This window comes from Ostrinia nubilalis, chromosome 2 (assembly GCF_963855985.1).
Source record: "Ostrinia nubilalis chromosome 2, ilOstNubi1.1, whole genome shotgun sequence".
NCBI lineage: Eukaryota > Metazoa > Arthropoda > Insecta > Lepidoptera > Crambidae > Ostrinia > Ostrinia nubilalis.
In genome coordinates, this window is record NC_087089.1 from 6,384,878 (window position 1) to 6,506,773 (window position 121,896).

Below are 121,896 nucleotides of genomic sequence, written 5' to 3' on the forward strand. Positions count from 1 at the left end.
GGTATAATTCAAAGTCAATCTTTGATTTTAAAGCGCGTCGTTGAGTTGACAGTAAGTTGGAGTGAAATTGGATACATTTAGTTTATTACCTAACTGCGTCAGAAGGAGGGTTTTTTTTAAATATTATTCTTATAATAGCTGCTTTATCGGGGGTTTCAGGTGTACCTCACAAATTGGTGCAGAGGAATGGTGAAAATGTTATGACCATGTAAATAAAATTGAAAAAGATTTCATCAAGTAAGATGTAAGATAGAATAATTGAAATGGTGGAAGAGCAATTTATAATAAATACCTCGTTATCTTGATCATCTATTGAAGAAAAGTGGAATCCTTGGAATCGTTTTCTAGTTCTGAATGAAGTGATTAGTTATAAGTATGATACATAATAAAATTAGTTACATAAAGTAATATACGATTTACTTATTTTTCAAGACATTTTCCTATTATTGTTACTGACGGGATTGCTACCATGTACCTTAGTTTTGAGTTTCCAATATTTCGGCACTGTTGCAAGCGCCATGGTCATGGAGTAACTGAAGAAATTAAAACCAGACATCGTTCAGATGTGCGTTCAAAAGACCTGAGATTTAAAAAATTCCCACGTTTTGTTTAAACAGTAAGCGAAAAAAAAGTGACTTGAAAATGGAATACAAAATGATAATGTATGGTAAATGATAAGTCTTTATCAATGAAGAAGCAGAAGTTCAATTTCATGTGTCCTCCATCTAGGCTAGTTTCCATCGTCACTCAAAGTTTGGCTGCGGTCTCAAATTTGGGCTTAATTGAGGTATTTTTTGGGTGAGAGGCATAAGAACTAATGCCGTTTTATATCAAAAATTCATACTTAAAGGTAATCAACCAGGTACAAAGTATTTCCTTGTATGTTAGTCTGCCACTCTTTAGTAAGTCCCGAAATCCCCGCTTCGGCTCCCCTACTAACCATTCTAACCATTGTACACAGATAATATCTTACATGCAGCTTTTCATGTTACTACGTCACATTTTCAAAATCCGCGCGGAAAATCGCTCCTAGCGGAAGAGCGCACTTTGAGCTTGAATATTTCAGTCATTTTTAAAGATATCAAAAAAGTAAAAATACAGTATTCATTCTAATTTTTTGTAGTTTTTTTTGGCATCTTCAACAAAAATTGTGCGCCATGTCCATTAGATATTTGGCTTTAGTCTTTTTTAGACAATAAAAATGATCACAGGGAACAGGTAACTCAAAACAATAAAGTTTTAGTCATTTTTCTGGGTTATTTTTCTTTAAGATAAAATTATCTTCACCGGCCACAGCCATGATTTCATATTTTACACTAATAATATTATTGTGTAGGATTCCGCCGAACACCAGAATCCATAGCCACTTTGTCCGGCAGCGCCACGGTATTGAAAATAGGAACTAAAAACTATCAAAGCGGCGGGTAATGAGTAATGACACGCTGTTTTACATTACGGCTAGCCGTATTGAAGAACGTTTGGCGCCGAATACATTCCGGCGGATTTTCATTCAGCTGTATTCAATCCGCCTAAACGTTAAGCCGCCGTATTACAAAACAGAGCTGTAATGCAAAATGCCTAGCTGTAATGTAAAACGGCGGATTATACAATTTGACTGCGACATCTACATAAAGACCTATTCAGACCTAAGCGGTATTCGCTACCGTCTGCGGCAGAGAAAACCCAGTGGGTACTTATGCGGTAATAATACTGTTCAGACCTAAGCGGTATTCAGTTAGGGTGTAGCAAAGGGGGTCCGAGACATAGCCGAATTTTCGAGCGTAATTTGTATGGCGCCGACACTTAGAAAAATTTCGACGGCTTTAGTATGGAGTTTAGACTTAGCCGAATTTTTGATCGTGTTTTGTATGGAGCTGTGTAGCAAGGGGGGTCTGAGAACATAGCCGAATTTTCAAAGGCATTTTGTATGGAGCCGAGACTTGTAAAATTTTCGCAAATTTTTTCCGACTCACACTTGACCGTTTTTTGAGGTCGGAATATTATGGGCCTAGGTGCCGGACGGAGTTCTTAAGGGGGTTCAAAATTCCATTATTTTTTCGATCCGACGCACCGTTTCTGAGATATTTGCAGTTTTCTAGTCTATTAATCTATGTATGAAAGACCATTATCCAATTGCGTTTACCCCGACTCGCCGTGGTCCTTTGGCCGTGGTACTTGTCTGCCCGATACTAGAGTGTAATTCCAAAGCCGGAGGCGCGGAGGGTGAGCAGCATCCGCCCACTGTAACTGCGGAGGCGAGCGTGGGTGATTACGCCTTGTTACGTAAGGGCGAAGAGGCTGCTCATCCCGCAGCGCCGGAGACGAGTAAATCCGAATTAAGCCATCGCAATTACGAGGCGTAAACAATTTGCGAAAATTTTTACAAGTCTCGGCTCCATACAATATGCCTTCGAAAATTCAGCTATGTTCTCAGACCCCCCTTGCTACACTAAGTGAAAGCGAAAAATATTACAAGTCCCAGCTCCATACAAATTACGCTCGAAAATTCGGCTATGTCTAAACTCCATACTAAAGTCGTCAAAATTTTTCTAAGTGTCAGAAAAGGTATATTTTTTTTTAAAATTTTTAAAAATCAGTCTATCTTTTTTTGATCACTATGTTTTTTGCTATTTTCGAAAAAAAAATTAAGTGTTATTTTAATGGACCCCCTTTGGTACTCCCAGACCCGCGCTACCGTCTGCGGCAGAGAAAACGCTCTAGCCGCGGTACTTGATACTAAATACCTGAGCGAAACCCGCGTGGTATGTACCTCTACCCACCGCGGCAGCGAATATCGCTCAGGTTGCTCTAGCCGCGATACTTGATACTAAATACCTGAGCGAATCCCGCGCGGTATGTACCTCTACCCACAGCGGCAGCGAATATCGCTCAGGTTTGAATAGGCCTTAAGTTGGGTAGGTCTCCCACTAAGTAGACCGACGATCTGGTGAAGATCGCTGGAAGTACCTGGATGCGGACAGCGCACAACCAGGGGCCAGGTCCAGCAGTGCCTTGAACGTCGTTATGCTGCAACAAACTAACGGACTAAGGAAATTTAGACATTCCAACTTTCAGTTAAATATTGACGTTACCTGCATTTCATTGCCACTAGGAGGTGCCATTTCTAAAGTATAGTATCCTTTAGCAACCTTGAGTTTTTTTGCTATTTCTGATTGACGTGCTTGAGCAGCCTTTTCTGCAAGGTTTGCATAATCATCTTAATTACGAGTATTCATATTATTCATCATATTAAAGATTTCCTTCTTAGCAGCATATAATAACAAAAAAGTATTTCGAATCGATGTTGGACATTTAAAGTAGACACTAGTGCCTTATATACATTAGTAGATTAGGTACCTACCTAGGTACGGTAGTAAATGAGTTACCTACACTTACCTTTTATAAGTTCTATTAGTTTTTCCTTATTCCTGGTAATAGAAGGCTTGTAAACCTCTGAGAGTTCGTTGACCATAGCCAAACGAGAGCCTGAAAACAAATTGTTATTGCGAATTTATTGCATCAACCTTCTGATCAATGCTCAAAATATTCTTCACAAATTTTGGTTCCAGAATTATCACAACTTACGTATCAAAGAATTCACAAGTCGTAAAGTTTTCGCACCGCTTGCCATTTCTAGTTTTATTTTAAAAACACTTTACAAATTGCTTTACAAGGACTAAAATTTGTGTGCGTCTAATTTTTACTTCAAAATAAAATGACACATTTCAATCAAAATGTACCTTACCAAGGAGTACCTTTTCAAGGAGTTTGTATAACCCTGATTATTCTTTCTACTTTTACTTTAATTTATTACTCGGTGCCATAACACAACAATAAGCGTAAAGTATGTATAACCTAGTTACCCATTACATTTTCTTTCAAAGTTATTTATTTTCTTGGTTTCCGGTGCCTGGGCCCTATCTTACCAGACATAGATGACGACTGATGACGTCGTCAGATCCTTTAGAGCTTATAAAGCTACTTGCACTCCTAGGTACCTAGTAGGTACTTGTGTTACATTACACAAGATGATGTAAGCCTCATGTCATACCTAATAATGGGTAGGTACCTACATTATAGAGAGCTTCACTCTAACTGGAATAAGAGGTTATTAGTGAAGCTCTCTTACTTAAATAATTAAAAATATTCCATCTTGTTGGTAAGTCATTTAATATCATTTATAAAATACAGAAATACGTCCACATAACAAACACTCTTTTACTTCTTAGCCGCTTTTGGTGGGTCTTTTTTCTTAGGGGGATCTTTTTTGGCTGGTTTCTTGGGTGGATCTGGTTTCTTTGTATCTGCTTTTTTCGCTTCATCTTTAGCCTTTGCGTCAGCTTTAGCCTTAGCTGCCTTTTCAGCTTCTTTGCGCTGTTGTTCCTCAGCTTTCTTTCTTTCTTCTTCCTTAGCCTTAGCTGCAGCTTTGGCCTTGTCCTGTGCTGCTTTGATCGCCGCTTCTTTTTCCTTTTTCACCCTAATTTCTTCATCATCGATATCTTTAATTCTTTGCTGTAAGCCAGAAATGAAACCATCGACTTTGCTAGCAACAGTTTGCTCTAGCTTTTTTCCTCCTGGTCCATGGAAGAAGCCAAGGGTCATAGGCGGCGCAACTTCTGTTTTTGCATACTGCCATGCAGTCGCTAGTGCAGGCCTGGCGGCCTTGCTCGTAGCTAGAATACAAATAAGGTCTTCAGTAACGAACGATACAATATTTTTCTTTTTTTAAGACTACCAGATTTTTGATTCGTTTAAGTAACTCGTTTGTTTTTTATGGACACCTCCCGCGGTCTCCTCGATCGTCGGTACCACCGGAGGACATCCTTTGTCGCACTTTGTCTAACTCTTTCTCAAGATATTTTTCCTCCCTTGGTAACTGCCTATTCCGGAGGTTTGTTATCCCTGAGACTATTAGCTCTGCTATCCTGTCGAGGACCGTTTCTACTTTGCTGACAACAATATTGCACACGAGTGGTTTGGCTGGTGTTCTAACTACCGCTGCTTTAGTGACTCCCCATACTCTGGATACAGCAGGATGAAGTTTTTTCAGGGAAACTGCGAACAAAACAAAATGCAGGCGTTATAAGAAATTTTGGATACCATACAAGCCATCTAGAGTTGTGTAAATCACTCGACAATTAGCTGTTCCACTTTGTTTTGCTACAGTTTCCTTGAGATGTGTTTATACACGTACCCAACGCCAGATCTAGAGCTATTCTCGTAGCCCTCGCCATTGACGTGTGTATATTTTTGTACCTATTTATCAGGAACTGTAATTTAGATTGTTTTGAATGACGTGCATGGTAATAAGTGACATTACAAGAGTGACTTGACCTTATGACGTTGTCACAGTAAGAAAAGTTTTTGCTGTGTTATTTATTTTAATTGTGAAGTGTGCCGTAAATGTGGCCGTAAAGGCCGTTGTAAATACAGTATTATTAACGGAGTATGAAACCTGTTTGTATCAATAATGATTCGGAATTGGCTTACAGAAATCATAATCGCAAAAGTAATGAATAAATTATTTAAAATCGTGAGCTTGTAGAATATCTCTGTGAATTTCAATAGCTTAAAATACTATAGCGTCTGGGAACGAATAGAAAAGTTGATAGGTACCTTTTATTTGTTTACATGAGCATAAAATACCACCTATATTTTTTTACGACTACTTATATTAAGTAATTATTATTGTTCTTCACACTTCATTTACAAAAATCGAGCGAGAATCGAACCCGCTACCATAGCTGACTTTGTAATGCTTTAATCCTGTACTACTTCAGCCAATAGCTCGTGCTTTTACGCAGTGGCGGATTTACCAATAGGCCAAGTAGGCCAGTGCCTAGGGCGGCAGATTTAGAGGGGCGGCAAATTTAGCTATTTTTTTTTACAGAAAAAAATAATATAATTATACGTCGTATACACAATCCATATACAATAATAAACAAAATTGTACTACGCGCATTTGGCAAGTAACGTCAAAATTTGGCGCATTTTATAAGGATTCCAAAATATTACATATAACACTTGGTAAAATCTTGGCTTCTCCACCTCACTTAAGCTGGAAACTTGAATTTTGGGCACATTAGAATAATATTTTTTAACCAAGGTTGATAAAGTTAAAAACGGGATTATTTCCAATAAACAAAAATTGTCGAAAATTGCAGCAATAATTTACCAAGACGTGTTATACCATTTTGGAATCCTTACTAAATGCGACAAATTATGACGTTACTTGCCAAAGTCGCGTAGTACAAAATTTATCAGTACAGACAGTTTAAACTAGGCAAAATTTTTATTTTGATATTTTTTTTGGAAATAATGTATTTTTTTCATCCAAGCTGGAGCAGCTGGTTTTGTAACTTTGATCACAATTTAGAGAAGCATTATTCAGGATTACAAAACAAAAAAATTTTTTGGAAAAAGTGAAGATTTGTGGCAAAAGGAGTAAAAAGACCGTCACCGGGAGTAGATTTTTTTTACTTTTTTTAAATGCCTATTATTTTGAAAATATGCCACATAGATTTTTTTTTTATATTTTCTGATAACCAGCACAACTTGCCTCAACACCCAGTTCCAGCTTGATGTTGATTTACGGGACACCTGTATACTTAGGTACTTATGTGATCATGAATTTTAAAATATTCCAATAGGCCAGTAGAATTAAACACAAAAATGAATTAAATCGGAAATAATTCCTACTAAAGATTTTAGTGCTTTAATGGCTTCATAATCATTAGTTGCCCATAAAGACTCTCCTAGGTTTTTGACTTCGACGGAGTTGTGCTTAAGTGGTGGGGGCCCCCGAAAGGGGCGCTTTTTCGGTTTTCCGGTTATACCGCGTAAAGGACTTACCCTATTGAAAAGTGGTCTTCCTGACGGTTCAAGAGCATTAAATCTTGCATTAAATAAGACCAAATTCATATGTTTAGAACAAACCGTTCTCGTGCAAATGTTCGGCAAAGTAGAAAATATGTGTATAATTAATGACCCTCTCCACGTCCAATGGCTCGTTACCCGCAGGCTTCCAAGTCTTGAAAAGGAGCGCCTCAACCAGTGTAACCCTATCAAGGCTTACGAGCTTGATGCGCCTATCCTTGTTCGTCCCAGCCGTTCCTTAACTGCGGTTGCTGCACCTCTTCCTGGCACTCACCTGAACGACTCTGTGTTACCTACGGTGGCTGCCCCTCTTCCTTGTATCCTCCTGCACGACTACGTTGCCTAGCCGTATGCCTGGTCTAAGGTTCGACGCCAAAAATCAAAAGCTTAATGCTTTATCTCTTTTGTGCATAGAGTCAGAACTTATGAAAAAGATTTCATACGACGATAATTTTAATGATTTTGCAAATTTAAAATCTCGCAAGAAAATAATGCAAAACTTATTTGATCTCATTGTCTGTCACCATTAACTGTATTGTTAACATGTTATATTTTAATAGAAATTGTTTGTATTGTTTTTAAACTGTTAAGTGCAATAAAAATATTTAACAAATAACAATGTTTACTGACCACACATTATTTTGTCTGTGTTCATATTATAGTGTAGGTATTTTTAAGTCATGCCTTTCCCCACCTTATGATTAGTACAATGCTGCTGTTTTTAGGTCAACATTAAACTCTTCAGTACATAGCGGGATGCAATAATAATCTAGTAACTGACAAAAATATCATTAAGTTCACAATCATACTAATAACGGGCCTAAACTAACGTATTGAATTTCAAAAGCCAGTAGGTAGGGGCGGCAAAAATTGAATGGCCTACTAGCGGCAAATTTGTAAATTCGCCACTGCTTTTACGTGTAGGTGAGTATCAGAAATAACAAGTAAAAACTTAGTTCGGCCATTAGGAATAAAATAATTACGACACATTATTTAAAAATGAATAATACCTATTTATACATCTCATGATTCATGTTACCAAAGAATGGAGTATGATACTGGATTTTTTGATGCAGCGCAGATATTTTCTCGGTAACAATTTCGTAACGTGTAATTTGGTCATTAGATCGAGGGGCGTGATGGCAAGTAACAGACATTATTCATACTTCGACGGTAAAAAATACAAGAAGAAACTGCTGATTTGGGATTTCCGTCGTCGAACGCGTAGTTAATTTGAGTGCACGCCGGGTCTGCGATCCCGGTGGAATTTTTGATGGGTGCACAATATTATTGAGGCATATCATCAAATACACCTAAGTATTGTTGAAAGTTATAATTTGACTACAGTGCCGTAAGTAATCTCTAAGCAATAAAATAATTATCTGCTTAGGTAATTGTATATTTTTAGCGTCTAACTCTCTGAATTCCTACTTACTTATTTCTTTGTTGATTCTTAATATGAATTGCAAAAAGATTGGCCTTTTCTCAAATAAGTATTCGTTACAGTTCGAGGAAGGATCTGGCGAAGAGAAACATTTTAAAAGTTCCTGGAAGCATTTAAAATCCGACAGCATTCTTTTTATGGGATGAATAAGTATTTAAGGCGATATTTTGATGACAGACAACGTCTCCATCCCTAGTTAGCTAGTAAGAGCATTAAATATGTGAATTAAATTGAAAATCTATTAAAGTTTATAGGTATTATTAACTTAAGTTTAACAGTAAAAATACTGTTACAGTAGGCCTACCTACTTAATAAATGCAAGGAATTTCGTATGATCATTATACCTCAAAGAACGTTAACAATTTGAAAACAATCTTAATTGTAGCATCGTGTTCAATACTCTGCCTTATGTTATGGCTGGTATGACCTGCCTTTGTGTATAGCCAAAAACCACGGTCGATGACACGACTTATCCTTGTACTGCCTTCCTGTGTAAATGACCCTTCCTTGCTGACTTCAATGCCGTCTTGTAATGGTACTTATTACAACATCGTTCTAAAAAATACACCTTAATTACCACACGGTTAGATTAGAGAATCATAGCGGTGGCGTCAGAATTAAATAGGCGTAACAAAAAATCATAAAATCGGACGTTAATGTATCATGATTAAACTATTATTAATATTTGTCCGTTTCGCTACGGTGTTTAAACTGATTATTGACTGTATCGAATCTTTATATTCTTGTTGTAGAGTTAGTAAGTAGGTAGAGTCTGGTGTCTGTATAATGAACTTACGTAATATTGGAGGGGGACATTCCATTTTACAAGTTTGTCTAGAATTATGAATACCAATGAAGCCTAGTATCTGTAACCTACAGCGAATAAATTGTGTATCCTATAGTTACAAAAACAAAATACACCTTTTAACTCCGGTATATTAGAAAGGGTCGTCCTTTTGTAGTGGAGACTACCTGATGATGACATAATTTAAGTTAGTTACTTACTTAGGGACTCACTTTATTTTGTGCTTTCCTAACTGATCGTGTATAAACTCCTTTTAGGAGAAAATTGAGGGTACAATTATAATAAAAATAATAGTTGAGGTTTGTTTTTCTGTAATTCAGTTCAATGTTACTGTGCTAGACGAAAAGACAATCTCTAGTCTATCTACATTGAAACTGAGCTAACAATTTCATTATCCAATCATGATTATAAGACTTTTGACCTTTCAAAATGTAGAAATAACAACTTTTACAATTTAGATGAGCAGTCCACAAAATGTGATAAATTAAGAAACTTCTAAATTCGGATCCCAGTCATGAGGCTGGCATAATGATGATGAATGTCTGTGCTACTTTTGAACAGTTACATTACAAGTCTATGGTCTGTAATAGGAGTCATGAAATAGATGCTCTATGCTATGGAAAAAATCAAAAAGCGAATTCCAAATTACATTGCTCGAGGATGTAGGTCAATTTTAATCTAATGGCTGCAGCTATACCTATATCTAGTCTTGAAATAAGCTTAAGCCAAGACTCTAATCGAATATTGAACCCACTACGTTCCAATAGGATAGGATTTTTGCATCCGCAACAAGGAAGCTCTTGGCCTGCATCTCACCTGATGGAAATTTATGATGAGGCCGAAGGCCCGGAATCTACCACAGAGGAACTGGCTATCTTACCTCTGACTGCCAACAATGCTGATAAAATAATCTCTAGAATTTAAAAAAGTTATATTAACATACCTACCTAACTCATTAATTTTCTGCAAATACTTTTATGAAGCGCTTTTACGTTCCAGTGTAACCCTACCACTGCTACGGCATATTGAGTGGTCCATTATGCAGAATCTTACCAAATCATTGCAATACTATCAATATTTAGCATCTAGACTTTAGAGTCTGGAATATTACAAATACTTAAGGTTACGTCTCTACATTAATCATGACACACTCAAATTACTATCTAATCTGTTTTGTAATACTTACGTACATTTATGTGCTTCTTTATTTAGAATCATTATCGAACAACTTATTTTACTTAGGAACAACTTACATTAGTGGCAGCAAATAAGCTATGACTAAATCGATCGAGCTCAACAAAATCGGTCTGGCAATATATTGCGAATAACTCATCATAAGAATATTAGGCAACTGCATCTTATTTGCTGAACAAAACAATGACCTGAATCAATTGTCTTTTATGTAATCGTCATAAAGTGAGTTAGTACTTACTTATTCAATACTTATTACATTAAGAAATTTTGATTTGCCGACAGCTTTTATGTAGCAAAACAAAAAGCACTAAATAAATTTTAAAAAAATACCATGACGATGTAAATATTTTTAAAATAACATGAAAAAATCGAACTTCTTAAGGTGGGAATCGAACCCTTAGCTCAGATAGAAGAGCAGTCGCCCGGCAAGCGAAAGGTCGTGGGTTCGATTTCCACCTTAGGCAGTTCGATTATTTTAAGTTATTTTAAAAATAAATAGAATTGTACCTAATGAGTCGTGCTTACGTCTCAATATAGCTTTGACTCTACCTCGCTTCGGTTAACTCCAGTACTAAATACCCAGTAAATAATTATGTACTGAGTGTACTAAATGATAGTCATAATTCTGTTACCGCAAGACCACTTAACTAGACCAGACTTACTCGACAACGGTCTTTAATATGGCCTTTAAAAGTTACAACCATGCTTAAAATAATCGTTATCATAATAAATAGGTCGAGTATGAAAAATATGAGTCTTCTTCATTTAGGTAACTAGTATACATGTTAAATCCATTAAGGCCACTAAAGGTATCGATTGGATGTGTAATTAAAATGGTAATGTTTCGTGGTACTTATGTTTCAGTAAATTGTGAAATGCTTGTTACTTGTAACTGTCTAATAAGTACTTTTAAATAGTCAAGTAAAGAAGACGACATGGAGTATTATAAGCAGCCTATATTTATTTATTTATTTAATAGGATAGGATATAGGTCTCTTACATTGCTAATGATAAATGAATAGGACTTTTGCATTTAAAATGGACAATATTTCTCAACGAAGCCCAAAGACAGAGAAAGGTCGCGTCCTCGTGGATTTAAATCCCATCAGAAGGAATAGATTTTTTGCAAAATCATGATTTTACAAATATTTTTGAGATTTTTCATCATTATGCTGATTATCATGTTAATAATATTTCACATAATATTTTGATATTTTATCGTCAAGATAGATAATTCATAATGTAAAACTTATTCATGAAGAATACCGCTCCCATAGAACCAAATAGGTAATGGTTAGTTTTCACCGACTTCATTATACAGTGTGAGTCACGTTAAAGTGTACATATGAAAATAGATGAAACTATGAACTATTTTTATCGACAAAAAAGAGGTCAAAAATTTTTAGAGATTTTTTTTTATTTTTTATAGAATTTTTTTCTTCCAATTACTTATTGTAAAGAAAACGTAATAACTTTTAAACTAAGCGGTAAATCCTGATAAAATAAAAACAGTAATCATTCTAAATAACAGGCAATACATCATCATCATCATCAAGCGACATCGACATCTTTCATGATTGCGTGCACTCATTTAAGAAGAAATGTTTAGATAAGTGGAATGTAATTTAACTATTAATCTAATTTAAACATAATATTTAGTATTGTACTTTCGGTCGTCAAGTTTTTATTTTGTATGTAAGCTGTATTTACCTATAAAGACACAATCATCTTTTGGTCTTGTCATCATTGCATGCATTACTTGTTTATGTAAAGTTGTGTTGTTGGTAGATCTTTGTCAATAAATAATAAATAATAAATAATAATAATAATAAGGTACTTGATACAAATAAGGCCTACGTTCTAATAAGGCCTATACATCAGAAAACACAGATAAACAAATCCAACCGGGATAATACTTCAAGGACACGTACTCATATGCCCTACAACCCGGTAGAGTGCAAGAGCGTCCCGATCCACGATCCCAGCACCAATTGGCACGCGTTCTTCTAAGGCGGTGGGTGATTTCGTGCTCTCTTATAAAAATCTGGCGATTTCATCTTAAATTTTCGGTAAAATAACGTTGTTTTAGATTAACCTTTTCTTAGTAATCGTTTCTAAATATTTCTTACTAGCTAATAATTACCTTAATTTGTACTACTGGCTATAGATGCATTATTTTTAAATTTTTAAAGACAACAAGAGCGAAATATCTAATAAGGCCTAGGCCTTATTTCAGCATGGTAGGCCATATTGGATACTTATGTCAACACCTGATTACGGACAAATTCATTAAACTAAATGAATCAAAGAGTAACTAAATATTTATTTGATAAGAATATAACTAACAGCACAGAAAATAAAAAGAAAAGAGAGTAAAAAAAAATACTAAACCTGTAAAAAAAAAGAAACAAAATACAAAACCAATAAAAAATAAAAAAAAAAAGCCGTATGTATAATTCTAAAGGATTAAAGCTGATATTATCATGCCTGTCTCGAAGACAATGAAGCAGATATGCTACCATAAAGGACTGCTTTTGGTGGTATCATAAAGATTGTGTAGGAGTTCGTAAAGATGATTCAGAAGCCTTTTTATGCCCTGGTTCTAACAAAAATTGAGATCTCATTTTGTTTACAAAAAATCAAGACTAAATGATGTTCCTAAACTGATTTATTTAAAAGGTTTTATGTGTAGGCCTTATTCGAACACGGTGTTTTAATAAGCCCTATACAAAAAAATAATATTGTTTGTTTTTGATATTTTTTTTTGATAATTTAAGTAAGGAATCATTACTTTGTTACTATGGATATTTAATTTTATTTATAATTTATGTATTATTCTTAATAAGTGGTATTTAAGTTTATCTAGAGATATACAGTATATTTCTGTTTACTTGGTATGTAAAATTTTGATAACGCAAACAAATCGACGTGTTTAATGCAGAGAGCAGAAATAACAGGAGTAGCAGCGCGCGTTTATTTCCATACAAAAAAATTTCGCCATTTCCTGAGGGGGACGAGGTAATGACATTTGTGTAACAGCTGATGGCGCTGAGACACTATCGATATTTTTGTCGATGAGAATCATTGCTCTATGGTTCATAGTCTATGGCTCGTTTAAAAAAATGATATGAATTAATTTATTATCCTATGGGAGATTCAACATTTCAGATCTCTATTTAAAGGAAAATACGCAAAAGTTTGGCATTTCTTCCCTAGCACGAATACGAATTGTGAAAGTTAAGAGTTATATGAAAAAAACTAAAAAGTCATTTATATAGGCTCTTAAAAAGCACTTTTACACGTCCCAGTATTAACCCTACCACCATTACCCTACACTACCCATGAAATAGGTACCTAATATTCTTATATACCAAACATGACCCACGGCCATACTCCCTTGGCAAAGGGGATCGACTATCAGCCTTAGGCCCGGTTTCCACCAAAGCAGAGCGGTACGGAGACGAGAGATGTACGACGAAGCTGGCAGGCTATTTCCACCAAAGCGGAGCGGAGAAGAGCGCAGCGGTGCTGAGACGAGAGGAGATGCGTGAGCTGTGCGTAGCTGTTAGCTGTCAGTCTATTGCTATCTATGAAATACCGCACCGCTCCGCACAACTCCACACCGCTCCGCTCTTCTCCGCACCGCAAGGCAGCGTCAAATTCTATAGAAAATCAAGTGCACCTGATTCTTCTCCTCTTGATTCATTTCCATCGAAGCGGAGGGGAGTGAAGATGTGCAAATAAGGGAATCTGATTGGATTCAAAAAACTTCTCTGCTCCACTCCGCCTTAGTGTAAACCGGGCCTTAGAGGATGAACAAGAGGTGGCATTTTGAGCATTCATGCTCTTTCAATATTCTTTATTACTTTAGCGTATGTGAAGGTACATAGAAGGTTAGTTCAATGTCGAAATTCAACTTTGAAAGATGGTACGGAACTCTGTTTTAATTTTCTTTTGTTCGGTTTATACGTAAAATTATTTACAGGAGAGAAGTAAATCTTTCTAACAATACAATCACCAAGTCGATGTCGATATCGATATTTCATATTGTGCTGTACCACACTAAAATTTCCGCTGGGTGGCCAGCGTATTGAAATAAAAATGTACACACTTTTGACTGACCATAATATGTAAAATAATGAAACAGGCAAATTCCACGAACATAATTAATTGTATTATTACAAACGTTTGGATATAGGATTTATTTACATTAATTAATTAATATATTGGCCAAAGCTGTTATTGGCATCATACACACTACACTTCTTTAAGTAAGATTTTCATATAATTACTTTGTATGTAATGTTGTTGGTATGCCTCATTAGATAAATAAATAAATAAATTTTCCAGACTGGCAAAAAAGGAAAGTGAGAAAAACTGAAAAACTTAATTTCAATTTTTATTTACGGTCAAAGTGATAAATGTGAAAATTATGAATAATCGCCGGTTATTATGAATAATTACCGCATGATTTGGTAAATGTGATTAATATGAGGTCATTTATGTGTGTATAAAACTAAATAGGCGGCATAGGGGTGGCTTATTATGCCAAATTATATTAATATATGATATCAAAACGTTCAAAAGTTTGGCTGTACAGGAGCATGTACACAAGATGTTGTTCTCTTTTATGAAATTTGTTAGTACTAAGGTTGAATTATTAAATAATCACTGTTAAATGTGACTAATTTATCACTTTTACCGCGACTGTCGGTAATTATTCATAATAACCGGTTATTATTAATATTTCAATTTATCACATTAACCGTAACAAGTACACTATCCTTAAAATATTACACAATTAGGAATTTTTGCTTTCCAGTCATTCCAGTGGCAACACTTCTAGAAATTTAGTTTTTTGCAAATTTAGTGTATTAATTAATGTGAAATAAATAAAATAATATTTACCGATGGAATGTAATGTTGTCCTTTTCAAGATTTGATGTTTCAGATCCCTTCTTACAATTAAAAACACTGCAATTCACCATTTTTATCGCAGCACGTTACTCTTCAATAGTGACATTTGGAATATGTCATTGGTGGCGCTGCAACTAGTTTTTATAAACTGAGTGAACCACTGGTCTACTTACATTGCTAGAGGGGATTGCCTGTCAGTTCCACTCCTGTTATTTCTGCTCTCTGGTTTAATGTTATAAGACCGCATTTTGTTTAATACAACCTCAATTTTAAGGTCTACAGGCATTTGAATCATATAGGCCTTATTCCGTGTAGGTGATTTAATAAAGCCAAAATCAGTGGTTTCGTAATTTGCTTATTTTGAATAGATTTAGTTGAAAATTATGTTATTTTTTGTAATACTGCTAAAATTAAAGGATGGAAGAAGTTAATTAACCTTGTTTTTGTTGACTGGCGTTAATATTTATTGAAATATAAGCATTTAAAGTTAGGTAGGCCTTATTTGTATCAAGTACCTTACTAAAAAAAATACATAAAATATACAAAAAGGCCAACAAATAATAAAAAATGATACTTTTTGAAAAAAAAATTGTTTTTAAATTCGTGTTTTTTTTGGTTATTTGATAAATTTCTCAAAAAAATGTCCCTGTAACCGGTGGTTTTTATTACTTTGTATTATTCTCTATCATATTACCTTCGTAAAACCAAAAATCGCATGTCTCTATCCCTATCACAACGTTTGAAATGATCGTTTGAACTAAGCCTCTCCGGGCGCGCCATTCAACGCTTCGTTAACAACGAAACTGAAAATGGCTCTAGATTTGTAATTTTGATAAAGACAAGTTAGATTTCAAATAAAAACAAAAGATTTCGAAGTAAAATAAGCATTTTAGTTAAAATTAAAAATGTCTCTACCTGTAGCGGAGAATAATGTTGTGGCAGGCCTTTGTTCAAACGATCATAGCAAATGTTGTGATAGGGATAGAGACATGCGATTTTTGGTTTTACAAAGATAATACGATAGAGAATAATACAAAGTAATAAAAACCACCTGTTATAGGGGCATTTTTTGGAGAAATTTATCAAATAACCAAAAAAACACGAATTTAAAAGCAATTTTTTTTCAAAAATTATAATTTTTCATTATTTGTTGGCATTTTTTGTGTATTTTATGTATTTTTTTAGTATCGCCTGTTATTTAGCATTATTACTGTTTTTATTTTATCAGGATATACCGCTTAGTTTAAAAGTTATTACGTTTTCTTTACAATAAGTAATTGGAAGAAAAAAAATTCTATAAAAAATAAAAAATAAATCTCAAAAATTTTTGGACCTCTTTTTTGTCGATAAAAATAGGTCTAGTTTCATCTATTTTCATATGTACACTTTAACGTGACTCACACTGTATACAGAATACAGATCATTGTTGATTATTATAAGTAGGTAAACTTTGACAAAATCGTTTATTAAAAACACATGAAAAAGTTTGTTGATCCCCATTTAACACTTTGACCGCGACGTATTTATTCATCTCAAGTAAACCGTAAGAATATAACCAGTAAACGCAATATTAACTAGGCAAACCCATTAACTCTTGGGCATAAATATGTCTTGGTCTAGCGATGGAGAGGCGATTAGAGTCCTCAATCCGCGTCAAATGGGCATTTTGTAAAGCCTACTCCTCTTTTACTGCTGGACAGAAATAGTTGAAAAAAATATATGTTATACAACAGTTCAAGGCCTACATTTGTGACGTTTGAATTTTCGCTACGTCTCTTTGTTTTGGATTAAAAAAATAAATACGGGACATCGATTTTTTACTCTACTCCTCCAAAACGGCTATGTTAATTTAAAATATTTTTGCACGAATAGATTAGGAATTCTTTAATCTTTAAATGACACGTTGCGTTTTTCAATCGAACATTACTTTCATTCATAAATTTTACTTTTGATAAATTCCGAACGTTTTGCTGTTGAGGGGGCCTTCGCGGGGTGCGGGCGGCAGTCGGCCGCTGGCCTTCAGACGGGGAGGTTGTGTCACTCGCTGCAAACTGACATTAGCGATCAAAATGAATTTTTTCTTTGGCTGAGTTGCACCACCTGACGTGACCTAACTTTGACCGTAGCTTTGGCGATAACCGGTGTTTTTTTGTATGGAGTTTGACAGATTTTTGACTTTTGTCAAATTTAAAATAAGATGGTGCAACCTAGTCTTTGTTTGACAATAGTTTTTATGTCAGAGTTGTTCATAGAGCACGTTCAGTCAGACGATACAATTGAATTAAGGCATACTCGGACGCTATTATCTACCTAAATAGAATCTATTAGTGTAAAAAAATCGACTCCAAAAAAAAACGGCACTAGATAAGTAAAAGTTGAAAATATATTCCGTTATTTATTTACTAGGCCTTTGCAATCAGTATCCAAATTAGGAGCGAGTCAGAATCAGTAACTTGATCTATTTACGTGAAGAAAACAATTTATATTTTTCATACTTAGGCTCGGCGCAAATGGGCCATTTAGAATTAGATTTTCAATATGTTTCTTCGCGAAAATACCACAGTTAAAAAAAATAAGATAAAGTGGTTAAAGTAAATACATTGTTCTATAGAGCTTATTAAAAAATGTGGATACTGATTACAAATGCCCGTATAATATTATTATGATTGATATTTTCGGAGTCGGTGACAGCCTACCTTTTGGTGATTCGTTTTGGAGTTGGTTTTAATTTTTGGTGAAAATTAATTTATTTCATGCCTTTAGTAGACTATAGGTACTTAATAGACCTTGTTGTTGCCACTGAAGGTGCATAGGTACACAGTACATTGATACCATATTTTTCATGTTAAGTGCAAATAAACTTCCCTAAATTACCTAACCATGAAACGTACCTATAGGCTATAATAATTAAAAAGTTTCGTCGATAAAAACTGAAATCCTCTTATAAGATGATGAATTTTGGGAGCATGTCATGAAACTAAAATTATTAGCATACAAAAACTTGTTTTAAAAAAAAAGGTTTTTTCTTTTAATTTTTTTTTTATTTATGATGCGCTATTTGCTGCGGCGTAGTAGCAAAGATTTTTCGTTATGTAGCTCGTAATAATTTCGAAGAATAGGGATGTTTCCTGGGTAATAAAAGCAAGAGTTTGAATTAGTCCGTCGGTCAACTTACCAAAAAAATACTTTAAATGTATTTTTCACTTTTTTAAACTTATGAAAATTTAAAGAGATAAAGCGCGCCAAAGTTCAGAAGAGGCCCATGACGTTAAGGCGTGCTTAAAATTGTTGCGATTTGTGACGTCACGCGGAATTTCATCGCATCATACTTCGTAATTACTTGTTTGTTGACAAATAAAAATATCCCGTGTCCAATATTTTTTGATAGTGTTATTGACGGACTAAAAGTGTTTTTTTAAGAAACTAGCCCATCCCTACGGCCACATTCCAGCTCCATCATCAGACCCTGTTTGCCTTTGAGAATTGAAGTAGGTAGGTAGGTACTCGTGATTTTTAAAGTAGCTTACTTACATAATATTACTTACTTATATTTATATAAATAAATAAATACAAATCAAACGAGCCTAAACTCGATGGAATCGTTTAATCCCGGAGTTGCTATGGGGCCACTGGCATTCCAGCTCTATCATCAGATCGACTCCATGTCATCACAATATTGCATTGTCATCCGAATTACATGTATATCCAAAATTTTAACTCAATCAGTTGTTGAAGGATTTCTAATAAAAAGATAAGATTAAACACAGTGACACAAAGAGAATGACAATAGACAAAAGAAGAAACATTTGCTTTTTTAAACCATAGACAATACTTATGTGTTCCAATACCTACAGTTCTCGTCAGGAAGTTGGTCTAACAAATTCAGCTTGCAAGATTCCACCCGAAGTTACCTACATATTACATGTTCAAATTTCGAGAACGGCTGAACCGACAAAAACATTAGAAAATTTACGAAAAAATAAAAAAATAAAATATCCCGTACAAAATGTTCATGGATTGTGTTATTTTTATTAAATACCTTTACGCCTGAGTTAAATGACACCGACATCAAGGTTCATCAATTCAAGTTTAAAATAATAGGCAGTAATGTCATGAAAAAAGAGCTTCTATTCTGTATCTACCTATGCCCGTGTAATTTTGATCGGTGTCAAATCGGAGTTTTCGTGCGGGGTGCGCGGGTGTTTCGCGCGGCGTGAAGGTCAAACGCCCAAGGTCATTGAGGACTCTAATCGCCTTGCTAGCACGGTTTGGTTTATGGCTTTATTTTAAAGTAGAGGGATTAGAAAAATGTCTAATTAACTCACATAGAACCTATAACTCACTGCTGAATATAGGCCGGTTGGTGGCGGCCTGCATCTCGCGCCTTCCCGCTACCTTTTTGAGGTCGTCGGTCCACCTTACCTAAGTACCTTCTTATAATATTAAAAATGTATTATGGTGTCGCAGAACAATTGTCCCTTACTAATCAAGAAAACCAATGTATAAATAATAATTTATTATCATTGCACTACATTAACAATATTTGTCTTGCTCTACATTATAAATAAATCAATTTCCCAACTTTCCCTGATCACTTTACACAGAAAAAATGAAAAATTGCCAGGCGACCTAATGTACCAGGCTTAAAAACAAAATCACATAAGACAAAGATCTTTTTTTTGCAATGATCAGTAATGATCAGTAATGATCATTATTTTTATTGTGTCTCGTTTGTCACCTTAACGATGCATATATGAGAATATGCATAGATATTACATCTCTTCATAATTAATTCTAAGGTTTGCTATACGGTAGTACGATAGCAGCTGTCGAAGATATATACCAAAATAATTTAAATATCTGTGTATTCAGAAACTTTTCATGCCAATTAACTATGATAATAATCGAATTCATTTAATTACATTTATTCGCAAAAAATATTAATTTTATCGTTTAGTTTATTTTTAAACCGATTGCGAATTATTAAAGGTAAATAATGTTTTGTATTCTGTGTGAAATCGACATTTTCAAATGGAGGTTTACGATTTTGCACGTCGATCGATGAAGTTGTATGTTGAATGTATGATGATGCAACCGTAATTTCGTGTCACACTTATTTTATATGTCACGTCCTCAAAGCCCTTTTGAAGCAAGATTTATAAATTGGTCGTAAATAAATAAGGACATATTGATAGTAATTAAATGAAAGGGTTACATAGGCCCAGTTTTTCCGTAGCTAACTCAACATTGGTTGCCCAATGTCATTTCAGCTATAGGACGTCCACTGCTGAATATAGGCCTCCAATGATTTCCACAATGTCCGGTTTCCTTAATGTTACTAATGGTTTAACCAAATTATAACTAACCAAATATAAATAAACGAATACAGTTAGAATTGTAAGTCAATTAACATGTTTAGTTTGAAGAACGGTTATTTTTCCGATATTTAACTACTTGTCATATGAAAATTGGTAAATTTAACCCCGGATATTCTCTATGAACGTAAAATTTTACTTTTCTAGGTATACATTTCGTAACCGTATACAATAGTTTGCATTATACCTCTTGACACATTCTCCAGTGTATATCCAAGATGATAATGAATGAAAAGTGAGTGGTTTCCCTGAGATGTACCTACTCGTAGATAAAGTGTTAACAAACCATGACACGGTGACATATCGGTGCCAGCGAACCAAATGGTGTTTACTATGGACAATCAAGTATTGCATAAAGATTTGATAACTAACTTGGCCTTCAGAAAACCTATACAAATAAAATCAAGGCTATCAATATTTACGTCTTGGGTAAATGCAATTCGAGCTCAATTAAACCAGCTGTATTTAACAAATTAATCGTGATCAACTGTTCAAATAACTGTAAATCGAATTTAATTGTTCGCTAATTGGGTAGGAAATACTTTTGATTTTAGTTTATTGATCGATTACGCAATGTTAGTGTTTTTCTAGTGAATTTATCAGTTCTTAATGTTCTTTTTTTTAAGAATTCGTTATGGTTTCGTAAATATTTTATTTAATTTTAAAACTATTATTCAAAGATTGTTGTACATACATACATATACATACAACCGTACCCATACTACGTCTACGTCTTCGTCATATAAAACGCCTGAAATACTCGACGTATATCTTTAACGCGGGGCTGACTTACTGAAACTGCTGTAATACCGGAGTTTAAACCGTTAGTTTTTAACCGCTACGTCATATCCTTATAAAAGTACATGTGAAGTAATGTGAACATAAGTAGATGTTTAATAAAAGTTAGGGGCCGAGTAATAGGCATTATAAGCGACTTAAAGCTAAGCTAAACTCAAACTAGACGCCTGTTTTTTCTTAACGCGACACGTCCTACTGAAGTGAGTTGCATGTTAAATTTGTTTTCATTAAGTGCTGCTTAGCAATAGAACTTCTTTTAACTAGAGTTACCTTAAAAAACTATTCACAGCTCTTATACTAAACTTGTTTCATCAGTTGCTGATAATGTCTCTAACCAAGATAAAGATATCTGGTAAATGTAGTCACCACACTAGTAATGGCTACATTATTGTTAAATGGCGTCATAAGTCTAATGATCTATCTGAAACTTTTTCAGGACTCGGGAAACTGACTCTCAAACTTAAGTTGTATTGTGTTCTGTCATCCGTTCTGTCAATAACTTAATACGATGAAATCTGAAACATGATGTTATGCGCTCTTTGTAACCGCATCGCATCATCAGCAGAACATTTCGGTGGAACGGATCGGGTGTTGTTAGTAAAGGCCTTTACCGAATTATAGAACTAGTGAGAATGTCGTCACCTGTCATCGCATGTCACAGGGTCTAATTATTCTGTCACAGCTCGCGTGCATTCGTGGTGTTACTTTCGGTGGTGATGCAACTGACGAAAAATGATCGAGTGAAGGTTATGGTATTACAGAAAAACGTGTACTACTGGCGTAGTAAGATCTTTATCGTTTGGAAATAAATTTAAAAAAAAATAGATACTAACATTGTTACAGGCTTCTTTGGCAATATAGAGTCTGAATGTATGTTACATCAGAATAGGGTGTGATATTTCTATTAGGTACAACAAATTAAAACAATAGAGGTACTTAACAAATGAATTTCCACTGTCACAACAATTTACATAAAGTTTAGTTTTTAATTTTATGTAAATTGCTCAAAGAGCAGTGTTGAAAGTCCTACTGTTTCTTCCGAAGCGGCACCCCACAGTCTTGTTATATGATAAAGCTGGGGTACTAACAGTGCGCAAATTGTTCGTTTACCAGTGTGTACGTAGATGGCATCGAACTACTGCCATACCTCAGTGTAACACAACAAAGAGAAATAATCGCTGTTTCAGGCCTAGAGTCAAAAGCCGGCATGCCCAGAGGTTCTTTAATTACCTGGCACCAACGCTCTATTCTAAAATTAACACCAAACTTAAGATTGACGGAAGTATAAACAATAATACATATAAAAACTTAGTTGCTAAATATCTACTACAGTGTGATCCACATGATATTGAAGATTTAATAATACCCTTGCGCTAGATATCAACAACAACACACACATACTAATCTATACCTATACACTTACATACACTCCACACCACATCACACACACTATACCACACTACACCACACCACATCACACCACACCACATCACACCACACCATACACACACACTGGGTTGCTAAATTTAATTTAACTTCAACATAATAAGAAATTTAAAAAAATCGAGTAATTATGTACTTTGAGATGTGTAATATATTTACAACTGTCTGTATTCACCTATTGGGAAGACACTGGCTCCTGAAATACAGTTTACACTAGTTTAGGCGCCAGGGTTTCAATATAAAATGTTACAGTGTATTACATCAATAAAAATATTCTTATTCTTATTCTAATTACCTATATTAGGTAAGAAGAGGTTAAATCAACGGTTTAACTTTGGTAAAAACATTTGAAATATTACGATGACTCCAAATAATAGAGATTAACGCACTACATCTAATTTTGTCCTCGGACTCGTTTATTCTTATACGCTAGGTATTAAGATACATTTATTTCAAGTATAGTGTCTTCACAGTTAAGCGTACCCGTGCCGATGGAACAATGTGTGATTATCAGGTAAACAATAGCATACATGGACGTAGACGAAGGTGAATCGGATCCAACCGTGACTCGTTTCCATTATAAGGCTACAGCAATAACCTGTTGGGTCCTAGAATTACACTTCAATTTTAGGTACAGTCAGCGTCAAATAGTTTGTGACTCCCAAAGTAGCAAAAAGTTGATAACACAATATTCCAATTGTAACGAAGACGTGCTGCGAACTTTTGGCTACTTTCGGTGACACAAGCTATTAGACGCTGACTATACCTGCTGACGATATTACGAATCGTTAAAAAATAAATGTCATCCCTCCAGTGAGAATATTTAGGGTTTTTTTCACTAAAAGCTTCGAGTGAAGTCAAGTAGATTATGATATTTTAATTATGATAAGTTAAAAGTACAATTACGTTGTTGACTCTATATTTTTAGTAGTTTTGCAATCATTATTGTTGAATGCCAAGCCAATGCAATCACTACTGTTTAAAAAAAAAAAAAAGAGGTGTATCCTGGTTTAATAGTCTATGGTAGATTTAAGACTTCCGGTCCCTGTGACGTTTTCTGTACTCGGGTTGGATATTATAAAAAGTGTGTCGAGGACATATTAAAATACATTTCGTTAGTAAATCCGTTATTTTTAATTCCATCACAACAGGTTATGGGCCCAGGCACATATCTGTGTAGTGAGAAAGTTAAAGTGATCGCAATAGTATTAGTATTTCTCGCTTCGGTAACGGGTTGCCGGCTTGCACGTGAAGTCGTGAAAGATCTTGTTAAGATCGGACAAGACAGGACGATAACAATAACGAAATGGAAGGGAATCACAATTCTATTAGATTGGAAGGATCCAACAATTGGAACGTGTGGAAGTTCCAGACACAGGTGCTATTGAGAAGCCAAGGATTGATGGACATCGTTGAGGGACGGTCGGACGCGGAGGAAGGCAGGGCTAAGTCAGATGCCAAAGACGCCAAAGCACAGTCGATAATAGTGTCCAGGATGACCGAGAAGGCGATGCTGCACATCTTAACATGCAGTACATCCGCAGCAATGTGGACCAAGCTGATGAGTGTATACGAGCAGAAATCGGAGACAAGTATACATATATTGCAACAGAGATTCTTTCAATTTAAATTTGAAAGAGGTACAGAAATGGCAGTTTTCCTTTCTAAAATACAGGAGATGCAAAACACATTGAAACAGATGGGAGAACCAGTATCTGATAAGTTCACCATTACAAAAATCCTGATGTCGCTGCCTGACGAGTACAAACACTTCGTTTCGGCGTGGGAGTCAGCCCCTGAAGAAAAACAAACAGTAGACAATCTGGTTGCTCGGTTATTAATAGAGGAAGAAAGAATAAATGAGAAAAATGAAGAAGTTACTACATCTAATTCGTCGGCATTCCTGGTTAAATCTAAGAAGAACGTGAAGTGTTACAAGTGTAACAAACTTGGACATTACAAAAGTGAATGTAGGGTGAACAATAACAGTGAAGGGAACTCAAATAATAACAATAACAAGTGTTTCTATTGTGGTAAAATGGGACATAAAAAAGCGCAGTGTTGGTTTAAGAAAAACAGTGACAATAAGAAAAGTAATGCGTTTGTAGTGTCAGCTTCAGGACATTATCAGAAATCAGAATGGCTAGTGGACTCCGGAGCCAGTGAACACATGTGCTGTGACCGCGCTCTGTTTACATCTCTGACAAGCGCTACTCAAAAATCAGTGATACTAGGAAATGGTGACTCAATTAGTGTGTTAGGATGTGGACTAGTGGCTGTACAAGTTCATAACGGGAAAGAATGGATTGATACCACCATGGACAATGTGTTATACGTTCCGGACCTTAAAACCAATCTCTTTGCGGTAAATTGTGCGTCTGACAAAGGTTATGTCATGGTGACAGATGACAGATCGTGTAGGTTCATCAAAAACAACAATGTTTGTGCGATTGCTAAACGACATGGGAACTCATATTACATGGTTTTTCGCTGCAAAAACCAAGTGGCTAGTGTTGCAAAAGCAGTGGACAATAATCTCTATCAGTGGCACGAAAGGTTAGCGCACCAAAACTTCGAACATGTGAAAAAGTTACTTACGAAAAACGACATCAATGTGAACACAACTTTGTTGCCCAAGTGCGAAGGTTGTCTTCAAGGGAAGATACATAGATTATCGTTCTATAACAGCGAGAGTGTCAGCACTAGAACCTGTGAACTGATCCATGCGGATACATGTGGCCCCATGGAGGAAACATCTGTTGGAGGGTCAAGATACTTTGTGGCCTTGAAGGACGACTTCTCAAGTTATAGACACGTATACTTTGTCAAGAATAAGCACGAGATTAAGAACTGCATAGCTGATTTCATAAATAAAGCTGAGAACACAACTGGTAATAAAGTGAAAACTTTTAGAAGTGACAACGGGCTTGAGTTTGTCAATAAAGAAGTCAAGGAATTGTTTTCAAAGCATGGAATAACTCACCAAACAAGCACACCTTATTGTCCAGAACAAAATGGCAAGGCTGAGCGGGAAAACAGAACACTGGTGGAGGCAGCACGAACCATGCTCTATGCCAAGAACATGCCGAAGAAACTGTGGGCGGAGGCGGTCCATACAGCTGCATTTGTGCTCAATAGAACGGGGAAGAGCAAAAATAGTGAGAAAACCCCATACGAGCTGTGGACTGGCAAGAGTTTCGATATCCATCTATTGAAGGCTTTCGGCACACCGGCTTATGTGCACATACCAAAGGAAAGACGAAGGAAATGGGACAAGAAAGGCGAAAAGGGATACATGGTTGGTTATGGCGAAAACGTGAAAGGCTACAGAGTCTATTTTGCAGAGAAAAATATAGTAGAAATAAAGAGAGATGTGGTTTTCTTAGAAGAAGAAGTACAGAGTGAAAGCAGAGAGCCAGTGGTAAAGTTGGATTTGGATTGCAATGTGGAGGATGAGGAAAAGGAAGATGATGGAGCATGTGAACCTCGAAGTGATGTTGAAATAAGTACAGGAGAAGACACAGAGATTGAGAATGAAACTGAAGTGAGTGAATATGAGCCATGTACTGATGAAGGTGATAGTTCAATGGAGTTGGTGGATGAAAGAGAGGTACGTCGTGATAGGAGCAGGCGGATCAGAAAGCAGAACAAATTTTACTGCTGCCATAATGTCTACAGCGAAGAAAATGAGCCAACAACCTATGAGCAGGCTATGAAAAGGAGTGATTCCAGCAAATGGAGTGAGGCTGTAAGTAAAGAGCTGCAGACATTGAAAGACAACAACACGTGGACAGTCTGTGAGTATCCTGTGGACAAAGACATTGTGAGTAGCAAATGGGTTTTTAAAATTAAACAAATTAGCGATGGTAAACATCAGTATAAAGCACGTCTGGTAGCTCGGGGCTTTGAACAGTCAGATATTTTAGATATTAATGAGCTCTATGCTCCAGTAGCAAAGTTGACAACTTTTCGTTTGTTCATGGTAATTGCAACTAAACTTATGTTACCTGTTTATCAGATGGATGTAACTGGGGCTTTCCTTTATGGGGAACTAGATGAAGAGGTTTATCTCAGACTACCAGAGGGGGCTTATACTGATAATAATAAGATTGTAAAACTAAATAAGTCATTGTACGGTTTAAAAAAATCTCCCAAATACTGGAATGATAAATTTAACTCAATTATGCAAAAAGAAGGTTTTAAGAGATCCATAAGTGATTCATGCTTGTATTCAAAATGTCAGAATGGTAATAAAATGTATGTTTTGCTGTATGTTGACGATTTGCTCATGTTTGGAACTGATGAAAATTGGATTAATGACTTTAAATTAAAGCTTTGCAGTGAATTTGAAATGAAAGATCTAGGGAGGGTGTCTAATTTTCTTGGGATAAATGTAAAACAAAATTTAAATACAGGAGTAACAACATTAAGTCAAAGTAGTTATCTGTTAAATGTTCTTAAAAAATATAAAATGGAAAATTGTAAGCCAATGAATACACCCATGGATGTTAACTTTAATTGTAAAATGTTGAATAACCAAAATTGCAAACCTTTACCTGAAGTTGAAAGATTGTGTAGACAAATGATAGGGTCACTCATGTATGCAGTTTTAGCTACAAGACCAGATTTATGTATTCCTGTTGCTATATTGAGCCGTTATCAAAACCAAGCATATGATGTTTTATTGACTGCTTTAAAAAGGGTCTTAAGATATGTGAAGCATACTGTAAATTATGAGTTAATTCTTAAACCAGAAAATGTACCATTGTTGGGTTATTGTGATGCTGATTGGGCGGGTAACTTAAAAGATAGAAAGTCAACAACTGGGTACTGTTTCAAGTTTTCTGATTGTCTTATTTCTTGGTGTTCCAAAAAGCAACTTTCAGTAAGTTTATCCTCAACTGAATCTGAATATGTGGCTTTAAGTATGGCAAGTAGTGAAGCATGTTGGTTGAAAAATTTATTGAAAGATTTTGATATAAATGTAAATTATGCTGTGAAAATATTGTGTGATAACCAGTCTGCTATAACAGTTGCTAGTACAGACAGTTTGAAAAGATTAAAACATATAGATATTCGCTACCACTATATTAAGGAGTTAGTTAAAAATAAACAAATATGTTTGGAATATATTAAAACTGAGGAACAAATTGCTGACATGTTTACTAAGCCATTAGGAAGGGATTTAATTTTAAAGTTTACTAAAAGCTGTGGCATAAATGTATAAAATTAATAATGTAGAGTAATGAAAATAATACAGTGTAGTTCAGTTAAAGTAATTAATAAAATATAAGAAGTATAAGTTTAAGAAATATAAGTGTAACAAGGATAAGTATAACAAGTATAAGTTTAAGAAGTATAAGTATATAAGTTGAAAATTTAAGAATTTAAGTTTATGAGAAGCAAAAAAAATGTTATTTTTGTTTAATTTTTTTAAATGTAGTAATTACATTGAGGGGGGGTGTTGAATGCCAAGCCAATGCAATCACTACTGTTTAAAAAAAAAAAAAAGAGGTGTATCCTGGTTTAATAGTCTATGGTAGATTTAAGACTTCCGGTCCCTGTGACGTTTTCTGTACTCGGGTTGGATATTATAAAAAGTGTGTCGAGGACATATTAAAATACATTTCGTTAGTAAATCCGTTATTTTTAATTCCATCACAACAATTATCAATTCGAAAATCCAACTAAAATAGGTATTAGAAAATAATAGAAAACTGACAGACATGACGCTTCAGTTTTCTGCCATTTAACTTTATATTGTCACTTATTTTATTGTAATTTTTTACAGTTTGTGGGTATTATTATGAGTATTATTTTGTATGTTCTTTTAAAAATGACGTTATATTTGGCCTTGGTGTCTAATAATGTATGACTACATAGGTAATTCCAATTTCAACCCACTCATAGAAAACTAAAAACATATTACATAGTTTGTATGAAATGCTCATGCAATTTTTTAGCATTCGAAAGTAATATTTTGTTGGCTGGTGCAGCATGAACAGAAATCATAAAAAGTAACTTAATATTAAATTTTTAATACTACATATTATATAAGTACCTAAGAACTTAAATTTTTAACGACTACTAAAGTTGTCATCATTTATCATTATCCTCTTCAATCAATTTAAGAGGAAATGTAATCAGGCTAAGTCATATCATGATAATCTTTATCATTGTTTCACATTCGTCAAAACAATTGCCTCAACGGCGAACGCTGACTGATAATTTCGAAGGTGTTTCCCAACCGATATTGTGTTGAGTACAATATAACTACATACAGTAGGGCCAATCACATAATCTTGCGCTAACACTCGTCTATACAAATAAAGAAATTTTGACTTTAACTTTGAATTTTAACACCGATTTAGAGTATATTGTATCCTATCGAGGCACTTAGTCAAATATCCAGCTTTTACCTTACTATCATCAACTTGATTTCAGCTACAAGATATCCACTACTGATCATATTATGCCTCCCTCGATGATTTCCAGATTACGAGTAGGTAACTCGACTACTGGTTGGTAGCGGCCTACATCCAGCGCCAACCTTCAAGAGGTCGTCTGTCCACCTACGTTTTATCTCATGACAAAAGAAAGGAAAAAAGTCATACAAAGAAGAGCTCAAAGAGAGACAAGAAGTAAAACTAGTTTACGAATTGATAATTGTACCATTTGTAGCAATTAATGTATAATAGTGACTTACACTGATCTTTTATGACTCTACCAGTGAGTCTATTAGCTCCCTACCAATTAATTTATGATACAAAAACTTTACCAGCCTCCCATAAATTATAAGATAATTATACTACGAGCTTAAGCTTTAATAAGCTTGCTGTATACCTATTGTAGTTATGAGCTAATTTCAAGTCATAATTCAACGTATCATTAAGTTTGACAGCGCCATGCGATCTTGCAATTTGCCCCACCAGTCTTTCAGCTTAACCTATAATTGGTTTTAACGTTTACTAACCTGTCTATTAATTAATTAATTACATGGCGAGTAAACAATCAAATTCGTGTGTTTTTTTTTATGTGACAGGAGGCAGACGAGCAGACGGATCACCTGATGGTAAGTGATTACCGTCGCCCATAGACACCGGCAGACCCAGGGGCGTTACAGGTGCGTTCTTTCTGTAAACATAATTTTGAATTAGTGTTTTTTTCTTCATGAACTAAATTATAAATGAGAAACTTTTTGCTTTTTTAATGTTTAGACAAGAATATCAAGCTCATAACCTCTTCCTGAAAAGATTACTGAAATACATTGACTCTATCTGATTGGATAAGATTTTTACAGACATAGAAAAAAAGCACTTTTTGTATTCGCGATAAGAGAATTTGCGAATGCATCGCGTTTCGATTGTTAGAGTGCAGTATCTAAAATCGCGTGACTTCGCGACTGTCTAAATTTTATGATGGATGCTCGCTATAGCGAGAGATTTGGACACTCGAATGCATACAGCTGATTCTAAAAGTATCACATTCTCACTTCATGACTCTTAGCTAGATACGGTACAATCTCAATTGCCTGATAACAATTTATCTTGTAGATACACAGAACATCACTTTAATTTCTCGACATGGATTTAATTAAAGCTTTATCAGAGACCCAAAAACACTGCCAGTGAATGGTTCATCAATATCTAGAGTAGGTGATGAGTAATAACGCACGTAAAACTAATTCTGTGCTAAGTAACAGTAACGATAAAATAGAACTTGTTTTCATAACAAGCTGTAAATGTTTTTTTCTTGGAGGCCGACTGACACTTATGATTAGTGTGGAGCCATACGATTTATGGGCTCTTCACATATTTCAAAAAGATTTATGATTCGAGCCTTCCTAGGCGTTTTAATCTTAAGCTGTTCCTGTCAGAGTGTGGGCTATTCCACGATAGTTTTTAATGTAAATAGTTCTACTGTCTTATTTAGCAAATACGATAAAATCTATCAAAACTAAGCACTGAAGATATCAAACTGTTAATTTTCTTTAGAACCCACCTAATTAACCTGTTGACTTTCTAAAGCTCTGTCAATAGTTATGAGCGTCACATTTTCGACTGTCGTTTGTTTTTCATTATACTTTTTCCTTGGTCCAGAGTGTTTTTCACTCGTCCCAGTTCTCGGGTCGTTGCCTTCGGCGTCTAACTGAACAGTTTTTTGCCACTAGACATCTCGATAGCCTCTCGATATGACATAGCGGGTGCGGCGCTACATTTTTTTCAATACTGCTGTGGGCGTTTACTAACGACATTTTTTGCGACATTAGATTCGGTTTGTAGCACAATATAAAGTGTTTCATTATCAGATGATGGTTGTAGTGATCGCAATTACCGTAACAATAGCAGTGTTAGATGGAAAATCGTTATTATAAATTATGTTGGTGCTACTGAATTGAAACGCGTCAAGATACTTACGGTTACAAACCAATCAAGTAACGAGGTCAGAATTGACAAAGTTTGGCGTGTTTGTCTCTGAAATTACTTTTACACTAGTCATTGAAGAATTGGTCATGGCTGCCAAGTATTTTTATAAATAAAATGCATAAAAAACTTCACAAAAAATTGTATTTACAAGAAAGAAACCTTCGTACATAAGATGGTAAACAACATTTTTCGTGACAATCAAAACCAGCGCGTGCCGAACCGCCGGAAAAGCCTAGTCATAAATAATTATTATAATTAGATACGTACATTTTCTACGTGTTAACAGTTAGGTAAATTAAATGATGATTTAGCTTATTAATAATAGTTCGTGAGATGATAACATAGACCATGATATCATACCAATTTGCGCATCTCGAATACATGGGTCAAGGTGGTTTTACCGAAGGCTTTTGATACACCTTTTTATAATGATATAAAATCCGCAAATCCAATTTCATGGAAAATAATAGGGTCATGGTTTGTTTCATTATTAGTGTATTAACGAAATCTCACAACTTTATCTTCGTTGTCAGTTTTGACGTCAGTCAGTGTTACATTTGGCTGAAGGTTAATTTAATCTATATACTTATAATAAATCTATACAGGGTGTTAGGTAAATGGGTTTATGAGCCGACACTAGCCCATGTTAACATGGTCATATAAATGGTATGGTGAAGTCAGAAAATTGATATCTTCATTTTAATTATTTTATTTTTCATACAAATCGGATTTTATAAAATTTACTTTGTATGAAAATTAAAAAAATTAAAATGATGATATCAAATTTCTGACTTCACCATACCATTTATATGCCCATGTTAACATGGGCTAGTGTCGGCTCATGTACCCATTTACCTAACGCCCTGTAGAGAGATCAATACTGCACATGAAATATATTTTCAAAATAACTATCAGGGGGTGATTAGTGATCGATACTGATGCAAAAAATGCAATCAGTAAAATTTGTCTGTCCGTCTGTATGTTCCTTATAGAAACAAAAACTACTCTACGGATTTTAAGTAAACTTGGCACAATTATTCTTCGAACTCCTGGGCAGGTTATAGTATACTTAGGAATTCTCACGGCAACGGGAATTAGCGGGAAAATCCTTTTGTATGAAAAATCTAAACTGCTTAAGTTAGACGCTTGAAATTTGGCATGCAGGTATCTTAGTAAACTTAAGGCTTAGTTACAACAGGATATTGCAAAATTCCCACGGGAACGGCAATTAGCGGGAAAATCCTTTTGTATGAAAAATCTAAACCTCTTAAAAGTTAGACGCTTGAAATTTAGCATGCAGGTATCTTAGTAAACTTAAAGCTCAGTTACAACAGGATATTGCAAAATTCCCACGGGAACGGGAATTAGCGGGAAAATCCTTTTGTATGAAAAATCTAAACCGCTTAAGTTAGACGCTTGAAATTTGGCATGCAGGTATCTTAGTGAACTTAAAGCTTAGTTATAACAGCATGTGCTATTTTATTTTTTAAGAAGAATTATTAATTAAATATTATTCTATCTAGATAGTAAAACCCTATATCTAGAGTCTAGACGATAATTTATTATTATCATTAATTACGGAATCTTTTACACTTACGTATTTAGATGGTGAATTGGTGACCTTTACTGAGTCAGAAAGTGTATAGACAAATTCACTTTTTTTGCTATCCAGAACATCAACATGTTTTCATAGCAGTTCACACGAATTTATAATGAATGCTCTGATAATAATATCAATACTGAAAAAACATTCATTTTCAATCCATAATAGGCGCCATTGTTATCGGTTCAAATGATGTCATTCTATTTGATTGCACATCGCAGTTATTATTTTCGATTTTGTTAAGAAATATTATTTTATCAATATTTCATAAAAAGGCTCTCCCCTCAACCGCCTATGCGTATTTTAACATTATGTGAATTTAATTAAACACATTTAGTCGAAAGTAGAAGAAGAGAGTCTGTCGACGCGAGAGAGTTTGTATTGAGAAATCCGCTTGGATGAATCATAATCAAGTGCATACAAATACATATTACTACTAATGAGCGGGTGTGCGTACGCTTTAAGTTCAACGTGGTAAAAAAACTTGTAGCTTAGAAGTGAGGAAAGAATTTATTTTCCACATTGGATGCAAAAATACTAGCTAGAGATACCATTGGAATCATAGAAGTTGTCACTATTACACTACTTTTAATCAATAGGAATAGAAAACATTTTTGTATGATAAATTCATGGCCAATCTAAAGCAGCGTAGGCTGCACTCTCCCAAACGTAAGCTAGCTTGAATAATACTGACCCTGATATCAAGGATAGTTAAATTTTAAAATAATGCAATTCTCTTACTACAGTCATTTCATAAATATCATTTAAGTAAGAATTAAAGCAAAAGTATTATTGCAAAAAAAAACAGGCGAGGTGTCAAATATTGTGCGACTATATCTTCTCAATAAACAATTACGATTGTTTTTGTAAAGGTTAACGAGAAGGGAGTTTTTTGCGGCCAGGCATTTACCATGTGACAACTCATACCACATGCCTAGGGCTTCTGACGTCATAGCGATTCCGAGTGCAAACATCCTCGAATGATCTCACCATAGTAATGGACAAAAAATTAAACTCCATAATTTGAAAAGTGGTTACTATTGTACAGTCCACGGCACATCAAACTAGGATTTCTTGTTGGAAAATAGCAGCTATTAGAGTAGGCGCACACCGTTGATTTTTCGTCACCCGATAGTTTAGTCGGGCAGTTGATCAGTATGGGCATGTATGGGAGTGCGCACACTACGCTGATTCGATTTGGCCGATTCTTTATACAATTTAAAATCGGGCACAACTATCGGCCAACTAAAAATCAACGGTGTGCGCCTACTCTTTCCAATACATAAAATGTCACAATGTACCGTGGTTCATTAAACCAGGTCTAAAACTGAAAAAGACATCATGTAGTCATCTGCTGAAAGGCTGGTAGAGTCTGATACATATATTATTAAATAAATAATGTAAATTTTCAATGACAAAAAATAATTTTCCTTTTTTATTTCATTTCATTATCCTCTAATGAAGTCCCACCACCGTTAAAGACTAAAAACATGATAAGTAAGATACCTACATAAAATATAACGAATCAATCGTGATTTGAATAATACTATGCGAATATAATAGCACATCTAGTAATTACCTTATTTGAATTTTAGACTTTCGTGTGTAATTCTTTAATGACTTCGTGTGACGCATCATGTGATACGATAGAAATACGGCTCTCTGTACACTAGTGTGACTCGCACTTGGCCAGAATGGAAATTTTTGAACTGTCATAACCTTTAAAGATACACACATAAAACTGATAAAAAATTGAAGTGTTGCCTAAATGTAACACAGTATAAACGAGTTGGCAGGTATACCTGTAAAGATTGGTTCACATGAGCTTTGGCTTTTAAAATTTTACGATATATTGTAATGAAACTGGAAATAATAAATTACCCGTGTTATTTTGGAAAGACTTGTACTCTCAACAGTACTTTATGAGTTTGGTCAATCAAGGTGAGCCGTTGGCGATCGTCGTCGGAACTAATAAGGCACTTTTATTTTACATTCTCCACGAATTGTTGGTGGCCTTGATATAAGGTCACGGGGTGAGGTCTACCCTGCAGAATTATATCGATGAATTTACTCAATCGATGAAATAGAAAGATACGATTTCAGTTCGAGATCTCAGTTGCTTTACTGGAGCTCAGCTTAGACTTCTTTTTCAATCATCTCCTTTTCATATTAGAAGACTGCTAAAGTATAGGTACTTTGGTGAGGACATTGTTATTAACGATTGTATCGGGTCAAAATCTTTAATTAATGTCAAGACAAAATTCTAGAACACGGGACAGTATGTGTCGTAGGAAAGTGAGAGCAGTTAAGATGCAGAGCTGTATACAGCAAAGTAGAGTCAAAATTCACTTGTTTCCAGTGCAGTGATACATTTAAAACATGGAAATACAATAACATCTACTGTAATTGCAGTCATTTAAAATTCAATGAGATGAAATAGCTAGGTCACAAACAGCCCACAAAGTAGCTTCGATAAAGATTTTGGTGTCGAACTTTATAAAAAACTGAAATATTTTATGTGTTCTTAAAAAAATCTAACGTTCTTTCTGAGAACCATCATACGCCATATTTGGAATATGTTCAGACCTCGAACAGCGCTCGCGTGATGCTACTTTTTTAAACATCTGCCTAATAAAAGTCTTAGAACAAACGAGAAACGATTAAAAAGAGTGCCATTAAAAATCCAATTAGTATTTAAAGATTTAATGAGCCTTAGGACCGAACAGACGTTTAATTTTTACTGCTTTGCAGCAGGTGACTAAATGGCTGTACGTAGTAATACTATCCACTAATAATAAATGGTAAAATCTTAATTTCACCCATGGATGTGACTTTAAATATTTCAGGAATTATTATGTTTGGTAACAAAACAGCAGACTTCAAATAACCTGAGTGAAATAATATGAACCCCTCATTATGGGGGCACGTTAATTAAGGCATCTCTCTGATAGAGTCATGACAGAAGTGTAACAAAGTTCTGACCTTAGACTACATGATGAAAACTTACTTTCGAAAGTGCCACGTCAGATGTTGAATTTGTATTATTCTTCATCACACTTCACACAGTAGATTAACTTCAGAACGCTGTTTTGTCTGCTTAATTCTGGATTGTAGAGACAATCCAGAATTTAGCTTTATCTATTTTTTCGATTTTATCTACTTCCTTTTTCAATTAATTCTTAATAAAAAGTACGCTTATGTCCTCACCTAAAGTTCAATCAATCTTTATCCAGAATTATTTCAGTACTTTACGCTAGAAAAGGTCAGACAGACAAACTGAAAGACGGAGTTAATTTCTCGTTTTTAATAGTAAATTGATGATGATAGCTCTGTTTTGACACCTTATTTGGAGAACCAATAATCCAGCAAGCAGCTATGAAAGCCATGCTTATAATAGAAATCACTTAAGTACAGAAAATAATGTTTGCTATCAAAAGTGATTGAATAAAGTACTGCCATTTTGTTATGATATTATGGATTATCAAGTTTCTATCGGCTTTCAACGTGACCCTTGTTGACTAAAGAAGATAGGTATCCGAATTTAAAATAATTTTATCGGTGTACTCGTAGAACGAGCCTACTTTCAAAGATCAATTTTTTATTAAGTCTGTCTTTCTTCGACAATTTGAATTTCACGCGAATGATGTCCCTGTTAAAACCTACTTACTCGTACATTTACTAAATTAAAGTTCCACTACAAACCTTTTGAGTAAGTTGATAAAGAAGATGAGGAAATTGATAAGGAAATTCAGGGTTCATCTCGTAGACCATTTGTGCATTCTAATACAAGAATAATCGATCCCCTTTGAAGGGATACGCAGTATTTCCGTATCAATATTGAATGTCATGGAAAGTACGGGCCCGCTCCTCGTTCGGGAAATTGCGCAATATGTGTCCTAATCACAGCTTCCTAGAGCCAGACCAGGAAGCTCGATATTTCTGTAACCGCCTACATTGTTGCGAACCAATTGCACGTTTGGACCCGTGTGCTGCGTTCAATTTTATCCTCTTTTATGTTCTGTTTAAGGCATAAAAGAATTTATTGTTCAAACTAACGAGATACCTAATCTAAGAATGACCAATGAACAAGCTACTTGAAAACTTTGTTAACTCTCACATATGATATACAGCAGATTGCGCTAGCTGATAAAAAAGTAGCGTCGTTATCAGGTAATGCAAACACGTGGTCATTTCTAATTGCAACTTTCAAACTCGTTATTTTCACTTCAATGTGTGATTCGCTGGCGATCCGCGTGGCCGGACCCTCAATAGATTCAATGAATACATCCAGACAGTGTTTGTTGCTAATCTTAGACGGGACAAAAAACGTTGGGTTGCGGCCCTTCTTTCACGGTCCCTCGTCGCTGGCGGCGCTTCCGAGCGAGCGCGGCTAGTTCGCCGCACGCCGCCATTCGGGGCGCCCGCGCTCACGCTACACTCGCGCACACATAAACTTGACTCCACGCAACTTACATACAAGTGCATTCGTAAACCACTCAAGTTTCGTGAAATCACACAACAGTGCAACGTGTAAACGAAGTGCCTTCACCTTGGCCACGCAAATGCGGGTTCGGATCACTTGCAGCAGAAAAAATAAACATAACACTTCGGTTAGTTATTTGTATAATGTTATATTAAGTTGTTTTAGATTTCCTTACAGTACGCATTGTTGACTTGATGCTGGATGGAGCACAGGTTCGTAAATCTGTGACCGGTTATGCTAATACCTTAATGACGTTTTTCGTACCATTTTTACCTTGCCGGTGTCTACCTAATTAATACTGGCGAAAGTGAAACCACTCCTTTAATGGCTTGTCCTTCTTTGTACAGCTTACTATTTAAAACCTGATAGGTCACCAAGTCGTTTTATGTTCATTGGATGAACAATATTTTTGCAATTCAAACATTTCTTTCATGAATGACGCTATTACTCCAAGATGTTTGTTTACTAAGAGCAAATTTGGTTCTATTTATGGATATCTAGTAAGCAATCTAAATTAAACCATTTCAGTTGAATTCATATCAGGTCAAAAAGAGCAAATAAAGATAAATGATGTAGAGTTACAAAAACATCGCTTTTTGTATACTCAAAACTCAAGACAATTAAAAATGTATAGGCAGTTGATAACCTCAACTGCTTGATTCAAATAAAACGACGGTTATCCTGATCCTTTTCAAACTTCAAAAGTTCTTTGAACCCAATGCAGTGTTCGCAGCGAAATTCCGGCACATTTGCATTTTATCAGGATCGCACGTGAGTGCAAGTTTTTACAATTCAGACGGCGTTCTAGATTGATTACACAAGTCTAGCAATCTGCCGCAGACATCTCAAGAAGCACCTCTAACGGGCGACCCAACACGTTTGCTCCACTAACTTTGCGAAATATTCCCAAGTCAGCAGATTTAATGGCGTAATTGCTTGGGGCACATAGATCCAATTATTTCCGTGAAAGACCGGCGATATTCATCGTAGATAGCAGTTTTAAATTTCATAGCTTTTTATCCTTTTTCTTGGCTTATTTACAGTTGATCCCTTTCTCTCTCCTCATTAAAGCATTAACGGCTCATTTGGTCAGTAAAGCGGAATGCATGTTCCAATCAGCAAAAAGTTGAGCTTCGTTTTCACCTAACCCATAACTCTGCGTTAAATTACTGTACTGACTCTTTCTCTTTTAAAGAGCTGCAAAAAGCTCAATTCCAATATAATTACTTCAGTGTAAATACGACAAGTTATTGCAATGGTCGTAAATGAGTATTACAATTACAATAATGGTCACCTCTTACTGCAGTGAATGGGACCATTTGCGAGTAATAAGCAGACACTGCTTTAAATAATGATAGTAAACAGACATTACCAGTTAGTAGAGTCGACACTCGACAGTATCCATGCAAAGTATAGCAAAATATCAGGTTAGGTGGGTACGTCACGGTTGAATCACGCCCCTCTGTCGCTGTTCTGAATCAATAGACCGACACAAAGGTCCAGACCAGACGGACTTTAAACACGAGCTAAACTCTTATGAATTTGAATGAGGGGCGCCGAACCGTCCAACCGTTATGAAAATCTTTTCACAAATGCCTTTGAAAAAACTTGAATACCTATTGAGTTCAAATCATAAGAATAAAGACTCTACATTAATAATTGTGTTGAGCTGATGCCACTAGTAGAATTTGAATTTCTAACTATTATTGATTCAATATTTAGCTCCATATGAGATCTCGCAAAGATAAACACCATCGAGACATTTTTGCCATTTGGCACATCTGTTAAACCCAAACGCATCCAATCTTGACGACTGTAACAATTACCCGTGTGGGCTGATAAAATCATATTGCTCCGGACAGCGAGCAGGACCAATTCACAGTCTTGGCAGTCGTGACCAGTTGAACATGACCCTATGTACAGCGAATTCAATAACAACTCCGAGGTAGAAAATTGGTTTGGAGGATCAATGTATACCGGTTCTCTCGCACCCCTACCGACTAGACGTCTAGATACGCTACTACGTATAAATATTTGTACCTATACTAAACGATTATCAAATGTCAGTACACATATTCACCTTGCGTGACAGAGTCCGATTACAATACAAAAGCCTGTCGATATAAGAGGGTCAGTATTATTCGATAAATGGGAAAACTTTGAACAATTATTATAGTTATGATTTTATCTGCTATCAAACTATGTATAATGTTTCACAAGGGCTTCGAATAGCAATAGGTATATGACAAGGCATACCTTTACTAATATCACACGTATTCTACATCCTCCTACACGGTCGGTTTCCTTTTACGCAGACCATTAAATGCTATGAGGGCTTTAAATGACACGATTTATAAGCTATTGCTTACGTTCATTTAAATTATATTGGCATAATACACCACATTTCAAGTAGTAACTTTACATCTTTATATGTTTAGATGAAGAAATGAGGCAGGTATACTTCCACCTTGACAGCTGAATACCTAAGTAATAAAAATTATGCCCCGCGATAAACGCAGCGATTTATGAATGCACACAAAATCGAGTCGTGTGTTTGTCAGTTCTTTGATGAATAGGGGCAGGTAACAGGAGATTGTGATCTATTTATTTTATGACTTAATAAGTCATAATAAACCACCTTTTGGTTGAAATGAATCCTTCATTTGCTCCACTTCACTTTAGGGTTTTGTGAATCTGCTAAATTGTTAAAATCATCACTTTGCAATATTTTTATGAGCATCATTGTATATTTTTTATTAATACCTATAATGCAAGCATTATCTAAGCTCGTGTCGTGATATCACTGATTTTACACTTAAAGACATATCACCTAAATCTTCAATGTCACCAGCACCATAATTTAACACCGATAACATCAACTTATATCTTACGATAACAAGATATAACTCTTTATAATTTGGCCTATTCTTATAAATAAGCGGAATTCATAAATAGCATTACGAATAATCTTATCTTACGAGTATATGCCGTATCAATGTATCAGTCGGAGTCCAATCGTATTTACTTTTCTCTTGAAGAATGGACATGATCCTCTGTACATACTCGTATTAGTATATGCTTGCCAGTTAGTATTAAATGTTGCCTGAAGTACGCAGTACAGTCAGCATCAAATAGTTTATGACACCGAAAGTGGCCAAAACTTGACAAGTAACAAAGACGTTTTGCGACAAATGAAATCGAATCACTTATTCAGTACATACATAGGACCTTTCTAGGGGAACATAATATTGACTGACTGGTGCTGAGAAGAAGTGGCAGAACGCTTTGGTTGGCTACTATGGATGTCACTAACTATTGGACGCTGACTGTGCCTACTAGTAGGTATTTATTCTGTGCCTGGAGCCAGTTCGCAGTGTTTAGATAACTGCCACACTGCGTCTGCGCATTCCACGACACCAGCGAAATGGGGAATAAGTTATAACGTTTTTATTGCGTATGTGCAGCTGAAACTACAAAGGTTTTATGGCCTACTTGAGAAATTATCTACTTAATGAATATGTTATGGAGAAAATTTCAAATTGGACGACAGAAAATACAGTTTTTAATGTTTTAAACACTAACGTGTTTAACAACAGATTGGGTTTTTAGACATTAACTACATAATGTATTTTAAACGATTTCGTTGCTTTTACTTTAAAACTTCGTTACGTTCGTTCATTATCATTTTTTAAAATACCTTTGTTATTAAAAAAATAAATACACTAAATCAATTAATAGGTACTACGAATTCTTAATAAAATTGGTATTAATTTCCGCTGAAAGAACTCAAATCGATGTATTATTTTTAATTGGAATTTTAATTCTAGTTCCGGAAGATATTTACTAACTAAATTATTAATTAATTAATATGAATAGGATCTATTTATTGCAGTACTAGTTAATCGATAGTCATTAAAATATCATTTAATTAAAACCTTCCCTCCGAAACACGGGATCATATTATTTCTTACATTTTCAAACACTCAAGTTACATTCATAAAATAGAGGAACAAAATAATTAAAATGCTCGTAAAGAAGTGATGCAATAATCTGCTCTGCATTGAGCAGCGAACACATGTGCGAGACTTATTACTAAATTAATTAAAAAATAATTTTCTTGTATGCATTCGGTTCTGAAATTAGCTGTCTTCCCACAATGCGGGCGCACTTGTGGCATTGTTTTTGCAGCTGTAAAATTAAGCTCTGGTTAAACAAATATTAACATTTGCATAAGAAGTTAAATAGACATCAACATTTTGCATAACAAAAGACCTAAATAGTTTCGTAAAGAAATTCAGAAAGACAATATTTATACAACATTGCCTTTCACAAGTCTACTATGCTGCATTTCAATTTTAAGAACCTATTAATGACTGTTTACGTATAAATTAGGTACCACGTCGACTTGACGAAATGAGAAATTAATAATTAAATAATATGAATCATGCACGTGCTCGATATTGTTCTTCATTTTTAATTAGTTTAGTTATTATTACATTGTAATAAATGGTTAATTAATGATTGACAAATTCTTATTCATTATTTCATAAATTACTTCCTTTATAGATAAGAGCACAATAATTGAAAGCCCCAAAAATATTGCAAATATTTGAATATATTTAATTTATTTAAGTATTATGTTCCTACCTATGTCACATGTGCTTGTTTAACAATTCATAGATTACCTACCTAATTGTGGTTTTATTGTAGTATCGTATTTCATTTTCGCGCTGTATCCTGTTTATTTGACCTCACAGTATAAAATAACCATATGCAGTTAATGCATTTATCATTCTACAAAAGCCAATACATAAAATCAATTCTGTGCAACATTTATTTTTCCGCCATTTTTCACGCCATATTTTTCTCGTTAACGTTAACTCGCGTTAAATCCCGGTTCGATTTTGCTGACGCACAGGCACACCTCCAGCATAGCTCGCTAATTACTTTACCGACCACTTAAGCGGGGAAAAGGCGATGGGACAATGGCGTTAGACCGTGGGGTATTATCTCGGAAATAACTTCACGCCTCCAGCAGAGGACGCCATTTTGATTTTCGATGAAAGCTAATGAAGCAGGTTTTTTTTTACTTTCGATCAATACATTATTTGCCTGTATTATATTTACTATGGTTGATTAATTTATTTTTTTAATATTTGCCTAGGCAGACAAGTGATAAAATTTTGCAAGCGCCCATTTTTATCAGTTTCACAACTTCCGGCCGTGCGATTTTCAACTATATGACTCCGTGTGTTGCAACCGTCATTTATTTTTAACAAATGACAGCCGAATTTTTGGACGGCGACATTATGAAAATTGCGGTTGTCGTTTATTTGCGGGTTTTTATTCGTTTTTCGTGGACGCACCTACACGGGCTGCGCAACGGTACACCGCGACGGGATGCCAAGTGGCATTCCGTAGGTTAGCTGCCTTTGGCGCCATCACGAATCGCCTTGCACCGGGTGACAGATTAAAAAAGCAATAACCGATTTTTAAAGCCAAGGAGTTTTTATGCTGCCAGTATGTTACGTGACAGAGCTGTTAACGACTTTTGTCGGGTCGCATGTTTAACGTCTCATTTTTTATTAAACTTTATTATTATGTGTATGACTGGACGCGACCCGCCCAGTTTATGCGATTTTTATGTTATTGTTATTGCACATAAATATTATATAAGTAAATACATTGTGTTTACTCAATTATGACTTGTGTCTACTATTCGCCAAAACATTAACTATGAATTAAAATTTATTCATTTTGCAAGATTGGAAATTAATCATATCAATACGACACAATAAACGGAACATACTAACTTTTAAGAGCAATTTTAGACTCTATTGGAAAAAAAAGCTTAATACTGGCAATGCACTGACTAGACCTTTGGGCGTTTATTGCTAAAGTAACACGTTATTAGAATGGATATCTTTATGATACTGATATTGCGCTATTGTGGTGTTATCAATGGCATAGTTAGCCGCTTTTCATGTTCATTCGATTACGTAAATCCCCTTTAGAGTTAAAAGTGTTAGAACTCGCCATTATTAAAGTCACATAAAAATTTAGTTTCTGTCAGAGGCGTTACAAAATTGTTTTTTAAGCAATAAATACTCAGTCTTCAGATCTTCTGTTGACTCTACATTTCTTAAATAAGTAGGTAGGTACCATATTTTGATACTGCACATGATGGCAAATTAACTTTTTTAGACATCTCTGTTTCTTTATATTTTCACATACTCGTATATGTAGTTTCGACTACTTATTCTAATCCAAATTCTTACCCAAGGTAGAATTATTACAATATAAAAGCAAATTCAAATCCCCTACTCAAAATGCGGTAAACCCATACTAACATCAATGAGGAAGATGAGTGTAATTATTTTATAATGTAAAAAGATAAAACATAAAATATAAAAAATATTAGTGAAAGAATTTTTTCGATATCTCAAAAACTGAATTTTCTATGGGCATTCAAAGTTGGATGTTTTAAAAATCAACTCGCACTTGACCGTTTAGCGCGTGACGTCACACCGCCCGTTACCTCCGCCGGGATGGCATTGCTCCTTCGCGCGCTCATAGACTCGTACAGTCATTTTGAGTTTTATAGAATTATGGAGTAAAAAATACCATGCAGATATTGTATAGTAACCCTTTTATACTAATACAATGGTTAGTGCCCCAGAAAATTACTTTTAAAGCTAAGAAAAGCTGATAAATACATAAATGGTGTAAGTTAACGAAAAGGGAGAAAGCGTTATCTACAAAAACCAGTCGATATTATTGCAAAGATCATTTTAATGCGAGTACCTACCTAAAGACAAAACACCTACCATTGTATATTTTTCATTACAAATTTTTTATAAAGTATTTTAGTGACATTTTATTTGAAACAGTAGACAAAAAATAGAGAAACAAAACACGAGGCACGCACGCAGATGGGTTACTTAAAAAGTAAATTGAATCCTTTGAAACTTTAAAGACAATACTAAAAACTCTCTACCTACTTTAGCCCTTGTTATTGACTATGTTTTATAGTGGTAAAATAATGTTGTCGCTTCTTTGAGTTATCGATAAAAATCTATACGAACAAAATGTATTAACACATACTTTTCATTCTTGTAATGTGACAATCCGCCTGTAGAAGTCAAAGAGATAATAATACTCTAGAATAGAGTTATCGTCATCATCATCGTCATCTCAGCCACAGGACGTCCACTGCTGAACATAGCCTCCTTCAATAACTTCCACATAATATCGCACAGTTGGTAGAGGCCTGCATCCAGCGCCTCCCTGCTATCTTTATCAGGTCGTCGGTCCACCTTGTGGGTGGACGTCCTACGCTGTGTTTTCCGGTACGTGGCCTCCACTCCAGAACCTTTCTGCCTGGGGCAGAGCTGCGGCAGGTTATACAGAAAACTAAGGAAGGAGTATAACTTGCCACTATGCTTGACGTTCGTGGAATATGAGAAGAAGGCCTTCGATTCGATCGATACTTGGGCAGTGCTGCAGTCTCTCCAGCGGTGCCATATTAATTATCGCTACCGTTGCTGACGATATTGTGGTCATGGCACTCATGGCAGAGTTGCTGGAAGACCTCGGCACAATGCTCAAAGTCCTTAATCGAATATATCGGAACAGGTAGGCATTCGGATGAATACGAACAAAATGAAGCTTATGTCGAACTGCGCCCTACTCAGTTTCGTTTCGGAGCTTAATTCTCGCGATTGTTGACAAGTATTGTCTACCTTAGACAAACGATTAATAGCCCGACGGATTAGCAAGCTGAAATGGCAATGGGCAGCTAGGGCACGTAGCGTAGTATGCCGAATAGAGTTATCTGCAATAGAAATAAAGACGAGAGATACGAAGATTCAAGTAGAACAGAAAAAGAAAGACGTAACAGACTCAAACTAAAAATCAGGAAAAACGTTGACGACCCTCGATAGAGTTAGAAACCAGTTTTAACTGTGACAAAACAGACTGTACCTTACTTCCGATTCATGATCGTACACTGATTCCATAGAAAGTTACAAAGTGTATACTAATAACTTTTTAAAGTGAACAAAAAAAATCATCAAGCCCGATGGACTGATCTTTGTGTCAGATGGTTATGGTGGTAGTACTACTGACACATATATTTTTGATACTGCCTTGTATAGTTCACATCTTTGACTTTAATAAATTTTAGCTGAGATCCAACTTGCACAACAGTTTTGGTTTCCTCCAATAGCACGCTACTTCGGTACAAGCGGGATCTTCACTACGTCTATACATATAACCTTAAAACCAATTAATGCCATTGTATGTTTGCATTCTTCATTGCTTGCTGCACAAACTCCGCATTCCAGATTTTCCAATTTATTCGTTATCTTCAGCACAAACAAATGTACAATGATATGCCGTAGCTCTAACTTTGTGTTCAGGTGTAGTAACTCTTGTTTTTACTGTACACTGCGGATATAGTCTTTTCAAATGAAATTACCCTACGAGTATTACATTATGTCCATAATTCGATAGTTGGATAGTTAGTCTATAACACGACTGGACTTGATCGTCCAACTCTGTAAAAATAAAATATTAAGACATAACGTTGCTAAATTATTGATGGGTATTATTTTCTATCGATAACCCACAGCAATCTGACTGACAGCACTAGTACTTTTACTTTTAAACTAGATAGAACTTTTATAATCTACCTCAAATACTACAAAAAGCGTAAATACTAAATACTCAATTATTTATTGCATCCATAATAATAGGTTCACTTACCTTGCAAATTTTAGCACTTGGATTTCTGCAATAATATAGGTACTTTGCATGTTTTCTGAAAGTATCCGCAACCATAAGTAAATCTACTTTCGGAAGATTATTTGGTTGGCATCAGATACGGTTAATATAAATAAAAAATGTATCGAAATGAACGAAAATAAGTTTACAGAGCGCAGCTAGCACCCGCGCCGCCCGTCCGTCGTTGCCCAACGAGCGGTGTGACGTCATCGCCCGTATTCCAGGGGTGCTATCAGTTTTCGCGCGTTCCCATATTGATTTGCTTATAAAATATTCAATTTTCGTGATATCAACAAAATTTTTTCACAGTTAGTCTTATTTTAGCTTAAAGTTTTTGTTAGGGCTGAAAAAGGGGAATAAATTTTGATTTACATCTTCCTCATTTTATGCCTCAACGAAACCACACTTGGTTCTTTTTTATACCTGGATGAGTCAGATTAGAAGGAAAACATCGTAGTTAGTTTATATGGCACGACTCACATATAATAATCGAGAACAAAAGACGCTTTTATAAGTTCTTCACTTTTTCCTGGTTTTGGCCTTATGTTGATACGAGATTGCTTATCATGGTAAGTATATAATTATTTTCCTCAGAATAGACATTAAACAGACCTATAAAAATATCGCGTTCAGGAAACAACTCATCAATGACTGGCGAACTTAAAACAAGTAATGTTGAAAATCTATTGAAATAAAGGTAAATCTCTACAAAATTTTACTTTGAAATCTTGTCAATAAGGCTATGTTTTTTGTTGTTTATACTGTGTAGCTACTAAAGATACGTAGTCGACCTATGGCAATGTGCCTGAGCTTTAGGTGCGAGCTTCCATACTCTTATCTTGACAGTATTGTTGCGACGAGACGGTTTATTTTTAAATGGGCGTTGAAATAATATATTTTCCCAGCTGTGATGCATCACTGCACCGCCGTATCTGGCATGAAGCCAGCTGGTATACACCAAAATCCTATATCGAAGTATTTACCTCTGTTTGTCACCCTCACTCATGCTAGCGTCCGGAGGTGAGCGAGAGAGACAGGAAAAGCAAATTTTAAATCGTTTAGCAGAGTTAGCTCCCCAGACGCAGAAATCCGCCGATTTTACTACGAACATTCGTCAGCGCGGAACGCGAACTAATCATTCACCGAAAGCTACGTGGTCTGAAAGTATTACCTTAAAATTGCAAATGAGACCGTTACCGTACAGTTACCTGACTAATACTATACAACACCATATTGTTGAAAAATCGCACTTACTACTACTATAAAAGATGCCTAAGTGTGTAACTTTAAATGCTGTCTGTCCAAATTCAGTGGCGTGATTTTGAATACAGTTTGCTGGTTTGCGCTTCGTTTCAATCAGAATGCATATCAGCATTTAATAACGGAAATAAGTACCTAACAATCAGCAACTGACGTATTTAAATCGCATATTACATAACACAAAATTTCCACATGATGTTAGGTATTATGTTTTACGATTGTCGTAATTTCTCATAGTGAGCAAAACAAAATGCAAGTGCAAATGCGTAATGTTTTCCAATTCGAATCGAGTGCCTTGCTCAAATACGTATTTACTTAAAACATTTATAATCTTCTGTGTATGTACCTTGTTGATACAGCTTCTTTTAATAATGTAAAACTGTAGTCATATTGAAATAAAATCGAAATCATCTCAAGTGAAATTTTAACTTCACTCTCATTATACTGCAGACAACGTGTTGACAGTACCCCCCGGACGTTTGACATTTTGACAACATAATATCTGCCCTTAATATAATAATATTTCACAGGAGTCCATCAAAAGTAGGTTCGTTTGATGGACTCCTGTGTAAAGTATTAATTATATTTAATACTTTTTCGATTTGGAATGAATGATGAACTTGTTTAACCGTATGCAAATATAGTTGTTAGTTCTTATCTAATTTGTCATGTTGTTATCAGACGCTGGCTTCCTCCCGCCATGATAAACCATGTTATGAAATTCATCTGAATATTATAATTATTGTACAAGGCTATATCGTGTTCACCATCCGGCAACTATTCAAATATGCCCCAGAATTATGTACTTAGCATGGCCACTGTAGAACCACTATAAGTGCTTGATAACGTGTCTTTGTGATAACGAAAATACCTACTTACTTAATCATTCCTTTCAGCTCATCATTTATTGGCCCTCATAGAAGAAAAACATATTTAACGCGATCTAGAATTTCAAATTGTCAACACAGAAAAATGTGTTTGAAATTCAAAAATCGAATTCCAAAAATTAACACGATGATTTTTGTTTTATTTTCCTTAGGGCTTCTTGAGGTTTGGACATTCAGCCAGTACACGTGTCAAGTAATTTCGTAACATTCTAAAATATGATGGTTTGAAAGTTGTATCTTTCATAAAAAAAAATACTTATAAAATCGGGGCTAATATCATTTAATCTTCAAATAATAATGTACCTTTAACTTTTAGTCGACTCTAGCTTTTAAGTTAGTTATCCATGTCTTTTACCTGCTATGACTGACGATTAAAACCTCTGCTCTTACTGTTATAAATCGATACAAAGAATTGAGATTTAAAGGTTTTAATTGTTTCAATTTCAAAGTGAATCATTGTCGTTAATTAACGAACATAATGTTAACCCTAAAGTTTTAAACTTTAAAGCGTTGGGAATTTCCGTTAAACACAAAAGAAAAAAGGCATGACTTATGCTTGGGTTAGAAGGATGTGTCAGTGACCTAACAACTTTGAGCTTACGTAGGTCCCAAGCTCAAAATATTGACTAACACAAATACTAAGGCGCTAAAACGATAAAAGGTTGTGAAGATACCATTATTAGTGTAAATTTTAGTATTTTAGGCTAAAGAGCATGTAAAATGTTCATAAATCTCGATGAAATAAAAGTTTATATTTTTCCTTTTGAGAATTAAGTAAAATTAAGTAAATTAAGCAGATAAGGTCCACCATTTCCTGTTTATAATAATTTTCCCTCAAACTGATAAATAAAGTTATACATAGTAGGTATAAATCGATATTTTCATGGGTTGTTCCTAAATTATCTATTAATTTACTAAAAAAATACGTACCTACTTTGACCAAACAGTAAAAACACGTAAGAATGCAATTTTAGATAATGAACTTCCTGGTATTACCTTGATATTGGCGGTTTTTATTACTCTGATGTGATCCACACGACTTGGGTACGCATCGATTGTTTTTCTTTTGCGTATCGGCCTTGGACCATTGAGATGAGCCCGGAAAGGGTTATTCCGTATTCGACCCACGACAACTCAACCCACTCATTATTTTTTCCTTACTCAACCCAATTTTGTTCCTTACTCTACCCACAACAAATTTTTAATTTTATGTTCCTTATTCACCCCAAAAACTTTCCTAGCTCAACCCATTTTAAAACCACTTAAAAAATATAAGATTTTTATGTACGGTCAGAATAAAAATATATTTTTTAGAAATTTAAGCTCCATTAACTTTTGTGTTAAGATCGTTCTATTAAATAAAACTGCAGGAATTCTGATACAATAATACATTTGAAAAACGTTTTTCACAAAAGGACACAAATAAAATAATGACTAATTAGAATCTACTATAAATCTGCTATAAATCAAACGACTGTGATTTTTTATTAAATCAGTATAACCAAGCGATGGCATATAATTTTTTCCCTAGACACTTGTTCATGAATGTACAAATATTTCAAATAATACAATGTATTTCATCTTTTTTTTTCAAGCGGTATGAGATGACAAAAGAAAAATAATAAAAGTATTCATGTGGACAGCTAATCCCGCGGTAAAAGTTTTCAGCCTCTAAATTTGTTTATGTATTTACCTTAAAATAAAATAAAATCTTTGATATATTTTAGTTAATCAACATATTCATATCTTATAATTTTTTCATGTAGGTGATGTTTTTTATTTTTTTTATTTAATTATAAATCAATGTACATACTAGTATGCATTTATCATTATTAAATTTCTGAAAAAACAGTAAACGTTGTTTTGCTATCCATACTTATTTTTGGTAGGTATATTTACTTTGGGTTGAGTAAGGAATGCATTTGGGTAGAATAACGAAATTATGTAATGGGTTGAGCTAGGAATACTAATTTGGGATGAGTGAAGAAATGGGTTGAGTAGTCATGGGTCGAATACGGAATAACCCCCCGGAAACGGGTAATGCGTGATCTTATAATCAAATATTTGGATATATAATACGTATCTTTACCTGTCGGTTAAAATAATTAGGCGTCGAAATCGTAGTTAATTTATTTGTTTAAACAGTCGTGATTCGTTGTTACGGCTCTGCCAAATACACCAACATTAACTGGACTGTTTCTAAAATCCCGGTTTTTTGTAGCATTGGTTCAGCGAAATATATTTTAATTATTAATGTAGAGTCTTGCTTAGGTACTTATTGAACCGTAATTTTCATTCGAATATATCAATACCTAATAAACTAAATAAATTGCATTTTCTTATACACCATCACAGATAAGTATTTATTTATACTCGTAGCTATAGTAGACCATTGTGAATGGAAAGGAAATTGAGAGCGGTTTATAAATAACCCATCTCTTGTATGGTCAGTTTATACAATTTATTCTCATAAAGAAAAACTCTCACAATAATATGTAAAGCAGTCAAAACAATGAGGCAGGTGCCAGCCTAAATTCTTCGAACTAATGTGCTGAATATTTGAAGATGGTTTAGGAAATAGTACAGACAGATAGATCAAGTTAAATAATGTAGCACCTTATTTAGTTCTAATTAGTGCTAAATTGCAACAAAAATGTTAATAATCTTATGTAGTTTGACGTGCGACTTTCCTAATGAATTTGTTAAAGAAATAATACATAATCTGAAACGTTACGAAAAGGACTGATCTATCGAACGGTACAATAATAATCGTCTAATAAAATATTTTATGAAACGTTTAAAAATGCAGTGTATTTTATATAACGTGCATAAAAAGTTATGCAAATAGCGAATTTTATAGGTTACTGTGAGGAAGGTGCTAATACCACATCGTTTAAGGCCGTTACGTAATAAACTTAATCCCATTTAATGATTGCAGTTTTAGCTCAGTTAAAGGAGGTTAATTTATTTAAATACTTTATTTTAAACTTATATTAAACCGTAATAAGCATATCAAATGAGTGTATTGGGGACACATAGGAAGTCTTTTACACGTTCCCGCTAGCTAAGCAAACGATCCCGTCTGTGTTCACAACTAAAAATAATAAATTAGATAAAAGTTATACTTAATTGACGCTAAATAAATATGAAATTGTAAAAATTTTAATTAAAGATTGGCATGTTCAATTGTAATGCTAATTATTTAAAAACGTATAAAATCATTTTGTGTTTACTTTGAAAATCTGAAAACACTAGAGTAAAAACAACCTTGGATATTTCTAGTCCCTAAGCTAAGCTTCTACCGACGACGGCACATTAAGCTTAACACTGTTGTATCTTATTACATTGCAATAAGGGTGATTTAACAAGAATAATACAATGTAGGTATATATTTTGATGTGCCGGCAACTGTAACTCTGGAAAACATATTCATGCTAATTATTGTGTTTATTTGTTTCAGGTAATTAACCACAGTCAATTCCATAACTGATTCAATGCCGTAGTGCCGTAACTAAATATGTATGTTATTATAAACAATCGAACATATAAATTCCAATACAAATAAAGAAGATTAGAAGAAATCCATAACGTAAGTAAGTATAGGACAAACTTACGGTGTTATATTAATGTTTTCTTCTATTAACACGTTATTAACATAAAGAAAAAGAGAAACGTGTTTTGTATGGTATAAGCTTTTGTCATCGCAATATTATTTTTAAACATCGCGAAGTAAATTATTATGACAGGTGATCTGTTTAAGTAATCCCCTTACTAATAAAAATTAAACGCCCGTTGAACAGTGTTTTAAAACGACTTCAGTATAAAAATGACATTTTAAAAAAGTGTTCTTTATTTGTGTAACTTTTTTAAAGGGGTTAAAATGTTACTTCAATCACAGAATAATAGTTAATAACTTTAACTTATTTAACTTAACTTTAACTTTATTACTCGAGAAGTATGGGAACATAATATTTACATGAAATGTTATCTAATTTTACAGTAACATAAGTACGAGTATGTTAAAATTTAAGTAGGTATGTTAAGTAGGTATCCTTATGGAAAAAGGACGGGATCCTTTTAGGATTTTTAAAAAGCGTATAAAGATAACAGTGGATTGTGTTAACGAGAACCAACTTAATGGACTTAAAACCGGATGCTTTTAAATAAATGTAAAGGAAATCTGATAGCATTGTGGGCTCATGTGTTCTGAAGACTGGACAGTTACACTACTTAATTTCATTCTGGTTTACACACGTGAAAACTTGCAGAGATTATACATAAAAAAGAAAAATAAGTACTGCGATTAAAAGTGATTACCATAAAGTTGTATTGTTATTGTTCTATAGAGCTTATTAAAAAATTGGGAACACCTTGCAATGTTACCCTGTATAAGATTTTATACCAATAATCTTCATGCCTCAAACTGATAGGAATCATGTAAATAGAGCGACGTGGAATTAATTACTTTTGTTGGCAGAAGCACCTTGAAATGATTAGAAAACAAAAGAGCTTTGATGCAGTTAAACGAAACTTTAGTTTGCGAATTGCAGATGTTTTGCTGCAGTGCTTAGACTCTAGGTATAAAGTCAAATTGGTATCATTATAATTAGCTTAAATTATTTTAGATCTTAGCGTAAAATCTTAGTATGAATCGATCTTCGTAATTCGTTTAAAAAAACCGGTTTCAGTCAAATACATATTTATTACATAAATGTTATAAGATTCATGTTATTTTGCAATTACCTAGGTACTCACTAGATTGCTGTACACTCCTAATTACCGATAACCACGAGAAAAAACAATGAATTTGCTGCACTAGTTACTGAACGCTACATAACATACCTACATAGCTTATGGTTTAATAAATATCCGGTTGTATAATTTTTTATACAATTTTTTCATTCAGTCAGTCATTTGATCTCCACTGCAGTAGCACAACCCTCTCTAATACCAGAGGCAAATGGAGGATTTCGTCATATACTTCCCTCACTGGCTAGACGGCTTGGAGAGGCGAAAATACTCTAAAATTTTTCACATAACTCAGTATTGAGCTTTAAAAGCTCAAGATCCAACTGTAAGCCCTCGTAAAATGAGTACAGTCGAGGTTAAAAGAACACTTGGGATATTGCCAGGAGTTGTTTACAAAACACGTACCCACCCACCGTTCGATGACCAGCTTCGGACAGCGTCTTGAATGATAAGTGAATATAGTCTACACTCACGTCTGCTTTATGCAATTTATTAAGCTATTTTTAGGGGATCTACTTTAAACGAGTTCGATATTGTATAGTTTCATCTCTCACTCATGATATGCGGAGCGATAGAGACGAAATAAGATTCGTTTAGCGAAGAGATTTTGTTTGAGACTGCTGTCTAGACGTTCGGATTCGACAGATCCGATTTTCCGCAGCTGTGAGCACACTAGATAGAGTTTTAAAACTATCTTATAAGAGTAAACAAATAAATCGAGTAGCTCTACGTGTGTGTAAATAACGCTGTTAAATCAGTTTTGTAAGATTATTAAGTTATCATTTATAAGCTTCCAATAGAAAAGGATGAGCTGATAAAGTGTGATTTGTTACAACAGTCACTCTGTCTGAGTAAACTGAAAGATCAGTGAAATGTCGGTAACAGGTGTTCGTATTTTGCTTGCTTGCCAGCAACAAAAGTATCAAAAGGTATTTAAAATATCAATTGAAGATCGTGATTGAGCTACTGGAGAGCTTTTATAAAGCTTTTGATTCCGAAAAGAAGCTAATATCCAAAACATCATTTTTTACTAAGGCTGGGTTGCACCACCTAACTTTGACCGTAACTATAACGATAACCGGTGCTTTTTATATGGAGCTTGACAGATTTTTGACGTTTGTCAAAGTTAAAGTAAGATGGTGCAACTCAGCCTAAGAATGAACTAACATTAACCGTCAGAAGTTATTCTCACTTTAGTTGTTTGGATTACTCTCACCAATTCTAAAATACCTTTGACGAAACAAATTCCGAACGTGCGCCCGCGCACATTGTAACGCTCACTGGTAGGACTCGATCAAAATAGCTCGGAGTTAGTTTCTGGGGCAATAAATCATATTATTATGTTATTTTATTGTCTGGGCTGCATCTGGCAAAGAGCTATAACGCGTTCGAAGTATGTAGTAGGTATGTACCTATGCAACGATATATTCTTTGATATATATTTACCACAGTTTACGTACTACTTTATTACTACATCTACCATTTAAAATTACATTTATTTTAGTTTTGTTTTTAAATATTAGTACCTTATCATAAACTAAAATTAATTTATATAGAAAACAATATCAAAAATGCAGGTTCTTATCACACGTTATCAGACAGAGTTTATTGATTATTTAATTTTATCAACGACAGACTTCACAATACATGATGACATTGACACGATTCTAAAAACTTATTTTGTCTGATGACGCATTGATTTTATTATACTATGTAGGTATTAAGTATTTTTATAATAAAAACGTCCGATAAAGTAATAATCTACTTGCAATACTAAAATTACATTCCTATGCGACTAATAAGTGTTATTTCTTTGCTCATTTAATGCCGTATTTTAAATTTACTACAATAAAATAAAAAAAATAATAGAGTTTTAGGCTAACGTTGTGTAAGTTTGTTGTCGACACGACAAGAAGAATAAGAATTATTAATAACTCAACCACCACGAACGGTTAACGGGATTATGTAATAATTTCATAATTAGTGCAAAAAACAATTACTAATATTCTTAAAAAATCACTTCATAGTATTTGCGTGCATTTTATAAGTACCATTGTTAATACATGATATTGTTTCGTGTTAATTATTGAGTGCGATAAAACTTTGACGATCTAATTATCATTAGCACTCTACGATACACCATAACATAGGTACATATTATTTACCTGTATGTGTCGACCATTATACATATATTTTATATCACATTGTTTTTATATCTATCTATATTACATTTACGATGTATTAGATAAGCTAAGTTGATTTTTAGTTGGCCGATAGTTGTGCCCGATTTTAAATTGTATGAAGAATCGGCCAAATCGATTCGGCGTAGTGTGCGCACTCCCATACATGCTCATACTGATCAACTGCCCGACTAAACTATCGGCCGACGAAAAATCAACGGTGTGCGCCTACTCTAACTGAATCAGAATGTGGTTTTTGGCCAAAATTTACAATGTTTTTTTTACTAATTACTTGAATAATAATGAAAAAAACTAATCCAAATGAAGAGTACTGTACCGGTACTGCGAATGCGGGTCTTTAAAAAAACTTTTAACTGTTACATAATATTAAGTGGTGGCGGGAAATATACAGGTTTCAAGCTGGTTACATTATCATATCAGACAGAGTGCCCAAGAATTTATAAACTGTCCTTGGATACATTTACGTGGACTCAAATCGCGGCCGTTCTTTCAATTAGTGGAATTGCTACGTACACTGATCGTGACCCAATTGTGTGTATATTTCAATTTCAACTTAAGTGCTAAATTGATCAAGACATTGACGTTACACTGACATGATTTCATCTGCATTTAATGCAACGATATTCTACAGTGTAAGTCTGCTTTTAAAATGCTATGAGCTTTATAAGAGCTGGTCTAGATGAACCGCGTGATAGTTAGGTTACTATAGAGCAGTGTTTTTCAACCTTTTTCATGACACGACCCCTTAGTTTGAAAAATAATTTTGGCGACCCCCCGACCGTTCGCTTTATTTTTTCATGCATTTTATAATGTTGCAAAGATGTTTGTAGGGACCGAATACTTCAATCCATACAACATTTGCATAATTAGATTTCGGATTAATCTGTCTATATAAGAATTTTATTTTACTGAAGTAGTTTTTACGACCTCTTGCGACCCCCCGGGGGGTCGCGACCCACAGGTTGAAAAACACTGCTATAGAGGTTCATACGTTCTGTCCATAAATGCAGTCGCGCGTTTTGCCTATGAAAACGTCATCTGGACCAGATCTAGCTGAAAGTTACGTCTAGTTTACAATATGGCCAATAAAGGCCTTGAATTTTATCCAAATGAAAATGTCAAGATGCACAGAGATAAAGTTTGTGGCCCTTAACTTCTCCTAACCGAACCACGAGCCATCCTGTCATTTAATTTGCGAAACTGCGCACAATTTATAAAACTATTTGCAACAAATTGTCGCCACCGCAACCACTGGGCGCGAGCATTGCAGTTGCTATCGCTCACGTTTACAGGAATAGTGCCGACTCTACACTCTCGGGAACGCTTTAGCTCTTGTATTTCTTATTGCTATGTTAATAGTAAAGTTGGGTCGAGTCTAGTTCCGTAGTATACTTACCATACATACCATACCTTCTCTCGTAGCTGATGTAGACGCATGTGTACCCACCTATTACACATTTTCACCATCTATCTCCATACCAGAAGAGCCAGAAGTGAGTAACTTTTGCTTACCTATGTCCATCAATGGCAGTTGTGGCGTTTCCAGATTTCAGCCCAAAACCTACGAATCCTACGATATCAACCTGAAAAACGATAGTCAGTAATTAGTAAACAGCTTTTATTACGTCATCTGCATAAAATTTAGGCTGTTTGCTTTCCAAATAAAGAAAAAAATAGCCTAAATAGAGAGCCCGAGTACACACAGTAAAGTTATCGCTCACACTAACTCTCGTAAAAGTGTGCACCCTGCATAGGGGTGTGTTAAAGACGTCAGGCAGTAGCTTAACGCACGCAGCGACCTGGCACATTAACATAGACATGCTATCAAAGTTTCGCAGCAGACCGCATTTGCGTTTTTACTGGAAAGCCCACAATGAATATTACATTCAATGGTAATTCCGCCTTTAGTATGTATGTATCTGTCGTACCTATTACACATTCTCCATTACCTACCACAGCCTTTATACTTTGAAAGAAATAATTTTCTTGTAGCAATTTTCATATGAAAGCTCAACTACGTAAATTTATCGGTTTTGCCTATAATTATAAAGAAAATACAAGTTTGGATTCTTGCAAGCGACCAAACCAGACGTTGGGTGGCCACGGAACCTACAATCGGAATCATTTCTTCACTTAATTGAAGAGAAGATCCAGTAATGCAGGCACTTTCATTAGTTCTAGTTGATTTGCAATTTATATTTCATACATCATGCATAAAACAGACGTAGTTAAAAATATCTGGATTAAAAATTAACTTTCCAACTCACGTTTGAGTAAATGTATAAAATCTCATCAATAAATTAAAGTAATATAAAAATAGTTAAAGAACAAAAATGCCTAGCTCATCAATTTTTAGTATCCTCTCGTTGACAAAAAATAAATCATAAATTGCTCGTACGTTTAACAGCTGTTATTAACGTCATGAGTGTCGTTCATTAATCAAGGTTGCGAACGTTTATTTAATGTTACAATTGTCTAAATGAATCGACTATCACAAATCCCTCAAACTGTTACGGGCGCGTGCCAGCTGCGAAGGTCGGTTGTAATACTTGTAATTTGTTGCCCACGCGCATTCAATTGCGGCATTATCCCGCTAGGTGTCATTTCATTACGTGCGCGCGCCTTCGAGGCTGCGACTTAGGTACCTAATTTAATGGTAAATTGATGTCTCACAGTAATGGACTCTCCCAAACAGTACACCGTCAAAGGTGACGCAAAGTTTTTAGTGTGTGATTCTAGTTAATTAGTTAGAAACTACAGTTACTTAAGTTTAGTAGATACGGCCGTTAAGCGTTTTATCGTAACTTTATGTGCTGTCATACACGTGTTTTATTTACGATCCTATTACTAAAGGTACTAAGTAATTTTAATTAACCAGATAGCTTAATTCACCACACAATAAAATTAGTAAAAATCACTTCCTAGTTTCTACGTTCAGTAAAAAAGGAACAGCCAAAGTTCATCAAATGTGCCAAGCAATTAGAAGCATGGAATGAAAATAAATGAGTCCGATCAAACGTCAGCTGTCCAAATGGATACGATGTGCAGTCACTTTGCATTCCACCTGCGAGATAGGCTCGAACATAAAGGGAACAATGTTAACAAGACACAGCATAACAAAATAAACAGTGGGATAGAAGTATCTAATTAAGAAGAGACTAAAAGACAGCTCAAATCACGAGCATGCAGAATCCAAACACCTATGTATAAAACTGAATACGTTGTAGACATCTGACGGCAATAGTCATTTAGAGAAAGCAGGGCGAGTGAAGCAATCTCCAACTACTTATGGTTCTCGAATATCAAATTCAAAGTTCCTTTTAATATTCAATCTGAACCAAATAGTAACAACAGGGTTTGACAGAATGTCAAGTTGTAGAATGGAAATCGTAGCAATCGATTGTAAACTGATCTTGGCAAACTACACGTCAAAGTGACTATACGCTGTATTAAAGTATTGTTCTAATGGATTCTACAATGCATTCGGGCCTTCTCTTCCTTCCTATTTTGTAAACCATGTCTGGACGTGGTCCAACCTTGCTCCTTGGCCACCGTGAGTCACAGTCGAAGGTCGACGTCCTCGATCGTCACCGCGGCAAATCGGCATTTCTTTAAACTTCCCAGAACCTCTGCGGTTACAAAAACATAACCAACATCACGATTTCCATCGAATTTACAGCGAGGCTGTCTTATTTCGTCTAATTAATGGAAGCCATGTAATTTGGTCAGGGTTGGCAGCGCATGAACCGCATCCACTTGAATTCGTTCATCCAAGAAGGCGAAGATTTTTTGCGAAAGCTTTAACGTTTTTGTGATATAATTTTGGACGCGGAAGAACACAAGATTGCGATGTAATTCTTTGTTCTTGGGGAACGCTACTTATTCTAACTAAATTTAGTTGTAACGTTTTACCAACGGCTTCTTTATCCGAAGTCTAGTGATCAAAACTCTATATTCTTACAAAAAGCTTAATATCTTGTTCCAATTTATTATGAACTTTTATATCTCTAAGATGAGAAGGGAATTTCTCCATAAAATTTCGTCCCTTATTGACAAAAACGTTATGTATTGAGTAACTATATTTCACGCAGGTGAAACTGTAGGCAAAAAACCGTAGCTTGAAATTGTTTAAATAGTTTACGGTGTAAGACGCGTCTATAACGTTACAATTGCAAAATAGTTAATCTTAATTAGATCCTACAAGCAATGTTGCTTTTTAATTCAGCGTTTACGAACCAATACCATGTTTAGGCTCATAAAGTTTGAACAATGTTGCGTCTATGGTGATTAGATCCTATCTGATGTCGGGTGGTTATCATAGTCATCAACTTCTTTTAAAGGTAGACCTTGAATAACTGTTAACTTCACCTTTACTGATTTCATCAGTACTTTAAAAACAGTAAGCAATTAGCGCATTCAGTAATTCACTTTTTGTTTCCCTGACGTTTTCGACTTGGTGGCATCGACCTCTAAATTGTCACTTTAATTGTTAAGTACTAGTATATTAAAAAATGATTTAAGATATTATTAAGGCTTTATAAGTACATCTGGTAGAAACGACCTTTTTAAAGATCAGTTAGTGAACTTATTAGGTAAGTATTTTTAAATTTTATTAAAATATTCCAGAGAAACCACATTCTATGAGAACTACATAGTCATCACTTTCTATTATCGTCACTGGTCCAGATTAGGCGCCTAATTACATGTTACAGTTTGTTGCCGTTATGTTACACTCATATGTAGCATTTACGCAATGTAAACAAACACTGCCCGTATTCACAAACGATGCTTACTTAAGTGAGCAGTACTACAGCAAATCGAACCCACAGTGTTGAATAGAGCTCTATGATTGGTTCGTGTGTCACCCTGTGCGTCCACGCGCACTGTGAGACCTCATAGTAATGGTTGTGAATACGGGCGTTAATGATAGATATCACAAAAAGAATGAGCACAAACCAAAATGAAACCGGAAATAGTGGTGCAACCAATACTTAAGTGATGGATGGATCACGATCCGTGATTGATTTAGGAATTCACCGACCTTTTTTATAAAAATAAGGTGACGACAGCGGTTCAGGTCTATGACCTTATTTGGATCGAAAGTAGAGCTTTTTAACGGGTTTTTAACGTATTTATTTGTAAGAAACTGAGAGAAAATAAACACACATAATTCCTAATACCTATTCATTAATATTGTAGCGTACTTTAGGACAAGCTTGCTCTACATATTGCTTACCACACATCTAAACCTTTAAGATGTGATTTGTAATGTAAAACAAGACCATCCAATTAAAGAATCAAAATATTATGTATTTACCTATTTCAACATAGCTCGTAGAGACGATGGCCGTTGGGGCAGGAAAGTTCTCGAGTGGCGACCACGGGCTGGAAGACGTAGCGTGGGCAGGCCTCCTACTAGGTGGACCGACGATCTGGTGAAGGTCGCGGGAAGAGCCTGGATGCGGGCAGTGCAGGACCGTTCATTGTGGAAAACCTTGGGGGAGGCCTTTGTCCAGCAGTGGACGTCATTTGGCTGAAAACGTAACCTATTTCAAGCAAAATGTCATTTCAGGAACATCAATCAAAATCTACTAACGTTATTGTATTTATTAAATCAAATAATTCAGTTATGTCGGAAAAGCCTGTAGCACACCTGAATTTCATTTATTGGATTATGAAATGAAATAAGAACGGCCATGATCCTAACATGTTGAGGTGAACTCTCCTCAATTCAACGTTCCAATATTTTAGCTTGGATTATGAAGTGAAATAATGAATGGCCATGATAACTTGTTGAGGTGAACTCTCCTCAATTAAACGTACGTAATAAGACAATAGTATTTACATTCTCGGATTTCTTACACAATGGACTATAACGCTCATTTGCCTACCATCTTTGCGCCCGTGACTGTGTCGTTACTGATATTGCCTCTTTAAATTGAGTAAGAACACTTAGGCCGTATAAGGAGCTTATTACCTTGCTGCTTTAGTTAAGTTATTACATTTAAATTGTATTAAACTATACTTTCATATTAACGTTCATTAACGGTCCTTCTCTCATTTTTGGCCTCTTTATACTTAAGAGGAATGGAACTTGGAATCTAGGTAATATTTTTCCTTTATAAACTACCTAGTGATTTACTTTACTGTTAGGTTATTAACATTTTCCGGAATTCAACTAAGATTGACTCAGTTTCAATGACTACTTAATTCATTTATATGTAACCACTGTCGTCATCAGCCTTGCAAATTCCGACGTAAGTAGGTAGGTATTTTCATAGGTGCGCACTTTACAAGTTTAAGATCAGGTTCATAATCGATAAGGAAATCTGTCGTCTTGAGGAAGGTTCGATTCAGGTAGGTAGACATCCTGTAGACTGTCCAATATATACGTATCACCGACCCATTTAGCCTGAGGGTACATACGTGAGGCAAGACGCTCTCCACTCGTGAGTCTGCTCTGCCCATCTGTTATCGATTGTATAGTAAGCCCGCCCAGCCCACCGCTGCTATCCTTTTGTCAGATAATCTCATTTCCGTTCCTTTAGAAATTAAATTCGTCGAGAGAAAATTCGTTTTCAGACGCTAAAACACTACGAGTTAAGTGCAGCTACATAGAGCATTAAGATATTATTAGCAGGGATAAAGCTCTCAATCGTGTCTCAATGATCAGACTAAAATCTCGAGAAGCTTTTAGTGAACTTTGATGAAGACTACTTTCAGACAACGATCTGGTCGTGCCTGGAATGAGTTATACCTAATTAAGGGGTAGGTAACTGGTATACATATAACACTGCCGTGCTAGCGATATCAGCAGTAACTCTATTTTTTGGCAAAACTATAATGAGCTCTATTTCAGATGAGCTGACAGGAGTTGTTTTAAAAGCAAAAGATTGGAGTTACTGCTGATATCGCTAGCACGGCAGAACAATTTCCCTACCTAACTTTACTTATAAACATACTTTATTGTTAAATGCACTGCACGCCCGTGCTATCTGGTGCTAAAATCGAAATGCATGTGATGAAATCGAAATCAATGACATTCTTAATGCAAAAATATTTAATTTTCTAATTTAGCTTTAGTCGAGTTAAAAAATCGTGTCTCTCATGTTTTTAATCACGAGGTTGACTTGTTTTAGCTTTATTACAAGCTCCTTCAAACCGGCCTTGCCCGCTAACCATTCAACTAAGTACCGATTCAAGTAAATGTAATTGTTTAAACTCTAATTAAAGTTCTTAGAATGACTGACAGCAGTTCACACACGACATGTGGCTAAAGACACGCCTAAGACGGAATAAACAAATCATGTGTTGTTTATTAATCAGCCATCGTGAGGCTCGTCCTCACTTCCAGTAGTTCCCCTCCTTAGTATGTAGCGGATCAATAGTTTAATTGGTTATTTATGAAATAAGTATGCCATCACAACAACATATTAATTATTTGAGACAGTTAAGAGATGACCTACATACCTAGTTGTGATCTTAACGCGCAAAATAAACAGGTAAAAATATTATTTTTCCTCATCATTAAAATAAATCTCAAAACCACAATCTGTCATGAAGGATTATGACAAGATCATATCTCTGCCAAAAATAACTGGATACATCAAACTAAAACGTGAATAAATGACATCAAAAAGTACCCGTTAGTATGCGTAGGCTCCTATTGGTCACGCATTAATTAAAATACCTAGGCATAAGTACTTTCAAGCATGACAATGGTCCCATTCAAAGACTGCAATTCCATTTTTAAGTGGATTCCACTGTCTCACTGCGACGCCATCACGCATGCAGACCGCGAGGCTCGCTTCCTGTTAATGAATCGGCCTTCTGTCTCCGACTTACGACCAAAATGACCTCTATTCGCATTGAGATAAGAACACCTCGGACTGCCTTTATACTGTCCATATGAATCAAATTAGCTCTTCGTCACATCACAATAAACGTTTGTAACAGTAGTCGCACGCCAAAAAAATCATGTTTTCGCTAGATCGGATTGTATCTCTTTTGATTCAGAGGGAGATCGATTCTTAAACAAATATCAAGATTTCAATATGTGGGATCGTCTACTATTTTATATTGATTCAACCATTTCAGACTACATAAAAATTATAACCCACGATAGTAAAGAAACAGTAAATTGCAAAAGGGCGTCCTAAGCCTATAAAATACACCACGCTATTTCATTTTACATGATAAGCCTTAAATATCCTTGTTGAATGAAAAGAGCTTACTGTATTTACCTTCATAATCACACGTCGCCTATCAAATTGCAAGTCTTCACTCAGTTTACACAGTTACACAACTGCAATAGTCAATTTCTTGCAACTGACAATGCACGCTGACGTCCTGTTGCGTACGAATTCAATTTCTTTGCGAATGTTCCAAGTTATAATGAGTTTAGAATATTTCTGAACGAAATTGGAATTTAGACTTTCAAATCGGCGCTTATTTTCTTCGTCTTTTTTGTTTATTTGCAAATTATTTACACATTAGTTGAACGAAATAAATTCACATTCACTAAATAAAATCGGCACATAAAAATCTACTACAACAAAGCGCATTTCAAGAGTTGGCAATTCACACTTATGTAGGTAATTGGTAATTATTACCAAATTCTTAAGTATGTATTACTTTTTATGATATTGATTTTAGATCTCTAATGAGCCGGTTTTGTGCGATTATTACTTACTCTTATATTTTTAAGTTCTTATTAATTAATGAATACCACACTAAAAATAATTGTGTTTCTGACAAACTACCGAAAATAATTGTTATCTAGCACGAATTCGTTTTTCCTGAAGAAATAAAGTGATGTTTCATATTTAATCTTAAGGTGCTTGTTTCGATCATGAATCGATTAAAAAGTAATCGTGGCCATGATTAACACAATGGCCAAGGTTTCAATTTCCCTTGAGCAGTCAACGGTAAATAAGAAGATAAGATGCGGATAAACAAACAAACGACGGATTTGAACATCTGTGAAGGCAACAGGCAAGACCTTGGCATAAGCTATTATGTAATTGTGCTCTTGTCTACAAAAAAAAGGTGTTGACTGACACCTCACCACTTAGACAATCATGTCGTTATTAATTTCTACATTGCTTCGCTATATCCCCAAGTTAGGAAAAATACATGTTATGCGGTCCTATCGTATTTATAATAATAGGTTATGTTGTTTATGGCACTTTCCTTCGTTGTTGTTTCCTTCGTCGATCATCTTCGACAACCGCCTTCATCAGTAAGTATTTTTTAGCCTTATGCTTAATTGGTAGAGAATCCATACCATGTGTAGAATATCTGACTGTGTCTGGATAAAGAAACTGTAGACAAGCGCGATTTTTGTGTTAAATTTTAATGTCTAAACTATTCTTCATAAAAATCCTGAGCATAACTGATTTTGCATAATTTTTTTTAAGCTACGAAAACTGATCATTTGTAGAGCTATTTATACAAAGTCTTAATGAAAATATGAAATCATTATTCAATCAGTAATTAGCAGATAAAGTATTTCTCAAAGATCGCAACTCTAAATATTTGCACTTGATAATTACATTGTGTGTAATCGCAATTTAATTTGTTTGTTTTCTTTATATGGCCAAGTTACGGCATATTAACACAATATGATTAACAAATAGAGTTCCCACCACGAGCTAGGAAGTTGATGGGTCAGTAAGATTGCATGAAAATACGTTATTGTTAGTTAAGAACGGCTAATAGGTCTTATCATTTCTCATAGTTCCTAAATCACGTTCCCAAAGATTGTCACAACCAATAACCCTTGCTGTACGCCTCTTTTCTTTAGTACGATTGCAGTTTCTGCGAAAAATTAAGTGGGTATGTAAAAAGCTGCCATTTCCACATCATCAAGGCATTTTACTTTTGTAGTTCAAATACATAGTTAAAATTTTGCAATAAGTAAGGCTGGGTTGCACCATCTTACTTTAACTTTGACAAACGTCAAAAATCTGTCAAACTCCATACAAAAAGCATCGGTTATCGTAATAGTTACGGTCACAGTTAGGTGGTGCAACTCAGCCTAAATGTAGCATTGTAGAGTTTAAAGTCGCTGTCCGTTCCGTTACTTACAGCTTGAAGAATCTTAATTATTCTCTTAAGACAGCTAATTAATTTACATAGATCTTAAATATTTTAAAGTTCGTGTGTAGCAAAGCATGCATTAAAAATATAACTTTAATTAATCTTAAGTACCTAAGTCCACGTAAGGTTAATTTTCATTGAGTTTGCTGAAACATAACCTTGTGTAATTAAATATGCCCCAAATAGGTGTCAAAATGGTCAAAGTCAAGTTCAAGGTTCATATAGACTTTAAACTACAGTAGTTTAAAGTGAATATTGTCCACCATAGTCTGCATTTAGGTCTGGCTGATATCTTCAAGTTTTACTCTAATGACTTTCGTAGCGCCTCATCATTCCAGAAGCATCCATCAACGTCTTCAACTGTATAATCTAACTTAAGATATGACTCCGATCAATCGGTTTCAACATCTGAATGTGTAATTTGAGCTTAGTGATTCAACATAAGTGGAACGCACTCACTTGTAATTACAGGCATGGTAATACGCACACTCGTAAATTATGCAATTATTGTACTGTTACTTCGTTCTACCTATTTCATGCCTAAGAGATTTTTTGATAAATATCTACGCGGCAAGTTGTAAACGCATGTTCCAACGTGCTACAATCAGGTGGCTGATAGTTTTAAATTTACTAGTGAGTAACCTATAGTTGCAACTACAAGTAAGTCGGCAATTGGCTGAACAGTCAAAATAAGAAAAAAATTGCATTTATTATGCATCTAAAGGTGGATTTATCTTCTACCCAAGCCTGGCTTTAATTATTTTTTAGTTTTTCTGATTACCGATATTCTGCCTCTAAATTCTCATAAGATGCAATGGCGATAATGTGATGTATTTTTTAGCCTCTTACCCATAAATTTGTGTAATTATAGCTTGTTGTACATATTCTTAAAATCATCTTATTGCTTTTTTCTTTCCCGATCTACATCGTATCTCGCGTCGTCATGCATCAATAACAAATGTTTATGCATGCCTATCAAATAATTGTCGTACCGTGACAGCCAGGGCGTTACATTACCAAAGTAAATTTCATGCAAAAGGTAGCGTGTAATTGGCACCATTCGTTCTTCATCATACTTTTACGTACAGTCGACAACACATTCGACTCTACATGATGTCACAGTATTGAACCTTGTGTTACGTCATCTATACTCCTTACTTACTATTGTATTATTATTCGCCAATTACTGGAAAATAACATATAGGGGAAAGTAGTACGAGTTGATCCCTTGGGGTAAGATGATCTTTCGCGATTGTGCTGAAACCACTAACGTCATTTAGTTTCTTTCACTGGTAAAACATAGCTCTGGACACATCCCCGCCTCAGTCAAATCGTAATGGTGGCGTGAGCGATACATCGAATTTGACGAGAAAAAAGAAAAATTGTGTACTTCTGATCTAAAATAGGCATGACTTTGAGCTTACGTTACTTTTATTCAAACAATGTTAAATGTAATTACTGTTGTCGTTAGGCTTTCTATTATGTTTAATTTTAATATTTTGGCCATAAAAACGTAGCCGCGTACTTGTAGATTATTTTAGCAAATATTTAACAAAAAGCGGGACTTGGGTCAAGATGATCCCTTCCTATATGTACGAGATGATCCCTGGGAATTAAAACAAAAAAGTCAATGATGTAGGTAAAGGGAAGTGAAATATAAGAAAGAGAACTTCATATAACTCACCTGAGTCTGAAGGAGATGATACTGAGTGGCTGTACTGAACAGAAAAGTTTTCAAGCGATACCAAGGGTGAAGGATGGATAAAATGTTATGCATGTGGAAATTGGTGCCATAAAGCATGTGCTGGGGTAGAGGGTGATGAAGCAAGTGAATTTATTTGTGATATATTCAACACAGCTCCAGCCAAAAAGCGTTTCAATTATTTAAACGCTTTTTAGCAGGTACTAAGAAAGAATCAGTTATTTTCGTTATTTAATTCGTAAATGTTTTTCTTTTCTAACTTTTTAACGATTTGTTCGCATAATTAGGTACTCCGAAAGGAATATAACCGGAAAAGAATAGATCATAGAACAGAATCATAGGGATCATCTTACCCCTACCTGGGGGATCATCTTACCCACAGGGGTGTACAAGATGATCACTTTGTAAGGTTTTGCAAAAAATGAAATATTTTAATGAAACCTCAATTAATTTCTGGTTTTGAGTATAAGGAAAGTTGGATAGATAAATATACTAGTAGCAATCGTCTTTATTTTTGGTTTACCTTGAAAAATATGTATTTTACAGCGATTCCCGTTTAAGGGGATCATCTCGTACTACTTTCCCCTAAATAGATAGAATAATATGCGGTTAATTAAAATAACTACTTACTAATCCGGATTCTTGTGTACAACTTGTTTTTAGAATTATGTCACGAAAGTGTTATTTCAATTCCTAGACAAGCACATACATAACATAGTGGTGAAAGAAAGCAGTCATAAAATTCTAATACCTACTTATTACCCTGAGAATTGAGTAAATTAAAGCGAAAGGATATTTCCAGGCTAAATATAGAGCTGACTTTGAAATAGTGATTTTTCCCATACAAACATATAAGGAGCAAATATTATTCAAATTCTAGCAACAATCACCCTACTCCATGGTGCACTCAATCTCGAGTTATTTTCACGTCAATAATTCCTATAATTGCTCTTGAAAGGTCCAATTACGATTCTCGTTCTACATATCCATTACAACACCCTTTCACCAAACTGTACTTTCTGATGAATCTGAAACAATAAACGGAACATTCACCGCATATAGTCTAGCACTGCTGACACATTTCCTGACCCATTGCCATTTACATTGGAATCCCTCCAACGTAGGCAAGTTGTGATGCTAATCATGTCTGCCCAGAGCTTGACAGAGGCATTATAATCCGTTTAAAGTATACCACTTTCGCCACTGAAGGTCGCAGCGTTTAGCATTACGCTGTCATCGTTGCGCACGCGCCGATGCCGTAACAAACGCTGTTCAACTTCTTATTATAGTGTTAACACGTCGTTTGCATAATTGAAAATGTTCAGCGCATCAGTGATATAAAAGATTGTTAGTTCAAGTAAATAATCTTACGCAAATATATTAATACAGTTATAGTTCCCCAAAATGACGACTTATTGGGAAATGTCTGTTCCTACATGGAAGTGATCAGCACAAAGTCGTATTAGCTTACTCAACTAAGTAATATTCGAATGAATAGTTCGAAATGTGTGATTTGGTTTTCACCCACGAAAGGTTTACGAGATCTACTAAGATGTAAATGAGAAAAATTAAAATAAGTAAAGCTCTTACAATGAGAATATAACTATCTAGCTATCTCGAGTTGTGTTGTTACTATGATAACTCAAGCTCGATATATCTGATCATCTCATAACTGCAAAGGTGATACTACTACTGAATCATCTCCATTTTTCCACCTACATAGACACTCGTGTATGAGTCACCACAGATTACATGTGTATTAACGTAGATTACAAAACAAAGATTATTTAAAATTCTTGAGCGTGTAATTAATACGATTTGAGCTTGTAGTTTATTTTTGTGCTGATTAAAATCATCTTTACTTGTTTGACCGCCCGTGAAAATGCATAAGCCGCCTCCAATATACACAACAGAATCCCACGGTGGTTCGTGAGAAATACTCAACTTTTTGTTATTGCTCCGACAGGACGCTAATGTGCCTAGGATTGGACGGAGGCTGGAGCCGACCACACCTGCCATTAGGGTTAACGATTTCTATTTAACTAACATATACCTGCTTATTATAATTATCGGACAAGACCAGATCCCGTAATTAGAACAGCTTTTCATGTAATTTTTCACTTCGATCCTCGCTTGTTCTCGGCACACGCAAAAGACCTTAAGCCTGTTATTATTTTTGCGTCAATTCCAAGAATTATTTTTATAGATCATTAGGTAGCAGCCCACTCTATTAAGTAAATGATTTCTGATAACAAACCAATGTTTTTTTTATGTAAGCAGCTCTACAAACAATTTTATTGCTTTTTATTATTGTTTTTGATTGATTTTGGTATATACCTAAACTTACGACTGGCCTCAATATTTAAAGTTACAAATCACTGTCTTGAATATTAGATTGAAGTTTACACATCGATTCAAAATACGGACCAAAGACATCACTAAATATTTAGAGGCGCAGACCATCGATTTTAGTTGGCCGATAGTTGGGCCCGACTTTAATTTTATGAAGAATCGGAAAAATCAAATCGGTGTAATGTGCGCACTTCCATACGTGCCCATACTGATCAACCGCCCGAGTAAACTATCGGCCGACGAAAAATCGATGGTCTGCTATGCGCTTAGGCGAATGTAAGCATCCTATAACCCTGTTCATAACGACCGTCAAACTCAACCGCAGTTTACATATTTGCGTAGCCGAGAACTATTCAGTTAAATTCACTGTAGGCATTCCGTGATGACCGTACGACTTACGACCCATTGTGCTGACCCTCCACAATGTAGCTGGACCGACAAATGCGCATATTTACTGACCTTAGAGCCAAAGCACACGATGCGTTGCGGATCCGTAGTGGTGTCGCTGCGTCGCACAGTGGTGATGTTTTGAAAAATAGTGGACTAAAACACAAAAGTTGTTATATTGGCTTGAAAAATTTTTAAAATAATATCTGTCATTACTTTAGTGGTTGGTAAAAAATCTAAACGAAAAAAATGTATGAATCTTTTGTTACATATAAATATATTATGTATATGTGGCGGGCACACGCGCGGTGCAGAGCCGGCGAATACGGCGAAATCTTTCCGATGCGGCGCCGCAACGCATCGTGTGCTTTGGCTCTTACTATGATTCGCACAGAAGATTTTGTTGCAAAACAGAACTTACTGCAATCACATAAGATCCCAGTGTTAAGCATAATAAGCCGTATCTGTACTTGGGTGCAGTTCTGAACATTTTGTCGAACTGTACAAACTGTGGTTCTGTTTACTACTTACAACTTTGCGGAATTTCACGCGAATGGTTGTGAACACTATTTACAATAAAGTTCAGAAAATTGCAAATTAACTGTCAGCCCTAGAAATACAAGTTAACATTTAGTAAGTCAAGCATAGTCTTGATTTATTTTTATTTATCTATAAGTAATGAACATTTTGCATAATAACGTTTTTCTTAATGCAACTTAATAAAGTTACGATACTTACGATAGTAAATGTAATTAACATAATTAATTATACCAATTATTAGGTTGAATATAAGAAGAAAAGGATCAAAAAAGCAGAAATGAAATCGAATCTCATAAACCTAATGCACTTACCATTATAATATCCTTGGACAAAAAACATTATATTCACAAACTACACAAAGCTTTACAATGGGAAGACGACAGATAAATAAATACTTAGGCTGAGTTGCACCATCTTACTTTAACTTTAACAAACGTCAAAAACCTGTCAAACTCCATACAAAAAACACCGGATAAGTAATAAAACTTTTACATGGAAAGCTCCAACAAAGCTTCATCGACACCAAGCACATTGGTACTACTTACTTACTATGAGGAATCGAACTCACGACTATTGTAGTAGCTGGGTCGTCCACACTACGCCAATCGGCCATCATTGACGCACATTACAAGCATCATTTCGCATGCATCGATTGTGCTGAATCGATTCGAAGTCAATTGATGATAAATATTCCGTCCGTGTAACAAAGCAGAACAAAAGGAGCTCCACGGATGAGTGCTCGGATTATACAGGGTGTAAGAGATAAGGGTGTTACAGCCTACTGAAATCAGTATCACGATATTAATATTCAATAGATTCTTCACTAAATTCATAGTAGAATTATTTTTAACCAGTCAATATCACTTTAAAACATTTAAAATCTAATAATATGAATTTTCGCAAGGTAACTCTACCAATAAATGAGGATCATTTCGATTTTTAGCTGTTAATGCAGATTTATAGGTCTAAGAAATCCTTAATACACAGTCCAAAAATTTTTGTTCTACGACAAAAATTGACGAAGTTATGGCCAAATTACTAAAAAAGTTCACTGACCGCCCGGCGCGGGACCGATGACGTCACTATATCCGATCCGAACGCTGCCGGCGTACTGCGTGGATAGAAAATATTTTTTTCTAGCCAAACTATCAGTTTTAGAGAAAAACTTGTTATGACATTTATTCATCAGAATAAAGTAAGCTATCGATAGGTAATTTTTTAAAATAGAAATTGTGAAAAATATCGCAAATAATCCATACGCTCATACGATTCAATGGAACGCGGAGACGCGATTAGGGTCTCCGCGGTGGTATATTTGGCGATTTATTCAAATAAAGTGTTCATAAGTGTTGTTAGAGTCATAATATATCTTCGTCCAAGTAAAATATAAAAATGTATAAATATTAATTTATTTACTTCTAACAATAAGTATAGCTGAGGCAGATACACTCTGCCTAGGCTACAAGACATTGCTATGAAGATCATTTCGATGTACACGCAATACCTACCTGTTATTTAGTTTTTCTGAGTTAAACCTACGTACCTACCTATCTATTCGCCGTTCCCATGGGGGGGGGGGGCAGCTGCTCCCTCCTGGAAATCTATTTAATCTTAGCCTAGAAGCTGGGTATGACTCCCCCGCCCCTCTCCTCTCCTCAGATCATAAGCTGGGCATGACTTCCCCCTCGGCCAGAAGTTGGATATGACTTGACCCCCCCCCCGGCCAGAAACTGGGTATGACTTGACCCCTCCCCCTCCCCTCAGGCCAGAAGCTGGGTAAGGCTTGCCCCTCCCCCCAGGCCATAAGCATTAGCTGGGTATGACTCCCCCTAGGCCAGAAGCTGGGTATGACTTACCCCCCCCCCCCCCCCCCCTAGGCCAGAACCAGAAACTGGTTATGACTTGACCCCCCTCTCCCCCCAGGCCAGAAACTGGCTAAGGCTAGCCTCTCCCCCCAGTCCATAAGCATAAGCTAGGTATGACTCCCCCTCGGCCAGAAGCTGGGTAAGACTTGCCCCTCCCCCCAGGCTATAAGCTGGGTAAGGCTTGCCCCTCCCCCCCCCCCCTCCCCCCAGGCCAGAAGCTGGGTATGGCTTGCCCCTCCCCCCAGGCTATAAGCTGGGTAAGGCTTGCCCCTCCCCCCAGGCTATAAGCTGGGTATGACTTATCCCCCCCCGCCCCTCTAGGCCAGAAACTGGGTATTAGCACTCATATTATGTATTATTATGTTCAATACAAACAATCATAAAGTTACACTCGCCCCAACCGCATCTCCGCATTCCATCGAATCCTATAAAAATGTGGTTTTTGGACATAGCGATAATTATTTTTCACAATTTTTAATTTTAAAAATTACTGGTCGATAGGTTACTTTATTTTGATTAATAAATGTTATTAAAAGTTTTTTTCTAAAACTGATAGTTTAGCTGGAAAAAATTATTTTCCATCCCAATAGTACGCCGGCTGCGCTCGATTCGGATATAGTGACGTCACGCGGCCCTGCGTACGTTGACTTTTAGCGGCAAAAACGGCCTATGTTTATTACTTAATATCTTCGTAAGTATTGGTCCGATTTGGATAATTCAAAAAGATATATCTTTCTTATGTCTTAAAGATTAACGTAGATACTAGTTTTATTGAATTTTCTACAACAGTACTGATCCTCATTGTCAACTATGAACCAAGCACTGAAAACCTATTTTCTGTTCGATAGCTCAAATTTTTTTTTTCTACAATTCCTAAACTCACAACAGGTTAATTTATTATCTTTCTTTACTAAACAGTTATTACTGTCCTTTTTGCCTATGCACTACTTCAAGTGACAAACCTGTCCCTTAACACCCTGTATAATGTTACAGTAATCGCTTGGCTGCGGTCACCTAATCTAATAAGTTGTAACGTCCAGTAGCCAGCTACTGTTACCATCAGTGCTCAAGGCCGCGGTTGTGTTACAACTGCAGACAACTCTGCCAAGACATGCGCAAAAAACGGACAGTTATGATTTTATAGTTACGCTGTCGGACTATACTGATGCAGTGGGATTTCAGTGTCCCGTTTTTTGCTACAGGCAAAAGATAATGAATCTTTGGTAATGGTCAAATATTTGGACAAATAGGACCCAAATCTAAACGGTAAAAAACACTTGTTGTTAAACAAGTTTACATAATAGATATTGGTAAAATCCCTTTTCAAATACATTGTAATCTAAAAATAATGATAGGACATAATAAATACCTACAGCCAATTATCACCTACTATGCACTATCCAGATGTAATAAGTAATAAATTATGTAGGTAGTACCCGAAAATAACAAAATCACGGTAAAACAATTCGGCTATCATTATTTCATTTCGTTCAGTCGGGCTAGAAGTGTGATTTATTCAGAAAAGTGGTCAATATTTGACCGATCAATCAGCGTTGCGTGGAGCTAACCGCCACGTCACATGACTTATTCAAACGCCACACTGAGTCAAGGTCCGCAAAAACATGGGAATATTGCTGTTATTACGAACTTCGTTGATAACTAGTAAATCACAGAGTTTTTTAATGATATGTTGTATTGAAACTATTAGATTAATTGCGGTTCTACTTCTAGTACACAGTTATGGTAAAATAAAATACCTAACTACAAAAGAAAGTAAAAGTTATTACATGTATACTTCTTAAAAGTGTCATCGACGAAATAGCTCTAATTTAATTAAATAAATTGTCAAAAATCATCGAATAATAAAAAATAAACCTAATAGTAATGTGTATTTGACAAATCGTTAAAAAAGTATTTTTTCATTTAATTGGTTGTCCAAATGAAAACATTTTATAAAGCATAAATAAGTAAAGTTTAAGTCGACATCTCTCGACAATGACCCCATAGAAAAATTAAAAATCGATCACTCCTTCTAACAAACTCCCACGGGAGCAAAGGGAGTGTACAAACGTATTAAGTAGTCCAGCACTCAGGAATAATGTGGCTTTCAATAGATTTTCTATAGGACATAAGTGATTCCATGGAAAACCAATGGGGGTAACGGTAACCATTAATACTTTTAATAACATGCCTACAGTAGGCGTGCCGTTCAGCCTTTAATGGATTATTACGCGATACTTTATCAGTCTTCTTCACTTTAGCTTGTCCGACAATTTTATAAGTAGACCTTTTGTATGCACGCTTATTGAATTTTAATTCTACATAATTATAAGTTGCTCGTGTAATTTTCATGTCGGACGGCATATTTTTTCATTTCTAAAAAGCTGTATGTGGCTCACCTATTTATAGTGCAGTAAATTACAAAAGGCGAGATAATCGCCCATTAACTAGATTATACAGTTATCTGATGAATTTTAAACCTGTAGTTAAAAAAAAATAAAGAGCCTTATTACAAAAAGTTAGACACACGTTGAACACTAGTTTTGGTGACATTTAGTATGGAAATTTTAAACATGTTCAACGTGTGTAGAACTTTTTTGAAATGAGGCCAAAAAAGTTGCCTGAAATCTTCTTACTAATTTTAAGATTATCAACTAATTATTAAAAAAAATAAATGAAGAGATATAAGTGATCTCTATGTATTTTTGTATGTCTAATAGATACACTATTATGTTCCGTTTACTAATTTAGGTATAACACGGTAAAACTAGAGAAGAAGGTAGAAATAATACCTACCATAAAAGTATAGAGAAATAGAAACTAGAGATGGGCCGACTAGTCGCCGACTAGTCGGGAAAGCCGACTATTCGGCATCATTTGTAGTCGGCCGACTAGTGACGACTATTCGGCAAAATATGCCGATTATAATCGGCGCTTTACAAAATTAAATATGTGAATGAAATAAAACTCATAATCACCAAGATGATTAAGGTAGACCAAGGGCGTTTGTCTAAACCACTTTTGACTGCAAAAAATCAGGAAAAAGTGGTTTTACCAGATTTAAAATTACCAGGAAATCATCAAAAATGTGTAAAGTTTATGTAATTTGTCCATATAAAAATTGACATTTTTTTTTTCGGGGAAAATATGCATGGAATTGCATACCTATCCTGCGGAGAAGTGGTAGATTATGTGGGGCTCCTCTCATCGGAAGGATGAGGAATACCCACATAAATAATAGCCCCTGAGATCCGTCGATTGCCTTAGTGTGAAGAACTATGGGAATCCGGACAAAGCCATCAACTATCACAGTCCGTCCCGGCAATCGCCCACCTGTATGGCGAGCCCTGCCTATCCGACGGTGGTGGTAGTCCGTGCTATGCAGGCGGGGGTACCCCCACGCCCCCAGCTCGCTGACCATCACAGTGGAGGGTGGAGAGGAATCAGTGGGCCTAGGATGCGTGCCGCGATAAGCGCAATTTTGCCCATTTGACGTCGATAACTCTCGAAAATATGTTTTCGTCCAAAATACCTCAGTGCCTGAAGACTAGAGTGTACAACCAATGTGTGTTACCGGTGATGACTTATGGTTCGGAAACGTGGCCTCTCACTATAAGCTTTATACAGAGGCCCAAAGTTGCACAGCGTGCTATGGAGAGGGCTATGCTCGATGTTTCTTTACGAGATCGAATCAGAAATGAGGAGATCCGTAAACGAACTAAAGTCGCTGACATAGCCCGACGGATTAGCAAGCTGAAGTGGCAATGGGCAGGGCACATAGTACGCAGAACTGACGGCCGATGGGGCAGCAAGGTTCTGGAGTGGAGGCCGCGTACTGGAAAACGCAGCGTGGGACGTCCACCCACAAGGTGGACCGACGACATCATAAAGGTAGCAGGAAAGCGTTGGACGCAAGCCGCTACCAACCGGGTAACATGGAAAGCATTGGGGGAGGCCTATGTTCAGCAGTGGACGTCCTATGGCTGAGATGATGATGATGATGATGATGACGTCGATAAGTAAGAATAATATCACGGCGCGCATCCTAACCCAGCAGGAGGCGATTATATTGTCACCTCCTCTAACCCCTCCTTCGTCAAAAATGATGACATCTACCTTAGGTACTGTTTGGTGATTGTATGTTGCTTTTTATTTTTTCTCATATTAAAGAAATCTAATGTCTCAAAAAGTTTTATTTATCTCTTTAGAATTCGTATTTCTTTGAGAAATCTAGATATTATTCTTCGGACAAGTAGGTATTACAATGATCGGCATTGCCGATTAGTCGGCCGACTAGTCGGCAATTTGAAAACCGATTAGTCGGCTAGTCGGTTAGTCGGCAAAGACCATAGTCGGCCCATCACTAATAGAAACGTAATAATAAAGTCTCTTTAAACTTCAACGAGATCGAATCAGAAATGAGGAGATCCGTAAACAAACTAAAGTCGCTGACATACCCCGACGTATTAGCAAGCTGAAGTGGCAATGGGCAGGGCACATAGTACGCATAACTGACGGCCGATGGGACAGCAAGGTTCTGGAGTGGAGCCCGCGTAGCGGAAAACGCAGCGTGGGACGTCCACCCACAAGGTGGACCGACGACATCATAAAGGCAGCAGGAAGGCGCTGGACGCAGGCTGCTACCAACCGGGCAGCATGGAAAGCATTGGGGGAGGCCTATGTTAAGCCGTGGACGACCTATAGCTGAGATGATGATGATGATGATGATGAATAATAAAGTCATCTCGAATTGATTAAATTTTTGTGTAAGTCAATAGACACACGCTGCACTTGCCCTTTAAAAGGACACCTCTCATTACAAATCCACCTGTACAAGCATTAAATATTTACACGACATTGGTATTTATAAATGCTTTTACCGGTTAGGATTTGCACCAGTTGATTCAAAGAACATAAATATTGATAGTCAAATTAATATCATCGCATGCAGATCGCGAGGCCTCTATCAGGAGTTTCGAACTCGTAATAGAAAGATTAGGTTCCAAGCTCCAACTGTGCAAGGGTTGCCACTGAAAATAAAACACCTTTCTATTTCTCAAAATTGTACAAATTGTCCACAGCATATTAAACTAAACACTGTGGTATATGTACCAAGCTGAAATATGACCTATTTTGCAATTAAACGTAAAGTCGGATATGGTCCAGGGTTCAGCAGTTTATGGCTCATTTTGAGTAACCTAACAGGCTTTTTCTTCACTTTACACAACATTATCAGGAACCTCCACAAACCTAAAAAAATCTAATATTCCCCTATTTAAATATTCAGATTACAACTAGACTTGCTACTTTGTGAACGGGAGCGGAGTTCTTATTGTTGGAAGCCAAGACTCACTTTGGGTCACTGCAACGTCATATTTTTAATATGATGGCAACCCTGTATGAACAGATAAGATAGACGGATTAATTCTCCCGGTCTTCTATCTGAGTAACGTGGATCGCGCCTAGATAGCTAATCAGGACACCGTCGGTTAATTAACTAACGGATCACAGATGACACTGTTTGCACACTAGTTAGCTAGCTATGATTCGCTTTTAAATGATAGGCTCTATGACTAGCACTTAAATGAGATTAAGACGAAAGGAAATTGGCAATCTAGAAAACAAAGCACCGGTAATGTACATTTCTGAACGCAAAGCTTTCTAAGTTTTCGGTAATTTCACTTCATTAGTAAAGATGAACAGATTTGAATCCCATGCTAAGTTACATATTATTACATACGAAAGGAACACTCTGAAATACCTAAGCTTTCCCCGAAAGCACGTAAACGTCTCCGACATTATTATTAAGTAGGTACTTATGTAATCAATTTAGTTATCGATTCCCAAGATCTATTGATGCATAATAATATTAGTTATAGTGTCTTTTTTTTTCTATCACCTTTCAACACACTGACAGCCAAGCTGATCCTTAATTAAAGAAAATTTCTGCCAATGGCCTTTTCGTATTTATTAATGTCGGCACATTTAATGCTTACAAAAACAAAGCGTTTTATGTGGTACCAGTACAAATCCTACATTAATTGCTTTTAACATTCCCGTTTTTACACGCAACTGGTTCATAGTTTAAAAAAAGCAAAATCATTGTTGCGTATCGTTTATTATATCTTAATTGTGATTGTTTTATAAAAACCACGGCCCTTTTTTGTCCGTTTTTCAAGAATACATAAAACCTCCGACCATTTTATTATTTAATGGGAAAGGATTAATCGGATGTTTAATCCATAAAATTCTATAGGAGATAATTAAAGGGTTTACTTCAAACCCATGAAGCAATGTTCTTTTTGCAATCATCCTGAAGAATATTATTCTCCTATATTATTATGTGCCAATAGCCATAAAGCGAATGATCTCATAACTCTCCACAGTTGTAAACTCTACCATGTACCATGACTGCTGCAAAATGCATTTTAGCTTCTAAATCCATTGCCGTATGATCCAGTAATTACGCTTAATATTTCTAGATTCCCATTAAGAATGTTAAATTGGCAAGACTAGGGTTATAGGCCATAAAACTGTACGTGAGCATAAAAGTTCTTGTAGAAGCACAGGAATTATTATATCGTGATATGAAGTAATATTTTTTAGATTTCCTCTTAGTTAATTAGATCCTATTTTAATAGTGCAAAATGATTGCATGTTTCCCCTTGCCCGGAAAGATGTTTTAACTCAGTATTACCCTCATTGAGGTGCGTTTACTAAGTATAACATTATTGCTGTACATCCTGCAGCAACTTAGTTTTCTTGAACTAACTACGCATACTTATAATATTTAGTTATAAGGTAAACGGCTACTAGTTCGTGATAGTACGTAAGTTCGTAAGTTTTTTTTCTAGCTCAAATAATAAGCAAATGGAATATTATTTATAAAAATTCTTCATTACTACAAAAACTCTATTATTTAAGCTATCTAAAAAACCAAGTACCAACATTGTGGCGCCAAAAATGAGAGCAATACGAAGCTTCAAACGCTCAGAGAGCCAAAAACAGCAGTGCGGCTTGCAAAGGTTGCTCTCACCATAAGGTTAGCGCTCCAACTTCTTAAGCTTATAAAAAGGCGAAGGAACGTCCATTTAAATAAAACTTGTAATAGTGGTTTCATGCGTTCCTTGGCAATTGATTTGGCTTAGAAAAAAGTTATATGAAAACGTAGAATTCCTTTAAAATTGCGATTAATTGACTCACGAAATAGCGTACATGTTATTTTTCGGGTGTCCCCTATTTCGTGACACTACCGATTCAAGGATATTATGGATAACATTTTGATGCTTGGTTTTTAAATAATTATTTATAATAATTTAAATGTAAGTTGTGAAACAAATAATGCATTTATTTAAGTTTCTCATGACCTAAATTCGGTATATGTTTCGTTCACTAGAATTTATATGACACGAGTTTGAAGTTCACATATATGACCAATTTTAAGATAAATTAGCATAAGTAGTACCAGCATAATTTTGGTTTTATTTCGATTTGTTTTATTTATCTTTGTTTATTTGTATTGTATATGGGATAGATAATAGTTAATTGACACATTTTGACAATAATCCATGAATTTTACTTGGGGAATTTGGAATAATCAGTATCACGAAACAAGGAACCGTATTATTGTTACTTTTTTCCAAGTTCGTGATATATAAATGTATGGTGTTAGGTACTTTTATGACACACACCATCAAAGAAATCGACATATTTTTTAGTTTTTAATACTTACCTACCTAAGAAATTAATTAATTACTTACTTTTTATTATGAGTCATTGGCGTATCTGGGGTTATTTTCAGGGGGAGGGGGGGGCTACCCTCACTTGAAACAGCTCCAGGGATGGGATTATGGGGAGAAGGGGGGGGGGGGTTTACAAATCAAAATTTTATAGGTACGAAGGGGGGGGGGTAAGTCCCCCCCCACATTTCTAATGGTTAATATAAATATTTTCACATATCGCTAGAAATAACAAATCTAAATTTTATGGGTACGAGGGGGGGGGGGGGGTAAGTTCCCCCCCCCCTCCCCCTACATTTCTAATGGTTATATAAATATTTTCACATATTGTTAGAATTAACAAATCAAAATATACTAGACTCACATTATTTCTTATGAATATTTCAGGTAAGTAATATCGTCAATTTCACATAATTATTTTATTCTAAAGTTTTATAATTGTTTTTAAATTTATTGAACCCTTAATCATTATTAAAATATCCTAACTGTATGCATAAAACCTTATCCCGAAATAGGGGACATGAGTTCACGAACTTAGAAACAGAGCAAAATTTTGTCACGAAACAGGATCCAAACAAGAAGTCCGCAGAACAATTAATATAAAAAAAAGTTCAAACTATATAACTATAAATTATGTATTAACTTACTGTCAAAAGACCAAAGTTTAGCATACAAAAGCTTTCATACAGATATCATGCTTGGTTATTTTTAAATAAAATGTTAAAGTCGTAAGAGCCTTAATATACCGAAGTAGGGGGCACTTACCTTATGCCATTGCCATAAAAACGCTATTACAGTTTCATAAAATTTAAATGAGAAGTAATTATAACAAGATTTAATATCTACTACTTACAAGCGCATGCTAAGTGAGGTATTATAGGTATTATTATGTCCTAACCGCCCTTACATCGTGTTCCTCATTAATTGCTTGATTGATGTCATCCGTCTGAGGATAATGTTTTGTCTAGCAATACATATTTATAATATCTATAAACATATAAAAATGTCGACGACTGGATGTCTATTCATACTGGCTCCGAAAAAAAGCTTTAAACATGAAAATTATAGAACATTCTTGTATGATGTACGAGCCCAATTATAAAGGCGCGACTATAAATTTTTAAGCTGTAATTATTCATAATCATCAACTCCAAAAGAGGTGACGGGATCTTAAACTTTGTAATAAATAGTGTACTACAACAAAGTTGCAGCCATATATCATACTTTAATGGTTTCCATTTTTCCAACGTTAACTTACCAAAGACAACTTTGACTTCTTCCTTGTTCACAGGAAACACCAACTCGATATACAGCACGAAAAAAATAATCTAAAAGATGAACTGTATAAGATTTATTAAGAGAGAGTACCTAAAGTCAAAGCAATCAGCACAAATTATGTTGTTTGGCTCTTACAGACCTCTGAGTAACCTTTGAATTGAATGTGTAAATGAAATGTTGTGTCCATTGTTGCAGACGCTGCGAGCGGCGCTGCCGAGGCGCCCCCCTCCCCACGCCTGCTGATGACACAATAATCTGTGATGCTGGCAAGAGCAGGACCCTACAGGAAACTGCGTCCCCGAGGACGGCGAAGGACGTTGTCGCCAACGATCAATTAGCTATAAGTGCAAGTGCCTAATTCGTTACAATGGTGGGTAACCGTCGAAACTTCATATTTAGAGTGAGCATAGTGATCAATATCGCCGTGCTGCTGTACGCGGCGATGCATCTGTCCGGCAGCACCGGCCCAGGAGTCGAGTGGGTGCCGGTCACCGTGGACGGCTCCGAACGTAGCGCGGAGCTCCGGTACTTGAACACAGTGGAGTTCCGGAACGTGACTGAAACGAGGCTGCCCGATTCCAGCATGAAGAACTACGAGGAATCCACGTCTCAGAAAACGCCGTCCACTATGCCGTCTACAAACAAAACCGCTTCGAGCACCACATCCATCGCTGAACTAGAGAAGAAGTTACACGACACGTCATCAGAAGCGGAAATGGTGAACGAAACGTTGGATATAGTCGACGAGAACGCGTTGTCGGACGCGACCCTCGCGCGGCTGCGGTTCCTCCTGGCGTGCAACGAGAGAGACTTTCTTCCTCAGTATCTGCAACGTGGTGAATATTGGGTGTTAAAGAATTACGTGCGCGCGGACCACGGAACAGTGTTGTGCCATGAAACCATCACCTACACGACTCACGCTGGCTTCGAGTTCCTGGACAACGTGCCACCTCTAGTCGAAAGGTAATTGATTAAACAGTCTACAGTGTGCCTACCATGAGTTTACGTTAGGTGTGCTCGCTAGCGACTGCGTAAAAAAATGACATTTAAATGTATGACATATTGTGCAGCGCCCCTAGCGGCTACTTTCAAGAAATAAAATCTTCATAGAATTTTTTGACGTATTCGCTAGCGAGCTCACCTAACGTAAACTCATGGTAGGCACACAGATTAACTATACGTTTTTGTTTGAAAATCGCACCTACAGTTTAAAGCTTGATGTGCTGTCGTTTGTAGTTATTTGCAATACAAATATGAACAGGAAACTGATACCTAATTGACATTTATACTGATAGTTATATTATTTTACTAGCTTTCCGCCCGCGGCTTCGCCCGCGTGGAATTTTGTCTGTCACAGAAAAACTTTATCGCGCGCGTCCCTGTTTCAAAAACCGGGATAAAAACTATCCTATGTTCTTTCCCGGGACTCAAACTATCTCTATGCCAAATTTCATCAAAATCGGTTGCGAGGTTTAAGCGGGAAAGCGTAACAGACAGACAGACAGACAGACAGACAGACAGACAGACAGACAGACAGAGTTACTTTCGCATTTATAATATTAGTTGGGATTGGGATTGAATGTTCATAACATTAAAATACAAAGTCGATACGGCATCTTAGCAATATAGAAACACTAATTTAGTGAACTTACGAAATAAGTAATTAATTTATTGGTGTGTTAGTGAAAACCAGTATTCAACTTTAACAATACTAAATTCATGATAAATAAGTAAGTTAGTAGATGATAGATACCTATCGATTCTTTTGTCGAATCACTTTATCAGTCGCTAGCTTAACGCTATCTTTACAGCTAGTCCTTAGATGAGTCATGGATACTATACGTGCGTAGTATAATAAGTTTAGCCTTGCTACGGGAATCACCGAAACTTTTCTTATCGCATGCATAAACCAAATTACATGTATTTATCGTGTCGAACTTATCTTTGATAAGATCATATGGTTGTTATGTGTGACGTAACCGTTTATAATGGTCCTTGGTTTTTTACACGATCGATGAGTAACAGGAACAAATCAATCGGTCTTCTGGAGGTCACGGTTGAGTATAAACAAAACACGCACGATTTCGCATAAAACAAAATACGATTTACGCGATTCCGTATTCATGAATGAACAACTTTCATTCGGTATCTTGACAGACTACTTCCATTTTTATCGAGTCGATTGATGATTTCACTGCGTCTCTGTCGTAAGATCGAGAGTAGAGTAGGGTTGCCAGATGCCCGGGAAATCCGGGATTGTCCCGGAATTTTGCGTCTTGTCCCGTGTCCAGTAATTAGACATTACTGTCCCGGATTTCCGAAAACCTAATAGTTTTGTGTCAATATAAACTAATATGTAATAACAAATGACACGGCTGGCCTGCCTGTGAGTCCTATTATGTACGTTGACGTACATTACTTATTTAATAAAAGTGTGTATTTGAAAATAAATGGCATTTTTCTTTTGAAATACAAATTAAATCATTTGAGAAACCAAGATATTTTTACTATGGCCAAGACCCGACACCGTTGTCCTAGTAGAATTGTCCCGGATTTGGTAAGTTTCCATCTGGCAACCCTAGTAGAGAGTGTTTTATATCAACTGGCCACTTCATTTTAAAACTGGACTCCTTAAAACAGTCAGTTGTTTTTTTAGACCAGTTAATTTTAGACTAGCTAATACAATTATTGCGTGCTCTAACGAATCATACTAAATTATAATTTATCTAATAAAAAGAGACAACTTGAAAGAAAAAGAAATGTCGGCTAAGCATCGCACCCCGCTGTGAAAGTTTCATAATAAGAAGCACCAAAGCAGTTAAGTAATCCGTAACAATTGCTCATATCTGATCGTCGATCATTTTAGATTCGTTGTGTAATTTTGTGATCCAAATATTGTTTGTTAATATTATTGGACGATTATGACATATTGGTTAATATTGCTTGCGTAATACAGATGGGTAATGTCAAAAGGTGGAAACGAGTTGCATCAACACATTTCAATTGGCACTACCTTATTTAGGAGTTATATTTTATAGGTGTCCTATTACCTACGACCGTGCGGTTGGTTAGCATCAATATATCGCCTCTACATTATTTAATAGCTTCAACCTTGACGTGGCGGGTATGTAAAAAACTTGGAAATTAATGTCCATTAATATTCTCGTGAAATATGTTAGTATAAAACCACTAAGTAACTGGTTATGGCATAAGATACTGTAATTCTTTTACTCTAACTTTCATTGTTTAAAGGTTGACGCTAGATCCACAGTAAGTATATGAGCTAAAGCAGTACGGAAACTAAACCCTTTCGTCGAGTTAAATACCTACACTTCAACTGAGTGTTAGGGTTGTCACTCTTAATCTTTATATATTTAATAAGGTTTTTACTTACTTATTTATTAAAACGTTTATTTAGGTTATTTAATTATCAAATACGTAATTTAATAAATTATTTGACTAAGTAGTTAAAAAATATTAAATTAGGTACAATTCATCACTTAGTACAAAAGCGCGCTAAGCAAATTACTTTATCAAATAGAACACACAAATTGTTAAGAAGCGTAATTACGTAATTTAAAAATAACTATTACAAAATCAGATGTAAGCATTTTATTTAAAAAGTAATATTCAATAATTTTTACCATTCAGAATTATTAGGAAAGTTTAAAAAATGAAAGTTCTGGTTTTGTAGATGCCGAGTTAAAGTAGCCGTAAACTACGCAATACACTCGTGGCATGTTTTTAAAAATACAGCGGACAGTGGATGCAATAAAATTAGTATTAAAAACGCAACGCGCGCGACACCCGCGACGGATGGACTGCGAGGTTCGCTTAGAGCTCGTGTAAAGCGTGCGTCTGTGTGCGTGAGTCTGATTTCGAGCGTTTGTATGAAGCTTCCGTACTGTTTGATTTATCTACTGTGCTAGATCTTTCATAATAGACGAGTCTGCTAGCATTTAAAAATATATTATAACTTACAAGGAAGTTGTAAGATCACGAGTGTGACAAAAACATAATTATCATGTTCTAAGAATCGCTGCCATCAATAAATTATTTCAAACGCAATGAAATAGCACTGTCATATGTGTCAATGGAACTTAACAATATAATAATCGCACAATGCGTTTCACAGATCAATCGTGACGTGATACTAAAGCCGTGGTTTCACAAAAGCGACGACTAAACTAAACACAACTTCCTTATTCAGCAGCCGTCACGACATTGACGCATTAAGGCATTATGAAATTAATTTTTGTGTAAAGAACAAATTATGAAGACAGAAATACCATACTAGATTGATTACCATAAGTTAATGTTACAATATTTATTCAAATTGAATAAAGGAAGCACAGTAATTTATTAGCAATTATTTTGTTAGACATTAAAATTCTGGTACTAAATCTAATCGTTTTATAAAGCAAAAGTAATAAATACAAATAAAATATGATAATTTACATCGACACGCACGTAAGAAAACACAATAGAAATCAATTAGCCAATTAGGTACTACGAATATCCGTGCAAACGTAACGTAAGAGCCAAAACGCTACATCAGCATCAACCGCATCGCTCTTACCAAGCCCCGGCCCGCATGTTGCAAGTACACCATTGTAATGTGATCGACAGATTGCCCGCGTAATGACAGGCGTAAGAAGAAAAGCCACGCTCGGGACTGGCCGCGGCCGTATGTGTGCTAGGTCGATATTCAGTGGGGCAGCATTAGAAAATGGAGGGCATAATGTTCGCCAGTACATTTGCCTGCATTTCTTGTCCTAGACCCCTGCACTTAATAGTTTATGACGTGGAGATTATAGTACTGTCTCATTGTCAACACGAGATGATAGAGCAGTGGAAATGCGACAACTCGACCACACATTAAAATTTGTAAGCTTTTCAATAAGCTCTACTACATGGTTCATTTCATTTTAAAATTTGTGATTTTCTGTAGTTACTTAGTGATGATGTTTCATTAGAATTTAACTAAGAGGCTAAAATAATTTTGCTTTACAAATATTTTAGGGTTTCAAATCATCCTACATAAGTACTTTGGAAAGAACTCACTAGACTATAATTACACAATAATTTCAATTGCGACCTTCATAGCAACATATTAGACGCTTGACAAACTTCCATCCACACCATCTGATAATGACGGTGCCCATTGTGTTCAAATTACAACACTGCAAGCCATGCTATATGCAACCCAATAAGAATGTAGGTACCACGAGTAGGCCTTAGTTAAAATTATATAATTATTTCATACAAGAGAGCTAATATAATTTTAGGATTATCATCGGATGCTCATTGTAATTCAGAAAACTGAAAATGGTCTGTAGTCTTTGTCTTTGGTGCTACAATCAATCCTAATCTAATTTATCTGGCCGTCAACTGTCAAATAATATGTTTTTGGTGAAAATAACTACGGTTTTCGATGTTTTTACATTTTCTTAATGTTTATAAAATTAGAAGCATCGAAAATTATGGATATTTTTTATCGAACGTAAAAAAATAGGTTTGTATAGGGATTGAATACCCGGCCTTATTAGCGTAAATGTTAAGATAGATAGACGTACTCAAAGTAGGTAGTCTATGTCGACAAAACAACGAGACAAAAAATCTATTCTTTTTTGAAGTCCTTTAACAAAAAATGAGGCAATTATTTATCGTTCTAGGTACTAATTACGGCTAAAAAAGGTACGACTTGTGTAACGTGTGTAATGTGTATGGATGTAGGATACACTATAAATACTACGAGTACCATTGCCCCCGTGTATAAATAGCTCAGTATTACAAGATTGCAGCAACTTGACGAGTTTATTAATAGACGAGAGGAATGTGCCTTAAGTAATCGAATTGTGTAATACACTCGACATCTAATAAATCGCACCTCCCGCGACAAGCACTTTCAAACGTATGCATCCCCACTTCCCATCAATATTGGCACCATTTAAAAGCCTAGTTCTAAACTTCATTTCATTAAAGGAAAGGTTTTTACCCCAAAAATGTGTCTTTAGAAGGATCTAGAGTCACTTCTTCAAAAAATAGGTAGTTACGCTTGAGTCAACTTTTATGGCTATAAAACTGTTAAGTTGGGATTAATCGCTATCCATCTGTTAAAGAGGACACGTGTGATCATTATTTGGTTTTATATCTTTGGTCTAATTGATCCCAGAGGTGAGCCCAAAGTGAGGTCTTTTTTCAAGTCACTTTTATGGTACCTATATGTTAATCATTTATTAAGAAATTAAATGTGTTTTTCTTTAAGAATATTTATTGGGCTTTCAAATAACACCAATATTGTTGGGGCACCATGATTGTGTCAGAAGAAAATATTTAAAGTTCGCGTCGCGGAAGGTGCGGTTTATTTGATGTTGAGTGTATTATTATTCCAGAGGGCCTAGTGCGAGTTTACATCAAACGTGCTCACTAGTGAGCGCGTCAAAAAATGACATTTAATGTATGACGGATTGTACAGCGCCCCTAGCGGGAAACGTTCAAAAACTAAATTTTTCTCATACATTTTTTAAACGCGCTCACTAGTGAACGCGTTTGATGTAAACTCACACTCAGCCCACAAAACTTTAATTTTATTAACCATGAAATTATAGAGTACCAGTATTTTAAATTAATAATACACTAAATTGGAATCAACTGGCCAATAAATATACATTTTTTTCTGCATCCATATTTAATATCATTTATGTGGAAATAATAGGCAAGTTAATTAGGTATAACACGATGATACTACCTCTACTTTAATATTTATTTAATGTTATTTAAAATACAGAAATAATTTGCAAATTAATTAACAGATAAATTAAATATTTTTATACGGAGAATATTATGTGGTACAGTTTTATTTAAAAAGAGTGTTGTTTCAAACCCTTATAAGATAAATGTGTCATTTTCCTTAAATAATCATTGTCATGTTAACTAATTTTGCGTGTGTAAGTAGCTGCGTAGCGTTGCGGTTATACATATACAATTTTAATGTCCCGATGCAAGGGCTAGAGGACAAACCACCTAATATTTTAACAAGTATGGAGAGGCTCATACACATGTGACATGTTTTAAAAGTACTTTTCATAAAAATTAAAACTGAACGTTTGCAAGTACTGGTTAAAAATATTTTCTATTGTTTTAACTTTCTCATGAAGTTCTATACCTAAATACATAAAGTGAAAATGTTAGGTACGATGCTTTGTTTTTTATAAAAGTAAGTTCATAATAGCTATCACTTTGGTCATTAGTCCCTATACCGACGTTTTATTAATTTAATTATTTATGTGTTTATAAGAAGTGCTTAACATTCTTTAATTGCACCTTTAGTAAATACTTCTAGTAATTTGAATTCTACCAATCTTTTAGTAACTATTACATCAAAATTACAATCATATACGAGTAAACCTAGGAAAAACACAATTAAACCCGTTGGCCAATTACATAACAAATTACCTACCTAGTAGATATTTAATTAATAATTAAACATACTTTTATAAATTCAACATCTAAAAGCTGTGTGAAATACCCCTACTAACACATGTGGCTTATAATGAATGTATCAACAATCAAATGACCTCTGTATGGTCGAAAGCCACAAAGCGGTGATAAAACATTATCAACAATTAAAATTTAATATTTGCATTATTATTACGGACTCGATTTTTAAATGTGATAACGGAATGCCATAAACAGCTTTTAAAGGCAATCATTCTACCTTATGCACATTATACCTAAATAATTTTGTATGTTTTTCTTATCATGACGGATTATAGATATCTAAGAATTTATCAAGCAATCTGATAAGTGATAATAGTTTCGACTGAAACAGATTGCCAATCTGAGAAAGATTAGCAGTTAATGCTATAAATAATAAGGACAAAAATGTCTATCAAATCAGCATTCTTATGATAAAAATACATTACTGATAAAGAAATGTAATAATGTTTTAAAACTTATAAAAACCCATTGGGAAATATTTTTACTAAGAAATGATAAGAATTCTTTTTTGCGTGAAGTGTAGAGTCCTTAATATTTCTTCAAAATCTGTTAGATAGTAGATTTAAATGAATGTATTACGTGAATGAGTAATCCATCTTTAAATACTCACAAACATTCGTGTTTATAAAATTTGTAGGATTTTCCGCTTCACCTTCTAAGAATTGTCATGGCTATTCATAAAAATAGTTCACCGAAGTTTCTACGTTAAGAAAAAACTATGAGTCGTTTATTTATTTCAAAGCGCTGCGTAATAAAAAAAACCTTTTTTACTTAATAATGTTACTTTTCCGGCGATGATACCTTATTTAGTCATTATAATATTATTTTTAGCATTAAATCAAACCCGATCTGGAGTTTTATAATCGTCAGATAAATCCTGAATTCCTGATTAATTCCTTTGCAAGTTTCAAACCAGTTCAGCGTCCGCCGAGTGTAATTGACTTTCATTTGTGTCTTCTATTTCTGTTAATCCATATCCAAATCCATCATATCCAACTTGCAGTGATAGGAGCGAGAGGTAGTTTTATAAATGTTGTTTTGATTTACAGTTTTAGTTAAGCTGGACATTCACGATCAATTAAACTGACGTACATAAAAAAACTGATAGATACCATGAATTTATTCAACATAATATTTCACACACACGATATGGATGTACGTGTCAGTTCAGCTCATGAGTTTAACTGACCGTTGTGTCCAGCCTTAATTTGAGTTGGAGTGTCCAACTTGAGTTGGATACTACAAAGATTAGCAAAAGGTAACAACAAAAGTTCAATGACTTCATCCATCATCTTTTATAATAAAATGTGTATTGTAGCACTGGAGCCCAAAAATTTGAAAGTCAAGGTTGATCAATCACCAGTGGGCCGCGTGGTCTTGCGCAAGAGTGGCCTGCTATCGCCGGACGCAGCCCGCGAGGGACGCTTCCACGCTAGAGTCACCAAACCATCTGATTAGTTGGGGTAAACTAATGTATGATTTAATGAAGATATAGAACAGTAAAACCCGAATGCAAAAAAACAGTAAAATTTCTGCTCTTAACAAGTATGAATCAATAAAATATCCCTCTTAATATTACGTAAAAACATGGCTTTAACTAAAGCGTATGATATCGCTTACTTCTATTATAATGTGTTAAGGTGGCAGTATTCACGTTTCTTAATTAAGGGACTCATATAAAACGGCCGTTTCTTACATAGGTAAGTATGCTACAGATTATTTTAAAAGATACAAACGGAAAACCAAACAGACAGACAGCACTTTTGGATACGTTCGAAACTCTATGAAAATACTAACATGAGCAAAAGGAAAAAAAAATATTAAGCGCTGCAAAAACGATACCGTAGCTAAATACCGTTATATCAATATTAATATTAATTAAAACGATACCTAATTAACCAATGGATGGCTACGGAAAATCTATCGTTTTTCATGTAACCCCCGTTTGTCTTAAACAAAGTGCAGTAAAGGTAAAAAACACGACAGCCGAGTTTTAATTGGACTTACCACTAGAGACTGTGAGTCGTCTACAATAATTAATAATTTGTTAGACCTGTTAACATCTCATCTACTGTTGTGATTTGTCGATGAGCTGTTAACAAGCTATCAATTAACTTTGTTAATAAATTGTACTCAATATAAATTGTTTCAGCAAACGAGGGCAGTGTTTACATGTTCCGTTCTCTGATTTAGTTTAATTTCCGTGTTGTTTTCATGCTGCGGTGACTTTCGTACAAGTGATTTCTTGAATTATTAATAAAAATTTTGGCGACTTGTATTCTTCCCGAGAATCACCTAAATTGTAGTTTAGGTACAAATAAGCGAACATTGTAAATTTTTTGCGAAAAGTTGTCATACCATCGTCATAGACGGGATGTGAAGAATATTTTTTCCCAAAAATATTCCCAAAGTTGGTTAACCTAGTGCGCACTGGCCTCGATCTTTGCGGTGAACACCACTGTCCGGATTTACGGATGAATACGCGGGAATATGAAGCACTTTCATGTAATGCAGCATGTTGTTGCAGTGATCTATTGTAATTTTCACTTGCATCATAAGCTCATAATAATTTATTTTCAGTGGGCTCCCAACGAACATTTAAAAACTATAAAATGAATCAATCGCTCATCAAAAGAATGAATCATTTAACTACTAGTAGATTAGTAAAATCAGCGTACGGAATGATATTTTTTAAATTAAGTAGGTATCACTTCTACTTTGCCTGGCCCATTCCCATTTAATTTGGGGTCGGCCCTCCGTGTTATGCGTCTCCAGGCGGCTCGGTCCTGGGTTGTCTTACTGGTAGGTATCACTTCTATAAAATATAATTACTCATATTAAACGGATTAAGAATTCTATTAACTGAGTTACTCGACCATTTCTTGTATAATTCACCAAACTGTTTTACAACGAACGTGTCACCTTCGTTTACTGCTCGCAATTAAATTCGCGATCACTGATTTCACACACACGTGAAATCTACCAAAACGAATAACTAATGACGTATTGTGAAAACGGCAAACATTTGTGAGTCAGTTTTGAAATTCCACTGGTATCTCTATACCTAATTAGAAAATATTGCCGGATTTTTGTAGATACTTAATTAGAAAATGGAAACGCCAAATATAGACGTTACAGCCGTTTTCAGGTTAAGTGTTCCGAAACAATATCTATGACCTCCGTTTAGGAGAAAACTAGACCGGACTGAAACTAAGATACTTTTTGCCAGTACGAAAGAAAAATCGAACTAAAGATTCAACCTACTAATCACAAAATAACTACCGTAAAGTAATTTAAACGTTCCGAATTCGCAGAAGTGGTGCATGATCGATTCGCAAAAAATTTCGGCACACGAACCTTGTTGTGATGTCACGCCAAAATAGACCGACATTAGCGGACGACCTCGAAGTTTTCACAAAAAATGACCGAGTGGTCTTAATTAAATTACGGCTTTATTCATAGAATCGAAATGGAAGAGCGCACGCGACCATTTCTATTGGTGCCGAATATTAGGCATAGTTATGTAAATAAACCGGTACCAGTTAGGTATCTCTCGATTTTGAAAACGAAAAGTGAAAATGTGCGAGCCGAGTGGCGACACTCGAATGCATTGGCTAAGTAAAAGCAAACAGCAAGCTCGCTGTGACAAAGAGTGAAACGTAATGTTAAACACTAACATACCTTTAAAGTTGTACTTTTAGAATCCTTGTGACAGAGAATCACAATGTCCCTAAATGCATAATATACTTTTTTAAGGACTAAATAAACTAGAGACCATGTTTCTGAATCAATAGCAAGAAGGTGCTCAATAGAATACCTATTCCCTGAAATATTGCCAATTTAGAGCTGATAATATCGCATTTAAGATGCAAATCTAAATTCCACATCAATTTTTTTACAATCCAACGTCCGTCTCTATACTATTAAAGTATACGTTCTACTAACTGTTTAACTTTTCACTTCACATCAGTAAATAGTAGGACAAACAAACTGAATGTTAGCACTTGGCACTAAATATGTCACTTTTTCAAGGTAACGTTCACGTAACTCCCATTGTGTAAACTCACAACTACTTTTACTTTCAAGATGAGCGGAAGCGTGTTAGAAATATAGCTAATAAATATGAGGTGTGAATGTAAGAGACAAAACAATTTATTGTTCTGTTAATGATGTAATTGAGAATAATCACGACATTCATATTTTCCCATTCCTTTGTTTGTTTGATGTGTTTACTTAATTTCATACGTCGTAGTTATACATTTTGGGTTGATTAAAACATCGTTAACTACTTATCTTATTGTTACACGTGTCACTAAAATTGTTAATTAATATACCTTCCTACTAAATAAGTAATCAATGCGTGACCAAAAATGTGGAAGTGATCACTTTTCGTGTTACATCTATAAGTTATCATCATCATCATCATGTCAGCCATAGGACGTCCACTGCTGAACATAGGCCTCCCCTAATGCTTTCCACATTGATCGATTGGTAGCGGCCTGCATCCAGCGCTTCCCTGCTACCTTTACGATGTCGTCGGTCCACCTTGTAGGTGGACGTCCCACGCTGCGCCTTCCGGTACGCGGCCTCCATTCCAGAACCTTGCTGCCCCATCGGCCGTCAGTTCTGCGCACTATGTGCCCTGCCCATTGCCACTTCAGCTTGCTAATCCGTCGGGCTATGTCAGCGACTTTAGTTCGTTTACGGATTTCCTCATTTCTGATTCGATCTCGCAAAGAAACATCAAGCATAGCCCTCTCCATAGCACGCTGTGCAACTTTGAGCTTCTGTATAAGGCCTATAGTGAGAGGCCACGTTTCCGAGCCATAAGTTATCACTGGTAACACACATTGATTGTAGACTTTCGTCTTCAGGCATTGGGGTATTTTGGACGAAAAGATGTTACGTAGTTTCCCGAACGCTGCCCAGCCGAGTTGGATTCGACGATTGACCTCCTTCTCGAAATTGGACCTACCTAGCTGGATCGTTTGTCCGAGGTAGACATACTTGTCGACAATCTCGAGAATTGAGCTCCCAACTGAAACTGGGTAGGGCGCAACATGGATATTCGACATAAGCTTCGTTTTGTCCATGTTCATCCTCAGGCCTACCTGTTGGGAAACTCGATTAAGGTCTTCGAGCATTGTGCCAAGATCTTCCAACGATTCTGCCATGACCACAATATAGTCGGCAAACCGAAGGTGAGTGATGTACTCGCCATTAATGTTTATGCCGAATCCTTTCCATTCCAGGAGCTTGAAAGCGTCCTCCAATGCAGCGGTGAACAGTTTCGGAGATATAACATCTCCCTGCCTAACGCCTCGCTGCAGTGGAATCGCCTTCGTGCTCTGCTCCTGTACTCGGACCGACATGGTGGCGTTTTTGTACAAGCACTTCAGCACCTCGATATACCGATAGTCAATACGGCACCGCTGGAGAGATTGTAACACTGCCCAAGTCTCAATCGAATCGAAGGCCTTCTCATAGTCCACGAACGCCAAGCATAGTGGCAAGTTATACTCCTCAGTCTTCTGTATAACCTGTCGCAGCGTATGGATGTAAACTAGGAAAAGTGGTCAGTTATATGAATCATTTATATAAAAACTGTTCAATAAAATAAAAAAGTGCAAACATACCTAAATACTAAATATTGACTGGGCTACTTGAAATATAAATTCATGGCACTTTCTCTACTGAATTGGAGTTACGGCCCTTAGATTGAGGTGCAAGGGCACAGGTCAGCCGTGCGGCCTCGATGTGAACCACCTGGTAACCATTACTTGTGATGTTTACTGGATAATCTTGAAACTCGTGATATAATGGCAGATTTGTATACGAAGCTAGGCCCTATACTTAAAGGGTAAGGCTCTATGCCCTGCATAGAGGTTCTCTACTTTACGAAGAAAAATATCATGGCTCTAAAACTATAGTTTGACAATAATCGTCAAACTTAGCTAAAAAAAATGACAAAGACTGGGTTGCACCATCTTACTTTAACTTTGACAAACGTCAAAAATGTGTCAAAATCCACACAAAAAGCACCGGTTATCGTCAAACTTACGGTCAAAGTTGGGTGGTGCAACCCAGCCTAAGAAAAGTCAAGAAATTGAAACCGGTTACCGTATTGATGATATCATCATCATCATTTTAGCCACAGAACGTCCACTGCTGAACATACGCCTCCTCCAATCTCTTCCAGATTGGCCAGTTAACGCCGTAAAAATGTACCTAAGTAGTTGTGTAAAATGCCTGAAAACAGATGAAAGTATTTTAGAAATCTTCTCATGTTGTGGCATCATACAATGTCTAACTTTAAAGCCTGTGTGGCATAAATACCATTGTTTATTTGTATGTTTATGTGTTTATGACCACGTTAACGGATTATTGTCTAGCGAACATCTTAGACGAAGTGTGTGTTATTGTTGATTATATGGCGTATAATAAAGACTCTCTTACTAATGAATGTCTATTGTGTTATGTCGGAATGTCTCTTAAATGATGGACACCCTATTACCTACTTAGAAATCACTATTACAGACTTCCTAGGCTTAATCTGTAGTGTATAGTTCTACATTCTCTTAACCAATGGCTACTAGTATTTAAAATTCAAATAAACAGACTTCCCACGGTTGAAGCAGACTCATTTCAAGTTGTTTATTTTTCTATTCGTTCTAATGCGGGTCTGCGGGTGTCTATGGGCGACGGTAATCACTTACCATCAGGTGATCCGTTTGCTCGTTTGCCTCCTATCACATAAAAAAAAAAAAAAAAAAAAAAAAAAATGCGTACTCTACCGAATTTAAAAGTACCTAACCTACATCCCGAACAAGCATTTTTTCAGCCCGTTTTGCCTTAGTCGGATAAGGGAGAGTAAATGACGCGATTTCAGTCGTAATCACAACGCAATAAAGTATCAATCTCATTGATAGCTCATTGACACGCCACACGTGGGGTCTAGTACTCTGGTACTTGCACAGAGAACCAAAACCGGTCCTGCTGAACCCATAATGCGCCACGTGTATCAATTACCGGATCAATTTGAACTCTATACCAAAGCAATTAGAAGTCACGTAACTGCTCCATAACCCTTTGTTCACTTTACAATAGCTCGTCGAAGTGAATTACGATAAAGACTTATTTCATTTTGACGCATTTAAATGTGATGATATTGATAAGTGATGTATTTTTTACATCGAACTTTATCTTTATCTTATCTTTGGGATCGTTAAGCATAAATGTGTATGATAAATAATTGTGGATTTATATCTTCGCATTATTCCATAAAATACTACATGGGAAAACATATCAGGTGGTTCCATGTAAATTAAAACCCTACCAACGATTAATTAATCTTTAGTAACAACAGCAATAAAATTTAATAAACTTTTAATTCCCAGCTACGTAAATATTTTTATATCCTTTTTATAATAAGTACATAAAATATCTTTGTAAGTTTTTTAATTAAGCCAATTTTCTCACAGTCAAAAGCCACTTTATCGTTAAATTTAATTGATGATCGCGTTCATCATAAAATAAATCAATCAATAAAAACTCATAAAAAAAACTCATATTTTCATTTATTTTTGCAAATTTAAACTCGTAGGTAGGCGTTTAACACGCACGCACTTTAACACGCCCTACCACTGTTTCGGGACAATAAATGGGCCAGTGTTGAGAAGAAGAAGCGCGTTGCAGTGGGCATCTTGTTGGTGAATGGGTGGCACTGCTCAGTTTACTCTTGTTTTTATTTTTTCTTCTTCCATTATTATGTGCCACTGTCATGTCTATGTAATTGCCTGTATTTGTGTGATGTCCATTGTAATAAATGTATCTTTCTTTCTTTCTTTCTTTCAAAAAACTCAGTCACTATTATCGAGAATTCGTCAAACGAAGATTCAGCTAGATTACACATTATTTTGACTGACAGTAACAAAGTATTGTCGATATTACGTGCTCCGAGACACGTTGCATAACAGCTTCCCAGCCATCGTAAATAATGTGGGTGTAGTAATCTAGGATAGAATAATTCCTTACAATCGTCCCAGCAATAAACACTTGGAGCCTGCATGATAAGAGATCAGGCATGGCGAGACATGGCGTGAAGATATGTACACCCGAATGGCGTTCGCAAACAGAACGGAAAACTAGGGAGTGGTTTGTGTGTAGGGTTACCATACGACAGGCACTGTCCAGGCCTTTTTGCATAAAAAAAAAGAAAATCACGCATGTCAGAAAAAAATATGACAAACTTTAGTATTTTCCCTGAAATAATTTGGTATATTATCGAGGCTAAAAGTTGCAGGAAGGCGCTGGATACAGGCCGCTGCCAACCGGCCAATTTGGAAATCATTGTGGGAGGAGGAGACTTATGCTCAGCAGTGGACGTCCTGTGACTGAAATGATGATGATGATGACTGTCGAGACTTGAAATTAGTAGATGGTAACCCTATTTGCGTGAGCCCCGACATTGAATAATGAGAGCCCACGAGATGGCACGAAATTGAAGTGTTTTATTTTAATGAACGCAAGTGTAGGTCAACCGTTGTGCGGACTAATAGGTGCAGAAGCTTGCAACCGAACTTGACCGTTATTTTGAATGCGTTAAAACACATGAAATGCACGCACCATCACTAATGATGTAATGTTACCTGAAATCTTGATTGATTTTAGAATGCAGGAAGTCATTAGCCGCATGAAATGTTTATTGCTGTTCTCGAATAAGCATTCCGCGTACGTGTAGGAAGATGACGGTAACTGTTATTTAGATTAGCAACGAATGTAACCGTGGAGGCCGCCATTAGGCGCTGGCCACATGTAGCGTACTGTAATCAATCAGCAGTACATTCTGCGCATCGGTTCTGGTATGTAAATATCACTTTACACAGAAATAATAGGTACTTACTTTTTATAGTAATTTGTAACAATAATTACTTGGCTTATAGGGCGTTCCCATGATTAGCTTGCCTCAGTTCATAAGCATTAATACATTGTATTGAGCCCCAATTTTGGCTGTTCTCTTCCAACTCCAGTCACTACGACTAAGTAAAGTAGAAGGTTTCAGTTTTGCTAAAAAAATTGTGATTGTTTGATATAAAATTCGCCATATTAAAAATAATAATAATAATAAATCTTTATTTGGCACGGGACAAAAAATGACAATTATTAATTTATTACGTAATTATGTGAGATTATGCGTGTCGAAAATGGCCAGAACTCTTTCGTGAAAAGGATGTTGCGATCGTGCTGCTTTATTGCGGGACTCTTTATTATTTTTATGTAAATAATACTATTATTAAAATTTTTGGAAAGACAAGAGCCACAAAAATTACTGGATTCATCGAATTGTAATACAGTCCTTAGTTCATTCGTGATGGGGAATTCCAATACAAAGTTGTTAACGTCTAGTCCAAGTTGCAGAGGCATCTAAACATGTGTAGCCGCTCCTATTATACCCTACTTGCTCGTGAATGAAGTGCTTGTATGTATCCTCCCGTTATGTCTTCATTGAAACTGACGAGTCTAACCGAGCTGTATAATTTTGAAGATAACCAATATAACCTATAGCTTCTAGAGCGAGCTTGTCAATAGATGTAGAGATGGTGATTATTTTTAAATTGTTTAAATAAATTGATGCTTTTCTTTGTCTTGAGGACTTCTCGATGTTGATTTTAAAATGACTGTATAAAGTATTAGTAGGAATTTAATAGGATTTATTTTTAAGTCTTGGAAATTAGTCTCATAAAAGAAGCTTTTGTTTTAAGCACCACTCTCTTTTGGATTGGACAGGATAAAAACTGTATCCCAACAAGACATATATTCGTAGGTACATTACAATTTGCTATATTACTTTTTATCACAGTTTGCATCATTTTTATGAGTAGATTCCTGAAAATGGAAGTACATAACTTAATAACATGTAGCCATGCTACGTGTATTAGCTTTGTCATAATATTTGTTAAAAACACACAAAGTAACTCCGCTACTGTGGGTGGATATGATAACAATATGTGTTTAAGTTAAAATGGGCAGTAGGTACGTTATTATGTTGTCACTAACAAAATTTGAAGAAAAATGATGAACCAGAAAGGACAGTACCATACATAAAAATAGTTCAGAAATGCTATAAGAATGTCACTATACGAGTACATTGACTCTATTAATCGCGTGTGCTTGCCCTTTTTATTTCATTTCAGCGTACCACTTTAGAAAGGTGAACCTGTTTTACAAAATTGTGAAAAATGGAGCTGCCTTCGCTTGCCGGGCGAATGTTATTCCATTTGAGCTACTTAGAAACTGGATAAACCAGTTTTAATAACCTATTTATTTATAGTGTTATAGATTTGTAGAAAGTCGTGAAAAAGTACCCTTACCTAAATTTGACGCGAAAAGATAAGCGTATTTGCAATCCCCAAATTATCTTGTGTCGATACTAAATCAGTTACAATACAACATTTACGTACTGTCAGTAAATCGTAAATTCGAACACGAGTCTCATTTTTGAAGCCGACTCTACTTATTAGCTTAATTTATGACTGTGTGGCATATTCAATTAGTGTTAGTGGTGACAATGTCACTAGGGCAAATTGTGTTTGCATCAAATTGGCCATAAATTGTAACAATAGAGGAGTTACCTAACATCAAATTAGGTCAATAAAAACTAAATCAGTGAGTTTGTGATCTCAAAAGCGAGGATATAAATATTATCTTCTACATCCTGGTGAGGAGGCTCGTCGCCTTATTTTGTGATACTGTAACGATGTTACCACCAACCAAACCGAACAGAAAAATCTGCCACACTGCGAATCGAGCCCGAGACCTCTGGGTCTGAAGCAGGTGGCCTTACCACTAGATCACAGAGGCGGTTAGTACAATTTTGGAAGAAGCTTTTCTTGAACTATGCGTAAAAGTGGTATTTTTTTTATAAAAGAACCTAATGTTCTCAATTTCTGAATCAAAGTCTTGTCATTTATCGTCGCTTGCCTCTAACTGACGTAAACTGACATTTTGCAAAATTTTCAGGCGATTAGCCAGATCGATTCGTCTTGCAAAATTGATTAAGATGGTGTAGATAACTCAGTTTCGAAAAAAATGTCAGATACGTCAGTTAGAGAGGCAAGCGACGTTATATCTAACCATATTATTGGGCAATAATGTGACCCTGTATATGGCTATTTTGTGGCTACGATAATAGCAAATTCCGGCCTTCAAGGTGTTAATATTTAGGATACAAATACATGCCTACTAAAAGGCTTTGCGAAACGCATGTTATTGACACTCAATTTCAAAAGATATGATCTATTGAAAGACGTTAAATTATGAATGGTTTAGATCACAATAGAATAGAACAGGCATAGCATGCATGACTTTCAAGAAAACTATTTATCTATTGCTTGACAAGTCGATGACTCGAACCAAATCAGTGTTTGTTGTACTCGTATATCTATTATAATCCATAGGCTTTATGCGTTACTACATTGTTATAGTCCCCACTTTTACTATTTTATTTTTACTATTTTCCCAATTACCTTAAATTTATTTGTGCAGTCGAGTGTTAGTCAGATCTTCACTAATGTGTCTATTATTTTTTTAAATCAAATACAATCATGAAATCACGAATTTACTACAAATACAATTGTCCAATTCATCATGATCTTTGACTCTGCATAACACTTACTTGTTGGTACTTTTTAGCTCATTTTCCATAGTCAAAACCCTATTACATACATAATACAGGGTGTTAGGTAAATGGGTATATGAGCCGACACTAGCCCATGTTAACATGGTCATATAAATGGTATGGTGAAGTCAGAAAATTGATATATTCATTTTAATTATTTTATTTTTCATACAAATCGGATTTTATAAAATTATTTTTTTATGAAAATTAAAAAAAAAAAAATTATATCAAATTTCTGACTTCACCATACCATTTATATGACCATGTTAACATGGGCTAGTGTCGGCTCATATACCCATTTATCTAACACCCTGTACATTTTGCAATAAAGTTCATTTCCATTTTACGTAATTATGAGTTACCGTAGGCACGTACCACGTACGTACAGTGCAATAAAATGCATCCGCTAATTGGGCCATCAAAATTAAGCACAATCAGACATCTGTAATTGAAATGACTACTCAAAGTCAAAGTCAAAATTTCTTTATTTGTTTGGACTAATAAATAGTTCTTACAAATCGTCATTTTGCTCTTAAGGAGCCTCTACATGTCTCATAATCTTTTTACCCTACCAGCGCTTCGAGACCAACATTTGGCAAGTGCTGAGAAGAAGCGCCGCAACAAACTCAGTCACCACTGTCTGCCGGTTAATATAAATAAATAGAAATAGTAGTAGTAGGTACATTCGATTCAGGAGCAGTTCACTGAATTTACCATGCATTCTTGTATGGTGTATCTTATAAGAATGGGTATACAAGATTGCGTGGTATATTAAACAAGGTAGTGACGTGCTAATATCTAGACTTACATATTAAGATACTAGTAGAAATGACTCGCATACATAAATTTGAATAACTTGGATTGACCAGTCCCCGAAAGCAGCGCCTGTTCACAGACATGACGAGTGAACCAGCCATCGCTTTTTATTGAGCCTACACTTCCGACACAGGAATGCGAACTGCATATTTTTAGTAAGTCATTCATTGCCCCTCAATTTTCTGGCCAATTAGCAGAGAATTCCCCTTGAGCTATATTATTAGTAGTGTCCGACCGAATATGGATTTTCAGCCGAAAACGGAAACGAAAACGAAGCTTCGGCTGCAGTCTCATTTTCGGCCGAAAACGAAAACGAAAATGACCTTCAACTCTCAAATTTCAATCTGAAATTATGTAAAATCTTTGAAAATGTTTTGACCAAAAACATAATGACGTTTGACAGTTGTTTTTGATAAGGATTGATTAAAGAAAACCGGCATTAAAACACAAAAAATTGAATTATGAATTCTTAATAGAATATTATTTCCGGTGTATATTGAAATATTGGGAAGTGAAGAAGAAATAAAGGGTGTCCAGTGGGAATTTTTCAACTTCAAAAATGATTCATACAAATAAATTAATTATTTTTTATTATTTATTACTAATGCAAACTGGAGTTTAACAATGCGGATTTATTTTTTTATAGGCAATGTCTTTTAAATGATGCCCGTTTTACTATAGGTACTCTCACAGCCGGACCCTTACATTCGCAACTATGCGAGAGCAAATCGCGCTAATAATTTTCCTGCAACTTCACGGCGGATATTTTCTTACAGAACCTGGATTATTTAAGGATTGTTTGCTGTAAACTTTTGACTTGAGATATCCCCACAAGAAAAAGTCGCATGGTGTGAGATCTGGTGACCGAGGCGGCTAGAAAAAATAGTCCTCAGTGTCTCCATCGAGGTACTCTCCGTGTGTGGTGAGACACCTTCTTGCTGAAATAGTAGTTGGCCGGGATGCAGTTGCAGTTGTGGTATCAGACATTCATCGATCATTCGACAATACATTTCAAATACTTATTGTTCAACTGCGAACGCTCTGTAGGCTCCCGACCAGTGACTCATGGCGTATTTCAAATCCGCATTAGACTCTATTTTGAAACAATTAAACTTAATGTTGGAAAGTATGTATATCAAAATAGTATATAGTAATTAAAAAAAAGAAAAATAAAAGACAGTCGTAAGTCAGCAACTGACTCGTTTTACTTATAGGTTATGGGCCCAGACCCATTTTAAGTGAAAAAATAGTTTTATTGTAGTATTTTTCGTGTTGAGTCAGTTAAAATGAGTTCCAGTTATCTCGCTAACGTGCCAAAGTTAAAAGGTCGCGAAAATTTCGACGATTGGGCGTTCGCAGTGGAGAACTTGCTAGTTCTGGAGGGTGCAGAGAAGTACCTAAAGCAAGAAGGAACGGGTGCAGTCGCAGAAGCGGCAGATGCAAAGACTCGAGCAAAAATGATTTTGACGATTGATTCATCATTATTTGTGCACATAAAGGATACAACGACCGCGAAGGAATTGTGGACAAAACTGCGTTCTTTGTTCGACGATTCAGGATTTTCACGGAGAATAACGTTGCTTCGTCACCTGATTTCTATAAGGTTGGAAAGCTGTGAAAATATGACGAATTATGTGACACAAATAGTTGAAACGTCTCAACGTTTAAGCGAAACAGGATTCGCTATAAATGATGAATGGGTTGGTTCATTGTTACTTGCTGGTTTACCTGAGCGATTCATGCCTATGATAATGGCGATAGAGCACTCCGGGATTCAAATAACCGCGGACTCGATCAAGTCGAAATTACTTGATATGGAAGTGGAAGATCTAAGTGAAACGGAACGTAGCTCGGCATTAGCAGCGAAATGGCAGAAAAAACCGGTTAAACAGAACAGCACTAGCAAACATGGCGGACAGACAACCAGTACGTCAAAGTCAGGAAATGTCAACAACACGAAAACAATAATTTGTTATCGTTGCAGAGAAATTGGTCATTACCGTAACCAGTGTCCAATTTTAGAGGAGAAAACAGAAACTAAGAAACAGAATAATGCTTTCAACGTTGTATTTCTCAGTGGAGGTTTCAGTAAAAGTGATTTTTACATCGACTCCGGTGCAAGTATGCACATGACACCGAATGAATGTTGGCTGAAAAATCCTCAATACTCATCAAGTTTACCAGAGATCATCGTTGCCAATAAGACGAAAATTCCTGTTTTATGTTCAGGTGACATAGAAATAACGACAAGTTGCAATTACGACGTAACTGTGAAGAATGCGTTGTGAGTACCAAGTCTCACGACTAACCTCTTGTCGGTGAGCGAGTTGATTAAAAACGAGAACAGCGTCGTATTTAAGCCGAATAAATGTCTCGTAAAGAACAGACTGAACAAGTTGGTTGCAGTAGCTGATCTGGTTGATGGAGTATATAAGGTGAGAGTAAAAGCACAGAGTTGCTTATTGACAACAGTCGGTGGAGTCACATGGCACAGACGGTTTGGTCACGTTAATAGCACGGACATGAACAAGATGAAGAGCTGTGGATTGGTAGAAGCTGTTACTGTTCCAGTAGAGACCACAGATTCAGTGGGGGAGTTGCTGGAGGAATCTGCGGTGAATCCAGAATACTCTTTTGTTCAGTCGAGTTCCAGTGGGTGTAAAGATAAGCCAGACTGTGAAGAACCAAAGAAAAGGCAAAGAAAGAAGCCAGAAAGTTATGGTTGTGCAAATTTGCGTACTACGTCTATAGGAGAAGATAGCATGACTTATGCTGAAGCTGTCAGTGGTCCTAGGAAGCAACAGTGGTTGCAGGCGATGGCGGAAGAGCTGCAGTCATTTGACGACAACCAAGTTTGGGAGATTGTTGATGCTCCAGATGGCGCTAGCGTAGTACAGTGCAAATGGTTATTTAAAAAGAAAACTGAATGTAATACTAAATTATTCAGGATTGCATTGGAATTATGCAAAGAGAATTTTAGAGTATTTGTTAAAAAACAAAAGTTATTGTTTGAGATGTTCTTAAGTAAAAAGCAAAGAACTGCAGAGAAACTCTCAGTAGCTGTGAGGCAGAGTACATGGCTTTGTCAGAAGCATGTAGAGAGAGGCTATATATTTGCAAAATTTGTAATGTGAATTGATAGGTTGTTACAATGAGTTTATGCAAGCACTTGGTATTGTTTTGATAAAAGTAAATTTAATTATTATTTCCTAGTTTTGTGTTTGTATAGACTGTGAGATTGTAAATGTATAGTGTAATAGATATTTAGATTATTTGCTATTTTGATATAGTGGGGGTGTTGGAAAGTATGTATATCAAAATAGTATATAGTAATTAAAAAAAAGAAAAATAAAAGACAGTCGTAAGTCAGCAACTGACTCGTTTTACTTATACTTAATGAAAACTCTTTGGTTTTATTTGTATTCAATTTTGAACTTGGAAAATTTTCGCTGGACACCCTTTACAACGTAACCTCACTTCAAAACTTAAAAAGAGTGTGACAATACCGCGTCCGTTCAAGTCTGATTGGAACCATGAGTGCATCAGATTCACTCCCGAAGATATCGGAACGATAAACGTCCCCATCTTATTCACGTATTTCTGATATTCGGTTTGGCCGAAGCTTCGGCTGGTTTTTGGCCGAAAACGAAAATATGGCCGAATGACCATTTTTTGGCCGAAAATGGCCGAAAACGAAAACGAAAACGAATATTCGGTCGGTCACTAATTATTAGATATTTATAAGAGAAAAAGGTACAGAAATACCCATCATAGAAGTATGATCAAGTATGAAACATGCAATTCAAAAAATATTATTGGTCTACTGCCTCAATCCATATTGTGCGATTCATTTCTGCCGGCCTACATATGACCGCAGTGTGGGTAACAGTACGAGGTGCTGTGCCGTAATGGTGCACTGCCTCGCACTCGCATCTGGGTTGACCGCAAGAAAGCTGGCCTGAACTGCAGTCACGTGATGTTTCACACGTAAATTAATAAAATCACAGTTATCGCCTCTTCTGTTCCAAATTGAACTATGTCAATCAAAAGACGTTCTAATTAACACGGATTTTTTATTAATGAACATTTTTTATTATGTTTCATCTTTCCACATAATTAAAGCATCTTGTATGCTTATGGAGCAACATTAGTAAAAGTTGTTTGTATTGATGAGCGCATTCACCTCCATAAATATGGCGTGGACAAAAATAAACATTCTGTATATTAATTTCTATAATAATGTCCTCAAAACACGCTGTAGCTTTATAATATATCTTCACTGCAAAAACTGATCTAATGTAAAGAAAAATAATGGTACAAGGTTATAATAAAACACTAATTTTCCTTAATTGCAATTACCTCATATAAACTGCAGTTTATATTACTTAACGTACGCCATCAACTTAGCCACTTAACTCGGACTTGAAGTCAACGTGAAATTATTTTGGCGGCCCTGGGAGTTCACTTTATTAACGAAACGATAAAAAAAAAGCTATAACTGCTCTTATTAAACTAATTGTTTGAATTACGTTTTGAATTGCGCTTTACATAACAAATGATCGACACGCTTGACAGAAACCGAATGGACTGTAATATCGAAAATGTATCAAGGTTTAGTACTGTCCCCTTCAACAACAAGGCAACTGTTTTATGCGACAGTTTAAAAATACAAAACATTAACGAAAACGTTATTGCTTGCGTTAAATAAATTAATAGTTGGGTTGGGGTTCGTACAGATATTGATCTAACAAAAAATACTTCCCCGACGCCCATACGAATCTATGGGGTGGTGTAGGTATAGTCTATAGAGTAGTGTATTTAAACATGGAGTGTGGGCTTGTTTGCTCCGCCACTTACAGCCGTGTAGCTTGTTAGTTAAAAAAGCTCCTATTAGTAAAAGTTAACTAGAGTTCTTATTACGTCGTATAAATAAGTAAAATAAGTCCCTGCGACTCGTGGAATTTGTAATTTCTGCTGAAACTACTGTTCAGCAAAATGATACACATTCAGGCATTATTGCCCGCTGCCATATAATTTGTACTGACAACCTAATAGTTATAAATACATAGCATGATAAATAGCGACACAAAGTATACTAAAAAATGTTACAATACAAATATTTTTTCTACGGTATGCATAATGCCCTGCAAACTGTATAAGGCCGTGTGTACCGGTCAGCTACGAGTAGAGTCACGCGACGCTATAGTTGCGTAGTTTCCACTCGTAAACTTTTTGACGAAAGCTCAGCAGTGTAGAGCTTTCCTTCTCTGTCTTTTTACTTTTTTTATGCATAACAAAGCATGTATTTGACCACAATCGCACCTACTACTATTGCTATTACTATTACTATTGCTGTACTTTTTGATTCATCATCATCATTTCAGCCACAGGACATCCACTGCTGAACATGGGCCTTCTCCAATGATTTCCACATAAATTAAAATGTGTTATGAATTAAAATCAAAGCGAAAACAATCTAGGAACTACTTTTTTGAATTCAAACAATGAAAAAAGTAGTTGAATAATTTAACCTTTTTTAATGCCAGACCCAGAAAATACCCGTTCTATACCTACATTATTAACATCTGTGCTAGTTGACTCGTACAAAGCAAACATGGCACAAATGCCAGTCTGTCGCACCCTCCAGAATTAACCCCCACAGGATCGAACGGTCTACAAAACACAACTATACATAACCTAGGTACAGTCACCTTTACACCCTAAAAAACCTTAAACCTTAACCAGTTGGAATAAGGACCGAAATGTAGAGTGCATTCAAACGTTTGCGCTGATTGAAATTTGTGGATGCGAAAATTAAATTTTGAATCACCCTTCAATTTACTTAGGGTTAACTCGCGTGAGGTGCCTTTATTAAATAAGCTTTATTTATACCAAGCAAGAGTAGTATTTGAATTACATTTACATGAGAGTTCCTCTAGCGCAATATGAAAAGATGCTATAAAACTAGGTAGGTATAAAAAACAAAGGACCTAACTGATTAGATGACTAAAGGTAAATCCAGAAACTGCTCAAGGCAAATGAGTCTAGGAAAGATAGTTACGTCATTGGTCATTTAGACTGCATAATGATATAATTACACACTAAAATGCTTCAAAATAACTGCGCAAACCACCAACATTGCCCTTCTAAAAATACGATTGTCAGTTGTTTATCTTATTTAGCGACACACGTCCTACTTGTTATTTCCTCCCCGTTCGTAATACCGCTTTTATTTGTATAATAACTTCACTTGTAATATCGAATTCCAAGCCAAGGTAATCGAGGCAGCATAGTTGTGGCATGTGATGTTGAATAGAAATCTCCATTTAAATAACACTTAAGATGGCATTGCGCACCGTTGCGTCCTACAGTGCATTGTGCCGGCAATACGCGGTTTATTCGCTGTATTGGGGATTGGGGATTGAGTGAAGGAATTCTTTGTGCCTTCCAGACTGCAGGTAGACAAGTAACATTTAGACTGTTGTGCAACCTATTATGTCATGAGATGCATCATGAAAGATTCTGCTTATCCAATAGCTGTATATGTCTAGATAGACAAGATCCATTAGGTATTATGAAACCACTGCATTTCGGTGCATTCTCTATTTGGCCTCATTTATGATGCTTCAAACATCAAGATCGACATTCAATTGTTTTTAAAGTATTTTAACAAGAATGTATGTCATTTATTTGGTCAGCTAATTGCACATTAACTATAGAATCTTAGGCAGTTTTAATAGGAGCAATTCTGATAGAAAATCACAACGTTTTTACTTTGATGACTTCAATGGTTCGAACATGCAAATCATAATGAAATGTCAGGCGTCGTGAAATGTGGAATTTGTGATCTGACCTAGAAACCCCGTGGCAAGCCTCACCTTTTGCCTGGCGCCATTTTTCTTCGACCACCAACAGGGGTTGAAAAGGCTTTCCCCTCAATCGATAACTCATTTACCCAAATGCACAACCAGGATGTTAATGACTGGCAAACAGCAACTTTTTCATTATATTTTTTGCCTTGAAAGCTTTTTTGTGTCGAAAAAGAAAATAAAATTCAATTTGAGTAAAACTGTGCCAGGAGGGGTTAAAAAACGAAACTTTTAATAATGATTGATTTATTGTTTATTGACTTATTTATATTAATATTTAAAAAATACAGCTTCTAGTTGTCAAAAAGGCAGTAGACACGTCTATCCACTGAATAGCGGCTCTACCAGTACGGCGCAAAAAGTCGCATATTTAGATTAAATGTGCATGCATACAATAACGTTTACAATGTTAATTGGCGATGAAAAAGGTCAACTTGTAACCAGTGCAGTGCAGTCATTTAGAACGGATTAAGAAGTTTATCCATTATATCTTGTTCAAATAAACAAGTGACAATCGAAAAGATCAGCCAAAACTATAAAACAAGGTTTTAATTTATATTAAACAAGTGACAATCGCTGTGATCATCAGCCAAAAGTTTAAAATAAGAAGATTTTCCATTAAGGAAACAAATGACAATCGCTGCGGTCAAAACTTACACACTCTTCGGACTTTCCCGGTGTTTACTTTTAAAAACAGCCAAGGTTGGTAGTAAAATAGTGGCGCTCAACCAGTGGCGGAACCGTAAATATCGTAAGTCACGCGAGTGGATTCCCCTCGCTTCACGGCATATTGATTAACACACATACCTACAACCTCCCAGTTCTCGCACCTGCGACAGTCATCTCTCGTGAACTTTAAATGCTAACTAACCATCAGTTGTTTATGCCACCAATGACGATGACCCGGCTGATTACTTAACGACAGACATTTTCCGCGACCGTTCCAATACTTGTGTTGATCGCTTATTTATCAATTGAGTTTGATTGTTTTGAGGTGAACAAACTCATGCACCGAGAATTTTAGGGTTCCGTACTCAAAATTGAGGGGACCTGTATCATGCTTCGCTGTTTGACTGTCAGTGGACTGAATCTCATTAATCGTAAAAAGGTGGGCGATTGACATTTCCTCGGAATACTCAATATGTATATTTTATTGCCGCTATATCAACAGAAAATAAAAAAATAATAAAACTAAAAATTAAGAGAGCGTGTTCTGTGTTCGTTGTGTATTTTATATGTTGTTTTGCGAGAGACCGAAAATTACGCGAGCAAAGCTGCGCGAAATAGCTATAAAGATACTTTCATTACCGTATTTTATTTCTGTTCAAATGAGGTACCTACGCAACTATGAAATTTACAAGATAGCACCTTTTAAAACCAAATAAGGACACTGCACAATTACACATACCTTAATGTCATCGTCCGTTTATCCTTTATCTGGTCGGTTCTTCACCACTATTTTGTCCTCTTCCAGATGGATGGCGCCAGTCAGCCTGGCCATCCATGCGCCGGGAGCCGACGTGGTCCCCACGGTGAACAGCATCAGGTACCTTCGCGACTGTCTCGGCAACGACCTGATCCGCCAGTTCGTCACCTTCCACGTCTTCTTCAGCAACAAGCACATACCCACTAAGGTACGTATTAAAATTTGATCAATTTAAAGTTATAAAATGAGAGAGAGATACAAAATTATAAACAACTATCTGTACCGTGACTTTGCCCGCAGCAACTGTCTGTCAGAACTCAATCCAAAATTCATCAAAATCCACTTATTAAGTAATATAGACTAAACCTAAGTCCAGTATCTACAGTTATTTTACTCCACATAATATTTAAAATTAAATAATTCACTTGGAGAACGTAACCAATCAGAACAAATGCTCTTTTTATAAAGCGACAGACCCCCTACGCTGCTGCTTAACAGTAAATCATATCCATGGGTACAATAAAATAAATAACCGTCCTAATGCTTATAGAAACTCATTTATCATCTTTACCATGCTTATCAGCTTTGCAAAAAACGAACCGCTGCAAACTGGATCAACTAGATTCCTACTTTTAGCACGCCACGATAAGTCACCACTCACCATGATTAATAGTCGGAATCCTCAACAGAAAGAATTAACCTACTAAAGTTTTTTCACATCGCATACCTACCGAATATAGAATAACCAAAAGTTTCTGGTGAGCTGGATGACTTTTGTTGGTAATTTAGAAGCATAATTCGAGTTAACGACTCAAGTTTTTACAGCTTTATTTCACGAAACTAAAGCCACGAAAGTTTCATGCATTAGTGTTCGAAATAAACCTCTAAATGTTACATAACTATTAACCTTTTTTTTTCAGATTCCTGACCCGAACGTATTCTTGAATGTACCATACAACTGCACAGTCACACCTCCGTTTATATCAATAAGAGCAAACGAAACGTATATGAAACAGAAGAACCTGCTTTACCCAGTAAATGTTGCTAGGAACATCGCGAGGGACTCTGCACTGACGCACTACATCCTGCCTTCCGATATAGAGCTGTACCCAAGCCCTAACTTGGTGCCCCGATTCCTGAACATGATCGCACGAAACGCGAAACCGCTTAATACCTCAACCAAACCTCGAGTCTTTCCAATAAGCATATTTGAAGTTGACGCCAAAGTTCACGTAAGTAACAGCTTTTATCATAATAATCTTTTCTTAAAAATAACGTTTAACGTGTGACACACAACAGCGTTGTAACAGTTCATAAAATATCTTAATTTAATGGCGTCCGATCGCTATTGAACTACTGTAATTTGTAATGACTCGATTGCGATGAGTAAACGTGGAGTTTTTTCGTAGAAATGGGGTTCCTCTAAATCTGCAATATCCCGATCTTAAAACCCACAATTAGGCTGGCATATCCTCTCGGAAAACAAACACAGGACTGTGATACGATAGACTCCTCCATTCTATTAAGGCATCAGTGCCGTAACTAGCCTTTTATGCGCCCGGTGCGAGAAATATAAAAAAAATGTAACCTTCTACGGGTGCGGAGCGATTGTGTAAGGTTGTTCATGGATGGAAAATGAATACAATTGATCATCAATCATTTACCTAAATTCGAAATTTTGACCATTCCATGAAGACCGAAAAGTGACCGGTCGTATAAAAACGTTTCATGGATTTGCGTTTCACTATCGAAAAACATTGGCTAAAACTCATTTTTTATAACAAATAATAAATCAAATTCATGTTTAAATGCAGTTTATGACATATTTTTTAAATTGTCACTATTAATATTTTTTACTGAATAACCTGTAAAAGTTAATTCTACAATTTCTGAAAAATCACCTAAAAGTAACCTTTTCATTAGTGTAACCTAAAAGTAACCAATGCAGTTCAAAAGTAACCTAAAAGGTTACAAAAGTAACCTTCTGGCAACACTGCGGCTATCTGGATGCGTGATTCTCGATGTATCGGGGAATCCCCGAACATTGGGTGGGACGGCGCGGCGCGGCAGAATGGAACGTTTGTGAATCGTTTAGTTTTGTAAGTCATCCTTTTCACTCTTGTCGAACGATGAATTTTCTATCTATCTCTCGCACGCTAGTGCGTCAGTAACGCCGCACGTAGTTTTAATGAATAAAATCAAAGATAAAGGGAGGACCAATGAATGTGGCTGACAGCAATGACAGCGTAACGTGAACTATATGTACATCTCCTCAGCTAGATTGACAGATTTGCTTAGAACTTCTAAGTTAGAAGTGGCGCCCTCCAAATGAATATAGACAGAAATTGTCTCATAGTTACGGTATAGGTACTTTTGTTTGTGTATGTAATATTGCGAGCAAGACAAGGTGGATTTATATTTGTCTGATGTGTCGTGACGTGACGCGTCAGAACTGTATCGGTTCCATACATAAGCCATCACAACACAACACGTTACGCACTAGTGTGAACGTTACCATCCTACTAATATTATAAACGCGAAAGTTTGTATGGATGATGGATGGATGTTTGTTACTCTTTCACGCAAAAACTACTGAATGGATTTTAATGAAACTTTACAATAATATAACTTATACATCAGAATAACACATAGGCTACAATTTATAAACATATTGTTCGAAATACTAATCCTGCGCAGACGAAGTCGCGGGCACCAGCTAGTACTAAATGTATGAAACCGATACCGTTCTGACGCGTCACGTCACGACACATCAGACAAATATAAAACCACCTTTACAAGTGTTGTTGTTTCAAGATCGCTTGAAAAATGCCATATAGATGTTACGGTCAAAGTGATAAATGTGAAAATTATGAATAATCGCCGGTTATTATGAATAATTACCGCATGATTTGGTTAATGTGATTAATATGAGGTCATTTATGTGTGTATAAAACTAAATAGGCGGCTTAGGGGTGGCCCAAGGGCCACCCCCGCCGCACCTTAACCTATTTTTCACTTTAAATCAAAACATTATGTTATAGGCATCATTGAAAAGTAATATTATGCAAGAAACATTCCAAACTCATTATGCCAAATTATATTAATATATGATATCAAAACGTTCAAAAGTTTGGCTGTACACGAGCACGTACACAAGATGTTGTTCTCTTTTAAGAAATTTGTTAGTACTAAGGTTGAATTATTAAATAATCACTGTTAAATGTGATTGATTTATCACTATTACCGCGACTGTCGGTAATTATTCATAATAACCGGTTATTATTAATAATTTTCAATTTATCACATTAACCGTAACATAGATATAGATAGTACAGAGGGCGCGTCTACACCATATTCGCAATAAAACAAAATGTACCTACTAACTACTATGCATGAAACAAAACTAGATACTGGTCTGGTCATTTCTGCGCCCCTCCAGGGTCTGCGCCCTGTGCCTGGGCACCGCTGGCACCGCCCTAGTTACGGCACTGTAAGGCATTAGCTGTTATTAGACAAAAAAGCTAAAAATCATTTACAAATAGCTTCAGCCATAAATAAGAGCTGGCTAACTGAAATAGGTCATCCAATTAAGTCTATCTTTCTTTTTCATCAACCTAATTAATGGTGATTATAACGAGCATTCTGATAAATGCGGTCGTTCGTGCGGTGGATAGCTATCACCATTATAAAGCTTAATCATTTCTATTAAGCAAACATAAATTAAACCTAATCAACCTGATCGCCAGCTATACAAAAATCCTGCCTCTGATAAAGCAGGTAGACATGATCGAAACACTGTTTCTCGCTAAAAATACTAAACTCTTTCCAATAAGTCAGTTCAGCGTGTTCTTTTTCCCACAAGAACACGCTTTGAAATACCAGCACGTATTTAAAACCGTTCAATTACCATAGTACACTCTATTATGTCTTTCACGCATGACCTAAAGCAAGCCATTCCAAAATGAACGAGTTATTCACGTAATCCTTTCCAACTTTCAGGTGCCATCAACGAAGACAGAGCTGCAAGCTATGTTGGCCAACAAAACCGCCATACCATTTCACAAGTTCGTATGTCCAAACTGCCACAACATACCGCAGCGCCAACAATGGATGACCGCCAACGAAACCAACCGTAAGAATTCAATTACATTTTCACAGCAACGGAAAATAAGCTATCGAAACAATTCATCTCCATTCACATGTCTTATTAATCAAACAATCCCATGAGATTAATGTTCACAGACCGATCTGGTTCCGATTGGAATTTAATTTGTTCATTAAAGGCGATGAGTCTTTATAATGCGCACGCCATTCTATAAGGCGCCTTATTCGGTGTTGAATCGATAAGACTGCTACCTTGACTAGTCTAGCAGGACGCAGCAATAGCATTACCATAAAAAACTAACATTATTACCTGCGACACTCAAATTGATGGGACGTAGGTATCTTCTAGATTTCTTTATGGTGCTTTCAAACAGCCAATTCATGCTAATAAAATCGCCATTGGCTACAAAGTAGGTGAGCCTCGACTACGGTGCTTTTTATCTTGTAGGATGTTGAGATCTTGAGATGTCTAGGCCAAGTAGGGCAAATGTCACCCGGTGAGACGAACGCCAAGACCAGTATAGGTCCTGCCGATGTAACCTACTTTTGCTTTTGTCTGTAATTGCCAACTTGGGTTCTATTTGTTGGAATTTCATTAGCAATTAATCACGGGTGCCGTAGTATCGTGGGCTATTTATGCCGTCTGCATGGCGTTTGCGTCGTATGGGGCATTCTAATTGCGTATTATGGTTCAATGACCGCGCTACCCGCCCGTTCCCAGACGCTCGGCGTTTCTTACGCCAATTTGCAAAATCGAAAAGGCTGCTCCCGTCCGCATGGATTGGATTGCATCTTGCATAATTTCCGTAATTTCATATTTGCTGGCAGCGAAACTGCTACCAACTCCATTTACTTCATTTCCTCTATAAAATATAGAGCACCGTCCACAGTCAAAGGAAAAAACGTTTTCACAAAATGATTCTAGACCCAGCAAAAGATGACTCACGATAACAACTGACTATTATCTTTTCAAAAAACGCTGCTGCATCTTTTTACAACAAGCAAGGTTTCGATCATTCTCATTGTGTAATTTTTGTTTTTATTTGTCACAGAAATGGACGTGTTCCACGTGGGCAAGCGACAGAGAAGTTTTGTGCATTGGGAGCCAATCTTCATCGGCACCCACCAAGATCCTTATTATGACGACCGACTCAGCTGGGAAGGGAAAAAGGATAAGATGACTCAGGTTTGTATTAACTTACGCCTCCCTCAGACATTAGTACATATAATTTTAAGCTACGAATGTCATCTGCTTCTTCAGGCACTACTCCTAATAAACATAAATTCTGAATTTCGTTTATCATTAACATTGTTTCGCTGCTCTTTTCCTGTGAGGAGCACATTTTCCTCACCTCTTGTTATATTTTCCCAGTTGATTGTTGCTAAATTCTTATAATCTCTTTTTCAGGGTTACATCCTCTGCGTGAAAGACTACGAGTTCATGATCTTGAACAACGCCTTCCTGATCCATAAGCCCGGCATCAAACACTACGTGAGGAACGCGAAGAGAGACTCCCTGGCCGCAAAGCAAACCGCCTACATTAAGAATGTCATCATGCCCGAACTAAAAAAGCTGTACGGGACAAGAAATGGATGCGCGCTGTGACGAAAACATAAAAAGATTGTTAGGATCCAAAAGAAAATTCGTCATAAAGACTGATATTCAAATCAGAGGCTATTTAGGAGTCTTTAAAGCCTTACTTGTTTCTACAGTGAGAACGGTAGTTTTCCCAAAATGGGTTTAGGAGGGCTATTGGTTCATATTTATGGAAGTTACTAACGAATTTTGGACATGCGCTGACTTCTCGGGTCTCGCGAAAGTGTACGTTACTGTAACTTGGACAGATATTCATGCTCCTTACTTCAGTCGAGCAAAGCCGCTGGACTGTGACGTAATGTTTGATATACTATCTCGTGATTGCTTCGCTAAGTTAGAAATAAATCGATTACAATTAACGACCTAAATGGGAACATTTCCTAGAGATATTGATGAAAAAATTAAGGAGATTGATTGTTTTATTAGTGCCCTTTAAAGAAGACTTTCTAGCTGTAAAATTGAAAAAATTTTCGGTACGTACACCGAAATGTTTGAAGTATCAATCAGTTTAAGCCCCATTGTCGCTGTATGTGTAATCAAATTGCGTTTAACAATAATATTAATCAGGTTACAGGGTGTATAACCGCCTGCCTTTTATACAAAACAATTGTTTAGCTTTTTAGAATGAATTGAACATATCATATTGACGGCTATTAGTGGTTATTTGACCAGTTTTTACTCGAATGTAATACATAAGTATTACATAGTTATTAACATAACTTGTATGTAATAATCCTATTCAATAAGTACTCGTCTAAATGGGATAACGTACAACAAAATGTGCTTCGCAGAAATCCCCGTGTTCTTAGCAATATTACCTAAGTAAGTACTAATAGTCCCTAGTAAATATTCTAGACAAAATAAATGCCCAAATGGTTTTTGCACAACAAAATTTAAAGAACCATTGCCTGTTAGCAATTTGAATAACTTTTAATAAGGGTAATGAATATAAGCTCGATTTTATGGTTCAAAACTTTGGTAACTTTTACCCTCTACAAACATTGAAATATTGTAACAGTCTCACCAGAGTAAATGAGTGTTCTTCAATAATGAAATATTTAAGTGCTGGTGCACACACGACGGTTACATTTTTAAGCAATAACGACGTCCATAATGTCTAAGTCAATAGCATGAATATATTTTTTTAACTTTGGATATTCAGAGCTAACAAACGCAAACATAATATAGGATCTACGTATCACTGTCAAATAGTTTAGTGCTAAAAATGATCTAAAACTTTTTTTGCAGTCAATGGCTTCCAAAATCTGAATTTATGAAACAATCGCCTGATGTAATAGGTATACCAATAAGGTACCAAATATCTTAATATATTGATAACTCAATACCTAGCATTATAAGCTTATGAGACCGAGGCCTTATTATATCCGTAGTGTGTAAGCAAGTAATTTTACATTGATCGCGGCATTCATTTGTTCGTTAGGCCGTTCGATTAACATTTTCTGCGCCCGCGCGTCTATTTGTTATGAAAGACTCTTGAAGAAATTTCTAAGAATATTTCTATTAATACCGTGAATTCTATTGACCCCATTCTCCGGTACCTGGACAGTCAGATCTGGAAAGATTCTAACGCGCGGCTATGAATATTTGAACAGGCCTAAGATAATTTTTCTTACATCCGCATTCAGAGAACGTCCTGAATTGCCTGGTGCGACAACCTTCATTAGATAGCCTCGCCATAAAACGAAGTCTTGGTAAATGTATAGAATAAATTAAAAATCCTCAATTGAAGCCACTGCTTCAGCAAATAAGCACAAAGATATCTTTTTTCTTTAAAATGCTGAAGACGAACACTTATTATCCGAGCGATTTCAAGGCGAGAGGGAATAGGCACTTACAGGGCAGATATGTGCCATCCTAGACTGCATCTCACTTAACACCAAGTGCGATTGCAGTCAAATACCGGCCTTGTCTAGCATAAAAAAACGCTCTACATGAGCTGGTGGAAAATAATGATTTACTTCTATGGATGTATGGATTTTTTAATGATTTTTGACACATCCCATGTTTGCGTCTTTTTTATATTGCCTCGACAAGATAACTAGGAAGTTCTAGACAATTCAGGACGCAAATTATCACTATAACAGTATTCTTTCAAATCTTGATTTTGAAAAAAGTGATAAGTTAACGCTCTGCCAGTGCAGTTGTTTTTCAGGATTTTTAGCTTCTGAGCCTCTACATTTACATATCAATTATTGTAGAATAATGTGGCTAATCAATTTATTTGTAGGCGTAATTTTATACTTGTATCATTTATGTCTCAATTATTATCTGTAAATATAATGTGAATTAAGGAAATAATCATTTTTGAAAACAAATTAACTTACCCTAAGTTAAACAGTGTAAATTAATGTTTTACTGTGCGGTAAAAAGTAAATATTCCGATCCTTGAAAAAATGTGGAAGATAGGGATATTTTGGAAACACCTCCATTAGCAATATCTACGTCATTGTTAGTCGTCTAGAATTCCTGAATTGCATTTCGTAATATTATTAATGTGCCTATTAATCGTGTTTAATAAAAATCCATTTACCTCAACATTTTGTATGTGAACGTTTACAGAATAATATTGCTTCTTATGTTGCACGTAAATGGATTTGCAGACAGAAAGTGTTCGTGATTTGTTCAGATTTGAAAAGTTTCAGAGATGAAAAAGTTATAAAATATAGGTATTAACGTTCACAGTGAAATCTCTCTATTGATTGTGAAAATTATCTACTGTCTACTGGCTCATCCATTCATCCCGAGACAAGAGAATGCTAGTAATGAACACTCAGACACATTTGTCGTAAAATTTATCTTATGTAGTCATGCAATATCAAATTATGCGGAAATATGCAGAACCAAGTTGCAATACAAATGTTTGAACGTGGCTTATTCCACAATCAATAGAGAAAATTAAAAAGTAAATTGAGCTGTGTAAATCTCGAACAAGTTCTGGATTTTAATTCTGCCTCTACTTAGAATAAAGTTGAGGCAGAATAATACTGTAATATAATATAATTATACACACTGATGTGTGAAGAAGAGCCTGAAGGTATTCGTGATACTCTGTATTATACAAAATTAGTGCTTAAACTCACCACGTTCGAATTAATAAGTAGGAAAATAATTTAATTTTCATAATTTCTTAGTCCTATGTATAAATTAATTAAGATATTTTTAGATAATGTGATGTAATATAAATAAAATCATTTGAATATTCTCTAATGTACTCAACTTTTACTTAGTCATTTTTGGAATGTTTCAAACATGTTTTGTAATATAGTTTCTTTTGGACTATTTTGTTTAGGTCAATTATTCCTTTACTGTTTATAGTTTTTAATGTTTCTTTAGGCTAAGTATTTCTGGGGTTTGGTTATGGCAAAAGCATGTGGTGAGTTTTCACTGTCGGCACCAAGGTTCGCAAAGTGCCTCTTAGTTGATAAGTGCATAATTATATAAAAGTCTTTCAATGTGATCATTTACGAAAATGTATTTATCGAATAATGTAAGTAGTTTAACTTTTATATCAGCGGTTTCATAAAAATCTACAGGTAACGTGTAATCGGTCTAAACTTTCGAATAAAAGAAATCTTATTTCTGACGTTGCTGGTTTTATTACGAAATCCTTACTGTAACCTAAAATATTGATAAAATACCATTTATGATTAACATTAAAAGAATCTATAACAACGAATACACGCCCAATCCTAAAATTGCCACTTTAAAATTAAGTTTAACCGTATCTCCCGCTGAGCGTCTTCTATAGAAAGGACCTGGTCCAGGAGGATAGTGACTGTCAGGAGGTCTTATGGGGTCTCTATACCTCGCATACTCATCGTAAGTGGGTATCCTGCTAGTTGTATGAGGAGGGTCTGGATAACCTGGGGTACTTCTCCTTTCCTCTGCTGGTCTTTCTGTTACTTCTGTATCTGTTTGAACCGCAGCATCTTTGGATTCAGGAGCTTCTTTAGATTCCGGTTCTTTAGGCTCTTCTGCTTGACTTGCTTCTTGCTTATCATCTCCATTATCACCCCTCCCTTCACCATTCGACCACAAAATAGAATCGTTAAAAATATAACTAGGGAGAAATACAGTCTGCACTCCGTCCAAATAAATTGACGTAAAACGATTATTAACACTCGATGAACGGGGTTCTAATGCAGATGGGACTGTGCTAGCAATTCGTCTAGGATAACGAAATAAAATCAAGTAGTTTCTGTGAAAAATAATGAAAAACAATAAAGTATTCAAAATCCCAAAAGATGTCATTTCCTTGGCATTTAACGTCTAATTTTTTCATTTATGGTCCCATATTTGTAGTCTATGAACGTCACAAACACCAATCTTCAACGAGGATTTAACAATTCATAATTATTCCACAATTCTACAGCTTCGTATAAGGCTAAACTAATATCAAGTTTTAACTCAAACATAATCGTGCAATAATGGCTTCGCTAACTTTAAGTTTCAAACAGTCGAGAATTCCGAAATTACGGCAACATCCCAGACGCTCGCCTCTCAGAATGCTGATGAGGCAGCCTGAGATAAGGAAGTTGATCAGACGGTACGTGCGGCGCATACTTACTCCGAAGCCAGGTTTTACCCTATTAGGCTCAAATTTATTTCTTATCGTACAACGGCCAACGCACAGTTATCATAATGGCATTCTACGTAAGAATCCGAAGACGAGGAAGAAAACTTGCGATTTACAGTTTAATGTGTTGTATCCAACTCTTTAATGTGACCGAAGACTCTTTAGGGGCGATACACAAGTAGCAACTTAAGTTCGGCTTTTTCAACTTGGACAACTATATACTTTGCAACGCTGCTTATCACGTTTAAACTGAAAGAAGGTTGTAAATTCCATGTGTGTATCTATCTAGACACAAACAGACATATCTAGATGTCTGTCTGCGGCATCTTAACTTCCAAACTAACACCCGTATTGACAAATTATACTTGCTTAAATGAAGCAGAAAATCGAACGCACAGCGTTGAATAGAGCTCTGTGATTGGTTCGTGTGACACCCTATGCATCCACGCGCACTGTGAGACCTCATAGTAATGTTTGTGAATATGGGCGTAAATAACCCTGACTGTTGAGAAGCAACTGCTTCGGGCAACTCAACTAATGTTGCTACGCATGATCATTACCTTATTAGAATCGGTAATTGATGTTTTATTATGTTTCCGAATCAATTAATGTTTAATTTCGAAAACAATGACTGCACAGGGACAGCGCATTAACAATACTTACCAAAGACCACACCAAAGACATCCGCGTGTCAAACTCTAACGAATCGATCGTCGTGGTGGATCCTTGACTTTCAAATAACATTGAGCATTAAATTTAATTAATTCTCTGAATTTTAATTTCAAAGGTTGGGTTGGTTGGTTGGTTGGTTGGTTCAAATGTCTCCGATCATCATATAAATATTATTATAAAAGGTAGGTACCAGTTTATAATTTGACTTTTGAACTGTTAAATTTTGCCATTTCGCTTGGCCTTTTCATTTTAGTTATCCTTAGATATTATTATTGTTGTCTATCGTTTAACTATCAACTTTCGACTTGTTATTAGCATAATTTAAAACTGAACTTTAATGGGTGTGACATGTATTTGATTGGTTATATCATAATTATGGTGTGTTTGATAAGGGTGTCATAATCTCATGAGCATCATCTTAGACACGTACATAAATAGCTTACGATTAATAAAACCTTCTAGGGAATAAACCTATAAAACGTAGCTGCAATAAAACAGAACGAACACTGCCTTTCGCGGAATCCTAATTATGTATGATATGGCTTAACCATCTATCTCATAATAGATGTTTTTACCACATTAAACTATGCCTTAATTATTATAAGTTTTTGCTGTATTCTAGTCTGTGAAGGCTTGGGTTAAAGATTATTTGCTGGCGATACGTGGCAGAATGATCTTATCGCCTCAGTTCGCCCCATTGTCCAGTGCTCTCTTGGGCACAGGACCTTAGAGGTGGGGTTTCATAGTTAATTTCTCAATTTAGTTAGACGGCACATGCAGGCATGAATAGACCTTAAGGTGATAGTCATCTAAGAATAAAAAACTGCTACATTAAATGTGTTGTCCTTACTACACTAGCTTCTACAGTTTTACTTTTAATTATTAATCAATTTAATCATGAATCAACTATGACCAAAACGATCACACTTTCCACATAAGTAGGTACCTACTTCAATAACCGTATTACTTAGTGTTAATTTTTAATTGAAGCATACTCATAACTTCAACAGTTTACTTTGGATCAATATTATTGTAGTTCAAAGAATATTCGACTTCACTTATATCCCATTCATAACTAACCTAAGAAATAACCACAGCTTTGGTATGAAAAGGACATGGGCGCAAGAAACTCAACAACTTTGTAAGCCTGAGGTGAGGCAAGACCACCTCTGCGTCAATTTACTACCAATAAATGTCCATCCAATTTGCTGGCAAACCCATTATTCCCGTATATCCTGGGAACCTGATATGAAAGGGACCGCCACGTTGACATCTAATTGAGTAATTAATTAGATAAGTATCATTGAACATGCGAAAGGAAAACGTAGAAGCATTAGTAGTGTCCCGATGGTAGGATATTCCGCTAAGAGAATTCGCATGTTTTTCATGATTCGTGCCAGTTTTCTGAATACAAAGAAACTAGGCA

The 121,896-nt window shown here is 35.8% G+C and overlaps 1 protein-coding gene across 1 annotated transcript; it reads left to right on the forward strand.

The window, feature by feature from the left end:
* The first annotated feature begins 37,175 nt into the window (after positions 1 to 37,175).
* On the forward strand, positions 37,176 to 118,805 carry LOC135081130 (beta-1,4-glucuronyltransferase 1). Its single transcript, XM_063975874.1, has 7 exons — positions 37,176 to 37,491; positions 81,405 to 82,172; positions 109,549 to 109,708; positions 110,421 to 110,732; positions 113,500 to 113,632; positions 114,657 to 114,790; positions 115,013 to 118,805. The coding sequence occupies exons 2-7, from the start codon at positions 81,577 to 81,579 to the stop codon at positions 115,208 to 115,210; spliced, it is 1,533 nt and encodes a 510-aa protein (XP_063831944.1). The 5' UTR covers positions 37,176 to 37,491; positions 81,405 to 81,576; the 3' UTR covers positions 115,211 to 118,805.
* The last annotated feature ends 3,091 nt before the right edge of the window (positions 118,806 to 121,896 follow it).

Bases quoted from the DNA above. Each gene is read 5' to 3' on its own strand.
- LOC135081130 (XM_063975874.1), top strand. From the start codon at position 81,577: ATGGTGGGTAACCGTCGAAACTTCATATTTAGAGTGAGCATAGTGATC. The intron at 82,173-109,548 runs GTAATTGATTAA...GTCCTCTTCCAG, and splicing joins GTGCCACCTCTAGTCGAAAG to ATGGATGGCGCCAGTCAGCC. The intron at 109,709-110,420 runs GTACGTATTAAA...TTTTTTTTTCAG, and splicing joins ACAAGCACATACCCACTAAG to ATTCCTGACCCGAACGTATT.